Consider the following 141828-nt stretch of genomic DNA (forward strand, 5'->3'; position numbering starts at 1 on the left):
AAATGGCAACTCTTCCTTCTAGTTGCTCAGTCTGAACACCTTGGAGTCATCATTCTTCTTTATCTCACAACTCACATCCAGTTCCTCTACAAATCCTGTTGGCTCTACTTTCAAGATACATGCAGAATCTGACCACGTCTCACCACGTCCACTGCTGGCCCCCTGGTCTAAGCACCCGTCGTCTGTTACCTGGATCACTGCAAATGCCTGCTCACTGGTCTCACTCCTGCCCTTGCCCTACACACCCTATTCTCAACACACAACACAGCTCCTCTCCTATCTCAAAACAAAGCCAAAGTCCTTACAGTGGCCCACAAAGCCCTGAAAAATCCACACACACTAACTCCCTGATCTCATCTTCTACCACTTTCCCCTCATTTGTTCTGCTGACACTGGCCTGTCATTCAATCCAGTGAGGCATGCTTCCACCTGGAGCCTCTGTGCTTCTTCATCTGCCTGCACAGACATTCTGGGCCAGCCGGCGGGGGGTGGGGGGTGGGGGAGGACACATGACACTGTGTAATCCAGCATATGCCTGGAGGGTATCCACGTGACTTACTCTCTCACCTCCTCCAAGACTTTGTTCCCCTTCTTTGTGAAGCCCTCGCTGACCACTTCTTTATTTTTTTCCACAGTACTTATCTCTTTCTAACGTATAATTAATTTTGTTTATTGGGTGTCTCCCAACGCACATACACCACAGATTAAGGTCCATGGGAGGAGTATCCCAGAGCATTTACTGCTCCTTAGATGATCAATAACTGAGTACACTCTTCTCTGTGCTTGTAGAGAAGGTGTAAATGCCTGAAACTAATATTGCCCTCATTGCTTTTCAAATTGGCTTTCATATTTGTGTGCTTTTGGAAAGCTTGGACTTCCTTCATAACCCTACTTTTATTTACAGAGGCCTTACTTTACAAATCACATAGTCCTGGACAATACCAGCTGGCCCAAGCACATAAATTAGTGTTCCATAGTAGAGTGGAGTTGAAACACTTTAAGATAAAAATCCATTGGTCCCCAGTGAGTCCCCATAGTCTCTTAAGGGTTTTCCTAAATTTAGTGAGGGCTTCTGTTTCCTTCTAGTCTGTCTCTGTGTTTGCCACAACATCCCACCAGGAAAGCATCTTTGCATTCCTTAGAAGCTACATTACCTTGACAGGCCATTTACTTTGAGGTGAAAACTGATACGCAGAGTGATCACAACAAGGAAACCTTTAGTCGTCACTGGAGAGGGCCAAACTGAAAATGTAAAGGTGGGATTTGAGTGGCAAACAGGTGGAAGTCCCCGGGACATGAGATTCAACAGAAGAGAAAGGAGTTACAGGTCTCGGGTAGGGAGAGAAGAAGGCAGGCTGCAGACAGGCAATCAAACTTGGAGTGAAATAAATAGCAAAGGCAATAAATCAGGCATGACTATGTGCCTAGTCTAGTTACATGTTACCTTTGGGCCTTTGCACATACCCTCAGCACTTTGCTCCACCTCAGCTGCCTGAGCCTATGAACCCACTGCACATCTGACTGCACCAGCTTCAGCTGGACAGTTACCTCTTTGGGGATGTCAGTCTTTCCCCATCACCTGCCACAGGCCAAACAACTGCATAGCTCAAGTTTCTCGTTCCTTGTACCACTTCCAGGCTTGCCACACAGTGGGCTGTGGGATCTGGCCTCCCTAGGGGTGGCTGGATGAAGCAACCTGAATATATGAAGGAAACAAGAGGAATCGGATCAGATACACTGCTTCTGCTTCTCTTTGCCCATCAACTTTAACAGGAATTTTCTTTGGCTGTGAATATAGTGGTTAAATACATAAGGGTTTATTCTCTCTCATGCAAGATCAGAAGTGGGCAGTCTAGAGCTGGTATGGAATCTCCATAAGATCATCAAGGAATCAGATGTCTTCTGTTTTTTCTCCTTTCCCATCCTTTAGGCATGGCTTAGATCCTCAAAGTCACAAGATGGCTGCTGATTCCCGTCCATTAATAAGATGAAAGAAGAGAGTGCAATGCTACTTCTCTATCCTTCATCCATTGTAATACAAATATGGTATAAGAAATTAGAACAACTGTGCTTTTCAAAAAAACCCACCTAGATGTGAGGAATCTGTCCTCCTCCTCATCTAAGGGCTCGTGTTCTCTCAGCTGCTCTCTGGAGTTATTGTTTTATTACTGAGGAATTCCCAAGAGGTAGGTGTGAGGAAGTCAATCTATGTCGCCACTGTAGGTGTGGATAGGACCGTGTGGATTTTGGTTTCACGCATACTGATGTTCTGGCAAGAAGGACATCATGTCTAATAGGATGTGATGGCCTGGCTCTCAGTTACATCCTCATGTCCGCTGCCTTAGTACTGAAGAATGAGAACTCACGGACGAGCTATACCTGGAGTTAACTTTGGCTTTGTGATATTCTTTGAGACTAGACACAGCCCATCTCCTGGTTCAATGTGGCTGGCTTCTTCAGCCTGGAACCCCACCCAGCTGCCATGGCTAAAGCTGGCTTGCAACTGGACTTTGAACCTTTGGTGTGTATTATTTTTCCCTTATACACAAATACATTACAAGAAAGGGAAGGTGGTGTGCCCAGGGTATGGATGGAACGGCAGAACCAGGCTAAGGGATTTTAGTTATCAGTGAGATTAAACAAATATAAAACAAAAACACAACCACTAACCTAGAAACAAGGGCGATGGGCTAGTCTACTAGAGCGCAACGGTCAGGTTAGAGGGCGGAAGAGCCCAAGGTCAGGGAAACAAAGGATCCTGAGCAAAGATCACGTGCATACCCAAAGGAACCTCCAAGAAGAGTGGATTAGGAGCTAATAGCACCATTACAGTGAAGGTATTTACAGTCCTGCATACTTCCTAGCTTCATGTTGATTTTCTTACTAAGGTGTCTAGTTCTAGAAAGTACTGGGGACTAGAGACTAGAGACTAGGGACTCAAGTTCTCATGATCAGAGAGGTTTTCACATACTGAGAAAATATGTCGTAAGTGGCAGGCACCACACTGGGGGCACGGCAGTGCACAGATATGAGATAGTTCCCGTTCAATAAATAGATAAATAAATAAAGCTTATCTTAGGGTCCCATTCAAACACTTACAAAACATATTGATTGGAGAACTTCTGACTCCTCTGGGGATTGTGAGAGTATTATATAAAGTATGAGGCATCCCAGGGGAAGTCTGTGGCATGGTCCACTGGGACTATTTATTGAGACTCTAGACCAAACGGAGGCATGAGAATAAGCAGAAGTTAGCGCTCAAACAGAAAAGCTTCCTTTTCTTGCACCAAGGTGTCTTAAGTCTCTGTGGGGGTCCCTTGCAGGACAGAAGCATGTCTGTGAAACTCTGAAGCCTGGCTGGCATAAGGTCGCTGGTGTTGGATGATGGAGGACTTGCATCAGAACACCTTCCCACACACGCTGCACTCATAGGGCTTCTCTCCGGTGTGCACTCTGATGCTGAGTAAAGGGTCTCTTCTGGAGGAAGGCTTTCCCACAGTCGATACGTTTATAGGGCTTGTCTCCACTATGAATTTTCTGATGCTGTTTAAGGGATGAGTGGTCAAAGAAAACTTTCGCGCACTCATGACATTCGAAAGCACGCTCTCCCATGTGTGCTCTGCGGTGGCGAATGAGGGAGGAGCGGTCAACCAGGGCTTTGCCACACCCCTGGCATTCCTAAGGCCGCTCTCCAGTGTGAGTGAGCCGTTGGCATGCAAGGATGCTTTTCTGGCTAAAGGATTTCCCACATTCTGTACACCCGTAAGGACTTTCTCCAGTGTGACTTCTCCAATGCTGAGTAAAAGACGAACGGACAAAGAAAGCCTTGCCACATTCATGACATTTAAAGGGCTTCTCTCCCGTATGAGTTTGCTGATGTTCAGTAAGAGTTAATCGATCATAGAATGTTTTCCCACATTTGCTGCACTTAAAGGGGCTCTTCTCACTGTAAGACATCAGGTGTTTCTTAAGACTACTTCTATAGCTGAAGGCTTTCCTGCACTCTTGACAGTTACAGGGCTTCTCTCCCATGTGGGTCCTTTGATGACGAGTGAGGGATAAGTGGTTATATAAGGTCTTCCCACATACACTGCATTCAAGGTTTCTCCCCTTACTGTTGGTTTTCTTGGCAGGAGTGGATCTTTGCGAGTCCTCCTTGGAGGAGGATTTCTTCAAAGTTTTCCCTGAAAGATGTTCTTTCTTGGTGCCCTCAAGGTTTTCTGGGCCAAGTACAAGACCCAGAGGACCATCTTTTCTCAGTGTTTCCATTAATGTCTTTTGTGACCTTGCTTTTTTAGAAACATCCTGCCTTTGAGTTGGGTCCTGGCTCTCAAGTCTAGTGTTCTGGTCTAAAACAAATAGAAATTACAGATATAACTGGGTCTTAATGCTAGTGAAAAAGAGAAAATTATCTATATTACGAAAAGAATGAACCGGAGTTCATTCTGGGTGGCTCAGTTGGTTAAGTGTCTGCATTCCGCTCAGGTCCTGGGGTCCTGGGATCGAGTCCCACATCAGGATCCCTGCTCAGTGGGGAGTCTGCTTCTCCTTCTCCCTCTGCCTCTCCCCCTGGCTTGTGCTCTCTCTTTCTCCAACGCTCTCAAATAAATAAAATCTTTAAAAAAAGAAAAGAAAAGAATGAATACAAAATACTGCCTGGTTTATTGGTAACTCCTCAAAAGAAAAACATCACAGAGAGGCTGAAAAATGGCAGAGTTAGAACAGAGAAGAGAAGTAGAAGGTATGCATTAGCCCACCACCCATGTTTCTGTTGTTCATTCATTAGATATTTACTAGATGCCTACACAGTGCTCTAAGAAGCCACTGGGACTCTATTGAACAATAGAGATATGGCCCGGCCCTCATGATGCTTATATCCTACACGACAGAAGACAGAGAGTAAACAAATAAAATGGAACACATATGGTAAGTCCAGTAAAGGAAATAAATGAATGGAAGTTGGAATGGGGTCTTTTTTAGAGGGAAAACTTAAGAATGGTCATCTAGAGGTGACATTTAAGTAGAGCTCTGGAAGATATGTGAGCCATGCAAACAACCAAAATAAGAACATATCAGGGAGAGGTACATGCAGAAAAGCAGGGAAGAAGCATGGAAATGACTGCTCAGTTTACTACATGTCTGTGAGTTTAAACAGCAGCGAGTAAGTGGGAAGATCGGCTAGAACCCAAGAAAGTGAACTGTCAATGACAATGGTTTTTAAGGGAAGAGGCAAGAGATAAGGTAAAAGGTAAGTAGGAAAGATAAAAAAGTGTTATCAGAGTTAAATACAAATAGGTCTCAACCCTTCCCTCAGCCCACTCCCCCCAAGCCCCCAACAGGTGGGACCCTGATGTCTGTCTGTTCATCTGACAAGTACCTAAGTGCTGTATACCACATACTGTTCCAGACACTGGAGTCCAGTAGTGAACCACATAAAACCTCTGATGGAGTTTATATTTTCATCAGGGTAGGTATGGACAAACACGAAACAAACAAGTAAAAATATGGTACATTAGGAGGACACACTGAGAAGTGAGCTAGGTAGTGCAGGGGAGGAGGAAAGAGATGGAGAGAGTTCAGTTATGGACTAGGTCATCAGGGCAGTCTTGACTGAGAAGACAGCGCATTTGAGCATAAACCTCATAAAGGAGACAAGAAAACCATGTGGCTCTCTGGGCCTGAGTTTTCCAGACAAAGGCCCAGTACAGCAGTCACCATTCTCCACAGGCCTATGGCTAGCCCAAGGAGTGCTCCGTAAGTGAACTGTCCCGCAAAATCCCAACTGCCCAGTTCACACATACCTAGAAAAGTGCTTCCTGGGACTTGACTTTCTTCATCTTTCTGAAAATCAAGTTTCCATGGCTCTTCACCTCTCTTCAACTGGAAAATCACGTCAGATTTAGGAACTAGAAGTCCTGCTTGCAAAGGACAAAATGAGAAACGGCTGTTTGGGATGGAAATTCACAACCATCCCAGGGTTAAATAAGATCCTCTAAGTCCCTAGAGAGGAAAATGGAAGTATCCAAAAAGCATATGCTAATTTCTAAACTAAGATGCTAATTCTCCTTCTCTGAAGGGAAGTCAGTACTGACTTTTTAGAAAATCTGAATTAGATTATTGAAGTAGTTGCCCTGATCTAGGAACCTCCCCCAGATGGAATTAGTATTCTTGTGAGTTGAGGGGAAATTCTTAGTTTAGAGAAGTGGAATGTGGAGAAGGTTCCGGACCTCAAGGAACTAAGGTGAAGAAGCTACCCTACTTTCTTTTGTAGCTTTTTAAATAATAGATTTGTATCCCTCGGGGCACCTGGGTAGATCAATCGGTTAAGCGGCTGCCTTCGGCTCAGGTCATGATCCCAAGGGTCCTGGGATCAAGGCCCACTTTGGGCTCCCTGCTCAGCAGACAGCCTGCTTCTCCCTCTCTCTCTGCCTGCCACTCTGCCTACTTGTGCTCTATCTCTCTCTCAAATAAATAAAATAAAATTAAATTAAAAAGATTTGTATCCCTTAATTACACTTCTGTGCAATTATACTGAATCTGATGCAACTACAAATTAAAGTGGAACAGTTTAAGGAATATTATTCGGCTTACATGCAGTTAATATTAATCCTTAAAACTGAAAACATTAGTAAACAATTTTTTAGAAATCCTTAAAAAGAAATATTAGAATGTCTTTGGCTTTTAATGAGTTAAAGTAGTGACTTTTATAAATGTCATATATGTATAAATTTACATAGTGACATATATACATTTTCTATATTTAGTTTTTAAATGTATTACTAAATGTTTAAGACATACAAAGGGCATAAAGACTAAGACAAACACCTACGAACCAATCATCTAACTTAAGAAATAAACATTAAAATTAAGATTGAAGCCCCTCCCTCACTCTCTCTTCCTCCCCACCATGAGGCAACCACTGCACTAAATTTGTTGTTAATCACTATGCATTTAATGTTTCCTCATTTTCTTTGTAGCTTTTAAAATATTTCATGTTCAGGGCACCTGCATGGCTCAGTCATTTGGGTATCTAACTCTTGATTTTGGCTCAGGTCATGATCTCAGGGTCGTGAGATCAAGCCCCATGTCTGGCTCTGTGCTGAGCATGGAGCCTGCCTGGGATTCTCTCTCTCGCTCTCCCTTTGCCTTTAATTTTTTAAATTAAAAAAAATATATATGCTCATTGTAGACAATTAAGAAATATAAAAAAGAGAAAAAGTTACCTGTAAGCTTACTAGTCAAAGATAATTAGGGGTAAAATTCTGGTGTAGATTCTTCCAGACTTTTTCTATGCATATAGATATATGTTGTAAATGTACTTTGGTTCCAATCATTTCGTACACTGCTTTTATCATTTAATAGGATATCATTAATATCTTGCTAACTCTATAAATATCATTCATGGTCAAGGCCCATACTACACTGTAGTCCATTATGGATGTATGATGATTCATTTACATAAATCCCTATTCCCAAATGCCTGCGTTGTTTCCATCGTTTCACAATTTTAGGCAAAACACAGATAAACAGTTATCTGATTTTCCCCCCTTATGAAAATCCCCAGGAAAGGGGATACCCATTTTCCATTTTATATAATACAATTTTTTGCTTAAAGCTAGGGTCTCAGACCAAACTTCACTTACCCTACAGACTCTATCCAGATCAAAAAGGCCATTTACTGACAGTCCTGAGAGCCATTAGTTAAACACAAACAACAAAAGTTAAATAAACCCACAAACCATTTATACTCTTCCCAGGGATCTATCCAAAGATGTACAATTCTGCCCCAGTAAGAAAAGTAGGGCCATGTTTACACACACACCCAACGGCAGATTCTGAGTCACCAAGGAAAGTCATGCTTATCCAAAGAAACAAACCCTGATAGTTCTCCAGCATCACCTCCCTGTAAAGACCCCTCTGAATAGGGACCAGTTGCTTCCATTCATCCTTTGAGAACTTCACAGCCACATCCTTAAACTTGAGTGACTTCTGAAAAGACAAACATGTTCTTATTCACCTATGTGTCTTCTTTTATGTCTTACCAAGGAAGAGAAAAGAATACAGCACCAGAAGATGTATGAAATAGGAAAGAAATGGTTTTAATGATGTAAGGGCACTGGTATTTTACATAAGGGATATAAGTCTGAGGGACACCTGGGTGGCTCAGTCGGTTAAGCGTCTGAATCTTGATCTCAGCTCAGATCTTGATCTCAGAGTCATTGAGTTCAAGCCCTGTGTTGGGCTCCCCACCGGATGTGGAGACTACTTAAAAGAAAAAAAAAAGATGGGGTACCTGAGTGGCTCAGTGGGTTAAGCGTGTCTGCCTTTAGCTCGGGACTGAGCCCTGAATTGGGCTCCCTGCTCAGTGGGGAGCCTACTTCTTCCTCTCCCTCTGCCCTCCCCGCTGCTCATGCTCATTCTCTCTCTCTCAAATAAATAAAGAAAATCTTAAAAAAAAAAAAAAAAAAGAGGTACAGATCATACCTCAGTTCTGTGACCCGAGGCATGAAACTCTTGGTGATGGCCTATGTCATATCCATGGCTGAGCCTCCAAACTTCAGGGACCGTTATTAGTCTTAATTTTTTTAAACTATAAAATTTAAGAATTAGATTAGATGATCTTTAAGTTCCCTTTCAGCTCTAACATTCATGGATCCACGATATCTCAGGCTGAACAGCTGATTCTCAAGTCAAGGGAAGATCCATGATAAGTGTACGTGGAACAGAAGATACTTTTAAGAACTAAAACTGGAGAAAAAAGATTAAAAATATGATGTCCCTTTGAAAGGGACTAGAAGATTCAGAATTTTTATATTCTCATGAAAGTTCTAAACACTCCCTGAGCTACTGCTAAGGGGAGAACTGCCTCAGTCCTCTGCTCCCGTCCATTACAAAAAACATGATGGGGCCGGTCACCCAGGCGTTATGAAGGGCCATTCAGAAGGAAGATCCCTACAGCTGGGTTGTATGGTGAGAAAGAGGAGAATCTGAAACCAGCAAACATACTAGTCTTCTCTATAGAGCCCAACTTCTATCATAATGGGATCATCTCTAAGGCTTGCAAAGAAGCTCGTGACTAAAGGAAGTTCAACTCACCTGCCACCTGGCTGCCATTCTCTCCTCTTCTATGTTCTCTTGGAAAAGGCCCAGGACAGAGCTGGCAGAGCTAGAGAAGGAGACATGAAAGATCCCATTCTGTAGTTCTCTGACTCAAACTAAAAATCTCTACATATCAATTTGGTATGAAACAGTCCTTACTCTCAATATTCTTCGAAGAGCAGAGCAAGCCTAGAAGTAAATTCACCCTTTCTCAGGAGATGGGAATTATGGATATTGCCACAACTCTGTTCCTGAGTTAGTAGCTTCCTGGAAACAGAACCTATATCAGAAAACTATTAAAAAAAAAAACAAAGAGTTTACAATGAAGTCAATTTTTACCCCCATTTTATAAATCTATAATAAGCATTATATTCTGTAGTATTTTGATATAAGCAAGCAATTTAATAAATAACTCAATTTGACTTTTAAATTCAAGACAACCAGGAGGATGCTTATATTAACATTTTTTAAAAGCTATTGTGAAGACTATACGATCACCAATAAAACAGTAAAAGCAGATTAGTGTACTAGTGTATTAGTCAAGTTTAGTTTAGTTCTAAGGACCAGAAATACATTTAAGCCAGGTCAGGTGTTATTTATAGGATACAGTGGGCATTATAAGGATACTGAAATTAAATAGCATCTAGGTCGGGGCACCTGGGTGGCTCAGTGGGTTGAGCCTCTGCCTTTGGCTCAGGTCAAGGTCATGGTCTCAGCGTCCTGGGATCAAGCCCTGTATTGGGCTCTCTGCACAGCGGGGAACCTGCTCCCCAACCCCCCGCCTGCCTCTCTACCTACTTGTGATCTCTCTCTCTGTCAAATAAATAAATAAAATCTTTAGGGAAAAAAACCCAAAACACACAGCATCTGGGCCTTATGACATCTGTGGCCCCTACTGGGATCTGAAGAGCACTGGCCTCCTGTCCTAATTCCTTTCTGATTGCCAAAGTCCCAAGTACAGGTTCAAAAAAGTGACTGCACTTCATCCAACCAAGAAATGGAGTCAGACACCAGATTCTAGAAATTCCAGCCAGCTTCTTTAGGGTCATTTTTTTTTTTTTTTTTTTGGTCATGGTCATTTTTTTAAAAAGTTTATTTATTTTTTAGTTTATTATTTCTACACACAACACGGGGCTCGAACTCACAACACTGAGATCAAGAATTGCACACTCCTCCAACTGAGCCAGCTCCTCTGTTACCATTTTTTAAAGTTTCCACAGCACGAGGAGGCTATACGCAAAATGACACCCAACTATTCAATGGTGAATGCAGGCCTGAATACAACTGCTTTTCCAGGGCAGCAGGACCAACCAGTGGACCGACTGACCAATGCCCCTACATGGGCTGGCATCACAGAAGACCATGAGAAATAAAGGATTAGCTAGACAGCTAGTGTATCCAGAGTGTAATGGTCACCTGCAGAGGCAGACAGGCCCCACCCAAAGTTTGGTTCCAATACTGAGAATGATGATGCCATGTAAACACAGACCAAGTGTATGAAAAGGTTCATTACTTACGTAACTGAGGTCTAGACCAGGGTCAGTCTCTCAATCCGGCCCAAAATGGCTTGAGAGAGTGAGGAAAGGAGGCTGGGTTTTTATTGTGCTTAGGAAGGGGCTTGTGTGATGTGGATCTCTTGCCAAGGCCCAGGGAGACAGCATTCAAGCTTTCTTATCAGCTTGTACAGGTGTGAGACTCAAGGGGAAGGAAGGGTGAGTCTTAAAAGCTGTCAGCAGTCAAATATCAAAAAGCGAAGGCAGACTACACAGAGTAACTATCCATCTGGAACAGGATGAAGAATCTCTGTCCTCTTCTCTCCAATCCTACTCATCGTTGGGCCTGATATGGAGACCACCTGTGACATAACAGTACCTGGAAGACAAGAGAGGTAATATTCTCAAGAGAAAAATGCATTCATCTGACAGAAGTTTTATTCAGGGAATCTGAAAAACCCTTCCAGGAGTGGCCAGAACAATGGTCTTCCCAAGCTTGCCCACAGAGAAAGCTAGAACAATATTCTGTCGGGGTTCTATTACAAAGGCTGTTGCAAGATGGAGTCAGTACCAGCAGGGAGGACGGAAGAGTAGAAAAAAAGGGTAAAGGGATCCATCAGTGCTCATCTGAGGCTGATTCTATGTAACATAATCCCTATGGTCCAGCGGGATAAATCCTATTTGGTACCATCTTTGGGATTCCGATATGGTTGTGATCCACTACCAATCAGATTTTTTTTTTTCATTAATAGAGTTGTGTACCCTGCTGGATACTGAAGGATGATGTTGCTGCACATTCTTTATCCCTTGCTCTTAAGATCTCTACACAGAGAACCTGGATATGCCATCTTGGACATTTAGAATGGCCAATAGCAAGATTATATTTGTAATTTCTGTGTATGTAGGCCATCTGATATGGGCATGGAGGCGGCCACAAATGAGAATGGAACTGAGATAAAGGGTGCTCTCTCAAGCCATCAGGGCCTAAATGGGTCTTACATCTCTTCATCTCCAAAGAGAATGTTCTCAGAACATTGTCCTTTGTACAGATAAGGCTCAATGAGGTAACTCCCAGCCCTCCTGGGCTTACTGATCTAACACCCACAATTCACTGGCCATGGTCTCTGCATCTCCTACTCAGAATTCTCGGGACCTTATCTGTTGTTAGCCATTGAGAGACTAATGACCTTAGACCATGTTTCCACCTCTTGCCCACTCAGCCATACCCAGGAGCAGAAAGAGCAGTTCTCAGAGAAAGGGACTATGGCAAGGACAGGGCTACTACTCTACATAAAGTAATTTTCTTAGTAGTCCTATTTCAGGGTGAGTGACAGGCAACAGGGAGCAGCTACTGTTCTGTCTCTTGAGCTCTGCCAATACGTCACACTTTTCAAGGAAATGGCTCTACCCACATGGATACAATAATAAAAACGGACTCTACTTTCTGGCCAAAGATGATTGGCATCTGAACCAATTAGTCCTTCTCATGGAATTTTGGAAGCGGAACCAAGAAAAAGAGGTCAGTCTCTTCTCATGAGGCTCCACTGGGGAGCCCTTGACAGTCACATTTTGTCAAGCCATCAGAGAGCAGAAAAAGCTGGTCAGCAGTGACAGGAAAATACGAAATATAAGTACATACAGAAGCAGAGGCAGGGGGTTAAGAGAGGGTCCCCGGTCCCAGTTTACCCACCTGTATTCTTTTATTTGGGGCTCCGTGACCTAAACAAATATCCTCAGAATAAAATCTCCCCCCCACCCCCATACTAGTTTGATCTGGGTTCCCGTAATTTGCAACCCAGAGACCCAGATAAGTAGCAAAGGCAACCCTTCTACCTTCCTCACCTAAGGTTTCATTGTTGATGTTCTGCTACCAGACTTCTCCTCTCAAGAGCTCTTTGGAGTCTGGCGGGTACATAGAGGACACAGCATCCAATGTGGCTCACAGAACCAAAAGGTGATATTAATCTTAAGATGCCCACCAGTGTCATTAAAATAAGCTATGGCTGTTTCCAGCCAAGCCTATAAACTCTTTTCCAATCCAGAACCAAATGGATCATCATGATGAAACAAAGAGTCAGGGTCTTTATCTTCCTTGAACTCTCAGATTTCTGATTCAATCGCCTAGTATGTAAATTATCTTTGTATCTTTATCTTTCCAAGTAGGTGGTAAATGTTGGGACTCACACCTTGGTTCCCTCACACTAAGAAAGCTACTTCCACATAGCACTCCAGAACTAGCTGCAGACTAACTGAAATACCAAGTTGTGCACGAAGTCTGGCTGGCATTGGAAAGCAGCACTCAGAAGAGGGAGCACCACTGGGCAGCTCCAAGGAGCCGGGTGTAAGAGGTTGAAACGCCTGGACCTGGCCCAGGGAACGGAGAGAAATGAGCGATTGAGGTGTTTTCCGGAAAAGACGGACCAACAGGGTTCTGTGGGCCCAGTTCAATCCCGATGTACTGAACCCCTACTACGGGTAAGCAGGGGAAGGACAGCAGGGTAAGCTTCGGAAAGGAAGGCTAGGGGAGGAAATGCACCGTTCTACCCGCGGGACACGCACAGCAGAGCGCGGCCCTGCGCACCCCAGAGCACTCACACTGGGATCAGGCTAGCGACATCTCACTACACCTCCCAGCCACGTCGTCACCCTGAGCAGCGCCCGGCCTGCAGCTGGCGCCTCCTCCCCTGCCCCGCAGCAGGTCGGATCCAAGGTCAGCCTGGAGAAGGGGCCAAGGATAGTTCGAAACATCCCATTTCGGTTCCACCCTCACGTCATCGCGTCTCGCATCCCTCCTTCCTTCCCGGCCTTTCTTCAACACCTCCCTCCCCCGGCCGCCGCTCCCACCACACCCTGCTCCTGGTCCTCACCTTGGGCGCCAACCTACTCGCGGCGGCCCCACGAGGAGCAAGGACCACAGAGCGCCGGCGCACAGTGCCCTCAAAAAACTACGATTCCCAGAAGGCCCCGAGGCCCCGCCCCCTGAGGTACCAACGCGGTACTCGAATGTGCCCTTCAAAAGGTGGAAATTGATATTTGGAGTAAAGATGAAGGGAGGCCGAGGGGTGAAGGGGTGAAGAACTAAAGCTGTCTCCTAGACCTTTTCGCCTGCCCCAGGCGGAAGCCCCACCGCGTATGCCTCTGTTTTTATGCTGCTAACAGTTCAGTTCTCCAGGAGGATCTTTGTAACCTCTGCTCTCCCCAGGCCCCTGCTGCTTCATCTTCCTCACTTTGGGCGGGGGAGGTGCGGGGAGCGGAAGAAGCATCCGAGGGAATTCCTATACTTGCCTGTAATCAGATATACAAATGCGCCTTTCCTTACGTCCACTCTACTGCCCTCTCCAATTATAACAATAAACAAGAGCTAGACCTGAGCTCTGCAATTCTGTAAGTTAATAAAGTCCCTTTAGGCTTAAGCAAGTTAGGGAAGAATTTTCTGTCCCCTGTACCTGAAGGCATCCTGGTACATGTTCACATCTCTCACATTTTAAAAGAAGTATTCGCTTAGTCTTACGTCCCCCTCCAGCTACCAGTCCTGACCTCTCCTTCTTCTAAAGCCAAACTATTCAGCACTGAGGATACTTGTTATTTCTACCTTCTACTCCCCACTCATTCCTTAACCACATTCATTCCAACACGGCTTTGGCGTCACCATCCCGGTTACCGATAAACACGCGGGGAGTGGACGTTAGTGCTTTGTCTTCCCGCTTCCCACCACCACGGTGAAAACCTTTATATTTAGCCAGCTGGGTTCAGTTTAGTATGGTCCCAGTTTTGCTGGCAAAATCCAAAGCACCGTAGTCAGGAGCCAGTTGAATGTATGCCTTCTCTCCCTCGGGCCTGATTAGGGTGTTGACCTTGGCTCTGTCAATGTCATAGGGCTTCTTCAGGGCCTGTTTGATCTGGTGCTTGTTGGTCTTGACATCCACAATGAGCCAAGTGTGTTGTCTTACATTTTCTTCATGGCTGACTCCATAGTCAGGGGTGATTGATGGTGGCATAGTGGTCAACCTTGTTTCTCCTGGCGGCGGTCTTTGGAGGGTGTTTGGGCTGCCTTCAGAGACACAGTGTCTTGGGCTGTACAAATGTAGGTGACCTTGGATCTTCTTTTCTTTGTAACTGTGGATGCCTTTCAGCACCACTTTCTTGGCCTTCAAAGTTTTTGCTTTGGTTTCTGCTTTGGAAAGGGCAGGGTTTTCCTTTGCCTTTGGTGCCATCTTCCTGAAAAGGCTAATGCTTTGTCTTTCTTGACCACTTGGCGGCATTGAATACTTTTTTGCTATCCTCTTTCTTGAAAGTCTTTCTGTGACCCTGCTCTCACCTAGTGTTTCTCTTGCTTCCCTATCCTCTTCTATTCACTCTGCTTTTATGGGCTCTTCCTCTCTTCATGCCTGTCTAATCTCCATATTCTTTGGACTTATCTTAGATCCTAGTCTCTTCCTACCTACACTTTGATAAATTATTTCCCACCACTCACCACCCATATATCTGGGATCACTCTTTTCACCTTCAGTTTTGCCTACAGAACATTCCCACATATGTCTGGATATTTCATAAGCATCTCAAGCTCAATGTATTCAAATGAGCTTACTCTCTACCCTCATTCTAAACACCTTGGGTGCACTACCCCATATTCTCTTGGCCCAAATTTTACCCCAGCCATGCTGCAGCAACCACTTCTGCAAACATAATCAGATAAACCCTTGCTTCAGTTGTACCCCACCCTTGTCACTTTACTCCCTGGAGTTAGTCTCTGACTTTGCCAAAGGGGATGACTACAGAAACCTTGAGTGTTCATGCAGCAACACTTAACCAACAGGGAATGGGAGCCAGTAGATAAATGCTCCCCGCTTCAGGGGCAGACAATTATGAAGCTCATGCAACATGACTCCCATGTCCCAATGGGGTTGAGCCTCAGTTGCCCATGGCAGTGACTAACTTGATTACGTGCTACTTACTGGCTTTTTCTCCTTCTCTTTTTAACAGATACTGCCATTACTATAATGAATAACTTAATTATTTTAATTATTTAAATCTTGCTTTATCATATTATGTACAATGCAAAAAAAAAAACCTCAGGGGCGGGCTAATAAAAATAAATTGCTAGTGTGTTAGGTGAAGCTAAATTTACACTGCTATCGGCGGATCAACTTAATGGGTATAGAAAAGAATTAACTAGATCAGTGGCTACACATCAATCAAAGGGCAACTTATAGCTGCCTTCCAATATAGAAACAAGGTGAAGCACAGAACTAGCTACAGTTGACTCCACTTCATTAGCTTTTCTGTAATATCAGAGACACTTAACTTCCAGGATCTAGCTTTTTGATCAAACCAAGGAATCAGAAAGAAAATGGTGGGAAAATCACTCCCAAGACCTCCAACTTTATCATCATGGCTGTAGTTTTCCTTTTTTGTATTGACAATCTTGGAGTGGTGGGGGAGCTCCAGTGGCTTCTACTGGGCACATCCTTCGCCAGCACCCATTCATGCTTTGCTCATTCTAACAGAACCCCTCCTCCCTCCAGAATCATAATAAGTGGATTCTAATAGTCTGCTCAGAAAACATGAAATGATCACACAAAATAATTTTCATCTTTCACTAACGGGCAATCTTAAGATACTTCCTCCTCCATATCCTGGTTGGGTTGTTAAAGATTCATAAATAACAATCTCTTCCCCACCTGAGGTAACAAAAGATCCAACTCAGAACAAAGGAGACAGGCACACAGAGATCAAAGCAGCTGTTTTGAGATGTGTTAAAATGTGTCTGAGGGATGGTAAGAACAGGCCTCCCAGTCTTGGACCCCACTTGACCTACTGGAAGCAGAAGTCTACCTTATACAGGTGCAGAGTGCTTGCCACATGGCCAGAAGCAAGCATCCCTCCAACAGCTCCAATGACCAAAACAATCCCTTTATCTTTTCCCTCTAAAAGCTCCTGATGGCTATCTGAAATTGTGCTGTTCAATGCAATAGCTATTGAGCACTTGAAATGTGTCTAGTCTGAATTTGAGACGTGCTCTAAATACAAAGTAGTTGAAGATTCAGTTTTTTTAAAAAAGGATGTAGGGTATCTCAATACTTTTTGTATTGATTACATGTTGAAGTAACATTGCATGAAAATTTTAAATATTTGAATTAAATTCAAATACTGAAATATTAAAATTAATTCCATCAGTTTCATTTTTGATTTTAAAAATAGGGCATACTTCCAATTTGACCAATTTCTGGTTCCAAGATTTGTACTCCTGATGATCATTTGGTGAAGCTAACACCTCAAAATTTAAGGCCTCCATGGGGCGTCTGGGTGGCTCAGTGGGTTAAAGCCTCCGCCTTCAGCTCAGGTCATGATCCCAGGGTCCTGGGATTGAGCCCCACATCGGGCTCTCTGCTCAGCAGGGAGCCTGCTTCCTCTTCTCTCTGACTGCTTCTCTGCCTACTTGTAATCTCTGTCTGTCAAATAAATAAATAAAAAAAAATCTTTAAAAAAAAAATTTAAGGCCTCCAGTACTGTATGCCCTCTTGGAAGATATCAGTTAAAAGGAAAATGGCCCTTCCCTCAGAATTTTTAGTAGGAGGTAGAACAGCACTTCACATTTTTTAAAATGCTCTGCAGATCACCAAATTTAAAAAAGGAACAAAGGGAATGTCCCCATTGTTTCACTTATCACCATACTCAGAATTCCATTAGTGTTCTGAATTTGTTCTAGTCTCATCTTGCTGACAATGGCAGAATATCTTGAGGGAAATACTCGATCGCCTCAGTTTATTTTTAACAAGGGAATAGATTAAAGATTCAGAACTCTCAGATATAGTCCAGTCAAAAGTCTGTCAATAGTCCCTTTTATTTTCTACTTGACATTATTAAATAATACCAGACATTAACCACTCTGATAGATTCTGCACTCTCTGAAGTGTTTTTCTTCAAGTTGCTTCAAGAGTCCACACGTGAAAAGTCTTCCCTGTCACTCATCTGCTTTAAGAAAGGCGGACAAATAGGGTTGTTAGTAGACTGGGGGGGAGGGGGTGTCTATTTGGCAATCCATCTTCTTGAATCTGACTTTACCTCTCAGGAGAAATGCATCTTGGTCCACTGGGATTCATACAGGTAAGCTAAATTCTAGACAGCCTTTCAGAATCAAGTCCTCTTCCGGGCTTCACTTCAAGCAACTAGGAAGGGAATGCAGATGCCTAGGGCCAAAGCTGCCTAGTCCCTGATCTTTAATAAAATAAAAATAAAGGACTGGGCCCAGGGCATAGAAGAGTTTTGGGAGTCAGAACTTAAAGTTCAGTGATGTGGAATCACATCAAGGCAGACCTTAAATATTCAGAGAAGCTTTCATTAAACAGGGAGCTATTTTAGGTCTCAAGTAAGGCAATGATGAGCAGGAAAGGGTCATTTAGAAAGACTGGTCTAAGCATAATGTGCAAAATGTCAGTAATGTGCAAAATGTAATTCGTGACACACACTTTTGATGTTAACCAAATATTGAGGTGCTTGTTTACTTTTCTGGCCTCTGGTGATGGGTTCTGGTTTATGAGATGTGGACACAAGTGATGGTCCTTAGAAATAACCTAAAATATCTTCCAGCTTTCTCTTCCATGATACCCTTAGAGGCAACATGTTCTAAATGATGAAGATGGAGTGAGACAGACTGACTCATATCAGATTTTATGTGAGATGTGAATTTTCAGTTTGGGGGTTACTTATTATGGCACCAAAGCTTAACATACCCCTGTTCAGTAAGGAAGAGGGAAGGGATGCCTGGGTGGCTCAGTCGGTTAAGCCCCTGCCTTCAGCTTGGGTCGTGATCCTGGGGTCCTAGGATCAAGTCCTGCATCTGGCTCCTTGCTCAGCAGGGAGCCTGGTTCTCTCTGCCTCTACCTGCTTGTGCATGCATGCTCTCTCTCTCTCTCTCTCTCTGACAAATAAATAAAATCTTTTAATAAAAAAAAATAAGGAAGAGGGAAGAATTCAATGACTACCACAGTAATGGGAGCCTGAGAGGATAAAGGCGCAGTCTACACCGAAAATTCAGAGAAAGGATGTACACTCAACAGATGTTTTAAATAGAGAGAACCTGGTAAGTAGAAAAATCACTAATTCAGATAAATATTTATTGAGCACCTATTATGTGCAAGGCACTGTGTGAGATGCAAAGACACCTAAGTCACGTCTCCAAGTGCTTCTAATCTAGTTGAGGAGATGATACCTGTACATAAATTATTAAACAAACCATATAGCATAATGGTTAAGAGAATAGACTTTGAAGGTAGACTTGTATTCAAGGATTAGCTTCACCTTTTACAAGCTGTGTCACTTTGGGCAAATTATTTAATACCTCTAAACTTTAGTCTGCTCATCTGTAAAATGAGGATAGTAATAGTACCTACTTCTACTTCACAGGGTTGGTGAGAGGACCAAACAGTCTACTCTTTGTCAAACTCTCCACTGAGTGCTTACCCCATAGTAAGCGCTCAGTAAGTGCTAGCCAGCAGCAGTAGTAGCAGTAGCAGTAGCAGTAGCAGTAGTAGTAGTAGTAGTAGTAGTAGTAGTAGTACAAAGGAACCTAGAAGTTGGGACACAAAGAACAAGACGAGGGCCCAAAAAAGCTCCCAGGGAAAGGGATGCAAGCTATAAAAAGAAGTGTTCTGGAAACGACAGTGCTGCTCCAACTTCGCCTTCCCTCCTGCTCGAACCTCCGGTTATTAAAGTGCAGTGATACTTGGGGCCTCAGACAAGAGACATGTCTGACGATCACCTCCTAATATTTATCCTGTTGTCTAACAAACTTCCGCAAAGTGTCAACCCTTTAGAGTCACATCCTAACTTCCGGCATCCCACAGTTGTAGAACACGGTAAGTAGAGAATGTTTATTCACACTGTGGTAGCAGAGGTGGAAAAGGAAAGGAGTAGCCAGAAGAGGTAGAATGCGCAAAGGATGGGTTTGCTTACGATGGGGAAGACCTAGCTTGAGTTTCTATGGAGGTCCTTTCACCCAACTCAGTCTATTCCTTGTTTGGCATAACGCCGTTGGTGTTGAATAACGGACGACTTAGAACTGAACACCTTCCCACACACGCTGCATTCAAAGGGTTTCTCTCCTGTATGCACTCGCTGATGTCGCGTGAGCCGGCATCTCTGGCTAAAGGCTTTCCCGCATTCGGTGCACTCATATGGCTTGTCTCCGGTGTGAATCTTCTGATGCTGAGTAAGGGATGAACGGTCGAAGAAAGCTTTCCCGCACTCACTGCACTGATAGTGAGGCTCTCCAGTGTGAGCCTTCTGATGTCTGTTCAGTGACGACACGCCGTAGAAGGCTTTCCCACACTCATTACATTCGTAAGGCTTCCTGCCGGTGTGGATGAGCTGATGTCGAGTGAGAATACTTTTCTGGCTGAAGGCTTTCCCACACTGATTACATTCATAAGGGCTTTCTCCGGTGTGGATTCTCTGGTGTCGAGTAAGGGATGAGCGGTCGAAGAAGGCTTTTCCACACTCACTGCATTTAAAGGGCTTCTCTCCAGTATGAATTCGCTGATGGACAGTTAGGGATGACCGGTCGAAAAAGGCCTTCCCACATGCATTGCATTCATAGGGGCTCTCCCCCGTGTGAGACATCAGATGTCTACTGAGACTGCTCCTATGACTGAAGGCCTTCCCACACTCGTGACAGTCATAGGGCTTCTCTCCAGTGTGAGTCCTCTGGTGGCGGGTAAGGGATGAGTGGTCAAAAAAGGTCTTCCCACAGTGGCTGCATTCCTGGTCTCTCTCTTTAGTGAGGATTTTCTTGAGAGGGGTAGACCCCAGCTGCAAGCTTTCCTTCTGGGAAAGGGACTTCTTGCAGGTCTGGACGGCAGGCCTCTCCTTCCCTGCTTCCGACTCACCCTCCAGTGCATGAGCGTCGAATTTAGGACACACGGAAACTTCTCCTCGAAGCTTTCCCCTCCCCATTCCTTCTGATTCTTCTCCTTCTGAAGGACCATGAATCTCGGGCTTAGTCTTCCGGTCTGGAACAGACAGAAAATACAGTTGCAGTTTCTCTCCTGGGCTAGGAAATACTACAGTACAACAGCAGAAAGACGAGATGCTACAATAAATCTGAACAGTAGTGTACAGGGACTGCCCCGCTGGCTCCCATAGACAGTTGTTCGTGTTGGGAAAAGACTGAGACTTGAAAAGAGAACAGAACTGACAGTGGACAGCTCAGAAGAGAGAGAAGACTTTCCACTGGGAGCATGGCCAGGATAATTGGGAGAGTAGGCTAAGTGGTGTGGGGGGTCGGTGGGCAATAGGTGTGTATGGGCAACACGACAGATCTGAGAGAATAACATTTGGTGGATAAAGAGGAGTAACGCTTTCATGTGTGGAGAAAAAAACCGAAAGCTGGTGGGTGACAGAGAATAAACACTCAAGCAGAAGATGTGAATGTGAGAAAAATGTGGTAGCCAAGCCTCCTTCCCACACACCCAAATAACAGCCACAAAACAAAAGTCGGCCCTGTCCTGTTCATACACAGTTACCTAGAGAGACATTCTCCGGACATTCTCTCTCCTCAGATCCTTGAAGATCAACTACCCAAGGCTCATCCCCTCTCTTCAGCTGAAAAATGACGTCCCATTGAGGAACTGGAAGTCCTGCTCAGGGAGAAAGAAACAAGCCAGGCATGTGATGGAAATACACAACTATTCTGAAGCTTAAACCCAACCTCTCACTCTTTCTGACAGAAAACGGAAAGCCAGAGGGCCCACACCAGGAACGCAGAGTACAAAGTAAGGCAAAAGGATGTGGGAAGCTCACAATGGAGGTCAAGACTGAGGTTCTACAAAGGAACAAGTAGCACTTGGTCAAAAGTTGATAAAATCCGTTTGAACTAATGTGTTTTATTCTCCCCGCTCTACAGACTGAGCCAGCCCGGCAGGGGCCTCCAGAGCAGTCATTCTTTTTTTTTTTTTTAAAGATTTTATTTATTGGGCAGACAGAGATCACAAGTAGGCAGAGAGAGAGGAGGAAGCAGGCTCCCTGCTGAGCAGAGAGCCCAAAGTAGGGCTCGATCCCAGGACCCTAGGATCATGACCTGAGCCGAAGGCAGAGGCCTTAACCCACTGAGCCACCCAGGTGCCCCCAGAGCAGTCATTCTTAATTTTCATTTTGTCAGCCAAGTCTCTATAACTGCAAAGTGCCTTCTGTGGGCCTCTCTCTAAGCCTGCACTTAAGATAAATATTCAAAATCAAACACACTTCTAGTGACTTACTCTGAGGCACAGGCTTGTATTTCTACACCCTACACCCTGCCCTCTTTTTAAAGGAAAACACTCGGGGCACTTGGGTGGTTCAGTCGGTTAAGCAACTGCCTTCGATTCAGGTCATGATCCCGGGGGCCTGGGATAGAGCTCTCTGCTCAGTGGGGAGCCTGCTTCTCCGTCTCTACCTGCTATTCCCCCTCCTTGTACCCTTTTTCTCATTCTGTCAAATAAATAAATAAAATCTTTAAAAAAAAATTAAGGAAAACACTTCTTCCTCCCCTCCTCTGCTTCTCTCAGGAGAAATTTTCTCTCAAGATGGCATCCTTAGTCCTCTGGACGGAGCTGAGTAACTTACCTGACTGATGAGCTGGCGGAGGAACTGGGCATGTGTAACTCCGCTTCTTCTGTCTGCCCGCCCCCACCCCCCTTTGGAGAGTGGGTCCTCTATACTGTAGGGACAGGCTGCTGAACAAGGGAGGCTGGGGTTGTACAATCTGCCCATGGCTCAGGAAGCCAGTCTGTCCAATCTTGGGGTTCAGGATGAAGAAGCCGACTGTCGCTGTACCCCTAAGCCATACCTTCTACTCCTCTATCTTGTCTCTCAGTGCTTCAGAACTCAGGTGGGAGAAGAGGTATCATTTATTGGCCCCTCAATCCCCCATTAACACAGTACCGGGTCTAACTTCTTATGGGAAGCTCTCCTTACCTAATGAGACAATAATCTTATAGTTTTCCAGCATCACCTCCTTGTAGAGGTCCCTCTGATTAGGGACTAGATGTCTCCACTCCTCATCTGTGAAAATCACTGCCACATCCTCGAATGTCACTGATTCCTGGAAACACAATCACATTGCCCCTTACTTATAACCCTTCTCTTTATATGGACCAGACGAAACAGTCATAAAGATGATAGCCCTGAGGTTGTGGAAGGAAGGTAAGTAAAATTGTTCTGATGAAGCAGGGCTTTGAAGCACTTGGGAGAAAGTGGCATAATTCCCTGAGGCATGAAGTTCTTGGTCATAATTCTTATGTTCACAGCCAAGCCCGTAAATTTCAGATAATTTGCAAGAACAGAACAAAGAATGCCTATGTACCCTTCACGCAGCTTCCCCAAATGTTAACATTCTCCACATGTGCTTTATCTTTTTGTCTCTCTCAGTATATACACATTCTCCTTTTTCCTGAACTTCTTGAGAGTAACTTGTGAACATGATGCCTCTTTACTCCTATTTTATGCATATTTTATAAAAACAAGGATATTCTCTAATATAATCACAGTGTAATTATGAAAGTCAAGAAAACACCATTGATATTATACTATAATCTACAACCTTATTTGAATTCCGCCAATTATCTTGTTTTTTTTTGTTTTGTTTTGTTTTGTTTTTTATAAATCCTTAAAATGATGGTGTTGATTAGATTGTCCTTAGGATCCCTTCATTTCACACAAATGCTTTGTGATTGTGTAAGACAGCATCTTTACCCCCAATCCTAAAACCCCAGATGAGTCTCCAGTGTGCAAGTTCTAAGCCAGAGCATAGAATTCAAGACTCCAGGTCTGTGGGCAGGTGTGGGGCAAGCCCCATGTCTCTACCTACACTCATCTCTCTTTGGGACTCTTACCACCTCACTGAGGGGCTCTTCAGCGAGTGTCATATTCCCCAGCCTAACCCAACACTTCCTGGAATACTTGGGGTCCACTCTCAAATGGATGCACTGAAGGCAAGTCAGGACAAGAACTGTTCCCTCAAACCATCCAAGCCAACCTGTACCATCATTTTTAAGGCAAAAGCTCTCAGAGCCAAGTCCACAGAGGCCGTGTCCCTGGTGACACACTACTGGGCACGTGTTCAAGGCAAGAAAAGGTCACTGAAGGATACCACAAGTCAAATGGGAAAGATGCATTCCCCCCGGAGCCCTTCATTTACCTGGCTCGGTTTGACTGAAGAAGCTCCCGGATAAAGAGAGAAAAGTGGTTACAATCTGGAGACTAACCAAGTATTCCAGACACACAAAGTTCACCTCACCTGGCATCCGGCAGTCGGAGACACAGCAGCCATTCCCTCCTGTGTGGTCTCCTTGTAGAAAAGGGCAGAGTCCTAATGAGGAAAAGGTATGGGATGAGAAAGACAGTATGAGAAAGACAAGTCTTGGTTTGTAGTTTTCTGACCCATAAAGCAAGAAATCTCCAAATACCAGTGAATTATATAACCATTCTCTTTCTTAATACCCTACAAACGGGGAAGACAAAGCAAAGCCAGGCTAGGAGCAACCCCACCCTAAACCTTTGGAGCGAAAGGCCATGGATAGTGTTATTTAGGACACGAGCGGGTGCTGGTTTGACCGTGATCCCAGAGGAAGAGTTCTGTTCCTGGGAATCAAGAACATATGAAGCTTATACTATATTTATAAGTTCACATTCAATATTGCCCTGATGGTTACCAGATAAGAAGTCTAAGAAATTTTATAAATGACTATATGGAAAGACATGTCCAATAAATACCCACAGCCTCATTAAGGGAAAAATACCCCATTTGTAACCCTGTGCTAAAGGAGCCACTGTTGGGCAGCCACATCTTGTTCCACATGACACTGTCTCTCCCTCCTGGAGCCACACTGACGTAGGCCTCAGGTAGTGGACTGAGATGTGATCTAGCTTGGAAAGGGGAACATGAGCTAAGAAATGTCAGCACAACAGGTGAGTGATGAGTTGAAAGGGTGTCAGGAGGGACGGAAGTAGCCATGAGGATCAGGGGAGCCAAAGCTACCCGGAAGCAGATCCCGTGAGTGTGTGAGAGGCATGACCCAGGAAGACTAGACACAGGCTGGGGGAAGAAGAGCCTGGTCACCTTAGTGGTGAAACACTGGAGCGAAGACTTAAGAGTTTTTTACTGGCATGAATTTCCTCAATGCTTGCAGACCACCCCTGGGTTCCAATTCGCATTTAGACCAGCCTCAATTATTCTGGGATTGCCGTAACCTTCTTAGGCTTGGTGTGGATCCTATCGCTAACCCCCTTTCCTTGAGTTAGCTGAGTAGGTCTCAGTTTCCCACAGTTAAGAGTCTAAGTCAACACAGTTAAGTCAAGCATTTCTGGAAATCATGAGTGGGATGGGAAGTGCAGTCCGAGGAAGGACGAGGCAAAGAGGGGGTGCACTGAGTACTCTCCTGCGGTCAAGGGGATAGGGGTACTGATCCTTGTATTCATTCATCCGTCTATCCAACCAACATTTATTCAGCACCAACTATTTATACCAAACACAAAAACTTTAGGACACTGTCCTTGTCCTCTAAAAGCTTATAGCTTAGAATATAGGACAAACAAGTAGCCCCAGTAATGTGTCACTACAGGATGGATAGGTACTATAAAGAGATACCCACAACAAACTCTCAGAGCCCAGCAGAGGCTTGCCTCATCCAGACAGGAGGCTATAAGTTCCTTGGCAGAAATGGGATGTAAGGCTTGATTTGGGGGAAGAGGTAGAACATTCTAGGCAGGAAAAGTACCAAGTTTTCAAAAATAAGGAGGTGTGTCTCTACATGGAAAAGATGAACAACTGGAACTAGTTTAGAATGGCAGAGGTATAGGCTGTGAGCAGTGCAGTGGGGAAGTAGACAAGACCAGCTTGTATGGTCCCATGCATGGAAGAAGGACCACAGGCATGGAGCTCACTGAAGAATTCCAACATGGAAGAATGATCAGATTTGTGTTTTAGAAAGATCACTGCAAATTGTATGAAGAGCCTTGGAACACACATACTCTGGCTCAGCAAATCTTTCCTAGGAGTTTGTCCTAAGGAAGTAAGTGACAATATCTTTAGTCATAATACTAACCTTATGGAGCACTACATGTGGTAACTTTTTAAGCACTTTACATGTATTATCTCATTTAATCCTTACAGTAAAGGAAAAATTTGAAATATCCTAAGTTTCTAAAACAGGAGATATCGGGGTGCCTGGGTGGCTCAGTGGGTTAAAGCCTCTGCCTTCGGCTCAGGTCATGATCCCAGGGTCCTGGGATCGAGCCCCGCATCGGGCTCTCTGCTTGGCAGGGAGCCTGCTTCCCCCTCTCTCTCTCTGCCTGCCTCTCTGCCTACTTGTGATCTCTGTCTGTCAAATAAATAAGTAAAATCTTTAAAAAAATAAAATAAAACAGGAGATATGATTAAATCCATAATATCCATACACTGTAATACCATTTAATATCATATTAATAATAACTAGCATTTATTGAGTATTTGCGACTTACCAGGCACTGTGCTAGTATTTGTTACTTACCAGACACTTTCTTTAAAAAAAGATTTTATTTATTTATGACAGAGAGAGACAGTGAGAGAGAGAATACAAGCACAGGGGAGCAGGAGAGGAAGAAGCAGACTCCCTGTTGAGCAGGGAGCCCAATATGGGGCTTGATCCCAGGATGCTGGAATCATGACCTGAGCCAAAGGCAGACTCTTTCTCGGGATAACTTAATTCCATATTCATAAATTGATAAGGTAGGTACTATTTAATTTCTTTATTTTTAAAGATTTTATTTGATTTATTTGAGGGAGAGAGTGACAGAGAGAGAACACAAGCTGGGGAAGAGGCAGAGGGAGAGGGAGAAGCGGACTCCGTGCTGAGCAGGGAGCCTGATGTGGGGCTGGATCTCAGGACCCTGGAAGCATGTCTTGAGCTGAAGGCAGGCGCTTAACGACTGAGCCACCCAGGTGCCCCAGATAGTTACTATCTTACAGATTAGGAAAGTTAGGGTTAAAAGAAGCTGAGGGAGAATTTGAACCCAGGTCTGTCCATCAGTTTTTAACCTCAATGCTATAATATGATTTTTATTTTCATGAAAAAAATAGCCACACAGATAACAGACCAATAGACAAGAATAAAAAAATCCCCAACATATCCAAACATGTAGGGAAACTTGATATACAACTGAGCCTGCATTACAAATCATTGAGGAAAAGATCACTAGTGATAAACTGCAAACAACTTAAATGTTCATGAGAAGGACCAATTGTTATTTTAAGTGTGAACTTATGTGTATTGGAATATTATACATTAAGATGAATGAAGTAGAGCTTTGTGTTAATAATAAATCACAAAATGTAATTACTGAGCAAAAAATAAAGTTTTAGAATTACTGTGTAACATCTATATAAAACTTAAAAAACAGGGCACCTGGAAGGCTCAATTGGTTAAGCCCCTGACTCTTGATTTTGGCTCAGGTCATGATCTTAGGGCCATGATCGCAGGGTCATGAGGTTGATCCCTGCATCAGACTACACACTCATTGGGGAGTCTGCATGAGGTTCTCTCTCTTCCTCTGCCCCTCCTTACCAAGTTCACACTCTTTCTCTCTCTCTCAAATAAATGTATCTTAAAAAAAAAAACAAAACTCAAACTTAAAAACAGGTAAATAATATCTACAAAAAAAATCTGTGTGGGACAATAAGTACCAAATTACAAGTTATCTCTGGAAAGGGAGGGATATGGAATTGTGACAGATAACCAGGAGAGGTTTTTTTTTGTTTTTGTTTTTTTTTAATTTATTTGACAGACAGAGATCACAAGTAGGCAGAGGGGCAGGCAGAGAGAGGAGGAAGCAGGCTCCCTGCTGAGCAGAGAGCCTGATGTGGGGCTCGATCCCAGGACCCTGGGATCACGACCTGAGCTGAAGGCAGTTGCTTAACGACTGAGCCACCCAGGCGCCCCAGGAGAGTTTTTTTTTTAAACAAATTTACAAATATTAAGTGAGGAATGCACACTTAAAACTACTTAATTGTGTATGTGCATATGGATAGATAAAGGACTGAAAGAATATACACTAAAATGTAAGTGGAATTTGAGTGGTGGCATTTTAAGTGGTTTTATTCTATTTCTTGTAATTCTTTATACTCTGATTTTTGTTTTTATGAGTATGTATTTACTTTGGTGTACAGGGGAAAAAAAACCAGGAAGGAATGTGGGTATATAGAAAAGTTAAAGCAGACCCAAGATAGCTATTCTCAGAAAATTCCATTTGCGAGGTTGGTCCTTGGCTAGGTCTGGGAACTTCAATTTGGGGAGAGTTTCCTAAGAAAGAAGGGTGGCCCATTATGCCAAACTATTTGAACAAACGATGTGGTTTATGTTGAACACTTGCTTTCCTGCCAGAGGGTCTGGAATTTTGGTATGTGTTAGGCAGAGAGTGCCTACCTGACCTGCTCTCAATAAAAAAAAAAAACTTGGGCTCTGAGCCTCTAATGAGCCTTTGTGAGCTGGAACATCACACATACATTGTTGCATTTTTATTGCTGGAGAGGATGTGTTTGGTGTGACTCCTCATGGCAGGGAGAGAGCACAAGAAAGCCTGTATTTGGGTTTCTCCAGACTCTGCCTGTCTCATCCCTGATTGACCTAGCTGTACATCCTTGTCTTAGCCATGAGTGCAAGTACAGGCTGAGCTCCACGTCCTTCCAGCAAATCCCTGAATGGGGGGTGATCTTGGGGACCTCCGACACAGGTAGCCATGCCATTCTGGGTAGCTGTAGCAGAATGGGAGTAGAGGAGGGCAAGAATGGAGGTGAGAAGACCAGTGAGGAATCTCATAATTAAATAAGGAAAAATGATGAAAAGCTGAATGAAAGTAATGACAGCAGAAATGGACAAAAGTGAAACTACTGTCAAGACATGAAGAACAGGGATGCCTGGGTGACTCAGTGGGTTAAGTATCTGCCTTCAGCTCAGATCATGATCCCAGGGTCCTGAGATCGAGTCCTGCATTGGGTTCTTTGCTCATCGGGGAGCCTGCTTCTTCCTCTGTCTGCAGCTCCCCCTGCTTGTGCTCTCTCTCTCTGACAAATTAAAAAAAAAAAAAATCTTAAAAAAAAAAAAAAAAAGAAGAGCAGACAACAGACTGACTGCCAGTGGAGGCTGAGGGTGATGGGAGAAGCAAGAATGACCTCCAGGTCACTGATCTGAACAATGGTGTGCACAGAGGTACAACTCATGGAGATGAGCAACAGAAGAGGAGGAGGTTTGGAGGGAAAGCTAATGGGTACAGTTTGGAGTATTTAGAGTTTGAGCTGTTGCCACATCTTTGGATAGGAAAAATCAGGTGATTCTGGCTTCCACTGGCCAGGTTATAAAAATTACTATTGCTGAATGAAACAGTTTGAATTTTGAAAGACCATGAGTTCCATACTCAAAACGAGGAAAAAAAATAATATATTTTAAAAATCGTTGTAATACAAAGAGGGAAAATACACCTTTAGTGATAGAAATAAGTACTTTGTTTTTTTTTTTCCTATTAATTGTATGACTATTCACAAAGTATAGATGTATCCTTAGGATATATACTTGTGTCCATTCACACAAGCATGAGAAAAGAAATCAAGGGAATGTGGGTAAACCAAGTAATCCCAGAATCAGGAACGTCAAACCCCAAACAGACTAATCAGTACTGGGGAGAGGAAGAAGGAGTATGAGCTCGTCTAAAGAGGCAAAGTAACCATGAAGACTTAATCCTTCCTCCTTTAGGAGATGAGCCCACTATCTTGTCTTATTAATTATGAGATACTACTAAGGTACAGTTAAGTTTTCAAAAAGACCAGACCAATATATATTTACTAGACAATGGGTTACTGAGCACTGGCCAAACAAAACTTTAAAAGATTATTACCTTGAGGGTGAACACCAGTTTGCAAAAATGTTTAAACCTATGCAAAACGTGGGGCGCCTGGGTGGCTCAGTGGGTTGAGCCTCTGCCTTTGGTTCAGGTCATGATCTCCAGGTCCTGGGATTGAGCCCCCCTCAGGCTCTCTGCTCAGTGGGGAGCCTGTTTCCCCCCTCTCTCTCTGCCTGCCTCTCTCCCTACTTGTGATGTCTCTCTGTCAAATAATAAAATCTTTTTTTTTTTTTTAATATTTATTTATTTATTTACTTGACAGACAGAGAGGTCACAAGTAGGCAGAGAGGCAGGCAGAGAGAGAGGAAGCAGCAGGCTCCTCGCTGAGCCGAGAGCCCGATGCGGGGCTCAATCCCAGGACCCTGGGATCATGACCTGAGCCGAAGGCAGAGGCTTAACACACTGAGCCACCCAGGTGCCCCCAAATAATAAAATCTTAAAAAAAAAAAACCAAAAACTATGCAAAAGGTAAAAACTTAAAAAAAAATACTGGAAAAACATGTTTAGTGTAACTACAATTTTTTTTTTTTTTTTGGACCTGAGAGATTGGGATTTGAATCTTGTTAGGAGGAGGCAGAGTGATATATACACAAATGGAAACAGCTAAGACATCATCAGTAGCCTGCAAGCTGTGTTGTTTAAGAAAGTAATCCTTCCCTTGCTTGTCAAGATTCCTCCATTCCCAGAAGGGTTTTAAAACATTACTCTTGGGCCCTCGTAAGAAGTCCAAATTAGTATTTTGAGATACAGGAGACACTGCCAGAAATAAAATTCCAGCTCTGCTTACTACCTGTATGACCTTAGGCAAGTTTCTCAACCTCTGTCTCAGTTCACCCGTCTGTAAAATTAGAATAATGAAAGTATCTACCTCAGAGCTATTGTGATGCGTAAGTAGAATACCTATAAAGCATATAAAATAATGGGCTACGTGTTAGCATTAGCTACGGGTTATAATCTTAGGAAGGTAGAAATAATGAAAACATTAATTACAATGTGCTGTTGCTGTTCTAGAATAGGTTTAAGTGTAAGTATAGGAATCACTTTGGAATCAAAGTATTTGAATATGTTGTCGAAAGCATTTGAGCTTTTCGAACAAATCAGCTGAACTACATCTGAGATTGTAGTTGAAACTGCTCAATGTTTAAATCCTTAAAGACAATTTTCAGTTTTGTTTATTGGATTATGACTTCATAAAACGAGCACTGAACACCTTACAAATGGTGGTGGGCATAAAAGCTCCCCAGCCATTCAGTAACCAGCCAATACTCCCGAGGTGCTCATTATTCGTGGGATCCCTGCCAGGCTGACTTCCCTCCCCTGGCAGTCGCTTCAGTAGCCTCCCCGTGATACTCAGGGCTTCCCAAGTCCACCAAATCCACATGGAGTCACTTATGTTTTCTCTTGTCCTACTGCTGGTTCTCAGAGTATTTCTAGAGAAAAAAAAAAAACCTCTTCAAATTCTTATTCTAGATCTTCAAATGAGCCCTTGCCTAGAAAGCTTTTCCTGTTTGCATCCTTGCCCCGTAGCTACTCCAAACTTCTACGGCTGACATTAGAATTTTGGAAGAATGCTCACTCACAAGAGTTCCAAAGTCTGTGTGGTAAAAAGCATTCCACAGGCACGTATTTATTAATGATGAAGGCTTGGGCAAATTACTTAAACTAAAGGTTGACCTCCAGTTGTTTACTACCTACCTCACAGAGTAGTTATAAACAGTAAATTAGACAGTTAATGTAAAGCATTTATCTTAGTCTGTTCAATAAATGAAAATTGCTTTCCTTTCAACTGCCCAATACCAACCCATTCATCCTACAAGTCAACAAATACATCCAAGGACCTGCTATGTGCGTGGTAGCATGAGGTGTGAGGATGAAACAGAAATGTTTCTGTCTCTGGGTCTTTCCCTGAGTGTCCTCTGTGTCCTACCTCCTTTTCCACTACTGTTGCTTTTCAGAATCTGTTCCCTGCATTACCAGATCTTGCTTTCTCCACCATCTCCCAGCTCACCAGTAACTTCTTCCCCATATCTTCAGACACAACCCTCATCTCTCTGAAACCTTCTTCACTGAATCCCATGGCCTCTCTTTAGCAAGAGTTCTCATTTAGGTTTTCCTTTCATGATCAAAGTTCTTGGTAACACATACTTATCAATTCCATCTCCTCTTTTTGAATCTTTTTCTGTTCTTGTCACCCCTCACCACCTGAAACTGTACACTTGAAAATTACCAATGCACCTCTAATTACAATAGTCTTTTTCTCCTTATCTTTATTTCTCTGCAGCTTTTGATTATTCTGACAAGTTCCTGCTTCTTTTCCCCAGTCTTGCCCTGGAAACTTAGCTGCTGCCCAACAACACTTAGTCTTTGTACAATGTTCCTGCTATCCCTCAGAAAGGCCATCCACCCGGCCCTCCATTTTCCATCTCTACAGAGATGGTTTCCAGTCTAGACCCAATGCCTCTTCCAAACTCAGCTGGCATTTCCAAGTGACTGCAAATTTTGATTCAGGCATTCTGCCAGCACCTTAAGACATCTTCCCCTATGCAACTCCCCAATTAATCCCTCTCCCTAGCTTGACATTTCTGTCAGATGTTCTATTATTTTCCCAGATGCCCCCAATTCAAACTTTTACCTTGCTCTCTTTCCTCCCAAATCTAGTCACCAGGTCCTTCTTCTTCTTCTTCTTTTTTTTAAATATTTTATTTATTTATTTGACAGACAGAGATCACAAATAAGCAGAGAGGCAGGCAGAGAGAGGGGGGTGGAAGCAGGCCAACAGGCAGAGACCCTGACACAGGGCTCGATCCCAGGACCCTGGATCATGGCCCAACCCGAAGGCGGAGGTTTTAACCCACTGAGCCACCCAGGCGCCCCTCACCAGGTCCTTCTGACTCTTCTTCTGCATTGTCATTTTTATCTTTTCCTACCACTGACACCATTATTTCAGGTCTGTAACAACCCACATCGGGATTACCTTGCATTCCCAACTGGCTCCCTGCCACTAGTCCCTTTCTTTCTTTAGTCCTGATGTGACCTCTAGAATTACTGTCCCCAAATAGTTTTCTTCCTGACAGTCTTCAGATCAGAACTATACTATCCACTTGCCCTGTGTTTTGTCCTGATCCTCTGTGTTCTCGTGCCAGTGTGCTTTTCTCCACCCTTGTCTCCCACTACTCCTTGACACTTCACTCCAGTTAAAATCAGCTCCCTCTCAAATCTGCCTAATGCTTTGCTACTTCTTCCCTGTTTCCCATCCCCCCATCCCAAATCCTATCTCCTCCATGATAGGCCCTGCCTCATCAAGGCCCCTAGCAACTAAAGAATGATATTAAAGCATTCGTTTTACCATTCATTCCTCTGAACTAAAGATTGTGCATGATATTGACAGCTGAAACAGACACATTAGGCATTAAGGTAGCTTTAATAACTGGTTTAATGGATAACCATATATGTCAAGCCAAGTGCTTTAAGGACTGCATCTCAGACTCAATTTGCAAATATCCTTTTTAAAATCACAGATATCTCAGAGATGTAGTTACTTCTAGAATCAAACTTGTCAATAAGCTAAATAATAACCATCGGTTTCAACAATGGATTCCAAACAGCTTAAAAGTTAAACTTCCTTGGTTAAATTTTTTTTTTAATGTTCAATGATGTAGTCTAAAACATGATGTATCTATCCTTAAACGAGGGCCTCGTACGGAGCGAGCCAACCGAGACAATCTGAGATGTTTTCTGAGAAAGACGGAGGGGCGGAGCCGGCGTCCCCACAGATTTAGTGTTGATTCCACCCATATTTATTAAACACCCATTATGGGAAGGAGGACGAGAGGAGCGGAAGAAGGCTCCAAACTTCCAACCTGAAAGTTGGGATCTGGCATATAGTGGGTGTATGATGAAAGATCACTCCTGACAGTGCCCACACTCCACGGAATACACACACACACAGGAAGCGAGGGGCAACTTTCCGTCTGCACCTCTCCGAGCTGGGATACACACACATACACACACACACACACACACACACACACACCCTCTCTCTCTCTCTCTGCAGGCTGGCTTCACCCGCGTCACCCCGTTGAACTCCCACAGCACCTCCCCCAAGTTCTCAGTGTCCCCTTCTCTCGGCCGCTGCGCTCACTCCACATCTCGAAGTCAAACACCCGCAGCCTGAGCTCACCTCCTGCACAGAGTGCTGGGTACCCAGGAAGACGGCGCCTCTTCAGGTCTGAAAAGCAATGCGCCTGCGTAAAGACTCTGACGTCTGCGCTTACAGTGTTCGGCCTCCTCACAGACTCCATTTCCCAGAAGTCTCAGCGGTCGGCGCGCTCCAATATGACGTATAAAATTTTGCGCAAGCGCACGTTTCTGGGAACGGGGCTGAAGGCTCTATGGCGGGTTGAATAGAGTGTTCCAGTTGCTGTAGCCAGGTGAGAGAAGATGTATGGGAGAATTATAAGACCCTGGAAGTACTGCCTACGTGTGTTGTCACGTCCCTCCAGTCCTCTGATGGAAGGGCCATCCGGAGGAAATGTGATCTTTGGGGCCGGTCCCTACCCTTGTTTTTCACTGACGGAAGACAGAGAACGAGTCTCCTGGCGCTTGGAAGAGGATTTTCCTGCTTCAGCTTGTCCGCTTTCAGGCATTTTGTTCTGAAATTTGGGAGAAAGGCAGAATTTGGTTCTAGGACAAGTCTGGGCCTGAGGCAGGGTATGTGCACATTTTTGCGCCGGAAGAGGAAAGCCCACGATACACGTCTGTCTAACTGGGCAGTTGGCCGACTGCCGACAGTGTGAGCTCACACCAGCCTGCCTTCTTTGGTACTGCTAGAAGGGCCCTAGTTGGAGACATGTAGGGATTCTCATCGGTGGCTCCATGTCAGAATAATTTGAAGAGCTTTGGACACATTGGTACGTGGGGTCCACTCAGAGGAGAGAGAGTTTACAAAGATCTTCAGGTGATTCTGATGTGCTGCTAAAGCTAAGAACCACTGAGCTAGAGCTTCAGAGAACACTGGGGATTGCAAGAATATGATAAAACACTACTTCGGAAACAAATCTACACTTTCACTCAAGAAATCTATAATGCCTACCATACACAAGGCATTGCTACAAATGTAAATAAGACATGGTTACTGCCTCAGACGAACTCATGGTCTAAAGGAAAAACCAGAATGTAAGAGTTAAAACACAATGCAGTATGTTCTATATGTCACATTGGAGACACTAGGGGAGGACAAGCAGGAAGCAATTAACTGTGGCTGAAAATGTTTAAAAAGGCCTGTAACAGTTACAGTCTTATAACTGATCCACTTGGGGGAAAAAAAAAACAAAAAACAAAACTTGTTTTGGGGCACCTGGGTGGCTCAGTGGGTTAAAGCCTCTGCCTTTGGCTCAGGTCATGATCTCAGGGTCCTGGGATCGAGCCCTACGTGGGGCTCTCTGCTCAGCAGGGAGCCTGCTTCCTCCTCTCTGCCTGTCTCTCTGCCTACTTGTGATCTCTGTCAAATAAATAAAATCTTAAAAAAAAAAAAACACTCACTTGCTTTATTAAGAAGAAAGAAAGTGTGTCTCGGTGGCTCAGTTGGTTAAGCTTCGGACTTTTGCTTTGGGCTCAGGTCATGATCTCAGGGATCTCAGGATCCCAAGTTGGGCTCCATGCTCAGTGTGGACTCTGCTTGGGATTCTCTCTCTTTACCTCTGCCACCCCCAAATAAATAAAACCTTTTACACACACACACACACACACACACACACACAGTGCAATCTATGTAGAGAGAATAGCATCTTGTAAAGTTAACAGACTAGGGGATAAAAGTGCGAAAAATTAGTAGCAAGATGAGTGGCCGGTGGGTATTTAGGGTCTGACAACTGTAACTTGAGGCCAGATTGGGGATGGTTTTGTACTGTAGTAAGGGTTTGGATCTTCCAGGATTAGGACTTGATTGAAGTCATGATGTCTAAGACGGACATCCTTTCTTGCTGTTCCCTTGTTGTTTTTAATTTATCTAGCCTTAGATACTGAGAGTGGAAATTGCATATGATCAGAAGCTGGGTGATGGGTGGGAGAGAAATATTCAGGCACAATTTCACACTATACCTGAAAAACACTGTTGCTTTTAATACCCAGATCTGATTCCAGATTGGAATGGCTTTCTACTTCTATGTTTTTGTTTTCATAATACCTTCTTTCAGAATGGCCACCATTGGGGCATCTTTAGTCCACTCTCAATGACTGCATACTCCTGAGTCCTAATTGTGAACAGGTTTCTGTTTTTACTACGGGGGTCCCAACCCAGGAAAGTTGGAGGTTGTGTGATGATGGATGCCTGAGCACACAGGGGACCTGTAGAAAAATCTATGCTTCAGTTCTGCCTTACAAAAGCACCTTTACATTTTTTTTAATAATATGCTTAAAATAGAATAAGCCATCTCCCTCAGGCTAATTGATTTAGAGATGTTCTTGTCACCTGCTCTTCCTCTGAGCAAACTACAGTTTACCAATATTGTTCCTAAAATTTGGTGTCTTCTTTTTTTTTCTCTCCATCTTCCATGGCAATAGAATTTTAGCCAGGCACATGTTTAAAGAGTACATTTCTCTGCAGCTAGATGTAGCCAAGTGTTCTTCTAAATAGAATGTAAGTGGATGTGGTGTATGGCTCCTTAGGACAGCCTTCCTTACAGGACAGCTGGAGTCAAGAATACAAAGGAATGAACTATTGATCCCCATGACAACAGAGATGGATCTCAAGGGCTTTATGCTGAGTGATAAAAGCCACTCTCAAAATGTTACATACTAGGGATGCCTGGGTGGCTCAGTGGGCTAAAGCCTCTGCCTTTGGCTCAGGTCCTGATCCCAGGGTCCTGGGATCGAGCCCCGAATCAGGCTCTCTGCTCATTGGGGAGCCTGCTTCCTCCTCCTCTCTCTCTGCCTGCCTCTGCCTACTTGTGATCTCTCTCTGTCAAATAAATAAATAAAATATTTAAAAAGAAAAGCTACATACGATATAATCCTGTTTATATGACATTCTGTAAAAGGCAAAACTATGTGTACAGAACAGTAGTCACACTGGGTTGGAATGGGAGAAATGTTTGACTATAAAGGAGCAGCAAAAGGGAATGTTGGGGGCAGTGCACAAACTTACTGGGTTGCTGGGAACCAGAGCTCCCCTAACAGTAGTTGACCTCGAGTGGCACGTGAGAACACTCTGGAAGAGGGGACATCCTTGTTAAGCTATTGATTAACTCTCTTGGGTAACATGTGCATTGTGGCATAGGCCTCTGGATCAGGCTCTGTCCTGAATTTAAGAGGACAGAAACTTCAGACACTGTAGCAGGCCAATGCCAAAAGGCACACCAGGCACAAAGGCACTCCTCAAGATAATCTGAAGCAGTTTCATTTCTGTCTAGTTGTGCTAAGTTACAAATGAGATGACATTTTTTTCTCATTCGCCCATCCCTTTCCCTTCTTGGTTCCAGAGCACAGAAGAGAACAGAAACTCCTGGGCCAAAACCACGGTTCCCTGGCAGCACCCCCACGTGGCCTGCCGGCCCCCTCCGCGCCCCAGAGGAAGAGGGCTTGCTTTTTGGGCACTTGCTATGCCATCCTGGCCATGTGTGCCACCGAGAGTGCTGGGAAAAAGTGACGGATTGAAAAGCAAGAGGGGAAAATGGTGGGTTTTGCCCTGACTTAATGGGTTGTCCCAGAACCCCTAGATAGGGTCTATAAACCACTCAGTCCTTACAAGTCCCCTCTCTGGCTGAGGACTGCCTCCTGAGAGCCATCGTTTTAATATTCAGACCATTTCTACATTTCTTTTAGGTCGTAAATGATACTCCTTTCTGGAGCAGGAAGGAGTCCATATCGTTTCTTCGTTGACCCTTCTCTGAACTCTGAATTTGGAGCAGTGGGAGGAAGGCGGAGAGGCACGGGACGGCCTGTAGAAGAGCAGTAAGTAACTAGCAATAAGCCATCTGTATGTCCGGGCACTCTGTAAGAGATACGCCTAGAGAGTTTCCTGTAAATCCTTATTTGGCAGATTGAGGGTAGGGCCAGGCTTCTCTTTTTAACAAATTTCCAGTGGCTTCTGGTTGGACAGCCCCAAACCTGGCCATGGAGCCTAAAATGGAAGTTGCTCTCAGTTCCCAGCTGGTGGTGAGAGCCCGAGAAACCCTCTACCCTGGTCGGTGGCTAACAGGGCCGTTCCCAGAGGACTCCCCGCCCGCACCCTCAGGACCATTGTCTCCGGCCCCCAGGGCGCAGGCGCCACTCGCCGCGCCCCGCGGACCCGCCCCGGACGCTCGCTTGTTTGACCCCCGCGAGGCGGCTCATCTGCGCAGGCTCGGAACGGTCTGGGCTCAGGGGCTGGGTCTGGGGCCGGGAAGGGCTTTACTCTTTGTGGGACCTGTGACTTCGGGCGCGTGGGCTTATCGCGGGCGTCGCGCCCCAGCCCGTGACAGAGTTGGGAGTGCTCCTCCGCCTGCCCGGCTGCGAGGGACTATGGGGGCCTAGAGCTAGGGGACAGAGTTGCAGGGCCGGTCCGTGTCCCTGTGAGGCTCTCTCCCGAATACCTGCTGTCTTAGGGCCGCGGAGGCGCACTGGCCCCCGAGGTCGGAGGCGTGGCTACGGACGTACCTCCTGGTGGTGTAGTCGTCGCTGTGGGTGTGGGTCTGCGAGGGAACTGGGTTCTAGAGCCTGGTCCCGAGAAAGGCGGCGGAGCGGCGCCAGTGCGCCCAGGCCCGGCTCGTGAGGGGTCTGAGAGCGCGCCTGAAAGCGGGGGAACGGCCCCTCCTCCGGCGGCAGAGCTCCGCGCCGGGGCGGCAGTCCGGGTTTGATATCCCTGTCAGGGCCGTGCGGGTCGGCTGGGCGTCACCGCGCGGAGTGGGAATGCCCGGCGTCACCCAGCGTGCTCCCTGCTCCCTGAATCGTAGGGAGGACCGCAGGGCTGCGGCCGCAGAACAGAGATTTGGACCTAGTGAAAGGACGTCGCCCCTTAGCCCCAGCTATGGACTCCACAGCATCAGGTTTGGCTCTCGAGGGTGCAGAGGGCCAGAAGCCCTTCTGGGGAGTTAGTAGTGGGCCGAGGAGGAGGACAACTCTAGAAATAAGCCGGGGACTCCAGTGATGGGGCAGAGCCTGTAACCGTCTTCCCTGTGGCATTTCCTAATTTGCCAGGCCCAGGAGCATGAGGTCCCAGTATCCAGATAACATGGTGAAAGTGGAGGGGATGGCCACGGAAGTCTTCCCAAAGGCCAGAGGAGAGAGTAGCGGGCCCGGAGAGTATCTCTTCCTATGTGGGAGGGAGAGGATGAACAATACAAAGCTGTGGGGGAGTAGCCCTTGGCCAGAGATCAGAGGGCAGTGGGGCCATTTAGAGTCCGCCCGCCCTTTCCTTTATTGCTTCATTGATAAGATTCCTCTAGCTCAACTGTACAAGATTAGCAGTGCACAGTGGGGGGGGGAGCACCTCCTGTACCGCTCTTTCACTAGTGTTTGGGAGGAGGCAATCTAGGTGACCCAGGAGGTTTTAGGCCATTCCTTTGTAAATTTAGAATCTACTGTCCTTCACCAAACGGCATTTTAATTTGACTTTTCAGTCTTCAGTGCCAATGCTCAAGGTCACAAGACTGGCCAGTGGCAGAACTGGGCTGCATCTCTGGGACTACCACCCTCTCTGTATTCCTTTATGCCTTGTGTTCTGTAGACCATCAGCACAGGAATCATCTCGAAATTCCCTAAAAATGCAGGCTTTCAGGCCCTACCCTACATTCATTGAATCAGAGTCTGTTTAAGAAGATCCTCAGGAATCCCTATACACATTCAAGTTTGAGAAGTGCTGACCTGTACTGTACCATGCTGCTTGCCACCCATGCTTTTATTGTTGTTGTTAGCTATGACCACTTATCTGGTATAGTTGATTTTCAGGCTTTAAAAGCAGTAAGGGACAAAACCCTATCATAGAGGGATTTGCAAAGTATGGTTGCAGAGACCTAAGGATGCTTGGGAACTTGTCAGGAAGAACCGACCTCTCAGCTGGCTTCCCAAGGATGAGGGGAAAGGTGTGTCTTGCTTTCCCTTAAGAGTCTGTATCCCTCTGTGGCCTTGCCCTGGACCTTGTTTTGTATTCTTAACCTGTCTTATACTGCAGGCTAGATTTAAAGTTTCTTGGAAGTCTTTTCCACGTTTATATTGTGGATGCCCAGTAAATAACTGTCCAGTGGAGTGGCCAAGCTATGGTGAAACCTAAGTTACCTGCAGCCTGCTGTGGCCTTTGGACACGAAGGGGGCGGGGAGTTTGTGCACTTCTCTCTCATGTGGGAGAGCTAGAGGCTGCCACTCAGCTCTCTTTGAACCAGCTCTGTCCCCAGAACCAAGACACACTGAGTCTTCAGGGATCTCTAGTGTGGGGAGTCTGGGAGCTGCAAAGGCCATGGGGTTAGCCTTCCTTATGGCTCCTTTTACCTTCCTAGTTCTCCCTTCTCAGGACCCTCCTCTTCCTCCAGAGAGATACCCAGGAGAAAAGGGAACAACCAGTTTATTCCTGAAAGCCAGGCCCCAGGTGAGTTGAGGTTCTCTTCGTTTTTTTCTCAAATGGCTGAACTACGGATGTCTTTGCCCCCTTTTCTCTGGAGCCCCTTTGTTCAATGCCAAGGGGAACTGACCCCAATTCCTGCTCTGTAGGAGCCTGAGCCCATCAAGGTGGATGCTGGCCTACCTGGCCCTTTCCAGGGCCCTCTCCTCTCTGCTCTGTATGTACTCACTCAGATCCTTTGGTTTATTTCTGTCATGAGCACTGCAGTGAGTACCAAGTAATGTGAGAGAGCCCTGGCCTTGAAAGAATGTCACTACCACAGAAGGGAGAGGACTCTGGTACCTAGGATGCAGCCCCAGTCACAGGATATGCACGATTTAATGACAGATGGGAGTGGTGCGGATAGGCCTTTCCTTCAAAGTTTAGTAAAAGGAAAAATCAGCCTGTGCTGGAGAGGCTGGGGGAAGGCTCATGGAGAAGAGGGACAAGGTTCTGAGGGTATAGACAGGTGGGGAAGCCATTTTGAGTCTATGTCCCTGTTCAGATATTATCTTCCTGGATTAGTGAGGAGATAGACTTAACGCACTACTTCCTTGCTGGAAGACCCACCTGACTTATCTATGCATTGTTTTTGCCAACTGTAAAATGAAGATGGTAATCATGTTAATGATAATGATGAAAGCAGTAATAGCCATTATGTACTGAGAACTAAATATATATCAGGAACTATTCTACACAGTTTACTTGAACTAACTCATTTCATCTTTTCAAACATTCTCATTTTGAAGAATGGCATCTGAGGCACAGAGAGGCAACTGAGAAAGCCAAGGCATAGAGAGATAAGGTAACTTGTTTATGGTTATCTGGCTCATAAGGAAGGCATTCTAGTTTCAGATCTGGGTTGTCTGACTCTGAGATCTTAACCACTCAGTAATGCAGCTAGCTCATATCATTGTTGCCGTCTTCTGGCAAATGGTAACTGCTTAGTCCTTGTGAGCTGCAGTTGTGATGGGGGTAGAAGGGATAATGGTGACTGACTCCAGAAATGCATTCAGGGTTGGCTATAGTGGTCCGGAGAACCAAGTGGAGGGCTGTGGATGCCAGACTGCATGGCTTCCTAGCATGGATGCCAAGGTGATACCATCTTGGTACTACCTAAATGATAGTTTCATGTATTCTAGCTTAATGATAGATATTGTGTTTAATTTTCTAGCAAATGGGGGAAACCCCAACCAGTATGGAAGTCTCACAAATAACTAGTAGAGTAATAAATAGAGTTTAAACCTCTTTGGCCTTGATGTACCCATTCAGAGGTATATCAGAGAGCTTAATCTAATTATACCGTGGTGACAGTGGCCTATAGATCTCAATGGCCCAAAGTAACAAAGGTGTATTTCTTCTCTGTTACGTATCAGTAGTGGACTGGCGGTGACTGCTCAACACCCTCTTTGCTCTGGGATTTAGGCTGAAGGATTAGTCCTCCTCTGGGATATGTTATGTGGCAGGGAGAAATGCAATGTCAGAGCCAGGAGATGGTTCTTCTGGCTTCTGCCCAGGAAGGACATGTGTTGCTTCTACCCACAATCCATTGGCTGAAGCAAGTCATGTGGCCAAGCCTAATGTCAGTGAGATGGGAAATATAAGCCTCCCATAGTGAGGGGCGCCAGGGGAGGGGCAGTGACTATTTTGAACAACTAATGAGTCTACCACTGTTTTCTTACAAAAATTCACTCGCTTTCCTCCACACAAATTCCCTCCCCAAGAGATAACCCCAAAACTCCATTTAGTTACCTAGTAGGAACATCAAGATCAAAGTCCTGGATGGGGTGATGGCCTCAACATCAGGTCTGGATGTTTCTCCTCTGGATCTGGAGACCTATGAACTAAAAGGACAAACTGCCCAAATCCATATATCCAACATACAGTGGAAAAGGATAACCACAGTAAGAAACCCCTATTCAAAACAGGGAAGCAAGGGAGAAGCCCAGCAGTCTCAGGTCCATAACTGTTAAGATATTCCACTTGGCAGACTTGGTGAGAACCACTGATCTTGGGACTGGGAAGTCTTTTGGTTCTGTCTGGGTTCTCTTCCCCGGGTGGAGCTCCTGAGTCCCATGTTTTCCTTAGCTCTTGGCTCTGCCCCACAAGTTCCTTTTGCAGTATCCTCCTTGGTCACATAGGAAATGATATTGGAGAATAAACTCACTTGAGGGCTAGGCAGCTTTTTCATCCTGCCTGAGTAGGTTGATGGCCCAAGGATTTTTTCAAGTCATGGACGTTCAGTGTAACTCTCAAAATGTAATCAGTTTTTAATGTATTTGTTTTCTGTCACTTCCATGTGTCAAGTTTTACCCACAGTTCTTTTTAAAATATACACTTTTTTAGGCTTAATTGTGGAGCTTTGAGGGTTTTTCTCAGGACAGCCATTCTTTTAGACAGTAAGCAGTTTGGTTGCCCTAAAGATATCCTAGGAGCCATCTGGAATTATTCAGAGGTTTAAACAAAAGGTTTGATTACCACACTCATGATTTGGTCCTTCCCTTAGGTTGAGTTTTAATCATCCTTTGTCATTGCAAAAGCCTTATTTACATTGTCTTTCACCAATTGTTAAGGAGAACTGGTTTAATCTCTAACTCTCCAAGTCCTGGAATTTCTAGACACTTTCTTTTGCCTTCCATTTTTATTTTGTAAACTCACAAACTCTTAAGCTCATTTTTTTTTCTTGTAATATTTTGTCAGATTCTGCCAGTAACAACCAGCTCACACTACGGATGTTCCAGCCTCTTCTTGTAACATCACAAGTTCATGCTTACATTGTTCATCTTTGCAGTTACTGCCGGCAACAGTTTTAGCACACAGTTCACCATCAAATCATGTAGGTTGCCATCTTACCAGTAGGTTTCTTTACTACTGGCCCTGAAGCCAAAGTCAGATATTTTAGGCTTTTTGCTATGGCAGAACCCTACATTAAGTACTAGTTTCATAATGAGTCGGTTTAGGATAGTTATGCTGTAATAACAACAGCAAACTCTCAAAGACTTATACCAACAAAGGTTTATATCTTGCCTGCATTACCTGTTTTACATCCCATTTGTGAAAGCAGATTATTTGACCACCCCTGGGTTGTTGGGACAGGGAACTCAATCCTGTAGGGAGAGCCTACAGGATTATTTTGAGCAAATAATATAATCTATCACAAAATGTTACTATAGCAGTGAGTTTTCCATATTTTATTTTGGACTGACTTTCATGTTAATGTAAAATTTTACTTTGACTTATTTTATGGAATCAATGCCTAAATGGGATTTGATTTCTAAACATATTTTGGGAAGAGTAACAGGGATTTAACAGTCAGATGGGAGGTGTTCTGATTGCTGTTACAGAGGATGACAGGAGAGTCCTGACTGGGACCCACAGAATGGTTGTACCTTGTGGGGACCTGGGATTCAGGGTCTGTCAGTTTTGCACATTCAGGAATTGAATGAGTCGGGACAAAAAGTGATTAGGGTTTGGGGGAGAGGATTCGTGTTAATCAAACTCACAAAAGACTTATTGATTCATTATAAGGCCACTGGATATACTTTCACTGAACTGTGTAGTGGTGGTGATATATTATTCTAAATCCCCAATTATTTGATTTGGACTTAGTAAAACTTGTCTTTAAAATCATAGGCCACAAGTTTCAAAAATAGTTGGAGACTGTTGTTACTAGTGCATTTGAGAATGCAAAACAGGGGCCTCTGGGTGGCACAGTTGGTTAAGCGTCCAACTATTGGTTTGGGCTCAGGTCATGATCTTGGGGTCTTGGGATGGTGCCCCATGTCAGGCTCCAAGCTCAGTGAGGAATCTGCTGGAGTTTCTCTCTCCTCTCTCTGTGCCCCTCCCACACTCACTCATGCTCTCTCTCAAATAAGTAAATGCATCTGAAGAAAAAAGGAATGCAAAACATATTAGTCTGTTACTTCTAGTTGATTCTAATTAAATGCAACTATGTGGAAAATGGAAGAAATGGATTGCATTTACCTCCCTTATGTAAGCAGACTGTCTCTGTAGGCCTGAGATCTTGAGATCCCGATTATATTTCTAAGTAGCGTGATACTGACGAGTTGGCATCAGTGGGTAGGATCCAAGTAGTAACAATAATACAGTCCCTGGAGCAGCTTAAAATATTTTGGGGATGACAAGACCCAAAACTGGGCATTGGTGGGGCGCCTCGGTGGCTCAGTGGGTTAAAGCCTTTGCCTTCGGCTCAGGTCATAATCCTGAGATCAAGCCCTGCATCAAGCTCTCTGCTCAGCGGGGAGCCTGCTAACCTCCCCCCCACTATCTCTGCCTGCCTCTCTGCCTACTTGTGATCTCTGTCAAATAAATAAAATCTAAAAAAATCCAAACAAACAAACAAAAAACGCTGGGCACTGGGGTAGCTAGGAACTCTTGGAATCCCTTCTACATCCTAAGGTTTTACTAAGACATCCACCCACTCTTCTCCCTGGGGCTGCTAGTGTGTTCCCTTAGGGTACAAGAGTATTTTCTGTGTTTCAGGATCTGATGACATTCGAGGATGTAGCTGTGGAATTCACCCAGTGGGAATGGGGACAGCTGGACCCTGCTCAAAAGGACCTATACAGGGTAGTGATGCTGGAGAACTTCAAGAACCTGGCCTCTCTGGGTGAGCTCAGCTCCTCCACAAAGCCCAAAGCCTGCCTGTCAGGCCTGCCATCTTTATTTCTTTGGTGTTTAAAAGCTTGGGGTTTCTAGGCCTGTTTGCTGAGTTTTGCCCTGGGGTTATGGAATTAGACATTTACATTGTCCTTGGGGTCCTCATTCCTAGAAAAAGTTCTGCTCCATATGAAGTTTCATGATTCTGCTCCCAATATTTTACAGTGCCTATTCTTTGGAGGCTTTCTACACCTACAGTCTGATCTCCCTCAGAAAGACTTAGAGCCAAAGCCTTGGCCTCTAACATACAGAGTCATGGTCCTTTTCTTTCTCTACCATCAGGGCTTCCAGTGGCTAAACCATATGTCATCTCCCAGTTGGAGAAAGGGAAAGAACCCTGTGTATTAGAGGGAGAAATATCAACAGGTGAGTGAATGAGAACTAAGCAACATCACACGTAATAAGGACCAGCCAGGGGTGAGAAATTGCCCTGAACCCTTGCTCACGGGGCTCTCCTTTGAGAAGGTAAAACCACTTGTCAGGAGCTCTCCACTGCAGTATTTTGAATATTCTCGGACTTTTGTAATTATGTCTGGTGTCAGAAAGAAGAGATGCTCATTTTCTTCTCTAGCATTTACACTTTGGAACCCATCTCTGCCCACCCTTTCTAGGTTCTTGGTGCCACTCAGCATCACTAGATGTCATATGGACGATGTTGGATGGAGTCAAAGGATTGACAGTTGTAAATGGCCAGGCCCTCCTTTGCCAGCAGGATTAAGAGAGTTAGTGAAAGACCAAACAGTAGAGTAGCCTAGAAATTAAAGGTTTACAGGCAAGGAAAGATGGTAGATGTCAAGAAGATCAAGGTAGAGACACTTCATGCTTGATCAAGCTGAGCTTCAACAGAGGTGGTTCCAGGAAAAAAAATTACTCCTTACTGTCTACTGATGTCACCTCTTTGAGACCACGTGTTCCTAGGTAACTTGAGAGTACCTGATGAGCCTCACTTCTTGGAGCAGAATTCTGGACTCAAGCTCTTCTTGCCTGCCATGTGTAACTAAGGCACAATGGAGGAAGGTGACAGTCTGTGCCAGTATTAATCTCAGGTAGAATCATAGCCCTGGGTCAGAGAGAAATCTCAGGAAATAAGTGCTCATATCCTGGGAACACAGGCTGGGCCTCAGTAAAGGAGCCTAGAATAGAGATCAGAGACTGAAGTTGCTAATCTCTGCTATATTCATATTTTCTTGATCTTTTTTCCTTCTAGAATGGGAGCAAGGGTGTGACCTCTGGATCTAGTCTTGACAGTGCTCTATAAACATGGCTGTGTTTCAGAATCTCTCAGGGAGCCTATTAAAGATCCACATCTCCAGGGGCCACATGAGACCTACTGATTCAGAATATGGCTTCTGGGAGCACTGGCATCAGTAATCATTTACCTCTTCAGAAGTGTTACTATTATTACATTAGTTTTCTGTTATTGCTGAAACAAACGAATACAAACTTAATAACTTTAAACACGAGTTTAATTATAGTTCATAGGTCAGAAATCTGGCATGGATCTCACAAAAGATGTCAGGAGAGGTGTGTTCCTTTCTGGAGTCGCTAGGGTAGATTCTGTTTTCTGTCATTTGAGTTGTTGGCAGAACCAATTCTTGCAGTTGTGAAACTGAGATCCCTGTTTTCTTGCTGGCTGTCAACTGAGAAATATTTCCAGCTTCTAGAGACTGCTACATTCCTTGGCTCATGGCACCCTTACTCCATCTTCAAAGCCAGAAATGGTGGGCTGAGTCATTCTTACACATCTCTCTGACCCAGCCAGGAAATGTTCTCTGATTTTAATTAAGGACTTATGTGATTAGATTGGGCCCATCTGAATAATCCAGGATAATCTCCCCATCTAAAGGTTTGGGCCCTTAATCATATCTGCAAAGTCCTTTTTGCCATGTAAGATAACACATTTACAAGTTCTTGAGATTAGAGCATGGATGTCTTTGGGGGAGAATTATTCTGCCTGTCACAATTATATACTATAATATATTACTGAGGTGCTGAGGGGACTTTGTGGAGGACATCTTCCTACCCTCTTCTCATCTTTATGTTAGATTTACCTTGTGTACTGGAATCCAAATGCTATTTTTTTTAGATTTTCCTAATCTCCATTCAGTAATTTATCACCTCTTGATAACTCCAAAACCTTCTTCAGATATACACTATACTTGAAAGAAACTGTACACATCTCGGATATTATTTTAAAGCTTCATTACCTTACATCCATTATAGGACTTTACTTCCTCTGGGCACATTGAACAGTTAATATGAGAATGTCTTGTCTTTTTTTTTTTCTTCCCTCCTCTCAGACTGGGAGAAAAGGCCTAAAGCCAAGGAATCAGTACTGAATCAGGGAATTTCCAAAGAAGAATTACTCCAGATAGCATCAGTGGAAAAATACATCAGAGATGAATTCTGCTTCTGCAAACTGAAAGCATCCCGTGGTTGTGATGACCAATTAGAGATACAACCAAAAATCCAGGCGAGACATCTGAAAGGAATGCCAATCTCTCAGAAATCTACCACCCTTAAGATAGATCATGAACGGAGTGAATTTGGGAGAAGTTTAGACCTAAGATCAGTCCTTGTTAACCAACGCAGTGTTCCTATAGGAGAAGGAGCCTATAAATGTGACACAGAATTCAGACAGACTTCAGGGAGAAATAACTCCCAGAGAAGCCATCCAGGAAAGAAACTTTGTAAATGTAATGAATGTGGGAAGTCTTTCCATTTCCAGTCAGAACTGAGGCGCCATCAGAGATGTCACACCGGAGAAAAGCCCTATGAATGCAGTGAATGTGGAAGAGCCTTTGGTCATATTTCGTCCCTTATTAAACATCAGAGAACTCACACTGGAGAAAAGCCCTATGAATGCAGTGAATGTGGGCGAGCCTTCAGCCAGAGTTCATCTCTTGTTTTACATTACAGATTTCATACTGGGGAGAAACCCTACAAATGTAATGAATGTGGAAGAGCCTTTGGTCATACTTCATCTCTTATTAAACATCAGAGAACTCACACTGGAGAAAAGCCCTATGAATGCAGGGAATGCGGGAGAACCTTCAGCCAGAGTTCATCTCTCATTGTACATTACAGATTTCATACTGGAGAGAAACCTTACAAATGTAATAAATGTGGGCGAGCCTTCAGCCAGAGTTCATCTCTCACTCAACATTACAGATTTCATACTGGAGAGAAACCTTACAAATGTAATGAATGTGGGAGAGCCTTTGCTCATACTGCGTCCCTTATTAAACATCAGAAAAGTCATACTGGAAAAAAAGCCTTATGAATTCAGTCAATGTAGGAAGGCTTTCAGCTGGAGCACACACAGTTTTCACATGACACACTGTGGAGAGAGATCCTGTATGTGTAATGTATGTGGGAAGACTTGGTTGGAAGACCTGTCTTATTCAACATCAGACAGTACATGCTAAAGAAAGGCTCTTTAGATGTCAAGAGAAAAGGTGGGCTTTCTGTTACACCTCGCCCTTTATCAAACACCAGAGGATCCGTATTAGTGAGAAACCAAGTAAATGTGATTGATTTGGAGAGGCTTTTGTCAGAGGACACATATTATTCAACAGCAGACAGATTCTACTGGCAAGAAGCCTTATCAATGCACTGAGTGTGGCACAGCCTTCAGTCACATACTATTCAGAAAGTAAGTAAGTAAGTAAATAAATATCAGATAACTCAAGTGTGGTAAAAGCAATCTGTGATACTTCTCTTACTAAGCACCAAGAACACATAGAAAAGTCTTTGAAAGCAATAAAGGTGGGAGGGCCTTTTAGAGCTCATCTCTCAATAAACATCAGAGAATTTATTTTTGAGAAAAACGCTATGGAAATAGCGAATGTGGGAGAATCTTTAGCCAAACCTCTTTCATTTACAAATATCAGTGAACTCACCCTGCTAGTTAGAAACCTGGGAATAGAATGTATGCGGAAAAGCCTTTGGCCAATGTTCCACCCATTTTGCACATCAGAGAATGTGTACTGGAGTGACTTTTTGAATTTGGTGAAACTGGGAAAACCCACTAGTATAGTTCAGGTCTCAGCATACATTAAGGCTTTACTCCAATGAGAAACCCTGGGAACTTAATGAGTGTGGGAAAAGTTCCTTTCAGGCTTGAGATTCATAAAGCAAGAGCTGAAAGGAATCTGAGTGATTCAACAAGTCCTGTGATTTTCTACCTGGTGGGGCTCTCTGTAACGATTCACCTCCCTATCCTGTTACTGATGGGAGCAGAAGTGCTACTGTGTGGGTGAAGAGAATGGAAGCTGCCCTAGGTCGAGAACCACCACTGATTCAGCCAGACCCTATCTTAGGGTTAAGAAAACTGATTTGAAAGTGCCATGCGCTGGGCTGGGTCTCTCTTCCTTCTGGTTCACAGCTGTGGTTTTGAGACTGAGAGACTGAAGGTCTTCCCTGTACAAAACCCCCCATGCCACTACATGTTACCTCTCTCTAAGAGGCTGGAGTGATATTTTTAAAGTTTGAGCAAAAAGCAATTTTCATTAGATATTTATGCTCTGAGATTTGGGATTTTTGAAATAAAATCTTTTTAAACATTAAAATCATTAAAATGTGGGTATTAAAAAAAAATCAAAACTTCAAAAACATTATTCTAAGTGAAAGCCAGATGGCCACCATTCCATTTATAGCAAATGTCCAGAAATGGCAAATCCTCAGAGGCAAAGTAGATTAGTGGTTGTCTGGTACTGGGAGAAGCAACTGGGAGTAAATGCAAATATTAGAAAGAATCTTATTGGGGTGATGCAAATGTCCTAAAACTGGATTATGTTGATGGTTGAACAGTTTGGTAAATTTACTAAAAATTATTGAATTGCACACACAAAATGGGTGAAATTTATGGTATATAAATTACACCTCAGTAAAATTGCTTTTATAAAACATCAAATATACAGATATACCAACTATTGCTAAACTACTTTTCCTACCTTGTCTGTTACTTCAAGCCATCTGTATGTCTTTATTTTCTGTAATAGTTAACCCTAAGCTTTCTGGGTCTCAAGTTCATATCATGATGCATCTGAAATTTATGTGGAGAAGCCAGGAGTAGGAGCTGGCAGAGAGCAGAGGAGTCTTGACTAAAAAGATTAGCTTATACTAAAGACAGTCCTTCAAGCATTTTAAGTCACTGAGCCTAGACTTCAGGGAATCAGTTCAAAGTGGGTCCATGCAGACAGGCAGAATCTAGAGGTCCAACAGGTTGGCTAAGGCTGAGAGGTGCAGGCAGACAGGATGAATGGAGGCATCTAGACAGCTGAGATCAGAATGCCAGTCTAGAAACCCAGAAATCATGGGAATTTCTTTCCAGAGAGCCAAAGTATACAGGAGAGAAACAGCAAATTTACTACATTAGTACTGTCTTAGTTTGCTCTGTCTTACCTTTCCTCCCAATGTTCTTTTCTAACCCCAACTTAAGTCACTTTATATACCTGGATACCAGCAACTTTGTAGCTGGTCTTTGCTTAACATCTATCTGTTTTGTCTATCTTTGCTATGGTAACCATTCTTTTCAGTCTGTACCCACTGCCTTGTCTGAAAGCCTCTGTACTGCCTACAAGAAAAATCCTCACTCCTCAGTTTGGCATTTAACGCCCTCTTCACTCTGCCTTAACCTCCTGCTACTCCTGACAAGAACCTCTATTACAGACAAACTAATTTGCTTGCCATACCTTGGAGATACCTTCACACTTCCCTGCCTGCCCCACCAGCCTGGAATGCTCCCTCCACTTCTCGGAAGCCTAATAAGTAGAACCCTGTTCAAATACCCTCTCATCAGGGAAGAATTCTCTTGAACACTGATGTAAAGTCATATCTTACTGATTTGCAATTGTAAAAGCATTTGCATTTGCTTAAGGTTTTTAAAAATGAAAAGATGTCTTGGGTAGTTGTTATTACTGTCTTGATCTCTTTAAAGCATTTTTTATCAGCTTGCCACTTTCTTGTCTCCTGAACCAGATTATCAGCTGCTTCAGATAATTTCCTCCACTTCCTCTCAAAAATGAGCAGACAGTAGGTGCTTATTAACCTGGTATTAATTTGAGAAACTTGTATTGCCCATGTTTTCTCACTGCTTCTGACTTCACACTGTTTATAAAAAAATATTTTACTGTACAGATATACTACATTTTATTTTTTTAAAGATTTATTTATTTGGGGCGTCTGGGTGGCTCAGTGGGTTAAGCCTCTGCCTTCAGCTCAGGTCATGATCCTGGAGTCCCAGGATCGAGTCCCATGTCTGGCTCCTTGCTTGGCGGGGAGTCTGCTTCTCCCTCTGACTTCTCCCCTCTCATACTCGCTCCTTTCTCTCATTCTCTCTCTCTCAAATAAATACAATATTTTTAAAAAAAGATTTACTTATTTGAGAGACAGAGCATGAGGCAGAGAGGGTCAGAGGGATAAGCAGACTCCCTGTTGAGTAGGGAGCCCTATACAGGACTCCCTCCAGGATCATGACCTGAGTTGAAGGCAGTCACTTAACCAACTGAGCGACCCAGGTGCCCTGATACACCACATTTTTAAAAATAGTATTTATTTAAGTAATTTCTATACCCAACATGGGGCTTGGACTCACCACCCCAAGATCAAGAGTCGCATGCTCTTCTGACTGTGCCAGCCAGGTGCCCTTGACGTCACACTTTTGTATTAGATGAAAAACTTTCCTTCTAGAAAACTACCAATTAAATATTTTTTTAGAAAAATACAATGTTGATTCCTAGAATTATTTTTCAGATTCAAATGTAGATTGGGATTGTTCCATTTTTGGGGGGTGGGTTGGTATGTGTGTACATAAAAACTCACTGCTATTTTATTTTGTAGCACTACAATGACTTCTCATATCAACTATGAGAATTAGGTCAAACTCCACAGGTTAAAGATACAGTACTCCACAAGACTGCTCTCATTTCAGACACCAGCCACAAATGTGGGGGACCCTAGGCTACTCTTCTGACCAGCTGGCTACAAATTTGGGAGTTGCCACCACTCCTTCAGGTTTGATAATTCTCTGAGCAAATCTCCGAACTCAGGAAAGGGCTATATTTATTATGACATAATTTTATTATAACAAAAAGATACAAATCAAATTCAACCTAAGAGAAGAGGCACATAGATTGAGGTCTGACAGCATCTCAAATGGGAGGCTTTCATCTTCTCCAGGAACACACCACTGACTGGTACAGCAATGTGTAACTATGCAGAGTACTGCAAACTAGGGAAGCTTACCTGAGCTTCATAGGCCAAAGTTTTCACTGGGGTTCATGTTGTCATGGTTGGTTGACCACAGAGTTGAACTCAATCTCCAGTGCCCCTTCCCTCCCTGGAGGTGAGGCTCAAAGTCCCAACTCTCTAATCACAAGATGGGTCTTTCTTACTTGGCCAGCCCCCATCTTGAATCATCTAATTAGTATAAACCAGGGGAAACCAGAGTCACCTTTTTATATATTTTTCAAGATTTTATTTATTTGTCAGAGAGCACAAGCAGGGGGAGCAGCAGGCTGAGGGAGGAGCAGGCTCCCTGCCGAGCAAGGAGCCCAATGCAGGACTGGGTCCCAGGCTCACGACCTGAGCCAAAGGCAGATGCCTAACTGACTTAGCCACCCAGGCATCCCAAGAGTCATCTCATCTGCATGAACTATCAGGTGTGGTTCCCCAAGACCCACTATGAATAACAAAGACACTCTTATTCCTTGTCAAAGGAATTTCCACAGATTTCACAATTACTTCCCGGGAACCAAGGACAAAGATCAGCCAAGTTCTTTATGACAGAAGCACACACTCAAGTCAATGTGAAAATACTTCTTCAATTATTTTTTTCTATTTTTTTTCCACCCAAGTATTTGCCAATGGGCTGTAAGTTATAAGGAGACTTAATTTTACCTACATTCTTTTGCCTTTATTCTCATTCCCACCAATAGTGCAAGAGAGTCCTTTTCTCCACATCCTCAATTCTTCAATTATTATCCAAATAAAGCATAAACATGAAGACTGTACTTTAGATATTCCTCAACAAATAACTGCTATATACTACATCTGCTTACAGATCACTGGCGAGAACTTAGACACAGGACCAGATCTGATGGCAAGGGAAGCCAGAAATTGGTCTTTGTCCTGGGCAGCAAATAGCCCAGTTAAAAGATGGGGGATTCTGTTATTAAGGAAAAAGAGGATGATGGATATTGACAGATGACCAGGAATCTGTTTCTCAAGACCCAATACTGCAAAGCCATTTGGGTGTGAGGTCACATCCACAGTTCTCTGGGTCTCCGCCTTCTCTGTAAGATGAAGGGCTCTGTACTTGTGAAAATAGGTGAAGCTCACTCAAATGAGAGCACAAAGGCTATTTATTCAGAGCTTGCTATTGCAAAGGATCAGCTACTATCACCTGCATTTGGCAGAGATCCAGAGGCATGCAGAAAGGAAGAATGCTTTAAAATGAGAAGAAAAAGAATGAAGCTTCAGGGATGCCCTGATTGGAGGTTGTTAGCACGGGAAAGCTGGAGGTAGGTTAACTGGGAGCAGGACATCTTTTTTTTTTTTTTTTTTTTTAAGATTTTACCTATATATTTGACAGAGAGAGAGAGAGATCACAGGTAGGAAGAGAGGCAGGCAGAGGGAGTGGGGAAGCAGGCTCCTTGCTGAGCAGAGAGCCTGAGATCATGACCTGAGCCAAAGGCAGAGGCTTAGCCCACTGAACCACCCAGGTGCCCCAGGACATCTTACATGATTGGTTTGGGGAGCTTATTTGGTCTCTAAGTTGAAAGTGGGGACAAACAAAATAGGGGTACTAGCAGTCATTGACCAAGTTCTGGCTGTTCTGAGCTGATTGCTGTAGAGTCCGTGGTTTGCCTCTCAGGTTGGTTACTGCAGAGGAGTGTGTCAGAGTTCTATTGTCATATATGGTGTGTCGATTGTCCGTTGGTATATTTAGTTCCTCAGTTCCCCCGCTTTGGTCATTCCCTTGCTTGAGAAAGGCTGGCTAATTCAGATATACTAGACCTCCAGATCTTCACAACTTACAGATTTTTCAATTTTCCCCATATAAACTGTATCATATATTTTGTTATTGTATTATCACAGCAATAATCAAATAAGAGAGCAGTTGTGAAGAAGTATTGAGCCAAGTAGTGTTTTCTTTAAGGCAATATATACCCAGTGCTACCATGTCTATTTCATTTATCTAAGAACAGCAAGAAATTATGGCCATGGCACAGATGCCACCATGGTTAGTCAATTAGAGGTTTAGAGTAGCACAAATACCCGTAACTACTTGTGCCAGCGAAATGAGGCTAATTTACAGATCTTCCATGTAGGGAAGAGGTGATATCATTAATAAGTTCTGCCAGAGTCAGTGATAGGTCTTCTAAAGTCTTTTTATTTCCCTCCATTGAAAATACTGCTCTGATTGTCCACGTAAACAATGAGTTAGCAACTTGCCAGAGTGCCTGAATAGTCAAGCTCCTCATTTTGGAGCTCCTATCTGTATTAGAATTTCCAGCATTGGTGACTAACAGTTAGGATTTCTGTACAAAGGATTTCTATACACACTCAGATCTTAGGATACTATTTCTAAACTGCATTAGATTTTAGTGTGAGAAAAACAAGACAGTTGTCCTGGCAGCAAAGGAAGCAGAATCCAGTAGGGGCACATAGAAATCAAGGGGGGAAAAAGTTGCCCAGGACATGAGATTGGGACCAAAGCCTTACGTTAGCTTTGTTACCTATTTGGATTCCTACTACCCAAGTGATGAGTAACTGACCCATAACACTACAAAGGTTGTCAGATTCAAGTCTACAGTTACCTGTGGTCTGATCATTAGATTGTAGTAACTAGCCTTTTATGGGAGTCAGGGACACTAGCAGTCACAGGTTGATTTGTTTAAGGTCATTTGTCCCTGTAGGTACATGTGGAAAAAATTGGCTATAATTCCCTATAGTGTCATATGACGAAACCAGAATTGTTCATTCATATATATATATAATATACCATGACAATGGACAGCATATTTAGCAGCTGGTAAGACTGAGAGTAGTGCTTACTGTTTGGGATAATTTAAGAATGGCATTAGAGTAAATATGTTCCAACCTAACAATTATATGAAAGGAGAAAGAGAAAAAAGGACCATTATGGGTGGGTGACAACCAGGGACCTATAGGAATGAGAAAAAGAATAGAAGCAAGCAGAAGAAAAACAAAACAAGACTTTAACGGAAGTCTCAGTCCGACATCTTGGGCAGACGCTATTCATTATCTGAGGTCAGCTATTTCTTCCAGAGGTCTTTGGTCAGCTATATACATCTGAAGATCAGCTGCTTCTAGAGTATCTTGGAGAATCTTGTCTGAAGTCCTCTACTGGAGTAGGCTTCTAGTTGTACCACATCTACTTTTGGAAGAATTTCTTCTTTAGTTGTGAAATACATACTGAAGAATTGACTCTCTGGTTTCACTGCTCTATTTTTTGTTAACAGTACCTGATAAAGTCCCATACAATGAGGCTCAAGAGCAGGTTTCTCTGATGTCTCTTCTTATAGATAAAACCTCATGGTTGAAGAGCACAAAGAGGCTATTTAGGAAGATGCTGTGGGAAGACAGTGTTGACCTGTTGATGCTAGAACTAGGTATAGTACAAGAATCTCCTGCACTATTTTGCCATGTCTGCATGCAGCAGGGCAGAGTCTAGTATTGGCAGTAGAATCTCTAAATAAATGGGCCTTCCAGTTATCAGTTTTTAGGGGGATAATATTGTATCCCCAAGGGAGTGACCCATATAGCCATCAGGGCTTCTGGCCATAAGGGCTACCTTTGGTAAGGTTGCTAAGGTGTTTCTAGAAGTTTTGCTAATTTTAAGTTAAAGATGCCGTTGGTTCTTACAACTTTTCCAAGACACTATGTATGGTAAGGACAACATACTTTTTGAATATGGGTTCTTACAGAGTTCTTTTATAGTAGTTCCTGTAAAGTGTGTGGGTGTCAAGTTGACACGGAATGGACTATAATGGCTTTAAAATGTCAACTTGGCTAGGCTGAACTACATTTCTTTACATGGTAGCTGGATACCTAGGGGATGAATGTGGAAGCTGCCAGTCCTCTTCTGGCTTTGCTGGAAGTCCCAGAACACCAATAACTTTCCAATGAAGTCTTCAGATATTTTTTTCTGCCTTTGGAAATTCCCATTACATATGTATTGGAATGTTTATGAAGCTCCATTACTTATCCTTCATTTTCTTTCTCTCTCTCTGTTCTTTGGACTGTATAATTTTTATTGATCTAGAACACAGATGTTATAGTTCTATGTTCTAGTTCTATGTTCTAGATCACTGATGCTCTCTTCTGCCTTCTCAGATCTGATGAGGCCTTCCACCACTTTCTGTTGGTCAAAGCAAGTGATAAGTCCAGTCCAGATTCAAGGAAGGGGAAATAAACTTCACTTTTTTTTGTTTTTTAAAGATTTATTTACTTATTTTTAGAGGAGAGTAAAGGCAGAAGGACAAAGAGTCTTAAGCAGATTCCACACTGAGTGGAGACTATGACAGGGTCTTGATCTATATCTCAAGACCCTGAGATCATGACCTGAACAGTAATCAAGAGTTGGGTGCTACACCAACTGTGCCATCCAAGCACAATCTTTTTTAAAAGATCTTATTTATTTATTTAACAAAGAAAGACACAGTGAGAGAGGGAAGACAAGCGGGGGAGGGGAAGAGGGAGAAACAGGCTTCCCACTGACCAGGGAGCCCGAAGTGGGGCTCGATCCCAGGATCCTGGGATCATGACCTGAACTGAAGGGAGACCCTTAACGACTGAGCCACCCAGGTGCCCCTAAACTTCACTTCTTGATGGGAGTAATAACATGTTAAGTTAGAGACAGAGAAAGAATGTTGGGGCCATCTTTGCAGTAATCCTACCATTATGATTTTAACTGAGCAGTAATTTTCCTTCTTCAATCCACTGTTTGAATGCCCCTTACCCAAATTCCTGCCAGCGCTGAGTGGGATCAATCTCTTTTAATTTAGCCAACTTGATATGTTAAAAGTCTACTAAAAAAAGGATGCATCATAAAATAGGGGTGAAATAGGTTGTCTAACTCAGCAAGAAAAAGAAAGGGTAGATGAAGTGACCAAGTCAATCTTAATTTTTGGAATCTAACTTGTCACTATTTTTGTTTTTCTGTATGTTTGAAAATTTTTGTACTAAATTTGAAAATCAGGAAGTCTGGCTGAGCAGGAGTACTGGCTTCTTAAAAGAAGTCCATATCCTTATTGGGGCTTTATCAAGATCAGAGGCTTCTGCACAGCAAAGAAAACAGTCAACAAAACCAAAAGACAACTGACAGAATGGGAGAAGATATTTGCAAATGACATATCAGATAAAGGGCTAGTACCAAAATCTATAAAGAACTTTTTAAACTCAACACCCAAAGAATAATCCAATGAAGAAATGGGTGGAAGACATGAACAGACATTTCTGCAAAGACATCCAGATGGCCAACGGACACATCAAAAAGTGTTCCACATCACTCGCATCAGGGAAATACAAATTAAAGCCACAATGAGATACCACCTCACGCCAAGTCAGAATGGCTAAAATTAACAAGTCAGGAAACAATAGATGCTGGTGAGGATATAGAGAAAGGGGAAGCCTCCTACACTGTTGGTGGGAATGCAAGCTGGTGCAGTCACTCTGGAAAACAGTATAGAGGTTCCTCAAAAAGTTGAAAATAGAGCTATACCCTACGACCCAGCAATTGCACTACTGTGTATTTACCTCAAAGATACAAATGTAGTGATCCGAAGGGGTACATGTACCCGAATGTTTATAGCAGCAATGTCCACAATAGCCAAACCATGGAAAGAACCTTGATGTCCATCAACAGATGAATGGATAAAGAACTAGTGATATATATATATATATATATATATATATATATATCAGGCAGCCATCAAAAGAAATGAAATCTTGCCATTTGCCACAACGTGGATGGAACTAGAGGATATTATGCTTAGAGAAATAAGTCAGTCGGAGAAAGACAATTATGATTCCCTGATATGAGGAATTTGAGAAGCAAAGTGGGGGATTTGGGGGTACAGAAGGGAATAAATGAAACAAGATGCCATCGGGAGGGAGACAAACCATAAGAGACTCTTTAATCTCAGGAAACAAACTGAGGGTTGTTGGGGGGAGGGGGGTCGAGAGGGGAGTGGGGTTATGAACATTGGGGAGGGTGTGTGCTATGGTGAGTGCTGTGAAGTGTGTAAGCCTATGTGAAATATGGAATGTGAAATGTGATGATTCACAGACCTGTACCCCTGGAGCAAATAATACATTATATGTTAATAAAAATATATATTTTTTAAAAAGTCCGTATCTTTTCTCCATCCACATATTTGGGCAATCCGGGCAGACCCAGATGCAGTGAAGCCATGAGCAGGGCTGGTGAAAACACCGCAGCGTAGGTCTGGGGTATGAGTGTGTGACCAAACGTGAGAATCGGAAGAAACCATAAATGCGGGTGAAATCCAGGGTGCGTAATAAATGTAAACACGTCAGAGCTTTACCAGAGTTGGGTATGAACTTTATACTTCTTGTCTGTCTTACCTATTCTAAACCTTCTCGAGACATCACCCCTTGCAGCTTTACTTAGACCCTTTTCGTGCTCGTCTGTACCTCGCACTTCTTGTTGTGAACGGTCCGCAGCCCCAGCTCCTGTCAGCCCTAGGAGGCCCTCACGGGACCGAAGAGTCCGCCTGGTCACTCGCGACCGCCCTCAGCAGCGTTCACTGTAAGCCAGCCCCGGCCACACTGGAGGCCAGCCCAAGCCCCGCCCCCGGTCCTAACGCGAGGACCCCAGAGGGGGCTGTCCGCGGCTGCGCCGGACTCACTCTCTCATGCTGCGGGTAGAGACAACCCCCCACCCCAGTCTACGCGGCGGCACGACCCTCTGGCCTCGGGAATTCAGCCGCAGGATGTGGCCAGCCTTCCGGGAGTTGCAGTCGCGGCAGGCAGTGGAGAAGGCGGTCCCTACGGAGGCGTTCTCAGGGCTTCATTATGGCGGCGGCGGTGCGAGCCGCAGGCTGTCTCCCTATGTTGTGTGGCTTGCAGGCGGGTGAGAGCCGGGATGCTGGGAGAGGGGCTGTGAGCGGGGTCGGGAACCTGGGCTTTCCCGCAGACTGCAGATGCACGGGCAGAAAGAAGCGACAGCACCCGGTCCCTGGACCTGTCATGCTCGGCTCCCTTCCCTTCCAGAGCCGCTGTGTGACCTTGCGCGCTTCCGCGCCTTCTCTGGATCGCAGGGCTCTGTAAAGTGAGGGTGAACGGGACGCCGTCCTAGTCTCCTTCCAGTTCACCAAACTGCTAGTGCGTGCTTGGCTAAGAGGCGCGGGGAACTGGGAAGCAAGCATCGCCTTCCCGGCGGCGTGATGGTAATTCATTTGGTGATGGGTTCATTTGGAGATGTCGATGTGGGGGTTCGAGGCAGGTGGAGGCAGTCCTCCAGCTTGAGTCGGATAAGGTTAGTATCAGTCATTTTAGATTCCGGGCTGGTCAGTGTCATTATTGAAAAGAAGGATGTTTTGAATGTCTGGGTTTTGCTGTTAAATTGTCCTCTCCCACCTTTGGTGGTTTGCAGCCTGCGGAGGGGCAGTCTGCTCTGTGTAACCCTATGCTTCATGATCGACTTGGCCTTGTTTCTTCGTTCTATTTTATTGTAAATCCACAACCCAGCATTCGTAATTCGGAAACCCAAAGACCTCTAAAAACCGAAGATTTTTTTTTTTTTTTGTAACTCATTTTGTTGGGAAATTTAACCAGAAATCATTTGGCAGAAAATCTGCCCTGAACGTTCTTTACTTCTGTCCCATATTTTGATCACCTCCTCCTATTTCAAGGCTCCGTTCAAATAAGATCTATGGCATTTGTAGCTTTCCTTCATGAGCCCTTACTGTGTTCCTGGGATTATCTTAAACTCTTTATGCTCTTCCTCACTTCCTCTTCACAGTGCCTTTGTGAGACAGATGCCTTTATTATTTCCGTTATAAAGATGAGGGAATCAAGACACAGAGGTTGAGAAATGTGTTTAAGGTTACACGGGGAGGGGGTCAGGTGTTTGTACCCATACCACTTGGATCCAGAGTGTAGTTTGTTTTCTTGTTTTTTATTTATTTATTTTTTTACCTACCCCTTTTTCTGGTATATTATAAACTTCTCTTTTGTTAGCAGCTTTATCAAGATGTAATTTACACACTACAATTATCCTCTTAAAGTGTACAATTCAGGGGTTTTTAGTATATTTACAAAAGAGCCATTTATAAATACAACCATCACTGTATAACCAAATTTTAGAACATTTTCATCAAAGTATATCCTTTGGCTCTCATCCCCCGAGTTTTTCATTGCCCCCAGCACTGGTCAACCACTTATCTTTCTCTCTCTATAGTTCGCATGTTCTGGATATTTCATATATCCATGTATCCTTTTGTGATGGGCTTCTTTTACTTAACATAGGTTGTCAAGATTCATTGATGTTGTAGGTGGTGTTTCAGGAGAGCATGTCAGAGACACAAGAGGATTGAAGAGCAGAGTGTGTTCAAGAATGACTACAAGTCTGGTGTAGTGAAAGAGGGTGGAGGGGACAGTGGTGACAGATGAGGCTGATGTGGAAGGTTGGGGCCACGTTGCAGTCCTGTATGCCATGTGGAGGAGTTTTGACTTTGTTCTGCAGGCAGTAGGGAGCCAAAGAATGATAAATCGGGCCTGGGAAGTGACCAAGTGTGTTATTTTAGAAAGGCCTGCCTGGTAACAGATCGGGAATTAGAGGAAGAGCAGCAAGACCTGCTAGGGGACTGTTGTTATCTTGTGGCCATGGGATGGCGCCTGAGCAAAGAAAGGGCAGTGAGACAATAGGAGGGGGTGCAGCTGATGGATATTTGAGGACAGTTTATAGGGCTTGGTAACTGGTTAGATGTCAGCATGAAGGAGAAGTTACGATGTAATGTTCAAGTGGTCATGGGATCCAAAAATGATTCATTTACTTCTCTTGGTTCTTTTAGTCTATAGATATCAATATTTTTGGGGTGTTAAAGATGTTCTTTTCAGGGGCGCCTGGGTGGCTCAGTGGGTTAAAGCCTCTGCCTTTGACTCAGGTCATGATCCCAGGGTCCTGGGATCGAGCCCCCCATAGGGCTTTTGGCTCAGCAGGGAGCCTGCATCCCCCACCCCCCATCTCTCTGCCTGCCTCTCTGCCTACTTGTGATCTCTGTCTGTCAAATAAATAAATAAAATATTTTTTTAAAATGTTCTTTTTAATGTAGAAGTGTATTTTAAAAGAATTTTTAAAAATTTACAGGTCACACATGGTCCAGACAGCTTTACCGAAACACCTTTCCAGCAGCTTCCATCCTGGCACTGAAGACTGTTCTCAGCAATGGTGAGATTGGTTTATCCAACTGCCTTTTCTTATAAGATCTAATGCCAGAGTACTTTATGTAGGAATAAATGTAAACGAATAAAGCACATTTTTTTATAATGGAAGTGCATAAGGCCTGGAGTAGTTTTCAAGTTTTATATGATTATAGTTGTTATATTTCAAGGCTTTAAAAAATAATAGCTGTGATTTTTGGAGTAATTACTGTGTGTCAGGCTTGTAACATGTTATATTGGTTAATTCTCACCAGTTTTTATGAGGGGGTTTCGTTTCCATTTTGCAGATGATGAGTGAGTCTCTGAGAGGCTAAGAGACTTGCTCAGATCGCACAGCCAGTAAGTGGCAAGACTGGGTCCAGAGCTGTCTAGATACTGTGATGCCTCCTAGTAAAGCTGTGTCTGTACAGAGGCCTTACTGCTACACTGACATAGCACAGGGCCCTCTCTTCAGTCACTCTCCAGAAGGGAAGGAAGCCAACCTTTGCTGAGCCCATGTTGTACTTGTGGTCGTGAAATGCCTTTTCCTATGGTTAGGGCAGAATTGAAATCTCATTGTGTCCTAGACCTTCTGGAACTCTCTGTGTTGAACTTTTAGTCTTAACTCCCTCTTATCTTGTTAACCCCACTTGTTGAGATAACTTCATGCCTTGCTTGAGGGGTCCAGAAGAGTGTGCTTACCTGAGCTCTTCCCTTTATTTGGGTGACTCATTCATTCATAAGCTACTGACTCTGTTCTCTGCTGTGAGCCAGGCAGTGTCCCCAGCCTGAGCTGATAGATGGTCTGCAGAAGGCTTCTATGAGGAAGGCCACAGACTGGCCTCACTTCTCAGAGACGTGAAAACAGCTGCTGTCACTCTTTGGCTTTCTGTTCAAGTCCAGTGCCCCTAAATCAACTTTATTCTCTCCAGGGCTGTTTTAATCCCCCTCTCATTTTTTTCACAGTGACTCAATTTTCCAGTGAAATGCCAAGCTGGAGTGTGTGTACTGTTTTTTGTAATCAACATTGCCATTTCCCTGATTCCTGTCACCTGCCATCTCCCTCACAGGACACTACCACCCATGGACTTGGTCAAACGGCTGCCTCTAGGACATGGCTGTTTGAAAATGTCTTCTTGTGTGACATATGCATATGATTAGAGAAATTCCAAAAAAACAAAAAAAGCATATCTCTCCCACTAACCACAGACACATCAGTTTTCTTCCTCAGAGGCAACTGCTGTGACCAATTTCTTATATATGCTTCTAAAATTAGTCTGTAAAGTGTATTCGTGTTCCCTCCTTGTTTTTTCAGAATGAAGGGTAGGGTGCTCTCCTGTTTCACTGTACTCTTCTAACCAGGCCATTTACAGGTCTTTCCACGCAGGTGCATTGCCTGCTGAATATAGCAGAGGTCACTACTTGCCCAGAGTAGACAGTGCTGATCATGGGGTTGTCAGGGAAACATAGCGCCGTGGGTATCCAGGTAAGGACGGATCTACTTTAGATAGCTGCATCCATCGTGTGGATGAACTCTCACTTCTCTAACTAGGATGGGCAGTTAGCTCAGCAGTCTAAATTTGATTATTTTTTAAAGAAAGGCTGTCCTTAAAATATGATTCTTAAGGGGTGCCTGGATGGCTCAGAGGGTTAAAGCCTCTGCCTTCGGCTCAGGTCATGATCTCAGGGTCCTGGGATCGAGACCTGCATGGGGCTCTCTGCTCAGCAGGGAGCCTGCTTCCCCCTCTCTGTCTCTGCCTGCCTCTCTGCCTACTTGTGATCTCCGACTGTCAAATAAATAAATAAACTCTTTAAAAAAAATAGGACCCTTGAATGTTCAGGTACATGTGACTTATATGTGTCAGGAAGAATTAATTATTTGGTGCTGGCAATGTTTTTCCACAGGCATGGGCATCTAACTCGGAGTTTTCTTCCATCTACGTGTAGGCCCTCTGTCATCTTCAGGAACCAGAGACAGTCATCATTTCATCGGCTTGACCCGTGCACTACAGACACAGTGCTGTATTTCTTCTCCCAGTAATTTGATGGGCCAACAGTATAGAGCCTATAGTTTCTTCACTAAACGTACGTAGACTGGCCATAAACCTCTCATTTCGTGAAACAGGAAAATAAAAGGTGCTTTTTTGTATCTTAATTTTTCTTCTTCCTTTAATGAATTAACACTTTAGAAATTAGTATATGATGTGCTATTGAAATGAAAATATTCCTTAGTGTACCTCCTAGAATTATCTCACGTACTACCAACTGTATTTGTACTGTACTTTGGGGAGCACTAGTTTAATCCCCTTGTTTGGGGCACCTGAGACCTAGAGAGTATTGAATTGTGGCCCAAATCCCTGCTGATTTAGATTCACAACAAGAATGTACTTCAGGTCTGTTTTCAGTTGCACTTTGGTAGAGGAGATAGTACAAATCAGGAAAGTTAATTTTCTGTAGACATTGTTTTACTAATACTGTTCCTACTTGCAGTGGTATTTGAAATAGTCCAATCTGAACCGAAATTAGCTTGTAATAAATGAAGATTGATTTCAGAACTCAGCATTGGCAAATGAACAGAAATTAGAATTGGGGGAAAATAAAAAGAATTGGGGCACCTGGTCCGCTCATTTGGTGGAACATGTGGTTCTTGATTTTGGAGTTGTGAGTTTGAGCCCTGTGTTGGGTGTAGAGATGACTTTAAAAAAATAGAGTTTCTGTTTAAAAAAAAGAAATTAGGATTATAAAGCCAATTCATTTTAGATTATTTGGTAAATACCAAAAATCAAAAAGAAGATCACCTCTAATTCTACAGTGATACAAGTGAAGCTGGCCTCTTCTGGCCTTTTTCATTCCGTAGAGGACCATCGATCATTGCTTGGTAATTAAAAAACAAAAAAACCTGTTTCATTATAGTGACAGCAGATGAGCTTTGGAAAGGCGCTTTAGCAGAGACTGGAGCAGGAGCAAGAAAAGGAAGAGGCAAAAGAACTAAGAAAAAGAGAAGAAAGGATTTGAACAGGGGTCAGGTCATTGGTGAAGGTAAGCTTATTTATAATAAACCTAATTGCTTTTTAAGGTTTCCCTCCTAGTTTTATAGAGAGTTTTCATAGTCTAGAAGCCTCGCACATTTTTCAGGAAGGGCATTAGGGTCTGTAGTTTTAGAGTTCAACCACACGGCTCCCTTAATGTCCCATGATTCTGGGGGAAGAAAATCCCGTGGAGAGGAATTCATTTAGTTTTTCATTCAACAAGCTTTAAGTGCCATCGTGTCGCATCTTCTGCGACAGTAACTGCTCTCAAGGAGATTATGATTCATTGAGAGAGTTGGCAGACTTTCTCTGTAAAGAGCCAGTTAGTAAATCTTTTTAGCTTTAGGGAGCCACATGGACTCTGTTCCAACTATCTGCTCTGCCATGGGAGCTCAAAGACAGTTCAGATAATACATGATCAAACCAGGATGGCTGCGTTCTAGTAAAACTTGACAAAAACAAAGGGCGGGCAGGGTTTGGCCCTGGGGCCTTAATTTGCCAACCCCTGGAACACATGCTCATTTATACGTGTGTTTTTTTGAAGAGTAAAAATAGTACAGTGTACGTGAATCGATATTTTGTGCTGTGGGGGCTGACAAATTATCTTTAATTGAAATAGGCTTCCAGGCATAAAGAAAATAGCATTCACTGCACTTGCTTGTCTACTTGAATCTTTTTCTCTAATGACTCACCTTGTATCTTATTTTTTAGCATTTCTAAAAGTTACAACAGTCTCATTATGTATACCTTCTCAGTAAAAAGTTCAAAGATTATAGAGAAATCTAAAGTCCCCTTGATGTTCTTTTCTCTCTCTTCCAATCCCAGTTGCTGCCCCCAAGCAAGGCATTGATCTCATTTTGATGTGTTTCCTTCTGACTTTTTAAAAGGTTTTTATATACATAAATACTCTAAAAGAAACACATGTTTTCTTAAAAAAAAATTGAATTATGTCATGGTATGAACTAGCTTATGGTTTACTTTTTTCACTTGGTAATAGGTCTTGGAAATTGTTCCATATCAGAACCTATATAGCTACCTTATTCTTTCAATTCAGTCCAGAATATTTCATGGGTTGAAGATGCTGTAGTTCATTTAACCAGTCCAGTGTTGCTGTACAGCAATAGAATGTTTCCACTCTTTGCCTTTACAAATAACACTTCAGTGGACCTCCTTGTCCAAGCACACTTATGCCTCGTACTTGCACAGGAGTGTTTCTCTAGGTGACATCATGAATTACTAGTTATGGGGTAGGAACACTTAAAATTTTAATAGACTGTGCTGAGTGGCCTGCCAGGTGATCGTTAGTTTAAGCTCCGTCCAGCAGTGCCATCATCTGTATACACGTGGCCTGCCAGCTTACCATTTAAGAGATGGATGATTTTTAAAAATTCTTATTAATGTATTTTTTTAAACCTTCAGGGCGTCGTGGCTTCTTATGGCCTGGTCTGAATGCCCCTCTTATGAGAGAGGGAGCTGTGCAGACCATTGCCCAAAGAAGCAAGGAAGAGCAGGAGAAGGTAGAGGCTGATCTGGTCCAGCAGAGGGAAGAATGGGACCGGAAGAGGAAGATGAAGGTTAAACGCGAGCGAGGATGGAGCGGAAACACCTGGGGAGGCGTCAGTCTTGGCCCTCCTGACCCTGGTCCCAATGGAGGTAGCAGAGTCCTGGTGTTGCTTTCCTTTGTGACAGAGAGAGTACTTATAGTTCTAGAATTCCTTAATAAGATTTTATTTATTTGTCTGTTTAGATTGCCTTTTCCCAAGAAGGATTTGAGCATTACCGAAATAACGTCACATTATTATTTAGTTGTATTTTATGGAATATTAGAGGCCCACAACCAAGAGGTATTCGACACATTGGAAGCAAAGTACTTGCATAGCATCCTTACTGCGTGACTTCTCAGAGCCTTGAATGTGGTACTATGCCTTTTGGGTCTATACAAGCCACGTGTAGGGTGCAGTTCCCCAAACACGGGTTGCTCATGGGGTACCTATGGAGCAACATGGCTTGGGAGTGCTGTTTTGTTAACAGGAGATAGACTGGATAGTTGTCTTTCAGCTTTATAAAAGTATACATGAAATAAAAATTGATAATACTTAGCAGGCCGAATTAGAAAAGAGAGGCCCCCCACCCCTCGCCCCATCCCAAATATATAAAGAAGTAAAAATCATTTAAAAAACTCTTGTCAACGAGTAGAAGATGAAGTAATAGACAAAAGTTTGACTACTTTCTTAAGTTTGGCTTAGAGAGGAGAGGAGAAGTTGAGAAGGAGAGATTCAGGTGAATGTGCTTAGAATGGAACAAAATGCTTCAGTTGGGAGGACGAAGGTGTGCGTTGGAGAGAAAAAAAACCCATAACTAAATCCCTACTGAGGGTCCAGATCCAGAATGGATAAATGGATTAACTTGTGACTATGGATTCAGGGGAGCCTGTGCTGTTGGTAGTGGAAATGTGTGCATGCTGTGGGTGTGGTGTATGAGTGCTGTCTCTCTGATGGCTTCATTTAGTCTGTGAGGAGGAGGTGGGGTCTTCCTCTGAAAGTAGGATGGGCGCATGCATGAGCGTGGCCACCAGAGTCTTTCGATGAAGAGGCAGGGTCTCTAGGACTGGCTTCAAAATTATCTAGTGGAGTAGGAATTAGAGTTTAGAGAAAAGGAGATTGGCTATGAGTTGATAATTATTGAAGCTGGCTAATGGGCATGTAAGATTTCATTTTGCTGTTCTCTCTTATTTTTTGTATGATTGAAATTTTCTATAGGAAGAAGTTAGTAAAAATAAAAGAACACAGAGAGTTTGCAGTGGCTGCTGTGGTGAGTGGAAAGGGACCTAAAAGGACATAAAAGGCCAACAGGCAGCAGGGAGAACTTGATTGAGTTGGAGACCATGAATTTCTAGTGGCCCACGTGTGTGCTGTGCTTCGACTCTTCTCCAGCAGCACCCAGCAGGCCAGGTGTGGCCAGACAGTTACATTGATTCTGGCCTGGATAGTGTGTTGGAGAGAGAAGAAGGTGAGGGATTTGAGGACATTTGCAAGCTCTGGTGGAAGCTATGGTTTGTGGTGTCTTGGCTGAGTGGCAGAGGCTCTGAAGACCAGAGGGATTCGAGGGCAAGGAAGATAGTGGTCAAGAATCTGGAGGTGCTGGGGCACTCTGGGAGCCATCACCGTGAGAGTGGTTGAGTGAGAGAGCTGGAGAGGTAGGGTGATGCTGTTGGAGAGGGTGACGGAGTTTATGAATTTAGTGCTGGAGCATTCTCTGGTAGTGATGCACGATCAGGGAGTGGCAGCAAGAGATCCGAGGTTCTTTTTCACTTAAAAATTATTGGTGTGCCTGTGTTGAAAATGCTTTCATGTACTGAGCATATAGACACGTTTATCTGTGTGTCTGCTTCTTCTCTCTCTACAGAAACATACGATGATTTTGATACCAGGATTCTTGAGGTAGGCATGCTGATTAAATACCCAGTGGAGCCTTTGAGAAGTTGGGGTGGGTGGAGTGGGACTAGCACGAGAGGAACCATCAGGAAAGGTCTTTTCTTTTTTTTTTTCTTTTCTTTTTGAGAGGCGAGAAGAGAGAGTCAGGGATAGGGGTGGGCAGAGGGAGAGATAGAGAGAGAATCTCAAGTAGGCTACATGCCCAGCCTAGAGCCCAATGCAGGGCTTGATCTCAGGCCCCTGAGATCATGATCTCAGCTGAAATCAGGAGCTGGACATTTAACGGACTGCACCATTCGAGTGCCTCTGAGGAAAAGCCTTTGATGCATGACTTTTCTGAGACACAGGGTTGATCCGGATAAGAAAATGATGACATTTTAATTGCAGTTACTTGATACTGGCTCTCCTGATTGCTGCCCTTTTTGGGTGCTACCAGTTGTGGTCCCATGACCAGGCAACCTCAGTGGTATTGTGGAGAACAGAATTTGGAGATTACTGTTAAAGCCCTCCTTCAAAGCTAAAGTAAGATTAGCAATCTCTCCTTGAATTCTTAACCAAGCTGTATTGGGTACTTGGTTCAGGGGGCAGACGGGAGGAACCATGGGGGCAGGGGAAGAAAGCTTGGAGTTGCTGTGAGTACCCAGCTCTTGATGAGGACACAATCTACTTGGCTGTTTGTGGGTCCTTGAAACTGAAGCCTGTATGAGGTAAATTTCAATCACTCTTTCCAGGGCACTTCCTCACAGTGAGCTTTGCTTTGAGCTAGAACCATGTACATGGTCAGGATTAAATACCATATGGAAAAACCACTTACTGATTTTGTGATCAAAGATGTATATTGTATCATTGTTATCAGTAATTTAAAATAACATTTACAAGCGTTTTATGTCTTTTGGTACCAGTTTATACCTTTTGGAAGTTAATCCCTTGGAAAATTCTTGTATATGTGGATGATTTCCTGTAGGGTTATCCATGGACGTGAACGGGAGCTCCCTTGTCCTTTAAGCTATTTTTATGGGAAAGGACTTGCCATGTAAGCAGTTAGAAGTAACAGTTTCATAATTCCTAGCCTTTTAAACACACCCAAAAAACAAAATAACCAAGCTAAATAAGACACAGATTTTCGTGTAGTTCATAATAAGCAGGTATTTCCAAATTCTGTATTATCAGGTGAGCCTAATCCTTCATAGAGAGATCCAGTCCTACCCTAATTCTATGTACTGCATTTTCATTCATTTCTAAGAAGAGCATATTCCCATATTCTAACATCTCTGATAATTGGGATATGTTATTATCAGTTATAATCAGTTATAAATTCTTTCAAAGTTTAATCAGCAACTCTTTTCCTCTGTGAAATTCATTAAAATAGTATACAATTTTGTTGTACGGAGTTGTAGTTTTGAATCCCTTCAAAAGCTCTCAGTCCAGCATTCTAACTGCCTTATGAAATAGGGAGGGAAAGCCTTATTCCCATTTTACCACTGAAGAAATAGCGCAGAGAGAGTTTTCCTTTTGAGAAAGTTTGATGTTTGTGCTCATGGCTTGGGAGGATGGTGTAGCTACTCACTACGGGGGGTGTGTGTGGAAGGTCACTTCAGTTCCTTACTTCAGAATTTTCTTTTCCTTTTTATTTTATTTTTAAATTGATGGGGCTTGAACTCAACAGCCCTGAGAAAAAGAGTTGGATGCTCTACTGACTGAGCCATCCAGGCTCCCCCAGATTTTCCTTTTTTTTTTTTTTTCCCATCCCAGATTTTTCTTAAGGTGCTATACATATGAAACATTTTGTCTTTTAGGTAAGAAATGTTTTCAATATGACAGCAAAAGAAGGGAGAAAAAAATCAGTCCGTGTCCTGGTCGCGGTGGGGAACGGCCGAGGAGCTGCAGGTGAATGGGGGGTGATAGGCACGGTGCTGGTGTTGGAGGCAGAGGACAGGTGTGGGCTGGGCTCTGGTCTGGGTCCATGGGTTCTTGCTGCTGCCCAGATTTTCTGTACAAATTAATCCTTTTAAGTGGCTTGGGTCCACAAACCTTGTGGTAAACCCATAAAACCCCTTAGAGGAAAAAGAAGGAACAGATCTTCCTCTGCCTGTGTTTTCCATGAAGAACAATGGATATTTGAAAAGGCTTAAGAAACTGTAGTGCTGGGGCAACTGGTGGCTCAGTGGGTTAAAGCCTCTGCCTTCGGCTCAGGTCATGATCCCAGGGTTATGGAATCGAGCCCCACATTGGGCTCTCTGCCCAGTGGCGAGTCTGCTTCCTCCCCTCTCTCTGCCTGCCTACTTGTGATTTCTGTCTGTCAAATAAATAAAAAAATCTTTAAAAAACAAAAAAAAAAGAAACTGTTATGTATAATAGTGAAACGTTAGGGGGAAAAGCCACTAAATGTTCAACAAAAGGGCATAGTTCGAAAAAGAGCATAGCCACACATTATAATCTTCTGTAGCCATTAAAGAGTAGTGGAGAATTACTTACAAAATTATGCTAAGTAAAAATAAACAACTGAAAAAACTTCACAGAAGATTGTATAATATCATCCCCAAAAAGTTAATAATGTTTAGTCCATAGGTTTGTGCATCATTTAAATTTTCTTCTTTATACTTTTTGGTAAAATTTCCCCAGTGAACATCTAGTTTTAAAGTGTATACATGGGTGTGTTAGGGAAAGAAAACTGGAAAACTGTCTATTTTAACCCTTACTGACAGTGTCATAACAAGTCATCTATACGATACTATGTTGCCAAAATAAACCACTCTTAACAGTTACTTTTATTTCTTCTAGAAGTTCCGTATTCATGTATCATCATTTACCTTTTTTTTTTTTTAGAAGATTTTATTTATTTATTTATTTGACAGATCACAAGTAGGCAGAGAGGCAGGCAGAGAGAGAGAGGAGGAAGCACGCTCTCTGCTGAGCAGAGAGCCCGACATTGGGCTCGATCCCAGGACCCTGGGATCATGACCTGAGCCGAAGGCAGAGGCTTTAACCCACTGAGCCACCCAGGTGCCCCTACCTTTTTTTTTTTTTTTTTTTAAAGATTTTATTTATTTATTTGCCAGGGAGAGACACAGTGAGAGAGGGAACACAAGCAGGGGGAGTGGGAGAGGGAGAAACAAGCTTTCTGCAGGTCAGGGAGCCCGCTGAGGGACTGGGTCTCAGGACCCTAGGATCATGACCTGTACTGAAGGCAGACGCTTAACGACTGAGCCACCCAGGGGCCCCATCATTTACCTTTTAAAACATTTTTTAAAAATTACCTTAAAGAAATATTTACAGAGTATATCCATAATTTTGTACCTTGCTTTCCTTGCTTAGTATAATACCCGAGGTCTTCTTGTAGGAGCATAAACAGATTCCCTTTCATTCTTTGTACTGACTGCATAGTGTTCCATTGGATGAAGAAACATAATTATTGTAACCTTTTCCCTTTTGGTGAATGTTCGTGTTATTTCACCAAATTTTTCACCACTTAGAAAAACCAGTGAGCTTCTTGTATATGTAATTTGTTGTACTTTTCCCCATATATCAATAAGGGAAGCTTCTTGCAGTGAAATTGCTGCTTCAAAGTTAGATGTGTTTTAAATGTTGCTAAGTATTGCCGGATTGCCCTCCCAAAAGGTTGCATCGGTTTATGTCCCTCTGTACCAACACACCCTGGCCAGCCCTGGGTATTATCAAACTTCACTGATTGTCAAGCATATCTCTTAGTTTTGATTTGCATTTCTTTAATTATGAGAGTTTGGACACCATTTTACATGTTTCATTTGCCATTATTTCCTTTTTGAGATCTGTTTACCTGTTTTACCCGTCCTCCTATTGGGTGATGGGTTTTTTTTTTTTTGTTTTGTTTTTTTACTGATTGGTATAAGCTCTTTGTAAGTTAAGGACATTAGCCCTTTGTCTATTATACATTGATTTCACTTTTAATTTTTTTCTACACAAAAGTTTTAAATCCACAGAGGTTTTAAACTTTTCTATAGCAGCTTTTTTTTTTTTTTTTTTGAGAGAGAGAATGAGCAGGGGAGAGACAAAGGGAGAGAGAAAGAGACAATTCAAGGCATGCTTTATGCCCAGTGTGGAGGCTGACACAGGGAGACCCTGAGATCATTACCTTAGTTAAAATCAAGAGTTGGACACTTAACCAACGAAGCCACCCAGGTGTCCCTATATTGCAACTTTATCAGTTTTTTATCACTTCTAATTTTGTATCTTGTTTAGAAAGCCTTCAATACAAGTTCATTTGTATTTTCCTCTAAGACTTATATGGCTTAATTTGTTTTGTTAAAACTAGGAATTAAAACCTATAGCCCCTTTTGTCCCAAGTTCTTATAGGTCTTGCATTTCATTTCATGGAGCAGTATTGCTTTATATTACTTTTGTATACATAATTTAAAAATAAAATACATTCTTCAAAGTAAATAATTAATGTAATAGCAAATAATGACAGCATTTCTGTTAAATTGTGATAAATCTCGTTTTATTTTATTTATATTTATTTTTATTTATTTATTTATTTATTTATTTATTTGACAGAGATCACAAGCAGGTAGAGAAGCAGGCGGGTTGGGGGGGGCAGGGGGAAGCAGGCTCCCTGCTGAGCAGAGCGCCCAGTGTGGGGCTTGATCCCAGGACCCTGAGATCATGACCTGAGCCAAAGGCAGAGGCTTTAACCCACTAAGCCACCCAGGCGCCCTTAAATCTCATTTTATATGGTTAAGCATTCACAAACTTAGAATTGTTGATTTTATTTCCTGGTTAATTGAAAATCTGAATTGCATATGAAAGTTCTAGTGGGGCACCTGGGTGGCTCAGTTGTTAAGCACCTGCCTTCGGCTCAGGTCATGATCCCAGTATCCTGAGATGGAGTCCTGCATTGGGCTTCTTGCTCAGCGGGGAGTCTGTTTCTCCCTCTCCCTCTGCCTGTCCCTCTGCCTACTTGTGCTGTCTCTCTGACAAATAAACAAAACAACTTCTTAAAAATACACAGCTTAATTAAAAAAAAATTGTTCCAGTGAAGTTGTGCTTTTACTCTATAGCCAACGTATGTTTTTCCCCAACCGTTTTGGTTATTTTAATCTATTTTTAAAAATCTTCAAAACTATCTTATTAATTTAGAGCATGGTTAGTTTTTTAAAGTGTATTTAGTTTTATCTAGAGATTTATAAAAGGTAGCGTTATATATACCTAACTTTGGATTTTATAGATAATTTCAAATGTGATCTTTCCAGATTGCTCCAAAACAGAAAAGTGAGTCTCTGTAGCTTCATGTTTTTGCTTTAAGTTTCATTTATTTAAGTAATCTCTACAACTCAGTGTGGGGCTCGAACTCATAACCCCGAGGTGGAAGAGTCGCATGCTCTACCGACTGAGCCTGCCAGGTGCCCATCTGTAGCTTCATGTTTTATCATTTGTTTTGGATAACGGGTTTTCTGTGGACAGAAGACAAATGCAGTGTTGTGCAGTATTTTAGGAACTGACACTTGAAATGTGGTGAAAGACATTGTGTGCCAAATTTATGCCCCTTTTTATATTTTTCCTTTTTTTTTTTTTTTTCAAAGGTTTTGCTGTTGGGAAGGCCACTGAGCGGGTGGATGCTTTCAGAAAAGTATGTACATTTTTCTTTTGTTGATAGTAAAAGATCAGTGTGCTAGGCACCATTAGAACTACAAAAAAAAAGTAACGTAAGAACCCTCCCCTGAGGCTTCCTGTCATCAGTTACTGATCTCCTCAAGGGCAGCTGTGATAGCACCTGTTTTCTTTTGCATTGGTTTTGGCAGACTTGTGACTGCTTACCAAAAGTGCGAGACAGCTGAAGGTTGCAACTCCAGCAGGATGTTCAAAAATACTAAGGAATTACTGTTAATGTTTTTTTACATGTGATAGTGATACTGTTCTAAATTCTTAAAATTAAATCCTCAGCTTTTAGAAGTATATAAGAAAATTTTTGTGTGAGCGCGAAATTTCCTGTAATAAAACATTTTCTGGAAGGTTGTTTTTTTTTTTTTTTAAATATCTAAGGAAATGTAAATTCTATCAATAGATTTAAGAAAATGATTTTTCTTCTTCCTTTCAGGCAAAGAACAGAGCAGTTCACTATCTGCATTATATAGAACGATACGAAGACCACACGAGTGAGTGCTAATTTTCTCTCGTAAAATTTACAGGGTTACACTTGTTTCCTTAAGTGTGGCAGTTTAGCTCTATGGCTGTCTTTGTGTTTCTCTGCTGGTTATTGTGTCCTGGAACAAATAATTATGTAAAATACAGAAACGAGTTTTCTCCCCTGAGAAGGTTAGTAATGAGTAAAATCAGAGTTTTATCACTCATCCTTGGCCAGTGTGTGCCAGCCGCTTAGGGTAGTATCAGTGGCCCTGTGTTATTTGCAAGGGCATTAAAGCTGTATGCCTAATCCTTTTATGTTTATGTTTTTATCCTCCAGTATTCCACGATATTTCTTTAAGATTTAAGAGGACGCATATCAAGATGAAGAAACAACCTAGAGGTAACCAAAAACACTCTTACAGTTTTTTAGAGATAAAGCAGAGAAATGATCCCAGATTCGTCCTGTCCTCTGTTTTTGATCCCCTTTTGAAACTCCCTTTTGAACTTCCTTTTGAAAACACCAAAAGGAAAGGCCTACGTTAGATCTAAGCAGGCCGAGGTTCTCAGGGACATAAAAGTAGTCAACCTATGCAGGCTCGCATGAACACAGGCGTGTTCCGGGGGAGTTCTAGGTAGGAAGAGCATGTTCTGAATGGGAAAGAGCAATCGAGTGAGTCGTTGGGTTTGGATGAGTTGGAACATGAGTTCCTCGAGAATAATTGATGGTATTAGTTGGAGGACTCTTACAGCTTCTTTGGTTCTGGTCATTTGCTCACATCATCAAGTATTGATTGAACTGGGTGCTATGCTGAGCTCTGGGGTTGCCAAGGTGGACCTTCCTGTCCTTTGGAAGGGCAGGCAGGCAGAGTTCAGGGTCACGGAGCTGGGGCAGTCATGCCCAGTGGACTCTGGGTGTAGAATTCTTGAGCACTTGGATTTGTATTTAGCCTGTGGTTCTACAGTTAAAATGATACTCTAGATATATCTTAAAAAGTTTGGGTCAGAAAAAGATAAAACATCTAAATTTTTCATGCCAAAGCTTCTAGTATGTGGAAATAAATCAGGAAGAAAAAACATTACAGTACTAATTGTGGGCCAAGAGAACTTGCCTTCTGCTTTAAAATCACAATCATTTGTATGTCTAGTAAAAACCTTTATTTTATTATTAGAAAAAGTATTGAGTCAAACACTTTGACATCAACGTTTCGACTTGCACTATTCCCTTGGTTGCTGGGACCCCTAGTGGCTGTCGAGCCCTTGAAATGTGACTACTGGGATCTCCTGCCAAGTGTACATCAGATTTTCAAGTGTACGCCAGGTTTTAAAGGCTCATTATGAAAAAAAAGAATGTAAAATAGCTGAAAGTTATTATTGATTACATGTTGAAATGATAGTGTTTTGGGGATATTAGGTTAACTGAAGATTTAAAAAAATATATATTTTTTAATTTATTTGACAGAGATCACAAGTAGGCAGAGAGGCAGGTGGGCAGCGAGAGGGTGGGGGGGGAAGCAGGCTCTCTGCTGAGCAGAGCGCCCTATGCGGGGCTCAATCCCAGGACCCTGAGATCATGAGCTAAGCCAACGGCAGAGGCTTAACCCACTGAGCCACCCAGGTGCCCCTAGGTTAATCAAAGATTTAACTAAAATTAATTTTACCTCCTTTTTTCAAATACATTGATGAGAAAATTTTAAAATTCCATAGATGGCTTGCGTTTATGGCTTATGTCCTATTTCTGTTGAACAGTGTTAGTATAGATAAATTTATATCTGAAAGATTTTTGAAAGATGGCTGAATTAATTGCTAAAGTTGTTTTTTTAAATCTTCCCTGTCTCCTGAAGCTATATTTTTCAGGTTTCTATATGGTTGAACCTGTTCCCTGTGCATCGGGGTTAATTTTTTTTTTTTTTTTTTTAAGATTTTATCTATTTATTTGACAGAGACAGCAAGAGAGGGAACATGGCAGGGTGGAGGGGAGAGTGAGAGGGAGAAGCAGGCTTTCCAATGAGCAGGGAGCCCTATGCAGGTTTCATTCCCAGGACCCTGGGATCATGACCTGAGCTGAAGGCAGATGCTTAACTGACTGAGCCACCCAAGCGCCCCGGGGTTAAATTTTCTGATCTTGAAGCTAAAACAGTAGGATACATTATAGATAGCAGTTCCTAAACTATGTTCCCGTGTATTGCTATTTTTGTGAGGAGATATTAATAGGTGTGAACTCTAGAAAGAGTGCCATGTGGGAAAACGATTACGGAAAGTAGGAAAAGATGCTTGGGCATCTTTGGGGTTGTCGAAGTCTTTAATGCACTGCTGTGCGGTGTGAATTTCCCAGAGTGGGGTAGAGAAGGCAGCATTCGCAAACTTATTTGACCTTGGGACGCTTCTTCCTTGGTTGCAGTGTGGTGTTTAATGCCTCATGCAGCACTGCCAAGCATGTCCCATATCACACCATACACGTACACAAACACATACATTTAACTTGCATTCAACAAGGGTTTTGAGGGGCGCCTGGGTGGCTCAGTGGGTTAAGCCTCTGACTTTGGCTCAGGTCATGATCTCAGGGTCCTGGGATCGAGCCCCACATCAGGCTTTCTGCTCATTGTGGAGCCTGCTTCCCCCTCTCTCTTTGCTGCCTACTTGTGATCTCACTCTCTGTCAAATAAATAAATAAAATCTTAAAAAAACAAAAAAACAAGGGTTTTGACACAGTTCCTGCCTGGAATTGTTTACAGTCCAAGTACATCCAAATAATTACCATAGGGCTGTGACCACTTTTGCATGGATGTTTGTATATATACAAAACTGGCCCCCATTTGGGGAGCGCTGTGTATGGCCCAGTGGCTGTGCGGTAGACACGCCTTCCCTCGGGAGCCCAGCATTAGCTCTGCTAAGTGGGTGTGGAGGAGAAGGGAGGCTCTTGCCCTGTGAGTGGTAGGTTAGAATCTGCTTTCCAGGCCCTTCCACGATCTGCCTTGCACCCTCTTGCATGGGCACCAGTCTCCAGAGGTGTGTGCATTTATATATATCTGTGCACGTGTGCATTTGTTCTCACGTGAACACTTGTCCTGTGTATGTAACTCTGCAAAGAAGGGCAAACCACCCTGTTGTTGCCTGTCTTAGCTATCCTCTGAGGTCCCTAGTTTTCACATAATCTGGCATAGCTCTGGGATCCACATTTAACTGACTGTTTCAAGTAGAAAGCACGGTTCTGTGTTAGGTGCTTGTATCCAAATAGTTTTTTAATACATTTTTTTTTTAAGATTTTATTTATTTATTTGTCAGAGAGAGTGAGCACAGGCAGACAGAGTGGCAGGCAGAGGGAGAAGCAGACTCCCTGCTGAGCAAGGAGCCCGATGTGGGACTCGATCCCAGGACGCTGGGATCATGACCTGAGCCAAAGGCAGCCGCTTAATCAACTTAGCCACCCAGGAGTCCCTTTATATACATATATTGAGTTACCATTACAAGTTGGAAATTAGAAAGCCAGGAACACAGAGTAGATCCTCTATCTTAAAGCAGGGAGGTATGTGCTGGGTTCCATGTCTTGGCTAATCAAAATGTTAGAGTCTAAACTTGGGGTGTCTTTCCCTCCCTGCTACCTGCATTTGCTGGGTACTGATCTAGACTCTGGGGATACAGTAGAAATAAACACTATTTTAGTCCTCACAGAGTCCGCATTCTACTGAGGGGAAACATCAGGTAAGCAAGTTCCACGAAGTGCCTGAAAACAGCAATTAAGATGCTGTGTTTTGGGGGGAGGGAGAGAGGGTGTGTTACCAAAGCCAAGAGAGGCGTTTTTCCAGGAAGAGGAAGTAGATCTCAATGCAACTGAGCAATTGAGGAGGGTGAAAACAGATGTGTTCCTCTGTTCTTAGCTAACTCAGGCATGGTGGGGGGGCAAGAACTTAATGTTTATATTCTTAATCTTTATAACATCCCTGGTATTTTTGCCCACATGCTTAAGAGATTTATATATATGGGTGAGGCGGGGGGTGGGGTTATGGACATTGGGGAGGGTATGTGCTATGGTGAGTGCTGTGAAGTGTGTAAACCTGGCGATTCATAGACCTGTACCCCTGGGGATAAAAATATATTATATGTTTTAAAAAAAATTAAATTAAAAAAAAAAGGAAAATAAAAGAGATTTATATATATTATTTCTTTAGTCTTTATAACATCTCATTTAAATCAGTGCCATTATGGAAGTAAGTTTTCCAGAGAAGTGATGAAGCCAGAATGTGAAGCAGGGCCTCCCAAAACTCAGAGCCCAAAGCTGTGTGAAAGGCAGCAGAGTGACTGATGGTGTTTTTCCTTTTCTAGGCTATGGGCTCCGCTGTCATCGGGCCATCATCACCATCTGCCGGCTCATTGGCATCAAAGACATGTATGCCAAGGTCTCTGGGTCCGTCAACATGCTCAACCTCACACGGGGCCTCTTCCATGGGCTCTCCCGCCAGGTAATCCTTCCCTGGGCTCTGAAACAGAAGTTCTTCTTCATGTTTCATTGTGGGCATTTGGACTGTGATGTCCTGGGAGCCTCTTGGAGTTGCTGTCCCATTACTGCCTGAGGGCTTGGGCATTCTTTGCTTCCTGTGGCTGCATCTGTTTAATTAATCCAACTGGAGAGTTAGTTCATGAAAATTACCCTTTTAAAAAATACCTCGTGGCTATTTTAAAGTTTTGAAATGAAATATTTATAGAAGCCAGTAATTATAATCTGTGTTTTATTATGAAAAGAATTTATGCTTGTTCTACAATTCTAACAGTATAGAAATGTAACGAAGAGAGAGAAAGTCTGTTTCCTGATTTAGTCCTTTCAGCTGGGACTAGAGTGAAGCTGGTTCACTCAAGAGTGCTGTCTTCAGGAGAAGCACAAGCGGTTTTCACGTTACCCGCATAGGTCATTCAGACGGACACCTGAGTCAGAAGGAGCTATGAACTTAACATGCCAGGTTATTTCTCTGCAGAGATGAGAGCCCTGTGCTGCCCCCCTCCGCCTGGGCGAGGCGCACAATCGCTCTACTCCCCCTGGGCTGCCCTCTTACCTGCTCCAAGGGATGGCCTGTCCTTTGAAGGGATGGATAGACCTTAGCAGCTGGGTGAGCAGAAAAGACAACGAGGTTCAAGAGATTCAACTTTGATAGTCTTCCTGATACTTAGGAAGTGTGATAGCTCATTTTGAATAACGTGGTCTTTGGAATAATTATACATATCTCTGTGTAAAATAGGAAGATTAATTGGAAGAAAAGCTTTGGTTAAAAGATCCTTTTTGAACAGCTGTGTGTGTGTGTTGGTACTATCAAAAATAGGCTTTTAAAGCACTTCTAAATTCATACTTCTCATTAGAGGTTTGTTTGATACAACTAAGGTATTGGTTTTAGATAGATTATATTTATGATCAGGGAGACTTGCTCTTTTATGTAATATTTTTGTTTCTTTTTAAAGACTTTATTTATTTGAGAGAGAGTGTGTGCACCAGTGGGGGGAGTGGCAGAGACAGAGGGAGAGAAAGGTTCCCTGCTGAGCAGAGAGCCCGATGTGGGGGCTTGATCCCAGAACCTGGGATCACGACCTGAGCTGAAGGCAGATGCTTTACAGACTGAGCCACCCAGGCGCCCTTGTAATATTTTTGTTTTATGTTAGTACTTTGAATTTTCTGATACGATCACCATGTATCGTCTCTTCTAAAATGCCATCAACTATAAAATGTTGCATTATTTAGGGTGCCTCGGTTGCTCAGTCAGTTAAGTGACTGACTCTTGATTTTGGCTCAGGTCAGGATCTCAGGGTCATGAGATCAAGCCCCACGTTGCTCTGTGCTGAGGGTGGAGGCTGCTTGGGATCTCTCCAGTCTCCCCACACGCACATGCACTCTCTCAAAAATAATAAAAATAATACATAAATAAAATGTTGCATTATTTTATGTGCCACTCAAAAAGAGAAAGAATGTCACCAGTTTAAGCAATATGCCATTGATTCTAAGACCCACTAATTTAAATTATTTTGTTTCTATGAAATAGCTCATGTTTCTAATTTCAAACTTATATAGAATTAGAACAGTATAAGATGGCCATAGAGTCTGGAAAATGAGGTTGGACATATCAGGTATTTTAATGTGCTATCAATAAGTCGTCTACTAAATTTATTTGCCTTTTTCCGGACTTCTGTGGCTGCTGTCTGTAATGAATCCGCATGGCCCTCTCACCCAGTGTCGGCAGTTAGTAGCTGTGGCCAAACTTTGCTCTCAGTACCTCCCCCATTTGAACCAGGTCTCAGACATCACCTTGTAGCATTCGTAAATATTTCAGTATGTATTTCTAAAAGATAAAGATTGGAAAAATACCCTGCACTGCTGTTATACCTAAAACTTCACAGCATCTTCAGTTACCTGGGTGGTGTTCATAGTAATATATCCATTTGTTTAATTTTGTTAAAAAGTTTTTTGCATAATTTGTTAGTTTACAGAAAAGGTCTATACATTATAAGTTCTTGCCATTTCTTTTAGGTCACTTCTAGTCTGTAGGTTTCCCTCTTTTTCTTTCCTTGCCTTTTTTTTTTTTTTTTTGGTCCTGTAGCTTCCCAATCTGCTGCTAAATACTTGTGGGTTCTTAATGTCTTCTCTCCCTGCGTGTCCTGTAAAACAGTGGCTAGAACTAGGGTCTTGATGAGATTCAAGTTCAGTTTTGGGCACGGCATGGCACATCATTGAGGGGTTTAGAAGGCAAGAGACCAGAGGCCAAGGTCCTTCCTCCATTTCAGTGGGGAGTGGGGAGATGATGCCATCCACTCCAGATCCCATCGTTTAGCTGCAAGGTACATTACCCAGAATCCTCTGAAATGTGAAGTCCCCAAGTGGTCTGTGGACATTCCTGTTCTTTCAGTTATAGATACATCTCATAGACCTAACCTGGCGTTCTCCGTTTGGTCTTGCCCAGGAAACCCATCAACAGCTGGCCGATAAGAAGAGTCTCCACGTTGTAGAATTCCGGGAGGAGTGTGGCCCTCTGCCCATCGTGGTGGCCTCCCCACAGGGAGCCCTGAGAAAGGATCCTGAGCCGGAAGATGAGGTTCCAGACATCAAACTGGACTGGCAAGAAGTGCGGGCCACACAGGGAATGAAGCGCTCAGTGTGGTCGAATTTAAAGAGAGCCGCTACCTGAGCTTCCTTCCTTCTGGCCTCGTACAGCTGCAGCCGCTGGTACTGTCCAGCACCTAGAGGAGGCTCAGCCACTCACATTTTGAAATGTCACTTTCCTTTTAAAGGACAGGCCCACCTTCTTTATTGACAAATAATAAATAACTATAGCTTTAACTTATTGAGCATGTGATATCTACCAAGAACTGCGAAAGAACAGTACATACATAGTTTCAAGGCTACTTTATTTATTTATTTTTTAAGATTGTATTTATTTGATAGAGCACAAGCAGGCAGAGCGGCAGGCAGAAAGAGAGGGAGAAGCCGACTTCCTGCTGAGCTAGGAGCCCAATGCGGGGCTCAATCTCAGGACCCTGGGATCAAGACTTGAGCCAAAGGCAGACGCTGAATCCAGTGAGTCAACCCAATGACTTGACTACAGTCACTCAGCTAGAAACTAGAGGAAAAGGGGCAAACCATGTTGTTTTTGACTCTAGAAATTCTCTTTTTTAAATTATTTTGTATGCTGTTTTAGTGATTGCTCTAAGTATTACATTATGCATACGTGACTCGTCACCTGTCTACTGGGCTGATATTTTACCCGTTTGAAGTATAGAAACCTTACCTCCCTTTAAATCCCTTACCTTCCCCAGTGTCTGTAAGTGTTTCAAAATTTCCTCTAGCTACATTTTGGGCCATGTTAGATATTATACTTTTTGCTTCAACCATCAAACATAATATGGAAAACTCAAGAAGAAAACAAAAGTCTGTTTTATTTACCCATATTTTAAAATTTTATTGATTTATTTTTTTCATTTTCATTTTTCTTTTTTTCTAAGTAGTGTCCACACTGGGCATGGATCCCCACACAAGCCCCGAACTCACAACCCTAAGATCAGAACCTGAGCTATCGAGAGTCAGATTCTTAACTGACTGAGCCACCCAGGCACCCCTACTTATTTATTTATTTTAGGTAAACTCTGCCCCCAATGTGGGGCTCAAACTCAAGACCCTGAGATCAAGAGCCAGTCAGACGTGCCCTACCCACATTTTTATTCTTTCAGTTCTTTCCTGACCTTCCAGGAGTCTCTGTTAGCATTCTGAGTAGGGAAACACCCCGTTCTCCTGCATATCCCCTTTATTGCTGAACTCACAGCACTTCTGACACCAGACTTTTGTTTTTTTTTCTCCCTAGGCAGTTTGCGTGTCCTGTGATTTAACACAATTCTGACACTGTTGACCTGAAGGTGGGGTCCGGTCCCACCAGTTGAAGGCTCAGTCCCACAAGACCGCCCTCACCCTACGTTAGATTCCAGTCACAGGTGGGTTGTCCCCTGTGCTTCTGAGTTCCCCCGGCACCCTCGCTGGGTTTGGTGAATTTGCTAGAGCAGCTCACAGTTTACTTCCTGTTCACAAGTTTATCATAAAAGGATACGATAAAAGATCCAGAGGAACATCCAGATGGAGAAGAGCCTCGGGCAAGGTGCATGGGAAAGGATGCGCCAGTCTCAGCATCTCCGTGCGTTCACCAACTCAGAAGCCCCCAGGACCCTGTACTGCTGGGAGTTTTATGGTGGCTTTACCACATGGGCACGAGGGATCATTAACCCCATTTCCAGCCCCTCTCCCCTCTCTGGAGAATGGGAGGTGGGGCTGAAAATTCTAAGCTAATCACAGCTTGGTCTGTCTGGTGACCAGATCCCATCCAGGAGCCCATCAAGAGTCACCTCTTTAGAACAAAAGACCCTGTCATCACCTAGGAAATTCCAAGGGATTGAGGAACTGTCAGGAACTGGGGTCAAAGACCAATTATTAGAATAAAAGATTTTGCCAATGCTCTTATCACTTAAGAAATGACAGTGGTTTTAAGATCTCTGTGCCAGGAACTGGGGGCAGATATGTATTTGTATATGTATATACAGACTATGTATGTATATACATACACAGATATGTATATTTATAGAGCAATTTATTTTATTTTCTATTTTCTACTATATATAAAATATATATATGTTTTCTATAATAAATAAGCAAATAAGTAGGTAAATCTATCATCTCGTACATTTCCCTCCTGCTTCAAGAACTTCCTTTAGCTAACAAATTCTCTTAGTTTTCCTCCAATGAGAATGTCTTTATTTTTCATTCCTTAAGACTAGTTTTGCCAGCTAGAGAATCCAGGTTTATTACCATACTCAAGCTTGTCCATGTCCCCAGTGCACAGTAAGCCAATGTCTGACTGGGACACTGGTTTTGAACCAAAGAAAGCTTTATTATCAGAAGGGCAGCCCAACGAGAAGGCAGGGGATCGTTCCCAAAGCTGCCTCGCCTTCTTGAGTCTAGGGACAGCCTACGTGCGGGAGAGGAGTGTAGGCGGTTTCTTGGAACCTTGAGTGGCGGGATTGGGGCCTTGAAACGGTCTGGAGCTGAGCATTCTTCTGGACAGTGAGGCACTCTGGGACCTGGCACGTCAGCTATGTCGATAGACCAATGTTACCATCCAGTCCTCATCAGTGTGTAAATGGGATAGAGGTGGACAAGGTAAAGTGAATTAGGTAAGGAACAAAATGTGGAGCTAAGTTAATAATGCAGCTACTACAGCCGTAGTTCTACTTCCGCTTTCAGAGTAGGTCCCAGAGCCAGGTGTCAGGCTCAGACTGACAGTGCCTTTCACCGCTCAACAAATAGGCCACTTCTTCTGGCCTCCTTGGTTTCTGATGACAATTTGCTTTCCTTTGAATGGTTTCCCTTTACAGACAAGGTGCTGTTTTTCTCTCTCTGCTTTCAAGAACCTTTCTTTGTCTAGTGTTTTGAAGTCTGATTACAATATATCTTGGGATAGATTTCTTTCCATTTATTTTGGGAGGGGGTTACTCACCTTGAATCTGTAGGTGTATCTGTCTTTTGCCAAACTTGGAAATTTTTCTCCTAGAATTTCTTCTTAATTTTCTCTTCATGGTTTAGTAGTTTTTAGTTTATTCACAGAGTTGTACAACCATTACCATAATCAATTTTAAGAGCTTTTTAAGAACAAGGCACTCTGTACCCATTAGCAGTACCTTTCCAGGACCCCCTTTCTCCAGCCTTTGGTAACCACTGATCTCCTCTCTATGGATTTGCCTATTCTGGACATTTCACACGTGCAATCCCACAATACATGGTCTTTTGTAACTGGTGTTTTTGAGTGAGTGTCATGTTTTCAAGATTCATTCATATACATGTGTCAATACTTCATTTGGTTTTATTGCCAAAAAATACTTCATTGAGTAGATAAACCACATTTTTATTTATACATTCATCAGTTAATAGACATGTGTTTCTACCTTTTAGCTCTTATAAATAATGCTGCTATGAACTTTTAAAAAAAGATTTTAAGTAGTTTCTATACCCAACATGGGGCTTGAACCTACAACCATGAGATCAAGAGTCACATGCTCTTCTGACTGAGGCCAGCCAGGTGTCCCTGCTATGAACATTTTTGCGTCAGTTTTTGTGTAGACCAGTTTTTTCTTCAGGGTATATACCTAGGAGTGGAATTGCTGGGTCATACCGTGATTCTATGCTTAACTCTTGGAGGAACTGCTAACCTGTTTTCCACGGTGGCTGCACCACTTCACATTCCCACTGGTGACGAACAAGGGTTTCTCTACATCTTTGCCAATATTTGTTCCGTCTTTTGATGATAGTTACCCTAGTAGGAATGAAGTGGCATCTCGTCGTGGGTTTGTTTTTTTTTTTTTACATAATTCTTTTTTTTTTTTTAAGATTTTATTTATTTATTTGACAGAGAGAAAGAGATCACAAGTAGGCAGAGAGGCAGAGAGAGAGGGGGAAGCAGGTTCCCTGCTGAGCAGAGAGCCCGACGCGGGGCTCCATCCCAGGACCCTGAGATCATGACCTGAGCCGAAGGCAGAGGCTTCACCCACTGAGCCACCCAGGCGCCCCTCATTGTGGTTTTGATTTGCATTTTCCTAATGGCTAAGGACGTTGATAATCTTTTCATGGCTTGTTGGCCATTTGTTTATATTCTTTGGAGCAATGTCTATTCAGATCTTTTGTGCATTTAAAAAATTGGGTATTTGTGTTTTTATTGAATGGAATAGTTCTTTATAGAATCTAGATACAAGCCCTCTATCAGATATATGATTTACAAAAGTTTTCTCCCGTTCTGTGGGTTGTATTATTATTTTCTTATTTCTTGGGCTTTTTTTTTTTCCCAACCTCACCCACTCACCCACATCCTACTGGGACATTAATGACAGAAGCTTGAGATCTTTTGCTGTAGTCCATGTCTCTCAGGCTCTGTTTAGTTTTTGTAGTCTGCTCACTCTCTGTTGTTCAGATTGGGTAATTTCTATTGTTTAAGTGTAAACCAACAATACTAGGAGAGGGGTGGGAAGGGTGGGAGGGATGACAAAGGGGCATAAAGAAAGTTTTGGGGCTAATATGTTCATTATTTTGGTTGTGATGATTTCACAGCGGTTTCATGTGCATATGTCAAAGTTTTGGTAAGTTTAAACATGGGCAGTTTATGTTGTTTATTTTTTTTTTAATTTTTTTTATTTTTTTTAAAGATTTTATTTATTTATTTGACAGACAGAGATCACAAGTAGGCTGAGAGGCAGGCAGAGAGAGAGAGGAGGAAGCAGGCTCCCCGCTGAGCAGAGAGCCCGATGCGGGACTTGATCCCAGAACCCTGAGATCATGACCTGAGCTGAAGGCAGAGGCTTAACCCACTGAGCCACCCAGGTGCCCCAGTTATGTTGTTTAAACCTGAGACTGTTAAAGAATTACACTTAAAACCAGCAGGGGGCAGGGAGCGCTCCTCCAAATAGCCCCTGTTCCGTTTATCCAATGCTGCAGTACCCACTACAACATAGAAATTGATGATTCTAGTAGAAACGCAACTCTACTCTCTCAAAGAAATATTTTGTAGTTAGGAATGCTTGCTTACTTCATAGATAAATCATCCAATTTGCAGTGCTAGAGTGGGATCCCCAGGGGACGGGGACTATGAATGTCTCCTAGCATTTATAATATATCTGCTAGCAACGAGATTCAGTTTAATCTTTCAGATTTGTGCTACACTGTCTTGAATGAATCACATTTGCTCTCCTTCCTCTCATGAGGATAGTCAAACTTCTTTCAGCTGCAGATCACTGCATTCAAACTAAGGTTCACAAACCCCAAGCGTAAGTCAGGGGTGGGGAGCCGCTGCAGGAAGCTTGCGGGATCTGGGGACCGTAGTGCAGAGTCCGCCAACCTGCTGTGTGACATCAGTCATGTTGCTTAACCACTTTACGCACCTCCAGCGCGCAGTCTCAGCTTTCTAAAAATGAGGAATGACATGAATGTTGCTTATAAAATCGACATTGCCTGCCGGGGCAGTCCAGGACCCATATCAGAGGGAGGGGAGCATGTGAGGCAGGGCCATGGAGGAGAGGGTGGCTGATGGCCTACAAGGGACAAGTGGCAGACCTGGGAGCGGAGCCCTCTAGTTTGGGCACTCTTGGACCTGGGTAAGGTCGGCCTGGCTCCTCTCACCAGTCCAACCCCGCAGCTTCTAAGGGTTCATCTTTTTAGGAAAAAGCAACACTTGGCTGGCAAACGAGACCTGGACACAGGGCAGAAGGTGCCTCACTTGGAGCATACTTGGGACCAATGACTGTCCTTCTGCCATAAACTCTACCAGGCAGGTGCACTCCTGCCTTTTTCTTAGCATGAAGTCAGCCATCCCAGACCCTCAGACATTTGTTCTATACTTTGGTGTTGAGATCCTCATCCTTACAGAGAATACTGTTAGGCATGTGTTTATGCATTTATCATTGGCTGTGGTCACTCCCCGGGAAGAAAGCTGCATCCTTCCTCCTGGGTGTCCATGGAGGGCCCGCACCGCACAGCAGAGCTGTTTTATTTTTGTCTCATTGTGCCCCTGGAGATAAGCTCAATTCATGTCTAGTAAACATCAACCAGGAGATTCTCTCTTTAAGCACATTGCGATACAACTAAAAAATCAGGGTAAGATTTTCATCTTACAAATGCGGCTGCTGGTGCAAAAGTATGGATCCTAGTTCCATGGGGATTCAACATCAGTCAAAACTGATGTTAAACTCTCTTCAAAGTATGTCATCCTTAGGGCCCAGGACAGAGGACCAGGATAGATTTTCTCTGCCTCCTGAGGCCAGGCCTAGGAGAAGTCTCTTGGGGCAGATGCCAGAGGTCACATCAAGGGTAGGGGGGATTGTCACCAGCATGGCCAAGGGCATTCATCCAGGGCAAACACAAGCCAATGAGTCAGTCTCTGTGGCTCTCAGGAAACCTCTTGATAACTTTTTTTTTTTTTTTTTTAAGTAGTAGGCTCGACACCCAGCATGGAGCCCAGTGAGGGGCTTGAACTCATGACTCAGATCAAGACCTGAGCTGAGATCCAGTCGGACGCTTAACTGAGCCACCCAGGTGCCCCCATACCTCAGTCTCTTAAAGGGGGAGTTTGGGGAGCAGGTGGCTCAGTGGGTTAAGCCTCTGCCTTCGGCTCAGGTCATGATCTCAGGGTCCTGGGATCGAGCCCTGCATCAGGCTCTCTGCTCAGCAGGGAGCCTGCTTCCCCCCTCTCTCTTTGCTTGCCTCTCTGCCCTCTTGTGATCTCTGTCTGTCGAATAAATAAATAAAATCTTTAAAAGGGGGGGGTAGTTTGGCCTCACTCAGGCCCTTTGCTAATGCTGGGTTCACAGCAGTCTTTAGAGGAGACCCCACAGATGTACCCCTTCCTGATGTCCCCTTGGTGAGCACCAATCTTGCCATGTTGCAGTCTCTTCCTGCCTAGATGCTGCCCTGCCCTTTCCAGAGGCCCCACAGACATTGTGGTGGCAACACCCTTTGGGGTTCTGGCATCTCCTTCGGAGAAAGGCTTCCCCTCCAACCGCCAGCTGTCCTTACCTAGTCCCCCAGGGGGGGCTTTATGCCTGTTAACCCCACATTTGTAGGCTGTGACTAGGCCTCCAGTAGCCCTTGCTCTCTGCTTCCAGGGTTGGATAGGGCTACTCGCCTCCCCAGAGCCATCCAGGAAGCTTTCAGACTGGCAGCCCCCAGCACAAAGCCGGTAGGTAGCCTTCAACAGGGAGAAACCACTCCCACCACTGGGCCATCCAGCCCCTCTTTCCCTGTATTGAAATAAAACTTGGAGGAATTCCTGTCTCCCCCCACCACCAACTTAAGGTCTTATTTATTTATTTGAGAGCAGCAGTGAGCACAAGGGCAGGAGGGGCAGAGGGAGAGGGAGAAGCTGACTGCCCACTGAGCAGGGATCCTGCTGCAGGGGCTCCATCCCAGGACCCCTGGGATTATTACCTGAGTCGAAGGCAGATGCCCAACCAACTGAGCCAGCCAGGCACCCAGGAGTTCCTTATTATTACGTTGTGTGGGAGGAAGACAGCTGCTTCAAAGCACTGGACCCTGGACAGGAAAGGATTTTGCTGGCGTGGGGGGAGGGGTACGGGGAAGTGGGTATAGGCACTGAGAACAAACTGCACTACTTCTAACAATGGAAACAAGAGCAAAGTTCTAAGCATTCTGTCATCAAAGTTTTAGCAAAATAAGATTACAGGTTTCCCTGCTATGGGCAAGTACAGCATTGCTATGAAACACTCCCTGAGCCAAAGTGGCATAATTTGAAGACGCGATTACCATTAATTTATTGGGAAAAACTTTTGAGCATTCCCAGACCCCAAAAATAACCTCTCGGGGGCTTTTTTGATATCTTAGGACGTATCTTGCTCATGTATGCACAAAAGAAACTGAGATAAAGTACAGATTCAAAGCTCTGGCGGCTGGAGGCTGAGGCTGAGGTGTAGTTCCTGCGGAAGGCGCTGGGCGGCGCTACTCCCGCTCTGGGCCCTCGCTGCCTCTGGGATGGCTCGCCGAAAAATAAACACTGGACGGCTATTTTTGCCTTTTCTCATAAGAGCAAAATCCAATCTGGAGTTCTTACAGTTGGCAAAAATAGGTACGGAAGTAGGTTGTTCATTAAAGTGAAGTGGCCTAATGCAAGCTTTTAAACAGCAGGTACACCTGGCTTGGTTGGCAAGAGTAAGAACAAAAGGACCCTTGAGAAGGAAGGATTGCTTATTTCTCAGAAACTGCATTTACTCAGGACCGAATAGAATTTCCCAGCTGGAGTGAACAGGGTTTGGGGAAAATGCTGCGAGGACAGGGTTTGGGGAAAATGCTGCGAGGACAGGGGGTTTCAAGATAATTCAGGAAAATGCAGTCTTTTACAACACACACACACACACACACACACACACACCCCTCAGATGTCCTGTGTGTTCTCAAGGTTGTAGTATTGTCAGGGCTTTTGAGCCCTTGAGGTTCACAGGAGCAAAGTCTGGTGTCCCCTCAAGTAGGGAGCCATGGGGGAGTTTCAGTGACCATCTGATTTAAGCGTGTGAATCAGTCACCAGATTTATAGTTTTCACACCTTGAGGTTGGTTAGGTAATGAGAGCTTATACATAGTGTCTTCATGGCCCTTAGAGAAGCTTTTGAGACCATTAATACATCGACTTCTCCCACTCAAAGTTAGGAGGACTGAGAAATCCCCGGAGGATCTAAGAATCAGCTTGAAGTGGGGGAGTGCACTTGGATGGAAGCCATAGTGCCCTCCCCCTCACCCCTAGTACAGTTCTGTCGTCAAATGACCCACTCCATCCCTGGGTCCTGAGTCTCCTTTATAACGGAGCCCTCACTGTCACAGACTGGGATGACTCAAGTTCTGGATAGCACCCGGGCAGCTGGTCACCCGAGTGGACGGGGTGGGGCGGTGTGGGGGAGTGACTGCCTGCCCAGTGGACAGGGCAGCAACCTCCCAGCTGCTGTTAACTCAAAGGACGCTGCTGGCTCCAGGGGGCCTCTCCCTAGGACTTCCCAGCCTTTCTATGGATGAAGATCCCTACTTAAAATTTAAAAATCAACAGATAAAAAGCACAGATGGGCCCCCTACCGGAGACATGATAATAGTAGGTGCACTTCTAGTAACTGTGATAAAAAATGTAAAACCTATAAAAGGCTGCTCTGAGTTCAGCAGTGTTTTTAAATGATGCTGTATGGTAGGTATCACAAACACATAGACACATACTTGAAAAAGAGCTCCAAAGAGTATATAGATGTTTGTACCACAGATAGATACTCACTTACAGTCCTCAGGATTATCAGGCCAGGGACCACAGGTTTATGAAATCAGAGACCCCCATTTCCCATAGAGAGCAGCATTCAGCAGTATGCGTGCACGCGTGCGCGCGTGCACACACACACACACACACACACACACACCTGCTTCACTTTGACTAGATCAGGCTAGAAGGTCTATGGTATCCATGTGATCTCTAAGACCCTACAGGAATCCCTGGATCTCAGTGGTGATGAGGCTGAGGCCGGGACCCTCCGGTATCTTCCTGGTCAGTGGTTCCCAAACCTGGCTGTCCTTAAGAACCCTCTAAACCACTTCTTTAAAAAAAGGCTCCTGGGGTGCCTGGGTGGTGAAGTTGGTTATCCATGTAGCTCTTGCTTTTGTGCTCAGGTTGTGATCTTGGGGTTGTGAGATCAAGCCTCATGTCAGGCTCCATGCTCAGCATGACTCTGCTTGGGATTCTTTCCGTCTCCTTCTGCCCCACACCCCCATTCTCTCTTCCTTTCTTTCAAATAAATAAATAAATCATTAAAAAAAATACAGATGCCTGTTTCCATCCTTGGGCAACTGGATGAGAATCTCCAGGGCTTGGGCCCTGTCCTGTATTTTTTTTTAAAGCTCCCTAAGTTCATGTTGTGCATGGAAAAAAAAAAAAAAAAAAAGCTGGGTTCATCCCACACATTCATCCCCAAACCAAAATCCCCGATAAATTATGGTGCATTTAAAGAACATTACACCATTACTGTGTTGCGCCTTGGTGAAATTGGCAATTAATTCCCTTTCTGGGAGACTCTTTACTTTTGATTCCTTTGATCTCAGAGAGATGAACTTTCAAGACACCAAGAGACGGAGACTAGCAAAAATATTGCTCAACCCCAGCCTTCTTTCTATCAAGGGTAAAATTTCTCCTAAGTCTGAATGTCCTGGACTCTGGAGGTGGTGGCTCACTTGTCCTACAGGTGGACACACAGAGGGGTTTGGCTGCCATCCATACCCAGGCACTGAGGGCATGAGCAGGTGGGTGAGGGGGTGTTCTAAATGGTTGCTTATATCCCTAAAAGCCAAAATCACAGGTCTGGATCATAGCCTGGCTTGACTCCATCCTCCTTCAGGACCCAAAGTGTGCAACTCTTCACTAAACAATAAGCAAACCCAATCTCCAAAGACTGATCAGACAAGGCAAGTGTGTGGACAGACCTACATGATGTTGCTACCTGAGGTTATCTTCCAGTAAGGGGACTAACAGATACTAGTGAAACTTGCCTGAGAACATGGGCCCTGGTTTATTTTCTCTGTCCACTCTCCTGAGAAGGAGAAATCATCACACCATGGGGTTAAGGTGTTGAGAAGGCTGCCAGAACAACGGCTCCGGGGTTAATTCAACAATAGTCCACCAGTGTAATTTAGTAGAATAACAGCTTAAAAGGGAAAAGCCTTGTGATGTCTCTAACAGAGACCAAAGAAAACTGATCAAAGTCATACCCACTCTTGATAATATCTCTTGGCAAACTTTAAGTAGAAGGGAACACCCTAAATGTGATAAGTGGTCCTGACCAGAGTAAACATGGAATTTAATGGTGAAAACTCAGAAACATTCCTTCCATTCAAAGAGGGAATATGACATGCATGCCTGCCTGCCTCTCTATCATTCGGTCCTGTCCTGGAAGCTGACCCAGCATAGCAAGACAAGAGAAAGGACAGGAAGGGACAAAGCAGTCTTCATTTACAGGGGATGTGATTGTCTACCTATATTATTATATTATCCAAGAGGATCAATGGATAGACTCTTAGAGTGAATACAAGTGAGGCTCAAGGTGGCCTGATACAGGTGACCCCACAGGAAATCATCAGGAGGCCAGTGCCTCAGAATGGTCAGTTAGAAAAAGTAACATCAAAGTAATATCAAAGAGATTCCAACCATGATAGCAACACAACTATAAAGAACACAGGAACACACATAACAGAAAATTTACAAGATTTTTAAGAAGACAGCTAATCTCTACTGAGGGACATAAACATCTTGATCAAATAGAGATGTGATGTTCATGGATGAGAAGACTTGGTGGACAGTTGTGTACATGGATCTGGAACTTGGGGGAGAGGCAGAGGATAAATGGACTTGGGAGTCATTGACGTGGATCTGAATGATTTCTCCGAGAAAGAATATGGACATGGGGGGAAGAGAAGATGGCTCCAGTTGGAGTGTTGAAGGTCACTAAGCCAGAGAAATAGGTGGGAGACTAGGAGACCAGTGACCTCCCGGTGAGGTCTCTGAAGCCTAGGAAGGAAGAGGTGTCAAGCAGGGGAACCTAGTGATATCAAATGCTGGTGAGAGGTTGGGAAAGATAAAGGTTGATTGAGGCTCGTTGTACCTGGTAAGGGGGAGTTAATTGAGCTAGGAAGGAGCAGCTTTCTGTGGAGCGGTGGGATCAGAAGCCAGATTGTAGTGGATTGAAAATTAAAATGGGTGCCTGCAAGGCTTAGTCGGTTAAGCACCCGACTCTTGGTTTCGTCTCAGGTGGTGATCTCAGGATTGTGAGATGGAGCCCTGTGTGGGGCTTCCCAATCCGCAGGGAGTCTGCTTCCTCTCTCTCTCTCTCTGTTCCTCTCCCCTCATGCTCTCTCTCAAATAAATAAATAAATCTTAAAATATAAAAAGAAAAGAAAATCAACTTCTTTATGGGGTTAATATGGCAGATGAAACATGCATATCTGCTTTAGTGCTTTCTTGAAACTATACTCAAATAATAGTAAAGGTTGTTTTTAAAAGGCATAACCTACAGGACAGGACTAATGAGAGAAAAGAAAGTTTAGAAGCTCAAAACCAAATAAACTGTAATTAGCTTTTCAGACTAAACCCCGCCCTCCCAAATCCTGAGGTGGCAGTAGGGAAAGCCTAGAACCAACCCAATTTGTAACACACAATCCTCAAAAGGTTTAGGAACTGTTGATACCATGGAACTCTAGAGGCTGGACTGAAGAAGGAGTCAAATAAGAATGTTCCCTCCCTCCCACTCTGGGCTCCCACAAGGCAGGCCTCTGGCCTATCCCCTTCTAGCTGGAGAGTGGAAGAGCCTGCTCTAGGGGACTGTAACCAGGCAAGAAGAAAGACTAACAGATAGTGATATTAGAGATTCCTTTACTAAATAGTCCATCCAGATCACCCTACAGTGACATTCCAGAAAAGCCGACTTGTACGCAGAACTGTTAAGCAGCTTTTAGGCCCCATTTTAAATATAAGCTATCACTCAAATGAAACTGCAGATTAACTCAAACAAACATTTAAAGAATAAAACAATGCTAATTCTACACAAACTCAAAAAATGGGAAAGGAGGGACAATTTCCCAACTCATTCAATGGGGCCAGCATCCCCCTGATGCAAAAACCAGACAAATACATTACAAAGCAAGAAAACTAAAGACAATAACCCTTATGAACAAGGACATGAAAATATTTGGTAAAACATTATGAAGTTAAATCCAGTAACATGTATTGTTATATAAAAAAGTTAAAAATACACCATGACCATGTGGAGTTCATCCTAGGAATACAAAGTTGGTTTAACATTCAAAAACAAAGCGATGTAATCCACCATATTAACAGAATGAGGAAAACCCATATAATTATCTCAACAGATACAGAAAAAACATTTGACAAAATCTGGCAAAATTCAACAACTTTCATGAGAAAGCCTCTCAGAGAATTAGGAAAAGGAGGAAAGGTCTTCAACCTGATAAAGACCATCTGTGAAATACCTGCCACAGATGTCATATTTAATGGTGAAACACAGAATGTTCTCTCTCTGATTGGAAACAAAACAAAAATTCCCAATTCTTACCACATCTATTCAACATTGTACTAGAGGTCCTAGCTGTTTTAATGAGATAAGAAAAAGAAATAAAAGGCATCCAGATTGAAAAGGAAAAAGTAAAACTGTCTTTATTTGCAGATGATATGATTGTATGTGTATAAAATCCTAAGGAATCTATGAAGAACTTCTAGAACTAATAAGTGTTTAGCAGGATCATACAAGATCAATACATAAAAATCAAATATATTTTTATATATAGCACCAAATATTTTAATATTAAAACTTATATCATTTGCAATAGCATTAAAAGGGAAGAAAATGAATAACAATACATGCAAGATATGTATCTGGAAAACAAAACATCCCGGAGAGTAATTAAAGAGATTAAATCAATAGAAAGATAGATCACACTTAAAGAGTAGAAGACTCGATACTGTTAAGGTGTCAGTCCTCCCCAAATTGAGCTGTAGATTCAATGAAATTCCAATTGTAGACCCATCAGTCCTTTTTGTTGAACTGGACAAAGAATTTATATGAAGATGCGAAGGGTATAGAAGAGTCAAACAATTTTGAAAAAGAAGACAAAAGGAGGCTTACAATACCTGATTTCAAGACTTATTATGAAGGTACAAAAACTGTGGTACTGGTAAAAGGATGGACACGTAGATCAATGGCATATCAAAGAGAATCCAGAAATAGACCTACACATAGAGGGTCAACTAATTTCTGACAGAACCTCCAAGATAATCCAATGAAGAAAAGGGTAATCTTGTCAACATGCAGCGATGGAATCCTTGGATATTCACATGGGGAAATAATACATCTCAACCTTACCTTAGGCTAAACACAAACATAACCTCAAAATGGATCATAAACCTGATAAAGTTAGTTCAATAAAACTTCTAGAAGGTGGTGTAGGAAAAAGTCTTCAAGACCTTGGGTTGGGCAAAGACTGATGTATCTGAGAAAAGCAAAAATCACAAATCATAAAAAAAAAAAACATTGATAAGCCAGTAGTCAGGAAACTAAGATCTGCTTTTCAAAAGACAGTCCAGGAGCAAATAGTCACACTACTTCATCTGACAAAGGTCTTGTATCCAACTTGGGTCATGTATTCCTCTGAATATTTGTAGTTGCATCTCGTTAAATGTGGATTCTGTACTACAATTCATCACTCACTAACACTTACTTGTGACCCCCAATTCAATACTTGTGACACTTTTACAGCGACTTGTGGCAACAAAAATTTTGAGTCTCTGGATGTGTACATTCCGGCTGGGGTTGACAAGCCGATCTCTGCTTCGTGTTTCAGCCCTCGTGCTGTAACCAAATTGTCCCTTCTGTGGTCTGTGTCACGCCATGTGTCTTTCAGTTTTGTGTGTTTTGTTAGTGATTTTGCTTTTTTTAAAATTTTTTATAAACATATATTTTTATCCCCAGAGGTACAGGTCTGTGAATCACCAGGTTTACACACTTCACAGCACTCACCATAGCACATACCCTCCCCAATGTCCATAACCCCACACCCCTTCTCCCAAAACCCCTCCCCCCATCAAACCTCAGTTTGTTTTGTGAGATTAAGAGTACCTTATGGTTTGTCTCCCTCCCAATCCCATCTTGTTTCATTTACTCTTCTCCTACCCCCTTAACCCCCCATGTTGCATCTCCTCTCCCTCATATCAGGGAGATCATATGATAGTTGTCTTTCTCCAATTGACTTATTTCGCTAAGCATGATACCCTCTAGTTCCATCCACGTCGTCGCAAATGGCAAGATTTCATTTCTTTTGATGGCTGCATAGTATTCCATTGTGTATATATACCACCTCTTCTTTATCCATTCATCTGTTGATGGACATCTAGGTTCTTTCCATAGTTTGGCTATTGTAGACATTGCTGTTATAAACATTCAGGTGCATGTGTCCCTTCGGATCACTACGTTTGTATCTTTAGGGTAAATACCCAGTAGTGCAATTTCTGGGTCATAGGGTAGTTCTATTTTCAACATTTTGAGGAACCTCCATGCTGTTTTCCAGAGTGGTTGCACCAGCTTGCATTCCCACCAACAGTGTAGGAGGGTTCCCCTTTCTCCGCATCCTCACCAGCATCTGTCATTTCCTGACTTGTTAATTTTAGCCCTTCTGACTGGTGTGAGGTGATATCTCATTGTGGTTTTGATTTGTATTGCCCTGATGCCAAGTGATATGGAGCACTTTTTCATGTGTCTGTTGGCCATCTGGATGTCTTCTTTGCAGAAATGTCTGTTCATGTCTTCTGCCCATTTCTTGACTGGATTATTTGTTCTTTGGGTGTTGAGTTTGCTAAGTTCTTTATAGATTTTGGACACTAACCCTTTATCTGATATGTCGTTTGCAAATATCTTCTCCCATTCTGTCAGTTTTCTTTTGGTTTTGTTAACTGTTTCCTTTGCTGTGTAAAAGCTTTTGATCTTGATAAAATCCCAATAGTTCATTTTTGCCGTTGCTTCCCTTGCCTTTGGCGATGTTCCTAGGAAGATGTTGCTGCGGCTGAGGTCGAAAAGGTTGCTGCCTGTGTTCTCCTCAAGGATTTTGATGGATTCCTTTCTCACACTGAGGTCCTTCATCCATTTTGAGTCTATTTTCGTGTGTGGTGTAAGGAAATGATCCAATTTCATTTTTCTGCATGTGGCTATCCAATTTTCCCAACACCATTTGTTGAAGAGGCTGTCTTTTTTCCATTGGACATTCTTTCCTGCTTTGTCAAAGATGAGTTGACCATAGAGTTGAGGGTCTATTTCTGGGCTCTCTATTCTGTTCCATTGGTCTATGTGTCTGTTTTTGTGCCAGTACCATGCTGTCTTGATGATGACAGCTTTGTAATAGAGCTTGAAGTCCGGAATTGTGATGCCACCAACTTTGGCTTTCTTTTTCAATACTCCTTTGGCTATTCAAGGTCTTTTCTGGTTCCATATAAACTTTAGGATTATTTGTTCCATTTCTTTGAAAAAAAAAAAAAAGGATGGTATTTTGATAGGAATTGCATTAAATGTGTAGATTGCTTTAGGTAGCAAAGACATTTTCACAATATTTATTCTTCCAATCCAGGAGCATGGAACATTTTTCCATTTCTTTGTGTCTTCCTCAATTTCTTTCATGAGTACTTTATAGTTTTCTGTGTATAGATTCTTAGCTTCTTTGGTTAGGTTTATTCCTAGGTATCTTATAGTTTTGGGTGCAATTGTAAATGGGATTGACTCCTTAATTTCTCTTTCTTCTGTCTTGTTGTTGGTGTAGAGAAATGCGACTGATTTCTGTGCATTGATTTTATATCCTGACACTTTACTGAATTCCTGTACAAGTTCTAGCAGTTTTGGAGTGGAGTCTTTTGGGTTTTCCACATATAGTATCATATCATCTGCGAAGAGTGATAGTTTGACTTCTTCTTTGCAGATTTGGATGCCTTTAATTTCCTTTTGTTGTCTTATTGCTGAGGCTAGGACTTCTAGTACTATGTTGAATAGCAGTGGTGATAATGGACATCCCTGCCGTGTTTCTGACCTTAGCGGAAAAGCTTTCAGTTTTTCTCCATTGAGAATGATATTTGCGGTGGGTTTTTCATAGATGGCTTTGATAATATTGAGGTATGTGCCCTCTACCCTACACTTTGAAGAGTTTTGATCAGGAAGGGATGCTGTACATTGTCAAATGCTTTTTCAGCATCTACTGAGAGTATCATATGGTTCTTGTTCTTTCTTTTATTAATGTGTTGTATCACATTGATTGATTTGCAGATGTTGAACCAACCTTGCAGCCCTGGAATAAATCCCACTTGGTTGTGGTGAATAATCCTTTTAATGTACTGTTGAATCCTATTGGCTAGTATTTTGGTGAGAATTTTTGCATCTGTGTTCATCAAGGATATTGGTCTGTAGTTCTCTTTTTTGATGGGATCCTTGTCTGGTTTTGGGATCAAGGTGATGCTGGCCTCATAAAATGAGTTTGGAAGTTTTCCTTCCATTTCTATTTTTTGGAACAGCTTTAGGAGAATAGGAATTAGTTCTTCTTTAAATGTTTGGTAGAATTCCCCCGGGGAAGTCGTCTGGCCCTGGGCTTTTGTTTGTTTGGAGATTTTTGATGACTGTTTCAATCTCCTTACTGGTTATGGGTCTGTTCAGGCTTTCTATTTCTTCCTGGTTCAGTTGTGGTAGTTTATATGTCTCTAGGAATGCATCCATTTCTTCCAGATTGTCAAATTTGTTGGCATAGAGTTGCTCATAGTATGTTCTTATAATTGTCTGTATTTCTTTGGTGTTAGTTGTGATCTCTCCTCTTTCATTCATGATTTTATTTTTTGGGGTCCTTTCTCTTTTCTTTTTGATAAGTCTGGCCAGGGGTTTATCAATCTTATTAATTCTTTCAAAGAACCAGCTCCTAGTTTCGTTGATTTGTTCTATTGTTTTTTTTTGTTTCTATTTCATTGATTTCTGCTCTGATCTTTATGAATTCTCTTCTCCTGCTTGGTTTAGGGTTTCTTTCTTGTTCTTTCTCCAGCTACTTTAAGTGTAGGGTTAGGTTGTGTACCTGAGACCTTTCTTGTTTCTTGAGAAAGGCTTGTACCGCTATATATTTTCCTCTCAGGACTGCCTTTGTTGTGTCCCACAGATTTTGAACCGTTGTGTTTTCATTATCATTTGTTTCCATGAATTTTTTCAATTCTTCTTTAATTTCCTGGTTGACCCATTCATTCTTTAGAAGGATGCTGTTTAGTCTCCATGTATTTGGGTTCTTTCCCAATTTCCTCTTGTGATTGAGTTCTAGCTTCAAAGCATTGTGGTCTGAAAATATGCAGGGAATGATCCCAATCTTTTGATACTGGTTGAGACCTGATTTAGGACCGAGGATGTGACCTATTCTGGAGAATGTTCTATGTGCACTAGAGAAGAATGTGTATTCTGTTGCTTTGGGATGAAATGTTCTGAATATATCTGTGATGTCCATCTGGTCCAGTGTGTCATTTAAGGCCTTTATTTCCTTGTTGATCTTTTGCTTGGAGGATCTGTCCATTTCAGTGAGGGGAGTGTTAAAGTCCCCTTCTATTATTGTATTATTGTTGATGTGTTTCTTTGATTTTGTTATTAATTGGTTTATATAGTTGGCTGCTCCCACGTTAGGGGCATAGATATTTAAAATTGTTAGATCTTCTTGTTGGACAGATCCTTTGAGTATGATATAGTGTCCTTCCTCATCTCTTATTATAGTCTTTGGCTTAAAATCTAATTGATCTGATCTAAGGATTGCCACTCCTGCTTTCTTCTGATGTCCATTAGCATGGTAAATTCTTTTCCACCCCCTCACTTTAAATCTGGAGGTGTCTTCAGGTTTAAAATGAGTTTCTTGTAGGCAACATATAGATGGGTTTTGTTTTTTTATCCATTCTGATACCCTGTGTCTTTTGATTGGGGCATTCAGCCCATTAACATTCAGGGTAACTATTGAGAGATATGAATTTAGTGCCATTGTATTGCCTGTAAGGTGGCTGTTATTGTTCCTTTCTGATCTACTACTTTTAGGCTCTCTCTTTGCTTAGAGGACCCCTTTCAATATTTCCTGTAGAGCTGGTTTGGTGTTTGCAAATTCTTTCAGTTTTTGTTTGTCCTGGAAGCTTTTAATCTCTCCTTCTATTTTCAATGATAGCCTAGCTGGATATAGTATTCTTGGCTGCATGTTTTTCTAGTTTAGTGCTCTGAATATATCATGCCAGCTCTTTCTGGCCTGCCAGGTCTCTGTGGATAAGTATGCTGCCAATCTAATATTTTTACCATTGTATGTTACAGACTTCTTTTCCCGGGCTGCTTTCAGGATTTTCTCTTTGTCACTAAGACTTGTAAATTTTACTATTAGGTGACGGGGTGTGGACCTATTCTTATTTTGAGGGGGGTTCTCTGCACCTCCTGGATTTTGATGCTTGTTCCCTTTGCCATATTGGGGAAATTCTCTCCAATATACCTTCTGCTCCCCTCTCTCTTTCTTCTTCTTCTGGAATCCCAATTATTCTAATGTTGTTTCATCTTATGATGTCACTTATCTCTCAAATTCTCCCCTCGTGGTCCAGTAGCTGTTTGTCCCTCTTTTGCTCAGCTTCTTTATTCTCTGTCATTTGGTCTTCTATGTCGCTAATTCTTTCTTCTGCCTCATTTATCCTAGCAGATTTTTGATTGCACCTCATTAATAGCTTTTTTTATTTCAACTTGGTTAGATTTTAGTTCTTTTATTTCTCCAGAAGGGCTTTTATATCTCCCGAGAGGGTTTCTCTAATATCTTCCATGCCTTTTTCGAGCCCGGCTAGAACCTCGAGAATCGTCATTCTGAACTCTAGATCTGACATATTACCAATGTCTGTATTGATTAGGTCCCTAGCCTTTGGTACTGCCTCTTGTTCTTTTTTTTTTTGTGGTGAATTTTTCCGCCTTGTCATTTTGTCCAGATAAGAGTATATGAAGGAGCAAATAAAATACTAAAAGGATAGCAACAACCCCAGGAAAATATGCTTTAACCAAATCAGAAGAGATCCCAAATCATGAGGGGGGAGAAAGGGGATAAAAAGAGGTCCAGAAAGAAAAAAAAAAAAAGAAAGAAAGAAACAATTAAAAAAAGAAAACGAATAAAGAAAAAAATATAAAAAAGAAAAAAAATATATATATATATTAGATAAACTAGTTAAAGAACGTTAAAAAAGAAAAGGGTAAAAGTTAAAAAAAATTAGCAGAAGAAGAGAAAAAAAATTGAAAAAGAAAATTAAATTAACTGCAAGGCTAAAGAATCATGGGGAGAAAGCCAGAGTTCCGTGCTTTGCTTTCTCCTCCTCTGGAATTCCGCTGCTCTCCTTGGTATTGAAACTGCACTCCTTGGTAGGTGAACTTGGTCCTGGCTGGATTTCTTGTTGATCTTCTGGGGGAGGGGCCTGTTGTAGTGATTCTCAAGTGTCTTTGCCCCAGGCGGAGTTGCACCGCCCTTACCAGGGGCCGGGCTGAGTAATCCGCTCGGGTTTGCTTTCGGGAGTTTTTGTTCCCTGAGCGCTTTCCGTAGAGTTCCGGAGGACGGGAATGAAGATGGCGGCCTCCCAGTCTCCGGCCTGGAGGAGCCGAGAGCCCAGGGCCCCACTCCTCAGTGCGCCCTCAGAGAACAGCGCCCAATTACTCCCATCACCCTGGCCTACGGCCGCGCTCCGAGCTCACCGAGCCTGCGACCAGTTCAAGGTAACCCCGAGCTGTGAGCTCACTCCTCGGCTCCGTCTCTGTAGCCGGCTTCCCCGTTCTAATACCTGTAAGCTCTGTGACACTCAGACACCCCCGATCCTTCTGTGACCCTGCGGGACCTGAGGCCACGCTGACCCCGCGTGGGCTTCACCCCGGTTTAGCCTCTGGAGCGATGTCCCTCAGCGGAACAGACTTTTAAAAGTCCTGATTTTGTGCTCCGTTGCTCGGCGGCTTGCCGGGAGCCGGCCCCTCCCCGCGCGGTCTATCTTCCCGTCGCTTTGGATTCACTTCTCCGCCAGTCCTACCTTTCAGAAAGTGGTTGAATTTCTGTTTCTAGAATTGCTGTTCTTCTTCTCTTTGATCTCCCGTTGGATTTGTAGGTGTTTGCAATCTTTAGATAAGCTATCTAGCTGATCTCCTGCTACCTGAAGTAGACTCAGCCTGCTACTTCTCCGCCATCTTGACTCCTCCCCCGTGATTTTGCTTTTTAAAATGGTGTCCAACCATAGTGCTGGCTGGTACAAACAAGCTGTGATGTGTCTTACAGAGAAAATACACATGTTAGAGCTCTCTTTTTCTTCCCCTCCCTTCCTTCCTTCCTTCCTTCCTACCTTCCTTCCTTCCTACTTTCCTCCCTTTCTTCCAAAGATTTTATTTATTTATTTGACAGAGAGGGAACACACGCAGGGAGAGTGGGAGAGGAAGAAGCAGGCTTCCCGCTGGGCAGGGAGCCTGATGAGGGGCTCAATCCCAGGACCTTGGGATCATGACCTGAGCTGAAGGCAAACGCCTAATCCACTGAGCCACCCAGGTGTCCCCCTTTCTCCCTCCTCCTTTCCTTTCCTTTTCTTTCTTTCCTTTCCCTTTTCTTTCTTTCTTTCTTTCTTTCTTTCTTTCTTTATTTCTTTCTTTCTCTCTTTCTGATTCATTTATTTATTTTAGAGAGAGAGCATGTGTCAGAGAGCATGGCAGGAGGGGTGGTGGGGAGAGACAAGGGGAGAGGGAAAGAGAGCCTCATGCACACTACCCTCAGGGTGTGGCCCAGCCTGGAGTTAGATCCTGAGATCACAACCTGAGCTGAAACCAAGAGTTGGATGCTTAACCGACTGTGCCATCCAGGCTCCTCTGTGTTAGATAATTTTCAGGAATAAATTAAAATGCTGTTGGCCATGAGTTCAATGTTAACGAATCGACAAAACAGATAAAATAAGGTGCCTGAAACAGAAACACACATAAAACAAGTTTATGTATTTGTCAGAGGACGAAAATGTTGTGACCAGAGACTTGTGGAACCTAATGCTGTATTTACCCTAGGAGGGTATTTGCTAGGTTAGTGTTTGTGGTGACTTTATAGCCCATAACGACTGCAAGTGAGAATCAAGTATGTATCTAATACACATACACAGAGCCCAATAGGAAATGTGAAAAAGATTTCAACACACACGTCACAAAAGAAGATATACAATGGCCAATAAGCATGTGAAATGTTGTCTGAAATCAGTAGTTATTAGGAAAATACATATTAAAATCTCACCCACCAGAATAACTAAAATTTTAAAAGACTGAGAATATCAAATATTGGTAGGAGGAGGAACTGGGACTCATGTGTTTCTGTGGGAGTGCAAAATAGTACCACCATTTTGAAAAGCAAAATGGTTTTTCTATAAACCTAAATATTCACTGACCACATGACCCAGCTATCCAACAACTAGGTTTTTACCAAGAATAAAGAAAACATGTTCACACAAAGACAAAGCTTTATTCATAATATCTCAAGCTGGACCAGCCTGAATGTCCATTGACAGATGAATGGATAAACAAATTATGACATATTCATACAATGGAATACTAGAAAAAAATTACCATGAAAAAAGAACAAATTGCTTAAAACTTGATAAAATGGATGAGTTTCATAGATTTCATGATGAGCAAAAGAAGCTAGGTATAAAAGAGTATATTCTCTAAGATTCTATTTATATGAAACTCTAGAAATGACAAATCCAAATCCATTCAGAAAGACAGAAAGCAGATGAGTGGTTGCCTGGGGCCAAGGGGTGGGCACGGTAGGATGTTGATTGAAAGGGACACAAGGGAACTTTTATATGTGATGAAAATATTCTATATTTTGATCAAGGTAATCATTACATGAGTGTGCATGTTGGCCAAACTTATCAAAATATCTATGTAACATGGGTACATTTTATTATATCCAAATCATCCCTCAATAAAATTGGTGAAATAATTTCACCTGCCTTCTCCAAATGCACAAGGGGGCACCTCCTTCATCAGTCTGGGTGTGAAGCCAAGAGGAGGGTCGGTGGACAGGTTTTGTTTGGTTTGGTTTCCCTTGGACTGTTATTACTCTCTTGTATTTTAGTTTTGCTTCTTTGTTGATCTGGTTTTGCTTCCTGTTGGTGTTGGCGGTGTCTGGGAAGAGGCGGGTATGGATCGATCGAGCTGTGGGCAGTGATGGAAACCCCAGCAGGGAGCCAAGCAGCCATGGAAGGTTAAGAAGGGGAGTGCTGGGAGGAGGCATGGGGTCTGGGAGTGTGGGAGAGACTGGCCTTGGACAGGTGAAGGGGCTGTATGTGGCAGGAGGATAGGGGTAGGTTTGTAGACTAGGAGGGATGGGGCAGAGAGAAGGAGCCCAGGAAGGAAAAGGCAATGGGGGAAGTTCCTCTGATGGTTTTCTTCTTTTTCCTCCTTTTAAATTTTTGGAAGTACATGAGGTCTCTTATGGTGCTGGAAACGAGTGATAAATCGGGGCTTGAGGAAAGATGTTTAGCATTGTTTCGGGCTATGGATGGGCCTTTGTTGCTGGTGGTGGTCCTGCTGAGGTTGGAGGCAGGGAGCGTGGTGGCCAGACACACCAGCTCTGAGAGTCACAGAGTGTTCTCAGCACCATGGGGAGGACAGAAGATACAGAGCCATTTCTCTTTGAGCAGGGAGGAAGGCAGGCTCTCTGACACCCACCTTCTGGGCAGGTGGCAAGAGAGTGATCTGGCAGGTGACTTTGGTCCTGGTGCTGAAGTAGAGACCCGGAGGGAATGAAGGCCGCATAGAAATCAGAACACCAAATCCACATCTGCCATGTGGTCACATCCAAGAAAGAAAGGGATCCTCTTACTCAGCCTTGTCCCGTGTGCCGCTCCTGGCCACCTGACCGCTTAAGGAGCCTGCCCAATTCTGCAGCTGCACCTGCTCTTTCTCCCAGCTGTCCTGGAAATCACTTATCTGGGCCTCAAGAGGACCCAGCTTGCTTAGGCAAGCTTAGGCTTACTGCCTTAGGCTTACTGCCCTCAAGACTGGGTGGGTCATTGTCGCACTCCAGCAAGAAGAACATTCTCATTGGTAGAAAAGTTTGGGGATGCGCAAGCATGGGATTGTGTCTGAAACATCACCACTAAAGCCTTCCTCTCAGATTTGCAAGGGTCTCTTGCTAAAATGCAAGCGTCTTCTGGAGCAGGAGCCCCTTTGAGCTCCGAAGATGAACAGGGCCAGCTGAGAACCTGTGTCCAGCCAGGCCCAGGGGTTGGGGGCCAGGGACAGTGGGTGAGGCAAGCTCTGGATGGAAGCAGGGGCACGTCGGGGATCTTCAGTCCATGCGACACTTCTACAGGGCTGGCTCCCTCTCTGCCTGGGCTCCGGGTGGGGCTGCCTGGGTTCAAAGCTGGGCTCGGGCTGGGCATTCCTCAGATGGTCCTTATTCAGCGTCAGAGAGCCTGCTTCCTCATCGGCACGGGGAAATGATCATAGCATGTACCTAGTAGGATTGTTGTGAGGGGACAGCAAAGAACATGTGGGGAACTCTGAGCTTCAGTCCTACTATGCCCTCCAGCCACTGGGGACCCCACTATGTAGCACAGGAGGGAACAAAGCTGAGCAGGAGGAAGGGCAGGCAGCCCACGATGACCACCGGGCAGCTTTCTGTCTCTCCATTGCTCCTCTCCCCCACATTCCTGCCGAGTGAGGCCAGAAACCCCTACCCCTTCCATGACAGTGGGGGGCTGACCCAGAGCATGGAGGACAGCCTGTGCCCCCGCCTCCAGAGAGTCAGCATCATTTGCCTGTTAGGGGCTGGCCACTGCCTGCCTCGGGGAAGTGGGGTGAAGGGCAGGGCAGCCCTGTCAGAGCAGCTGGCTGTGGGGGCCTGCTCCCTGGGCATGCAGCCTTGGCATGCATTCTAGGTATTATTTACACCAAGCAGGGCGTAGGCCAAGACTGGGAGCCCCAGCCCTGCTGTTAGATGTGAGAGGTCCATGGAAATACACTGTCCACCTGCACGTCCCTTACCGGCTGTCACTTCCTGGCCTGGATGGGGGGCATGGAGAGGCCTGCAAGGCCAGTTCACTTCCTCCTTTCTCTGCTTCTTTCCATCCTGGGAGCTGCATAGAGTCTGTCGGTCCTTCCAGCATCATTCTATCCTATTGGGGGGCGGTGGGCATGGGTTTCTGCAGAGAAACCCGCCAGGCTGTCTGTCTAGGAAGTGGTGGGGAAGCTTGCAGCTTAAGGGGCAGAGGCTGGGGTGGAGAGCCGAGATACCCAGGAGCGGGAGCTGGCTGGGTAGGGGGACAGTGCCCTCGGGGCTGTGGCATGTCAGTCAGGCAGGGTTCGGGAGGGTGGATGACATCATGGCCACCATCATCACCATTGTCACTGTCACTGACATTCACGGTACAATATGCGCGGTACAGGGATCTGGCTGCTTTGTGAATGAGGTTTGGGGACAGCCGCACCCCTCTCTCAAGCCATTGCTGGATGCGTGTCCTGTGTGATGCTCAATATGGCCATCGGTTCTAACCCTTGAAACTGAAGGCCACAGGGTCTCCCAGTGGGCCACTGAGCCCTGGTATTTATCCCCATGCTCCCAGGAATGACTCTCATACCCACCCCTTACCGTGCCACCAGCACAGTCCGCTCAATGAGCTCTGCTCTGTTCACCACGGTGCAGGTGCATGAGGCAGAAAACAGTGGGAGGGTCTTAAAAGAGCAGGGAGGAATGCCCTCGAGGTCCATCCATGTTGTCAAAAACAGCAGGATTTCCTTCTTTTTTATGGCCGAATAATATTCCTTTTTATATCACATTTTTAACCCATTTGTCTGGAGACGGATGCCTACGTTGTTTCCATGTCTTGACTGTTGGAAATAGTGTCACTATGAACACGGCAGGTGCCTGTAATCTGTTGGGGATAGTGACTTCCTTCTACTAAGTGAAATGAGTCAGAGAAAGACAAATGCTGTGGGATGTCACTGTGTGTGAACTCTGAAACAACCCACAACATGCACATAGAAACAGATGAGATTGGTGGTTGCAAGACATGGGGCATAGGGGGCGGGAGAATTGGGTGATGGGGGTCAAAAAGCAAAAACTTGCAGTTACAGCGTGCATAAGTTCGGGGACGTGATGTATAGCATGATGACAGCAGCTAACGACGTTTATTATTTATTTAAAAGTGGCTTACAGAATAAGTCTTAAAAGACATCAGCACAAGGAAAAAAAATTTGTAACTGCATGAGATAATGGATATTAGTTAACTTACTGTGGTAAGCATTTCACAATATGTATGTGTGCTAAATCCTCATGCTGCACACCTCAGACTTGTACAATGTTATATGACGATTATCTTTTTTTAAAAAAGATTTTTATTGATTTGACAGAGAGAGAACAAACAGGGGAGCAGTAGAGGGAGAAGCAGGCTCCCCACTGAGCAGGGAGCCCATGTGGGACTTGATCCCAGGACCCTGGGACCACAACCTGAGCCGAAGGCAGATGGCCAACCAACTGAGCCACCCAGGTGCCCCTATGACAATCACATCTTAATAAAACCAGGGGAAAGAGGAGGGCAGCAGGGGCAGGAAGACAAGGGGGTGGTTAGCACAGGAGGTAACCTGGGGGCCTGAGGCTGAATGCCAGCTCCAGCACTAACTTGCTGGGTGCTGGCTGGGTCTGTTGGCCTTTTGGGTCTCCTGTTCTTCATCTGCACCTTCTGTGATCCCTCCCAGCACTGCTGTCCCGCTTGTCCCCAGGGGGTGGGGGCTTCAGGCTGCTCACGCCTGGCTACTCAAGCCCAGGAAACTGAGAGGAGCCAAGGGTCTGGTTGGATGACTCTGACCTTCTCTGGCTCTCATGGTGCATTTCACGTAGTGGTCAGAAGGGCTCTGGAGGAAATGGCTGCCTTTCAAGGGACTGAAGTTTGGTTTGTTAAATGGGGCTTTTTTTTTGAGAAAGAGTGACTGAGTGGGTGAGCATTGGGTGGGGGGGGTAGGGCAGAGGGAGAGAATCCCAAGCAGTCTCTACCCCTGCGTGGAGCCCTGTGTGGGATCGATCTCACAACCCTGAAATCACGACCTGAGCTGAAATCAAGATTTGGACACGTAACCAACTGAGCCACTTGGGCTATTTTACATGGGGTTATTTTAAACTACATCATAGCCTATTAAACATTCAGTTCTGTGGGGAAGAGCAAAATATCCAAGTTTCTGGTGTCAGGAACGTGGTTAATGAATAAAGACGAAGCCAATGACCATCATCTGCCCAGGTTGTCAGCACCATGCTCTGACCAACTGAGCTAACCGGCCAACTGCTCTCTGCCCAGGTTAGAAACTTCAGGATCATTCTAGACCTTTCACTTCATTCCCATAATGGCAAGAGCAGCTGGCACTTCCTCAGGCAAGGGAGCTGAGGTTGAGAGAGAGACCATACACTTGGGTGAGCTCAGGGATCCATGCCCTTGGCCACTCCCTTCTACTGGCTCTCGGTCCACCACCGTCTGGTCAAGTCTATCCCATCTCCCCAGCCCAGCCCCACCCCTCCCACTGCTGCCGTCCAGACCCACAGCCATCTCTCGCTTGGACAGCTGCTACCGTCCAACAGGTGTTCTGTCCCTGGTGCTCTTTGGGTAAAAGCCAAGCTGTGGCCTCACCTTCAGGGGCACCCCAGACCCTCATTACCTCCTGAGACCTCTCCTTCCACCCTCTCCGAGTTCGATCCCCACCCTGGCTCTGCCCAGGAAGGCCCTCCCAGCCATCTTTGCCCAACAAAGTCCCCCCTCATCTCAGACATTCCTTCCAGGCAGGCTGGGCTTCTGGCCAAGTTTTGCCCACACTCCTTGTGTGTGGGTTGGAACCTTCTTATCTCGTCTGTCCGTGTTGTGGGTGTGAAGAACATGCTTGGCATGTCTGTGCTCCCTGCTCGCAGAGTGACAGAGACTCTATCGTGGTGAGATGTGGCACATGATGTTTATCTTTGGGGCTTTGAAGCTAGACGCCCTGGAACTGGAATCACATTGACCTGCTGTGTGACCTTGGGTAAGTTGCTTCCCCTCTCTGTGCCTCAGATTCCTCCTCTAAATGGCAACCGTCTCATAGGGTTGTCATGGGGATTATGTGAAGAGGTCGGCGTGTCATGAAGCACTGGTGTCATTGGCGAGTCTTCTCCCCTTTCCTGTCCCCAGGTGTCTGTCCTAGAGAGCTTTTGTGGGCCATGCATGGGCTGAGAGAAGACCTGGAAGCTGAACAAGCTGGTGTATCAAATCCCCGAGCCTGGCACAGTGACTGTCCCCGGGGTACCTGAGAGGGAGCCCTGGCGTCCTCCTCCAGCACCGCACCACGGTTGCCGTGGCCAAGCATGAGAGAGACAGAACAAAGGCCTTGAATCATGAATCACGTGAAGACTGGGCAACATCACTTTAAATCTGTTTTTCCAAATCCTGTTATTTTAAATGCCCCGGGCAGATGCCCATGTGTGCAGGGACACTGCCCTGGGCCAGAGGCTCTTTGTCCCTTGAAAGGCCCCATTGTGACCTGTGAACCGGCCCCGAGTGATTCCCAGGACAACAGGCCCTTGTGTGGGCCGTGAAGGCCGCTTGCTTGCTCAGGCCCTCGGCTGGCAGCATGAGCCCTTTGCCATCTCTGCAAGGTCAGCCTAGGGAAGCCTGCTATCCCCCATGCGCGGCTGCCAGGGTTCTGATACGAAGCGCTTTGTAGAGTTTGCTTCTCAATGTTAACGAAGCCCAACTCCCACCAGCTGTCCTCTCTGGGAGAAGGGCAGATCCAGTGGGGACCACTGGGAGCAGAATGGGGTTCAGGGATTGGTTCACAGAGGAGGACCATCTGCGGGTGAGGCCCCAGTCAGTCTACCCTGCCCTGCACGGGGAAGGCTGTCAGGAGAAGGCCCCCAGAGCCCCGACAAAGCAAGGGGGCCACGGCCACTGCAGTCACAGGCAGGAGTCTCCCCAAGGTAAAGCTGTTGGATTTACGTCGTGGCTGTCTGTCGCCCTGTGCCCTCCCTTGATGCAGGCACTCACCATGTGTTTATGGTGACTGTGGTTCGTTCTGTTGTGCAAGCTTTGGCTCTTGGTCCCATCCCAGGTTCCAGCTTCTTAATCCTCTCTCAGATCCGTGGAGGGATTCTGCTCTTTGTTCCATGACCTTTAAAACCATCCAGTTATTTGCCTTCTTAGCAAAGGATCTGCTGGACCGGGTGGGCCTTTGTCTCTCTGGAGGCTGCAAAGCGGACCTCGGTACCTGCCTGGGCGGGTACTATTGTGACTTTGCAGCTTGGAGCCGCCAGCCCCTTTCAATACAGCCCCACTTGGCCCCTGTAGACCCTTCCAGCAATCTGGGCTGTCCCAAATGCTGGCCTCACCCCCTCAGAAGACCCCTGCCCGCTGGTATCTGGGATACTACAAGGGCTTGTCTCACTATTGCTTCCTGAGAGGCAGGGGGACAGACTGGCATGAGGACAGGTCTGGGCAGCCTTGGGCTAGGAAGCATGAGGAGCCAGCCAGAAACCCAGCCCCAGTTCTCGCCAGCTGAGTGAGCCTGATTCCCCCTCTGCAAAAAAAGACAGGATTCACTATCTCCTTTGTCCACTGCAGGGATGACAGGAGGCTACACATGTGCATGGAAGGGGCTTACCCAGTGCCGGTCCCAAGGCAAGAGCTCCAAAAATGGAAGGTGAATGGCCGCACAGGTCCACAGGTGGGTCCTCTGGGCGGTCATATTGGGGTGTTGGTGCTACCTTACCCTTGGTCCATCAGGGACACGAAGCAAGCAGTATCTAAGGAACATCCCATCTGCCCTTGGGCTGGAACCAAGATAGGCCCCAGAGAAGAACCCCTCCTGTTCAAGACCCAGAGGCAAAGGGGTGAGGCATGCCAGCCACAAGAATTTTGGGGGGCAGATAGCATCCCACACCATCAACGGTCTCAGCAGAGCAGGTGTTCAGTCAATGTCCATTCTGTAGGGTCTGAGGACAACTTGGCTCTTGCCCTGTAGACTTAAATGCTGCCTGCCCAGGCATTGCAGGTTCCCAGAGGGTCAGTGCCCTTAGCAGGAAGGCCTGCCCAAGAGTCAGCCCGTATCCTGCAAACACGTCCTAAACATCAGGGTGCAGAAGAGCTGAACAATGAGATGCCCAAGCAAGGGAACTAGACTAGGTTCGGGGGCGAGCAGCGGGTGGCAGGGAGGAGGGTCTGGGCAAATGGGAAAAGCAAGACCAGAGACCTAGAGAGGGTGTTTTTCGGAGGCTGGCATCCCATTAACATCCAATGAGAACAGATGCAAGTCAAATACCAGATGAAATTGCAAATTAAAAAAAAAAAAAAAACTCAGTGTGGGAGGAATGAGGAAGTCCTCTCAGAGAGTCACCTGCAAAGAAAGCCTTGGCTAAATAGGGATTTTATGCATTTTATCATTAGACCAGTTTGCAAATGAAAATGAGGAAAGAGAAAGAGCCAATCAAGATTCCTTTAAAGAGAATAATTAAAATTCCTAAACACTGAGGAACCTTTGGGAAATTCAAGCAAGCCTTTGGTTTCTCTTTTTTGTTGGGGGCCAGAAATGCTCCTCCATCGGCACCCTGTTTCTGGGTCGCCAGCAGGCAAGCAGGCATTTTTGTTGGGGGGGGGGTGGCGAAAATGCCACTTGTCCCAATCGACTCTTGATTGCAAATTTTGTTAAACACATGACAAACTTCCTATCATTTCTTCATGATTTTTAATGTGTACTTTTTCAGGATAAAGCCTCAATCAAACTTTTTGCTCCCAATTTACTATGAAATTTTTACTTCAATTTTATTTTAAGTGGATTCACTGGAAGTGGCCTTTTTTTCCAGTACAATGACCCTGGGATCACAGGGATAACCTGAAAATACCACAGAGACCCCATTTAGTCAAGGCAACCCTAAGTTGGAAGGGGAGTAAAATGTCCACTTGCTAAATCTCTGCCTGAGGCTTGAATCTTCATTCTATGTGGCCGCTAGCAAGAGGCTGTCCAGCCTCCGCCTGTAGACCTCCATAGCTGGGGGTGCAACTGGTTTTTTGAGACACCTGGTTTGTGCCCAGCTGTGGGATATCATTAAATTCTCTGAGAAAAGGGACAAAGCAGCATTTTAAAATGGAAGCCAGGCTTTTGGGATTCCTAACTGAGCGCCCTCCTTCCTAACGGCCCCCTCTCCTTTCAATCCAGACATCCCGCACCTGAAACATGGCACTCACCACTTGTCCTCTTACTTCCTTTCCCTCAGTAATCTGGTCCACTTGCTCTCCTTGGGAGTGGCCCAAGGAAACTCTAGAAAACATTTTGTTACCCTCATCCCTTTTTGCAACAGAGCACAAAGCACACTGCCCAGAGAATTTCTGATCAGCTTCACGAGGAGTGAGAAGGAACTTTTTGCACCCTGTTTTCTTTTGGCTTAAGGACTTGTCGTTGGTTTAAGTAGACACCACACCCAGCATTGAGCCCAGTGTGGGGCTTGAACTCATGACCCTGAGATCAAGACCTGAGCAGTGATCAAGAGTGGGATGCTCAACTGACTGAGCCACCCAGGTGTCCCCTGGCTTAAGGACTTTCTAATGGAGCACAGACCCCTTTGTCATGTAGGGGGTCTGTGTTCCACCAGAAAGAAGGGGTCCCCTGGGGCTGGTACTTGATGTGTTTCCAGAGAGGACAGAGCCATCAGACAAGCATGGTTGCTGGGGGGGGTGGGGTGCGGATACCCAGTGACGGGCTCTCTGGCAGGGTGTACACAGCTGTCCTCTGAACTGCCATTTGATGTTGCCTCTCGAGATTCCGTGAAAGCCCAAGGATTCCTTGGAAAGACAATGGAAATGACGGAGTCCCTGATAACTGGGAAATTAAAAACAAACCCCCAAAGACCCCACAAAGGTACTGAGCATAAAGGCACTGCATGACGTTTTCCAGAGTTTTATCATCTTCCACCGTGGACATCTGCAGACACTTGCTGGGTGAGCTCTACCCCCCAGGACAGGCAGGCTTTCCGTGAGGACTTGGAAATGGGCCCCAGGGTGGGTCCTCAAAAGAGCTCGTAGAAAATTCCAGCAGACAGTTCTCAAGATCCGGTCCAGGGCTTAGCAGGGCATCTTGGTTTTGTGGTCACGGTCCCCATTTCCCACCCCCGCGGCCCCCTTTCACAAACAGAAAACAGCTCTAGAAAGATAGCTCAGTCACTGGAGGTTAAATGCCCAAGCCCCCCAACCCTGACATGAAGGTATAGGAGAGAGTCAACGTAACACCCACAAGAGACAGAGCGTTGCTTTTTGTTTGGTTTCTTTTTCCCGCCCTTGGGAGTATTTCTGCATTCTAAAATGTTACACTGGAAGGCGGGCTGGTCAGTGAACACCGTCTGAGTTTTCAGCACAAGTTCTGCGGCTTTAAGAAGACTTCCATCTGATGAGAGAAAACACGGCATGGACCACATACAGGAGAGTGACCACGTATGAAAACACCTGGAACCAAGAGAAACAACGATTAATGGGGGTGCACAGGGAGAGGGCAGCGCGTGGGCTGTCCCTACGGAGCTGACCACTGGCACGGCGCTCCGGGACGATGGCCCAAAAGGGTGCGGGCCGCCCATCACTCCCGCAGACATCCTTTCCTGCTGAGCCCAGATGTGGCCCCAGAACGCACTCAGCACAGAGCTCCAGGTGACCCACCGGTCCACAGGACTTGCAAGGTCAAGTATCTGTCATCACACAAGTCATCGTGCTGGTGTGACCCAGCTAGAAATGGAGGCCCTCAGAGACCCCTCAAATGATACCCACTCTCCATGGAAAACATCCTCCCCCGCACCAGTAAGGGCAGAGTCTTCCAGTGGTGATTCCGCTGGCCTTGGCTAAGAGAATATGAACACACGGGTTTGCTGGCTCTGGTTAAGGGCTCGATGTTGTCTGGTCATCCTCAGACACCCACCAGAATTTTCTTCTAGGGATCTTAATTTCATAAGCATGGGCAAGGGTGTCAGGCTCGCAGGAAATGAGGGACTGGGATGGGGAGAAGGGATTGGGGCTTTGGCAAAAAGGAGGAGGGGCTTAATGAGAAAGCTGTTGGAAAGATCCAGTCAGGGTTTTGAAGATGGGAACAAAGGCCCTGGAAATGGGGCAAATGGTCCCTTTGTCCCTGTCAAGGCCTAGCCTTGTGTTCACACGGGCACCGTCTATTCCTATAACCAGCTCTGGGTGGCTGGCCTCTCTGAAGGCTTGCCAGCCCCCAAGTCAAATATCTGCACCTGGATTTGTGACCTTGGGTGTGGGGTCAAGAGTTGCCAACCCGCGCACGACATTAGGGCAGCTACGGTTCCGTGGCTCTCGGAAATGCCCATAAACACCAGCAGTCCTCATGCCGGCTCTCTCCCTGCCTCCACACATGGGTGAACCCTGCACCCTCATTGGCCAGAGGCAATGACTAAGCTGAGTTACTTAATAACAGATTTAAGAGAACTCATCCGGAAACAGCATCTAAAAGGAGCAGTTCTACGTGACCGAGCATTTGACTGAGCAGCACCCCCAGCCCCCAAAGCACCTCTCCCTGTCAGATGGGAGCACTTTATTGTCTGGGGAATTCCAGACCCAATGAGAATGCTTGGCAGGAACCCCCTTCAGATGTCCCCCACAGTAGCAGGAAACAGACACTTATTTTCCAAGTGAGGTCAAGCAATGGCACCCTGGGGACCCTGAGAGCCGGGGACATGCATGCATGTAGCATATACTTTGGCCTTCAGAAACCCCTCTCCCTAAATGGCTGTTATTCCAGATTTCTGCAGAAATTTCCAGCTGCCCTCTCAATTCCCACCAATCCCAGAGATCCCTCTAGCATAGACTCTCTGAAGGGGAGAGAGAGAGAGAGAGAGAGAGAGAGAGAGAAGCATGGCCTTTGAGGCAGCCCCAGCTAAGTAACAGGGGAAAGGCAGGCCAGATGCTTCCAAAAGCCAGGAATGTGTGGGAGAAGGTCTTGAGCTACCTCCCCATTCCTGGGCTTGTACCCCCTGGATGTAGGAAAGGCACGCTGTGGTTGGGCAGGGTCGTTCCTGCAAGCAGATACAGCTGACATTTCCAATAGAGAGACGTGACTTTACATCGAACCAGGGTTCTACAAGACCAGGGCATCGGCCTGCAGGCAGTGTTTTCATTCTGGATTCTGGCCCCGGGCTTGCCCATGTACATCTCATTCATCTAACATAAATGGGGGGACATGATCAATTGCGGCATGGATAAGTAGATGTTGGTGTAGTCATCAGCGGAATGCTAGACAGCAGTGAGAATAAACACTCTACATCTCCACCCAAAAATGTGGATGGGGCTCACGAACCTAAGGCTGATAGGAAGAAGCCAGACATAAAAGAGTGCACAGTGCATGACTCCATTTCCAAGTTCAAAAGCAGGCACAACTGAACTAGGCAGCTAGAAATCAGGAGACCGGTGTCCTTCGTTTGGGTGCACAGTGATAGCGGCAGGACAGAGGGACTCTGGGAGCCATTTATTATGTTCTTTTTTTTTTTTTTTTAAGAGAGAGGAGGTAGGGAGAGAAAGAGAATGAACATGTGGGGAGGAGGGTCAGAGAGAGAGAGAGAGGGAGAAGCAAACTCCCCGCTGAGCAGGGAGCCTCATGTGGGGCTCGATCCCAGGACCCTGAGATCACGGCCTGAGCAGAAGGCAGACCGACTTAACCGACTGAGCTTAACCGACTGAGCCACTCAGGCGCCCCCATTTATTATGTTCTATGTCTCAATTTGGATGCTTGTTGCACAGAGGAATTCACTTCATGGAATTTCACCCATCTGTACACTGGCAACCCACTCCTTTCTCTGGATGTATGTTGCATTTTGGTAAGGAGAAAAAGAGAAAAGTTGGAGTACAGGAGATGACAGTGGTTCTCAACTAGAGATCTGTCCCCCAGGCTGAGCAGTCATTCACCTTAACTGTCTTGTTCCCTGCTGACCGCATTCCACCTGCATTTCATGACTGTCACCTGCAATAATTTTACGGAAGTGGTTGTCTAACACCGAGCTGCTGATGTCTGTTCGGAGAGAAGGCTTCTGGGCTTGGGATGGGTTGAGGTGGCTCCCAAGAGAGTCATTGGAAGGATGACAGAGGAGGCGGGATTACCAGCCTCCCGAGGGAAGGGAGAAGAACCAAGGTGAGGCCCGGCCATGTTCCGGTTTAGAAACCAGCCATCTTGGGAGCTGAGACAAATTGGGAGCCATTCCCACATTGTGGGACATTTGAGGGGATGCCAGGGACCAGAAGCGGCCATATTTATGGAACTGGGGAGTAGGCTGGGGACTTAAGGGGAATGTGTGTCTTTGGGGTGGGGGATGGGCCCATAGGGACCTGTAGGCAAGGCTTTTGGGAACTTTCCTCCAGACCCCTCCCTCTGGGAGCAGGAAGAACACCCCCCCCAAACCCTTTCCAAGAGCCCAACCATGCCCCTCCCTGTGCATTTTCTCTCAGCCTCTGCTCTACTCTTTCCAAAAAGTGGGGACAGCCCTGTTTTGTCTCCTGGAGCTGGGATCTTGTGACTGATCATCACATTTGACCTCAGGATTTGTAGAACTCACAGGTCGACCTTTAGAGACCTGAAGAGTGCTAGTTCCTGAACCTCTTTCATATTTTTTAAGGGGCTAGAGATACATCCGCTATTTCGAGTTCACATCTTGGTGGGAGCCCTCACATGCAGCCTGGAAGAGGTCTTAGGAATCAAAATCTTCTACTCTCTGTCTGATTCATTCCATTAAAAAGGGAATCCGGGTTATGCCCTCAAAGTGCGCCAGTGGGTCTGGGCCCAAAGTTGGAGAACACTTCCTTCAGAGTCCAGAGGCCCCCATGCGCCATGCACCTTGGCCACACACAGTGGGCACCCCCATTTGTTATGCTGACGGCGTGAAGGAAGCTCAAGCTCCCGGAGGCCCCCATTGCTCACTGTGAGGGTTTGGAGAGAGGGATTTAACATCTTTGTGGTTCTGAGGGAGTCGGACAGGAATTGCGTGCTCATTTCACAGATGAGCACGTTGAGGTACCCGCTCAAGGAAATGGCGGGGGCATGAGCTCCAGCCCTTCCTGATCCAGCAGGTTCTCAGAGCCGCTGGGCAGGAAGCATAGTCACGAAGAACTGAATGGCCTAACCGCAGAAGCAAACACCCACAGGTCTGGACATGCTGGACCCAGAAAAGCTTTTGTACAAGCCCAGCGGCTTGGTGAGACCCTGGCCACTTGATTTGACATCTGTGGCCTCAGTGCTTCCCTGGCCTGACTGTGTGCTTGAAGGGAAGACCACTCAGGGAGAGCTGGGGGCACCCACGTGGCCAGATTCACTGTTCCAAACAGGTGCTAAGAGGAGGGGTGACAGAACACCAGCTCTGGACACCAGCAACTCCTGACCCTCTTGGAGCAAGCTATCCACGTCCTCAGCATCCTGCTTCCGCATCTGTGAAATGGGTATAATAAGAGCGCCTACATCCTAGTGCTATGGGGAGCGTTAAACAAGATCCTTCATGGAGAGTTCAGATAGTGCCTGACACTCGCGGTCGTTTCCCTTTTGCAAAGCCCACCCAGGCGCAGACCAGAGGACCAAGGGAGGCTGGGGCACATCAGCTCCCTCCTCCAGGGCTTTGTTTCTTCAGGAGTCTGTGAAGCAGAAAGAGAGGGAGGGTCCATAACAGGGTTCTGCTGACCCTCTGTCATTGGGCAGGGGGAGCTGGGCCCAGGGGCAAGTTGCCCGGGGGACTCACCACAGCAGAGATGTTCTCGTGGTACTGTTTGTAGGTGTAGCCCTCCTGCATCCCGATGGTGGCCAGAGCTTCCAGGACGGAGGCGCTGAGGTAAAACAGGGCAGCGACACAGTGGTAGGCTGCATCCTACAGGGTCAGAGAGAGCCGTGAGGGGTGGGGGGGGCAGCTGTGGTCTTAGCCAGGTCTGTCTACCCCCACCCCTTGCTTTCCTGGCATGGCTCAGGTCCTGCCTTCATCTTCTGCTGCTTCCTTTGGGAAAGAAGGGCCTTCCTGACCCGCTCCCTGCCCTGTCCACCTGTCACCTCACCCCGGCCCCTCCTCACAGAGCGTGGGTAACCAGCACTGCCCAGCGGGTTCTAGCTCATGGTGGGGGGGCCACAGTCAGGACTTCAGGGGAGAAGGCATGCTGCTTTCCCTTGACGAGGGATCGAAGAAGAGCTGGGGGTCAGGAGGGGCAGGCAGCCTGGGATCTAGCCCCCAGGTGGTCACAGTCCCAGTTCAGATGTGGCCTCAGCGACCAGGGCAGGGGGAGAGGGGCCCAGGCCATTTCCACTATGGTTTTGTCTTGTTAGTGTTCCATTTTTCTTGGGTAGTCAAACTCCAGGTTTGTTTAAAAGCAAAAAAGGACTAGAATAGGGTTTTAAGCAGCTGTAATTTGGAGGTAATTTTGAAAGTCTAAGTAGGGGGTGCCTGGGTGGCTCATTTGGTTAAGTGTCTGCCTTAGGCTCAGGTCTCGATCTCTGGGGTCCTGGGATTGAGCCCTGGGTTGGGCTCCCTGCTCAATGGGGAGTCTGCTTCTCCCTCTCCCTCTGCCTTTCCCTCTGCCACTCCCCCTGCTTGTGCTCTCTCTAATAAATAAAATCTTTAAAAAAAAAAACTTAAAAAAAAGAGAAAGAAATTCTAAGTAGGAGGCCTTTTGAGAGTAGAGGGCTTGCCAAATAGCCCTGCCCTCTTCTGCCATAGATAAAAGGCAGGTGTCCCATGTGTAAGTTTTACCTGCTTCAAGGGCCTGAAGGCAGAATTCAGGCAGAATTAAGACCACAGGCCATGCCTCTGCCACCTCCAAATCCTTCTCTGGGGACCCTGCTTTAGAAGTTCATCACTGGGCACTGGCCAGGAAGCCTGGCCTCCCACTGGGCAGTTAAGGCCAGCCGCCAGGTCCCTGCCCCTTCCTAAGATGGAAACCAGCTCTCCTGGATGTTGGGAGATGCCAGTAGGCAACTGGCAGGTGCAGGTGGATGGGGAGGGGGGCTGGGCTGCTGGTTGTCCATGAAAAAGGCAGTCATACAGGAGAAAGCCGAGCAGGCCCAACGGGAATCAGACAGCGACAATTGACCTTTGCTTTCACCTTCTCCTGACCTCCTTGCTGTGGGGAGCCCTGGGCTGCTGGGGAGAGGTCAGAGCTGAAGGCCTGGCCAGCTTAGCCTGGAAACGGGGCTAGGAGTCATCAATGGGACAGCCTCCCCCAGACCTGGAAAAGCCAGCCTGCCAGTGGAGAGGGTCCAATACCCGCCCACCTCAAACATTCCGGGCTGTGACTCACCAGTGTGACCCAGGAAGTCTCCCCGCCGTGGGCACCAATTATGTACAGGACAAGGAGGGTTGTGGTGGCCAGGAAGCAGAACACAGACACAAACATCACCCAGCCCTGGATCAGGGGGATGGGCACCAGGGATGAGGCGACCAGGATCCACACCAGGCCCCCAAAGACCTGCGGAGGGAGGGAGGGCAGGGGTGAGCATCAGAGCGGGGGAGCCCGCACCCATGATGGGCCAGACCTACAGTCATGCTGGGGCATTGGGGGCAGAAAAACAGGAAGGAGGCAGAGAATGGCGGTGGGCATTTTCCTCCCCCAAAACCACTCTTTCTGCTTGCATTGTAGGTCTCAGTCCAATCCCTCCTTGCTTGCCTTTTTCACATTTTAAATGCAATTTTGATTTTTTATTTAACAAAAACGTATATCACACACTTACATGCCAGGCACCATCCTAAGCACTTTGCAAATATTAACTCAGTTAATTCTCTCAACAACCCTACAGACGAGGTCCGTTTGTCAGATGGGGAAACTGAGGCACGTGGACACTAAGTAATCTGTCATCCCAAGAAAGGACTTATCTTCTCCAGTATTATCATTATTCTGAGGTTTTATCCTAGATTAAATCCTAATATTTTGACATTAAAATATCTTTCCTTTTATGAAAAGTTAGTGACTAGCAGATTTTTTTGGTCTTTACTTGGCAAAATAATCAACCACACTATGTCATAAGAATATGTATATATTTTAATTTCACCCTTAAATCCCTAAGTCCAGGAAGTGCTCTGACTAGTGAGGTCCGGGCTGGAGTAGAGAGGTCAGCCCGCCTCCTTGGGTGGCCTAGGACTGGTGTGAGAGAAGCATTTCCCTGTTGGTGTCTGAAGCCTCAGGGAGCCCCATGTTTTCAAATAGGAGCACAGGACAGCACAGGAGTCATACCATGTCCCTGAGGCCATAGTCCTGGCTCCCCGAGGACAAAAGCACACACACCAAAGCTGGGATTGTCTTCTCTTCCCCTGTCCCTCTTCATCCCCCAGGAAGACAGTTCAGCCTTCTCCACGGTCCCCCACCCAGGTAAGAACTGTGCTCAGAAAGGCTGGGACACAGGTGGAGAGGGTTCTGTGGCCAAAGGTCTCCAAGGTCCTTCAGAGCATCTGGGGGCTGAGGACAGGATGCCCTCCCAGCCTTACGTCCCCATGGAGTGAACTCAAGTGGTAGCTGGGCCCCCTCTCCTGTATCTGCTGTCCACATGCTGGGCAGGGGCCCCCCATCTTCACAGGTGTTCCCTGAGCCTCTCAGCTGAGAAGCATCAGGATGGAAACACATTTGAGTAGAAAAACCAGAGCCATGAAGAAACTGGGGTTATCAAAACAAAGCTGGGCCTGATGACTCATATCTGGGCATCTCTGACCAGAACACTTCCTCTACTGTTGAATCTGAGGGTCTGGGAAGGCATCAGCAGAGGTAGTGGGACGCATTTTACAACTTGCTATCATTGGAGCAAACACTTCAATAAAAACCCTTAGACCATCGTAGCATATGATCTGTGTGTGTGTGCCTTTCATCCATAGCTGTCTCTAAAGATCACAGAGATGACTTCGCCTTTTCCGTAACGGGCCCTGGCAAAGGGATGTGAACGTGCTGGTGGCTGAGAACTTGGCCAAGCGTAGCCTGGAGAAGCGGGAGAACAGGCATGCCTATATGGAGGGCAGAAGAAAGGGACTTGGGGATGTTCCTCTCCAGAGCGTCCTTTACTGGGCGCCAGAAGACTGTCCAAGGAGGACTGACCTCATGTTCCCTCATATGCTCTCAGGGAGCCCTGCCTTTCCTTCTCCTTGTCAGTTCCCAGCACAAAATCGGTGTCCTTGGTTAGTTACAAAATGGTACTATCCCTGACCACGTGATGGAGGGGGTGAGGTCCCTCTTGTTCATGGCATACTCCCTGGTGTGGGACACCTGTCTACCTGTATGAGTTAGTTAACCAGCCTTCAGGGGCTCATGTCAGATGGGTATGGGTAAACGGGAATGACTTATGGGTTGAGGGTGGACGGAGAGTCCTGTGTTAGAGAATCCTGTGAGGGACACTGTGGGCCAGAGGTGCTTGCAGGCAGCCAGGGGACATGGCATTGATGAACGCTGAATGCCACACTACGAAAAACAATTCTCTTTTTCACTCTTTGGTTTTTCTAAGGCAAGAGGGGCTCAGGGTTGAGCCAGGGGTCTGGAGCTCCCTTACAGCAGGGGCTCCTGGAATGGGCTGGCAAAGATGAACTGAGCAATGATGATGTTTTTATTTTTAAGATAGTGATATAGTTATTTTGGATAAAATTAATTAAAAACCATACGGGGTAAGTTAACGCACTGATGCTACCAGTCAATGGCAAAATCTGGGAAGATGGCTCTCAGGATGCCATACAGACTCCTGTGACTTTCTCTCCAACTGCTAGTTTTCTCCCTCTGTGGCTTGGCCAGGAATCAAAGGCAGGAAAAAGAAAGCAGAGTCAGAGTGAAGCCATGGCCCAGAGTGCCTGCCATAGAGTCCAGAGCATGTGCTAGCTTGATGTGGCCCCAGTTCTGATGCTGAACTTCTGGTACCAGTGTAGAGGGGAGCGTTAAGGTTTATCCGGGCACTTGTCCTGCCTTGGGTGTGTGTTTTTACCAGTCTGATGACGCTGTGTTCTAGCTCCCTGGAAAATGAATTCTCTCTCTCTCTCTGACTCTTGGAGCCCATGGTAAGAATACTTGTCCATAGAAGCGAAGCCCACCCTGGGCTCAGTCCCAGCCCCCTGCCCCCTGGCAGATCTCAGGACCCTATCCTGCCTTTGGGTGTATGACCTTGCAAAGGTCCTTTTAATAATTATGCTTTTTATTTCTTTGCACGGTTGGTTTAGAGCGGCAAGTTTCATAGTAAGATGGTGGGAAGCAATTCTCCCTCTCTCGCACGCAGCTTTAATGAGATATAATTCATGTACGAGACAACTCGCCTATTTAAATTGTAAAATTCAACGATGAGAGATTATTTACAGATATGTGCCATCATCATCTCCAGACCAACTTTAGGACCTTTTCATCACCTCAAAAGAAACCCTGTACCTTTAGCTATCGCTTGCTTCCCTCCCTCCCATCCCTAAGTGACTGCTAATCCTCCTACTTCCTGTCTCTATAACATTTCCCTATTCGAACTTTCACATTGAGTTGAATCATATGACAAAAGATGGGCTTTTATGACTGGCTTCTTTCCTTTAGCATAATGCCTTTCAAAGTGAGAAATTCTCTCTCAAGGGGACTTTCACAAAATATCTCTACCATCACAGCACACCCCACTGGCCCATTCTGACCCCCGTCATCTAGGGGACACTGAGTGAATGTGCCTCTGGACATTTTTTTTTTTTTTTTTTTGGAGCCTCCAAGCTGTGAATAGATGTGAGAGCGACGGGTTCCCAGGAACGTTCCTGAAGGAAGCATGCCACCAGCCCAGTCTCTCCCTGGAATGGAATGTATTTTAAGTTACTCATCATGGGAAGGCCATGTCCTCAGCACAAATGAAATGATTAAAACCCCGGGGGGGTTTGCTCCCAAAAGACTGGCAGAGGCCTGTCCTCTACCCCCATGGCCTTGCCCAGTGGGTCCTCAGGGTAGGACCGCCTGGGAGGGGGTGCTGAGATGGAGACAGAACCCCGAGGACAGGAGGGGTAAGTGACAAAAGACAGCTCAACCACGGCATCTACTCTCAGCTAGAGGTCTGTGAGCAGCGCCCTGGAAACAGGCACCGCGGTTGTGAGAAGCCTGGGGCCGACGCCCGACGCGGGTCGGAAGCCGCCACAGCTGTACCAGCTGCGCACGCGCGAAGGCTCCCGCTCCTCCCCAGCAGGCGGGCTCCCGGGGCCCAGCCACCACGCAGAGTCTGTGCCACCAGTAGTGGCTCGGGAACCCTGACAGAGAGGGGCGGGGCTCTCCCCGCAAGCCGCTGGACCAGGCTGTCGCGGGAGTCAGGCTCTTGGGCCTCGGCCTCCTCATCGGCAAATGGCAGTTCGCGCCACATTGCAGGCTGGCGCGCACTGGCTGACGCTCTGGGTGTGAGAGTGAGGCCTCTGGTGCTGTGCCCAGCACCACCCCTGACCGGGATAAGGCGGCGTTCACCTGCGGGGCCCACAGCCCTTAGGGACAGATGCAGACACAGCCGTTTACAAGGCAGGATGATAACCAGCCCTGAGGGGACAAAGCAGCCTGGACCGGGGCGGGGCCCCAATCAAGTCTTGAAGGGAGAGTTGGACTAACTGGTTTACCGGGCTGAAAGGTCAAGGAGTGGCTTTCCAGGGAGAGGAAGGAGTACATGATGATATTACAATGTAATGTAATGTAATGTAATATAATATAATATAATATAATATAACATACAGGCAAAGTCCAGAAGATGCTGAAGACACAGTGAGGGCTTCAGAAGGCCTGGGAGCTGGGCGTGAGGCATGCCGTGAGGGGGAGGGGTGGCTGAAGATGGGGCTTAACGGGGAGGACACTTGGGACAGAACTGATCTCTGGGTCAGCATGAAGGCCTTTAAGGCCCCGCTCCACGGAAAACTGGGGTTCAGTGTGAATCATGGGACAAAGCCAGTGCCTGTCCCACTCCACCTACTAAGTGTGCAGAGAGCAAACAGAGAGGAGCACAGCACCCACACCTGTGGAGATAGGGCATCCTGGGCAGGGAGCAGTCCACCCCATCCTGACCTCAGGACCCCACTGGCCAAACATTTGTCAAGAGAAGGGGGTAGGTGAAGGTTCAAGCATTTCCCTTTGTGAAGAAAACTCCAAGCAGTTCCCAGGAACCCCCACCTCCCCATCCCCCACAGCAAGTGCCCCGAGGCAATCATTTGGAAACGTTAGTCATCCAAGTGGAGGCACGACTCCACTTGCCCTTCATCTCTGTCAACAGGCCGCAACTTCCCACTGCCCTCTGCCTACACCAGGTCACTGTCCTCCATAACAGACATGGTACAGCTGGCTAGGGTGGTTGCTGGAAACAGTCGCTAAGTTGCATGGCCTGAGAATCATCTGTACTGAGCTCTCTCTGTGGGGCCCAGAACCCCAAGCTGGAAAAGAGTGGTGGGTCTGGGCTGACACTGTAGCTTGCAGCCCTTACCCTATGCTAGAATTGTCTGGAACACCAACGTCTGCGATCCGACTCAAGTGGAGAGAAGGAATGTTAGACTAGCACGTGGAACAGACATCCCAGGCTCTTCGCCAAAAGCCTTAGAACACGTTTCCATAACACAAGCCCTTGGATTATGTCCTGGTAATTCCTGTCAAACAGAGTAAGAACTGGCTCCTGTCTCTGATGCCCTGCTTGGCGGTCCAGCGATGCCTGCTGAGGCAAACTCTCCAGGTCCTGACTGAGCTCTCCGTGCAAAGCTCCCTCTCTTCTCCCCTCCTCAAGCTTCTATCCCTGCCTTGCCTTGAACGTGAGCTTAGCTCGTCCTTGGCTGTCCTCCTGATGCTGGGATGTAGCCTCCATGTCTGTGAATGGGAATAAGCTGGTGATCGAAGGCCCCTACGCCTGGTGTTTTGGGACTGAAAACCACCCATCTTTAATTCAGGCTGGTTTGGGATGCCAAGCAAAGTTGAGATTCCTAAGAACCAGGGGTAATATGCAAAACCAGACCAAAAAATTCCAAAGACTTCAAAGAGTTTATATTTGCGCCTGCCCACTCAAATGATTTTTGTAAAAAAAAAAAAAAAAAAAAAATTCTCAGGGGATAGTCATTGGGGGAGCTCTCATGTAAACTTAGAGAAGGTTCTCAATTTTTCTTTCTGAATTAATCCACCGGAGGCAGGCTAGCATGGGGAAGGGTATAGACTTTGGAGCCTAAAGTACCAGGTTTTAGTCTCAGCTCTGCCACTTTCTAGCTGGGTGGCTGGTTGTTCCTGGTACATTACTTAACCTCTCTGTTCCCTATTTGTGAAACAGCAATAACAACAGTGCCCACCCCATGGGGATGGGGGTGAAATGGGGTTATGTCTGCGGAGTGCCTGATACAAAGTGAGCGCCTGAGTGTTCGCTGTCTCAGCTGTCATAGGATGGGGTGAAGCCTCATCTGTAAATGTGTGAAAGTAAATACCAGCAGGTCTGGGATCTCCACACGCACAGATATCCACTCCAAACCATACTGGGGCCTAGAATTTAAAAATAATTTCAAAAACATCAAAAAGGAGAAAAACAAATGATCTCCCAGAAATCAAAAGTTGAGAAAAATGTGTCTGCTTCTGTGGAAGGAAACACAAAGGACGTTAAAAAAGGAGAGAGCCTGTCTTCAAACAATGAGCCTTGGTTGCAAAAGGGGGAAAAGGAATCCTCTAGCACATTCTTAAGATTCGTATGGTGTTTCCACAGCTTGTGCCGGGCTGAAAGATCTCTGCGTCCATAATCGCCCAATGTCTTTCCTGCGTGGCTGGGATAACTGAGGACAATGCAGGAGAATCGCTTGGATTCTCTGGATATTTTCCTGGGACTCCATTTTACTCTGTTAGGGTCTTCACAGGCAGATCCTATCCCAGTCACCAGTCAAGGTGTGAACTAAAGAGGATTTCCCATGCAGGGCTTGGCGCCTTGGAATCCAGCACCAGAATTCCCAGTGGCTCCGAGGGCATGGTGTGGGTTTCCTGAAGGCACATGTGAACAGGAGTCTGTAATCTGAACTCTCGAGAAGCAAAGGAAACTGGTTACAGAACGTAGACAGTGACCCAATACTACACCATCCTGCCACTTGGGTAAGGGGCCATTGATCATCTCCCTAGGAAGGAAGAGGGGAGATGGCAACCCCAGATGAGCCAGGTCCCGGCTGCTGTGAGCTTTGAGCCCTCCGGTGCTCTCAGGAGGCCGCCAGGAGCAGTAACCTCAATTTGTGTTGAGGAAAATGTCTATACTGACTGGACTAGTGTGTGTATGTGTGTGCGCGCACGTGCACGTGCGTGAGTGCACATGTGCCCGAGCGAGCATGTGGGTGTGTGTGTAGAGGCTGGTTATGGACATGCTATCACGGAGGAGGGAAATGCAGCAAGCTGAAGTCAGGAAGATGTAAGCACTGGGTGGTAGGAGAAACCGCAGAGCAAGCTCAGAGGGAAAGCCCGAGACCAGACCCCCAAACGTGGAAGCCTTCTCCAAACATCCCCTGGCTCTTCTCTTCAGGTCTGAGACAGAGGCTGGGGACTCTTCCTGTTCTGAGGGGTAGTGATGGCAGGAAGTAGCCATGTGGGGCTTCTGTCAAGGTCCCTGGCTCTTGTGTGAGCCCCACATCCCTGGTGTGGAGGAGCTCAGCACCCCGCAAGTCAAAGGTGAGGCTTCCTTCACTTGCTTCCTTACTCACCCCCTCCCTCACTGATTCTGTTATCCGTGCATTTAGCAGATGCTGACAGTGCCCTTAACCACGGCCAGCACTGAGGCAGGTACACCCACTGGGGCAGACATATGGAGTCCCTCTCTCCCTTCCAGCCCTGCTGCCAGGCTCCACCAAGGGCAGAGTCAGCCGCTGGTAAAAGTATCAGGGCCCTGGGGAGGGCGACCCACTAACCACCTCTGCTCAGGACAGGGCAAAGCCCAGCAATTTGCATAAACCCCCTAGGGAGGTGTCTGGTGGGGGGAGGGGTCAGAATATTCTTCGTGTGTGGAGAGTCTGACCGCAAGGCCACTCTTAAGACAAACACCAAGAGTGGTGTTGAGGCCACCTGACTCAGTTTACTTATGCAAGTTGCTCCGTCCTCCCCAACCTTTCATCAACAAATTCATCCTTCCATTATGCCATTATCCCTCCCAAGGCAGGCTTAGGTAGTATCCCTTTTTCTGGAGGTTAAGACCAGGACTCAGGCAGTCTTGAGTCTGGTTGTAAAGAGGGAGATAGAAACTTGAGATTCAAAGGGATAGGGACTGAGTTCAGGTCCACAGTGGACATTAACAGGGTGAGTATGGACTGAGAGGAGGGTCCTTTCCAGTCCCTTGATCCCACTTCCCTCAAGTCCCAGGGAAATCTCTTCCACGATACGCACTAGACCTCGGCTTTAAGCTCGGGACACCGATCACTCCTTCCCGGTGCAGAGGATGGTCACCCATTCCTGAATGAATGAAAAGTTCTTTCAGGTCCACAGAGCTAAGGGCTTTCAGACCAGCATGTCCTCATCTGGATGGAAAAGTTTCCTGACCACACCTATACCCACGGGCTTTACCCGGCAGGATAAACAGAAACCTGGAGGCTCCGGGAAGAATACCAGTAAGCCACTTGTAAAGAGGGCAAATCCGGGGAAATGCTAGACCCGATGGGCGTGGCCGCAGTGCCTGAAAAACAAGAGGTACTAATGGGAGTCACCAAGAGGATAATAAGGTGGTGAGCAAACAGACAAAACAGGTGTGTACCCTCTGCCGTGAGAAGGAACTGCCCATATAGGGCTGAGGGCTTCCTTCCAGGGTCCTGGGGGTACTTTCTTGGGAGTTGCTGGTGACTCTCAGCTTCATCTTCCATCTGCCCTTGGAGTCAGGGACTCCTCTATTGATTCATATTAACCAGGAGGGAGATGAGAAGTTAGCCCCCGTTCTACCAATGCATGCTAAGACAAATGTTTCAGACGGCATGGTCTGTGCTGGGAAAACAGACAGTCTTTGGGTCCGGGCAGGAGACAGAGCCAAGCAAGGGCCTGCTGTACAGGTGCCAAGTGCCAGGAAAGGGGTGTTCTCAGGGTGGGCTTCCCGGTGGAGGTGCTGAGGAAATCTGGGCCCGAAGGATAGAGGGCTTAGTCCCACCATGCCACCTGCACTAAAGGAACGCCTCCAATGGAAACCAGTGGAGGACTATGGGCTGGTTCTGGAAAGAGTCCTAAGACACAAAAGTGAGGTGGGACCCTTCCCGTCAGGTCCCGCTCTATAACCATGTTTGGCTTATCACCAGCCACAGGGCAGGATGGAAGCTGGGAGAGGTGGGGGTACTCGTTTGTGCAAGAGGCCGCCCTCTCACTGAACCCATGCTCTCCCAGATGGCGATACACTGACACTGAAGACCAATCATTTTCGTCAGGCGTAATCCCAGGCCCACTGGCGATTGGTCCCTTCCCCTTGGGCAGGTGCAGCCGTTTGCAAGGCACTGAGAATTCACAAAGCGCTCCCCATCCATCCTGGCACCGAGCTGGCAGGGTGGTGCGTGAGAGAGGTTTAAGGCATCCCCTGGTCCCGAGGCAGAAGGCAGGACAGGAGTGCCACAGCCTCCCTTCCCCCTGGCCACCCCAGCAGGCTGGCCGGGATAGCCTGCAACAGAGGAGGCCCTGGGAAGGCCCTACAGAGGGCGGCGTCTGTGTGTACTTGACAATCTCAGAGACAAGTCAAGTGTGCCCTCAACAGCCCCACCCACTCCCAAATCTCACTTGCCCCCAGCCTGCCGGAGAAGGGCATCTAAGGCCAAAGGCGGATCAGGATGCGTCTTCCGGCCCCCATCCTGCTGTCGCCCCCTTTTCGCAGGGACTGGCCGTTGATCTCAGAGCAGGTGTGTGAGTCATTAATAAATTAATAACAGGTGTACTTAAGAGCTATTGAACCATAACTATGTGCATTGTGTCGTTATGAGCTTTCTGCATAAGACACTCATTCATGTATTCCTCACAGCAATCCTTGTGGCAGGTGTTTTAGCCCCATTTTACTGATGCAGAAACCGAGGCACAGTCGCCTGCTCATATCCCCACAGCCGCTGAGGACCAGCTCCCGCAGGCTGGCTGGGGAGCCTGAGTCAGCTCCCCCGTGCGTGAGGCAGTTACCCAAGGCAGCTCACAAAAGGTTCACCGCAAAGTCTCTCCCTGTCTAGGGTCACTTTGGCAATAGCCTTGAGGACAGCAACGTGGAATAACAGGAGACTAGTCCCTTAACCTTCACCGGGCTCCCAGCCGCCCTGGGTCTGGAGAGAACTGCAAGGGAGGTGGCTTCCGGAGCGGACTTCCCTTCCCCCACCCCTCTGCTTGTTCAATAGGCTCTATTCTTTCAGAGGAAGAGAATACCAAGGTTTTGTGTTTAACACCAGAAAACAAGCAAAAGATCAGAACACTGAAGGACGGCACTCCCTCTTCTGTAAGGCACAGGCCTGCAGTTCTCATCCCTGGGTCCATCGGCAGGACACTTGTCATGAGCTTCACCCTGCCCCTCTACCCCTCCTAACAGGTGTAAGGATCCCAGCTTCACTTTCTTTCCTTTCCTGTTGGCTTGGTTCCTGGACTGTCCCCTCATTTAGAGCCTGCACCCTTGGGTTTCTGAGGGCCTTCTTCAAACTTGGATCCAGGAGTTTTGGTGGGGAGGAGGGTACTCCTCTTGCCCTCTCCCCCCTCCTCCTCTTCCTGCCCCCTCCCTTCTCAGCCCAACTGCAGTTCTACCAGGAATCCGGGGCTATGGGGCTCCGGTGTGAAATTTCAGGGCAGCTGGGACTGGCCATGCCTCTTCCCGCTGCCGCGCATATCCATGTGTGATGGCTGGTGACAAGGCTTTTCTTTTCATTCCTACATGTTTTTCTGTGGCCTTAGGGAGTTGTTTTGCTCCAGTGTGGGCAGAACATTAGCTGTTAATGAGGTGGGAGTGGTAGAAGAGTCTGGAGCTGAGCATGGCAAAAAATGAATGCCAATCCATTACCCTGGGAAATAACGATGCTGCTGGGGGCCCCGCAGGAGCTAACCAGGAGCTAGAACTTTCCACTAGAATGTAGAAGGCAGGTTGGGGTGCGATGAGGCAGAGAGTACCAGGAACCTGCCCCAGACCCCCAGAAACCATCTAAGCCTGTGGGGAGTGAGCCTGCACTTGCCCATGACATTAGAGCTTCTGGAAGAAGGCATGCCACTCACTCACCGTCCTCGCCTCCATCAGCCCCAGAAGAGAACATCTGGGGTGGAGGATCTTAGTGTCTGCCCCTGGGGGCCTTTGATTCAAAACACTATGTCCAGGGACTGATATTTGAGAGTCCAAAAGGAAGCCCCAGACGGGCTTGTATGGGGGCTGGAGGCCAGGGCTTAACCATGAATCCATGTGGACTCAGCCCCTAGCCCTGTCCAGGCCGGCCGGCCCGCCCCATCTCACCTCAAGGTAGGGCCCAAGTTGCCTAGTCCCCACCCCGAGAATGGGCCTTTTCCTGAGAATGGGCCTAATCCCTGAGCCCAGCCACGCCGTTCCAAAGCCTATGCAGAACTTGGCCTAGGCTGTCCGCATGGCGCCCTCCCCCATCCTCTGCGGGGCGTGGCAGGCGTAGGTGCAAACAGTCAGCCTCTGGCCCTGACCCAAACTGCATGACCTGAGCGTGAGCGTTCCCCCTCCCCGGTAGTGACCTCTGGGATCCTCCTCCTCTCTCCTGAACTCGGCCCTCTGACAGAGAGGATGCCTCATTCCCCTGAGGTATTAGCCCATCTGTGTCAAGCCAGGGAGTGACCTATGGGAAGCTTAAAAGCAACTTTTTCCATGTAGCCTGTGATGACATACGGGTGACCGTGCAGGAGCTAAGCCCCATCATCACACTCAGCAGTTTCCAGAGAACAGCTCCAAGTCACTGACTCAGATCAAAGCAGTCCTCTCTGGTTCTCGAAAAACCAGAAAAGTCATTTCTCAGCTCCAAGAACAAACCCCTGAGAGACCTCTACGTATCACTCTTCCCCTCCCTTTAGAGAGGAGGAAAGGAGAAGGGCTAGGCAGAGTCCTTACCCGCTTCGAAACAGCTACAGAGAGGGGCCCCAAGCGCAACACAAAGAATCAGGGTCAGGAGTCAGTGGGCACAGCCAGTGAAGGCCAAGCTCAGCCACTGGCCAGCAGGGCCAACCCCCACTCCCTGCCGACTACGGAAGAGGTCCCTGGCTGCAGGCAGCAGGGCAATTTCCCCAGGAGCACAGGGGGTGCCTGCTTTGAACCCAGGAGAACCTTTAGGGCATCTGATTCCCTCCCCCGTCCTCTCACTGAGAACTGTCTCTACCACCTTGCCCCCGGTGGAAACATTGAGGCGGTGGGCTGGTCTACCAGTGGCCACTCCAAACCTCGATGAGTCAACGGCTCAGCAAATGCAGATTCTTGGGCCCAGGCTTGACCTAGGGGCTCACATCCCTCTGGGTGTGTTTTTGACAAGCAGACCCAGGGGCTGGGAACTCCCCAGTCGGGGAGAGAAGGTGCAGCGGGCAAAAGTTCATTGTGGGTGTTTGGGTGAAGGCAGAAACAGGGACATGACTTGCTGCCATTCCAGGAAGTGGCACCCTGGAGACTGAGTGACTGGGGCAAACTACACCTCCCACCTCCCTGCCTCAGTCTCCTCCCAGCTCGGAAAAATGAGGTTCCTATGAGTCCCCATGCTGTCTTCTCAGTGTAACCAGAGGGCGGACCACCCACCAGAAAACTGCTGTATCATTCCCTACTTCTCCCCCGCCCCCCCAATATGGCTCTGTAGGGTGGCTGTCCCCCCGGCGGGGAAAATCTAGGGCAGGTCTCAGGACTCGCCCGGTCACTCTCAAATAATAAAAGTCCCCAGTCATTTGGGGTCAGAGAAACAGTGTCCTGGGAGTAACTACCGTGTCCAGTTCCCGGAGAATCGGAACTGCAAGCCCACTCCAGGCAGAACCCCCACTCCACTTTCACAGCGAAAAGTGCCCCCTAAGGAGTCTTGGCTCTCACCCCACCCCCTTCTATGCTTTCCCCGGGTCTCTCTTTACTCCCAGCCATTCTGTCAGTGGCTTTTCCTCCTTGCCAGGCTGCAGAGGAGGGAGCTAACGGTTTCCGTAACCCATTTTCAGGCATTTCCTTCACAAGTTCTGAAGGTGGGACGGGGCGGGGGTGGGGGGATGATCGATCATCAGTCCCTGGCACTTTGTGAGAGAAGTTTCCTCTGGCCCTGGCCAGGGCTGAGACAAAAAGCTTCCTATGTTAACATCTTGTTCTGTGAATGGGGGGCCAATGTCACAGAGCCCCTGGCTTAGAAGGGAAGAGGAGGAAGGGGAAGCAGAGACTGTGGTCCCCCAAAGGAGAAGTTGGGCAGGGACAGGGGGACAGGCCAGAAGCAAAGCCCCGGCTTGAGTTTTTGGGAGAGAGGACATTCCACTACAAGCCTGGCCATTTGGGGTGCCCCTGTGACCGCACTGCCTTCAACAGGAATGTGGCCTGTGTGGCTCACACCATCTGATTGGCTCGGCCTTCCACTTCTTGCCACGGCCCTGCAGCTTTCAGAGGTCTGGCATAGGGGTGCTGGGCCAGGGTGAAGTTGCCAGACAATCCCCCCCGACTCTTCCCCTGAGCCACCACTCTTCCCTGCCCCTGTGGGCAGTTTCCTGGCCTTGGCAGGGGAGGGGAACTCCACCCTGTTGGCCTTGGACACTGGCATCTGTGACTCCCAGGCTACTGGGAGGTCAGGCATGGGAGTATCAACTGTGAGTAATCAGCTCAATGGACTACAGATTTAAAACATACCAAGCATTTCACACTCATTGGGTTAGCAGAAAATTGCAAATTCTAATGCAATCACGTATGGCAAGGATGAGGGACAATGAGGACTTTCACACACTGCTGCGGGTAGCTGGAAAGGTCCAGGTTTTGCTTGAAACGTATACACTTTGGGAACCTTCTTTATTTAAAGAATACAATGTAAGGCAGGATCTTAGAAGGGGCCTGAGCTTAATTATGCGCCATCAGCTTCCACGTAACACGACTTCTGGAATATGTCCGTTGGAAACATCTTTTTGCACCCCGATGGGGTAACAGCTGGGAAAAGGAAGAAGTGAATTCCCTATGAACCAGGAAGTCACATCCTCCCTGGGTGTTCTGGGAAGAACGTCCCCACATTGAACTAACAGGGCACATTCAAGAATGTTCTTGGCGATGCTAGAAGAACGCAACAAACTGAAATCAGCCAACGTGTCCATTAAGAGAAGCACAGGTAAACAGCATCAACCCGCGGGATGTTACTATTTTCATGAAGTGACAACATATAAAACAATGCCACGCACAGTCCACCCCGAGTGAGGCAGGCAGTCTAGGTTTAAATCAGCTCTGCTTGGGAGTCATGAACACCACATACAGCCCAGGGATTGTCCCGAGAATGGAGGGAAGAGAAGACGATCGTGGAAGAGCCGGTGGGTTTAGATGCCATCTGAAAAGCTTTATTTCCCGAATACTGAAAGTCAGTCAGGCCAAATACTAAGATTTGACAAAGCATAGTGATAATCATGTGGGTGCCTTTTCTATAATATGAAGTATTTCTTGATTTTTATTCTTTAAAACACTTAAGAGAAGTCTCCATAACATAAAACAAACCATCTTAAATTGACCTGTTTAATGGTGTTTAACACATTCACCACCTCTAACTCCAAAACATTTTTGCCACCCCAAAAGGAAGCCCCGTTCCCATGAAGCAGTTGTTCCCCTGTTCTCCCTCTCATCTCAGTCCGTGAACAACCACCGGTTTGGGTTCGGTCTCTATGGATTTACCTATTCTGGATGTTTTACATAAATGGAATCATATAATTCATGACCTCTGGTGGCTGGCTTCCTGTACTTGGCATAATGTTTTCAGAGTTTATCAACTTTGCAGTACATACCAGAACTTCCTTCATTCCTTTCTGTGACTACAGAATATCCCGCTGTATGGACAGATCACAGTCTGTCTATCCACCCACTGAACTGGGGCCGCTTCCACCTGCCGGTTATTGTGAACAGTGCCGCTAGGAGCACGCAAGTACGTGTACTCATTCAGGTCCCTGCTTTTAATTATCTTGGTTAAAAACCTAGCCATGGAATTACTGGGTCATATGGTAATTCCTTTTTTCAGAAACCACCAAACTGTTTTCCAGAAGCAGAACACCAGCAGTGTATGAGGGTTCTAATTTCACCCTGACCAAAACTTGGTATTTTTTTTTTTATAATAATCACCATAATTACAGGTGAAACTACCCCACTGTGGTTTTTATTCCATGTTCCTTATGATGAATGATGCTGAACCTCTTCCCATGTGCTTATGGGACATTTCTACAGCTCCTCTGGAGAAATGCTTATTCAAGTTTGTTGTACGTTTTCTAACTGGGTTGAGTGTCTTTTTGTTGTTGAGTTGCAATAGTCTGTAATTAAAAGATTTTATTTATTTATTTGACAGACAAATATCACAAGTAGGCAGAGAGGCAGGCCGGGGGGTGGGGGGGAAGCTGTGCTCCCCGCTGAGCAGAGAAAACCTGATGCGGGGCTTGATCCCAGGACCCTGGGATCATGACCCGAGCCGAAAGGAGAGGCTTTAACCCACTGAGCCACCCAGGCAGCCCAATAGTCCGTAATTTAAAACAAAATAAAACAAAACAAACAAACAAAAAAAACCTCCCAGAGTCCTTTAACTCACTACTCTTTTCACACATGTAGACACATACAGCTTCCTCTCTACAATGTCACAACGCAGGCAAAGGAAAATTTAAAGGGCCAGTGTCTGCTTTCTTTTCTGCTCTCTCAGGCACCCATGGGCAAATCCCCACCCTGGAGAGGAAGAAAGAGATTCAGAGACACACTGGGGCACCTATGGTCTCCTGGAAAGTTGGGAGGAAGGAAAGGAGGTGGGGAAGCAGGGCTGAGATTAAGGAGAAAAAAAAAATCACTCCTTTTTAAAAATTTTTATTTATTTATTTATTTTAAAATATTTTATTTATTTATTTGACAGACAGAGATCACAGGTAGGCAAGGAGGCAGGCAGAGAGAGAGGAAGGGAAGCAGGCTCCTCGCTGAGCAGAGAGCCCGATGTGGGGCTCCATCCCAGGACCCTGGGATTACGACCTGAGCCGAAGGCAGAGGCTTTAACCCACTGAGCCACCCAGGAGCCCCACTGAGCCACACAGGTGCTCTTTTTTTTTTTTTTTTAAGATTTATTTATTCATTTCAGAGAGAGAGAGAGAGAGTGCACGTGCCAGAGGATGAGCAGGGGGAGTGTTAGAGGGAGATGGAGAGAGAGAAAGAATCTCAAGCTGATTCCCTGCTGAGCACAGAGCCCAATGAGGGTGAGGGCGGGGCTTAATCCCAGGACATAGAGATCATGACCTGAGCCGAAACCAAGAGTCAGGCACTGGGCCACCCAGGTGCCATTAAGGAGAAAAAAAAAAAAAATCACTTCTAACACAGCTGAGAGGTTGATTTCTTATCAAGAGAGAATGATTTCTTATAGAAGCTCCTACCATCTCAGGTCACAAAACTGCCCTAGGAGGGGTAATTTTCCACTAATCCATGGTTCTGAGATTTCGCACACCCAACCTTCCACTTTCACTTACTGGGATATGGGGGTGGTATCCTCCCATCCCCACCCAGCAGATGGCTCTGCTTGGCTGGGCTGTTCCTACCCTCAGGGGCCCTCCTTCCCCTAAACTGTGATACCAAGAGGAGGCAGAGGGTACTGGGAGATTGTCCCTTCTGGAAAGCCCTGCCCCCGCAACCACTGCCACCTGCAACCCACCTGTTGCCCTTGAGCCCATTCTTGTCAGGGCAAGAGGAGAAGACCACAGTCTTCTGCCTGGAGCTCAAGTAACACACTCTCCTGATTCTTGTTTTAATGCTCCTCAAACAGCTACAAAGGTAGAATAAGCCACTCATAAGGGCAATTTAAAAGACACTAGGAAGACCTTCTGTTGGTTAAAAATCTCTCTTGTCCCACCACACCTCACCATTAGCCATCATCTCTTTTGGTTATGAAACTCCGCCTTTGTAAATGCCTCTGAAGGAACCACCCATGACTGACTCTCAAGTCAGAGGGTCTATATGCTCTTTCAGAAATCCAGCCTTGGGCAAGCACCGGCTAACTGCCGCATGGCCCAGACAAGCCATGTAGGAAAAGAATGTTCTAGTGAATGCAAGCCCCTCCCCTCTGGACCTGGGTGTCCCTACCCACAAAAAATGGGGCTGGCCTTAGTGGTGTCCAGGGTTTTCTGGATTAGATTAGTGGTGTCAAGGGTTTCTTCTAGATGTCACTTCCTTGATTCTGGCTAGCTCCAGGATTTGAAATCATCCCTGTTTGGGATCAACTCAACTCACAAAACTTCAGTAATAGGGTATCCTCAGGCCACCTCAGCCCCCTTAGCCCTTTCCACCAATCCCTCCACGGAGAGTAGAACCTGTTCCCTTTGCTGTTCACACCCTCCCGCCTCCCATCAGACAATAAGAAGCCAAGATCCCGTTTTCAAACAGTTAGGTTTGGACAATTTCTTTTCCAACCAACCCTCCAGGCAGCCACTTTGGGCAGTGGGGTGGAGGGAAGGAGTCTGGGTGGCCGCCATGCAGCACACCCACAGAGTAACTACACCAGCCCCCTCCCAGGTAAGGGTCTGTGGCTCCTGCTGAGTTTTGGCCAAGGGCGAGTTTGGCCGAGGGCGGTCTGAAGCGTCCCTACAGTTATCCCCTTACTAGGAGCCTGGCGTGGGAAGCGCTCTTGGGCCACCAGCGGTGGCGGCGGCGGAGACAGCGCGGCTCCAGCTCCGGCTCCAGCTCCAGTAGGGACCCGTGGGTTTCCTGCCGTTCAAGGTCAGCCAAGCGCAGAGCCGCTCAGGCCAGCCCCTCTCCATTACGCCCACCCGCAGCACAGGGCAAAATGACCGTGGCCAGCAAACGATGGCCTGTTCTATTATTTCCAGATCAAAGTTGTGGCAAGTACCTTCACTCGCCAGAAACTTTCAAAGGCCAGAAGAGAATAATTCAGATTCAGCTCCTTCCAGAACACCAACCCAAGCGTCGGTTGGCGATACGTACTCAGGTTTCTTTTTACTTATTTTTTTTATAAACGAAATCCTAACCCTGGGAGAAGCTGGACACTTGTACAAGGACGTTGCTCTCCAACAAGGGCCTACTCTGCGCGTCTCCTGTGAAGCGAGCTGGGAGCGCGGCTTTGAAACCAGCGCACCGCAAGTGGACCCAGGCCTGCCTCCAACATTTGACCCATGTTTCGAATTTGGCGTTTCCACCTCGGTCCTGGAGACTGCTTACGCCCATAGCTCTTGTCTAGAGGGGGCCAAACGACCGGGGTGGGGGTGGGAGGAGAGAGGCTTTCCTCACTCCTGCCCGGCTCCCCCGATGCTCCGGGGACCTCTGTACCGCTTGCGGACCCGGCCGCCACCACCCATCCCGCCCCTTCCCCCGGCACCGGCGCCAACGCGCCAGCCACTCACAAACTCGAAGATGAAGAGCAGGTCCGGGAAACTGGTGAAGACCGCGAAGCCGCTGGGCAGGGTGCTGGCCCCCGACGCCGCTGCGGGGGCCATGCCGGCGTGCTGGCGTCGGCCTCGGGACTGGACGCGCGCGGCTCCGGCTCTGCGCTGACCGCTGGCTTGCTCTGCGGAGCCCAGTAGCCCGGGCGCCCCCGCGCGCGGGTTAAGAGTAGGGGAGCCCCGGGGCCGAGGAGGGAGGAGCCGCGGTCCCCGCCCGCCCTGTCCCCGCCCAAGTCCTAGATGCGCGCCGCCAGGGATCAGGCCGGAGCGCAGCGGGTGCGGTCCTGACCCACCCGGAGGGCGCGCTGCGGGCATGTGGCGCTGCGGGCGAGAGATGGACTCCGGCGTCCCACCTCCAGCGCCACCTCCCACCTGGAGAGGGACAAAGCCACTTGGGCGAGGGGCTTTGCATGCTTCGCACGCTTTGCACGTGATCACCATCCCTTAAGAATGATAACCATCAATCACTAGGCCCCCCAAACTCCCCATCATGACACCTCTACGGTTCCCATTGCTTTGAGTGTTCCTAAATTGGGTCTCCTTCATCTTTCCACTGGGTGCGTTGATCCGCCTTGATCCGCGCTCAGACTCCAGGGGGGACGAGTTCTGAGTTCTGCCCTGGTTGCAGGCTGGGGGGTCTGCAGGGGCGGCGCTGAGACCAGCTCTGGCCACCCACCCCTTCTCCCCGCGTCTTCCCAGCTCAGAGCGCGGTCCGCTCCACTATGCATTGGAGCTTCGAATCTGTCTGAGGGTAGCAGTTTGCTCCCAGCCATGTGACCCTCTCCTCCCCGCCTCCCACCCCCCGCCCCCAGGAGGGCTGCTGGTGGCTGTGCTGGGGCAAGTCCGCTTCGAATTTAAGGGCGGGGAGGGGCACATTCAGAGCAGATTTATCTCCCCTTAGAGGGGTATTCTGGGGCCTCTGAGGGTAGAATGACTCTCCCCTACGTCCTCTGATTGCCTGGATTTGGTTTTGGTTTTGTTTCCGGACCACGATTTCTTTATTCTTTTCTGCCTTTATTTTAAAAACATGTCTCAGACTCCAGTAGTTTCCACTTATTCTTAGATACAATTACAGTACTGAGTTTTCCTCTACACATCCTAAAGCCTAAAATCTGTTGGCAGTTCAGGACATGTCCCCAACTCAGACTCCCCAGTGCTGCTACTGCTTGCCCCCCACCCAAAGATTTTATTTGACAGAGTGAGAGAGCACAAGCAGGGGGAACAGAGAGGGAAGGGAGAAGCAGGCTCCCCGTTGGGCAGGGAGCGCAATGTGGGATTCCATCGAAGGACCCTGGGATCATGACCTGGGAGGAGGGCAGAGGCTTAAGGGACTGAGCCACCCAGACGCCCCCCAGTGCTTCTATTGTCTCCACCCACAGCAAGCAGCAGAGCATAGGGCTCCCCTCTCTCCAGGGGGACCCTCAGTCTTTCTCTTCTACACTGCTCTTTTTTTCCTACTCCCTAGGAAAAGAAGTAAATTCCTGGACACATTTTCTGAAGCAAAAATCCATGTCCATTGATGTAGGAAACAAAGGCAAAAGAAAGCCTAAATTTCCTTGTTGTCTATAGCCCTCTGACAGGTCCTTGAAATAGGCAGAGTGACCTTCCTCTAGGAACTCGGCTGCCTCAATGTTAATGCTTTGCTGGGGACAAGAGGCAACCTTACCCCGGCCCCCCACCCCGATTCCTGTAAGTCTACTTTAACATATAGAAATTGCTTTGGAAAATTTCCTTTATCTACACCCCTCAAGATGCATGTTGGCAGTCATCCTCCAAGCACATGGCCCACTGATAGACATCTGAAGAGCCTCATGACTGGTTTTTACCAAATAGTAATGATATTTTCCTAACAATAGTGAGCCCCCTCAGATCCTGGAAACCTTTCTTCCAAAATACCTGGGAAGCTTGTGCTGTCCCTAGACCCCTCCCAACTTGAAACTCTATAATCAGTTGCTCCTCACAACCTCAGTGCAGCTCTTTCTGCCCACGGGTCCTGTCCCCGTGCTTTAAGAAACCTACTTTCTTGAGCCAAAGATGTCTCAAGAATTCTTCTTGGCCATTGGCTTCAAACAGTAACATCTTTCCTACATCACCCATGAGCTGTCAATTCGGACCACTTAAGGAGAGAGACCAGGCAACTGAAATGAGAAAATCCCATCATGCCTCTGTGAGCATCCTTGGTGCTGCTGGCTTTGGTGGCCCGAGACCTAGGCTGCCATTGTGCCAAGACCTGTTGGCCCCTACCAGGTCCCCAGGGCAGGACCTCTCCTGGCCAAGGTCAAGGGATGGCTTGTCCCTTGCTCTGTGAACACCTGTCTCACCTGTAGTCCTTTGCTTGATGTTCAATTTCCTGATCATACTCTGCCTTCTGCAGGACATCCACCATGTCCATCCCTCATGTGCCTGTCTTCTTTCCTGCATATCATGTCTTCGGTGCCTAGCTGAGACCCTCCCTATGGTAAATGCCCAAAGAATGTTTATCCAATGCCAGGATGGATGCAGCCTTGCCTGTGCTGACTGCCCAAGGAAGAAATTAAATGACTGGATGTAAAGAGTATCAGTAAGTAGAGATGGGTCTGTCTAGATTTCACAGCAGAGCTTCTAGAAGGTTCTCTGCGCTACTAGTGATGCTTTATTTGGTTCATATTTAAAAGAAGCCCGGGACCATACTTTGGTTTCCAGCAGGATGTGAAAAAAGCTTAGCCAGTTATAACTCCTTGCAATGTCCTTGGTCTTCCTAGCACCATAGTGAGTGTGAATGTGGGGGTCATTCTGGGTAGATCTGAGGCTTCTGTCAAAATAATAAAGTGGTCTAGGGCGGTTTCTACAAAGTGGACAATGACAATTGCTATGCCATCCTGAGGGCACAAGAGGTTACTTCCAGCTTTTATACTTAAGGGAAGGAATCGGGAGGGAGGAGAAGGATGTTTTCAGGGAAGGATTCACAGGACAGAAGTTGCCAGTGAAGAAAGTGATTTGCTTCTGAGGTCTGTAGAATGACTGCCATATTATTGATGGAGTATGAAGGCCCAGAGAGGTTAAGTAGCTGCTCAAAGCCACACAGCTGGTGAGTGGTGGAACTCAGCCTTGAACCTGAACAATGCTCTGTCTCCAAACCTGCAAACATGTGATTAAAACAATGCTAAAGGTGGACAGTTGTCAGCCAAATGCCATGCTCCAGGCAGCTAGCCAAATTGGTGGTCCTCCTGAGCGTGGCAGTGGGCACCTGTTCCCTGAGAGATCTCTGCCTGCCTGATAGGGCTCTGGACTTTTCCTCCCTAGAGTGGGTACACAGGGTTGGAGCTGGATGAAGGCCTAAGTTCAGGGAGCTACCCTGGGCCAGCACTTATCTCAAGAGATTTTATTTTATTTATTTTATATTTGTTTTTGAAGATTTTATTTGTTTGACAGAGAGAGAGAGAGACAGGTCAGTCAGACACGGCCCAATCCATGTGTAAGGAAGTTTGTGCTGGAACAAGAGTGCAGGGAGCCCCAGGTGCAGGGACCAACGCAACCTGGCTTGGCCTCCGGGTCTGGGGAGCTTGTGAAGGAGGGAGTGAGCAGTGGCTGCCCAGGGGGAGGGGAAGAGCCCTGCTTTCTCAAGGAGGAATGACATGTGCCCTGCCCCTGGCCCTCTCCTGGAATAGGCAGGCACCGTTTGGCACCCAGAGAAGGATGCAGGTATAAATGAGGGCATCCATAACACGGGTCTGAGGCACTCAGGTAGGAGCAGGAGGGAGAGTGTCAGCAGCCACAGGAATCCAGGACAGAAGGAAGTCAGCACAGGTAGCAAGTTCTGGAAGAAGGTAGGATGGTTGTGGACAGGAGAGTGAGAGGAGGGCCGGTGCAGACAAGAGGGAGAAAGAGGGGCAGGCCAAGGGAGCAGCATGGATGAGTCTTGTGAGGCTGGAGGAGTCCTTTGATCTTTGTGGGGGCTCAGGGTGGCTCTTGGGGCAGAGCCGGAGAGGCCAAAGGCAAGCTGGGCTTAGGAGAAAAGAGGTAAAATTCAAAGGGCAGAAAGCATACATCAAGTTTAGTCCTTTCCCCCTGTTCAGCCTAGAGAGTCATCGGGCTCATTGTCCCTCCCTCTTAGTGGGGCTGCCCTCCGCCCCTTTACATGAGAGCTCAGCCCCCACCCAGAGCTGCACCAGGAATTTGGCCCAAGTTGCCTGAAACATCTCAAATGTCAGATGCACAGAGCAGGGCTGGGCCAGTGGCTCCTCGGAATGTCGTCTCAGCAGGTTTGGGACCGGCCTGCTCCCAGCTAAGCTCTTTCCTTCAAGTTTCCGCTTACAACACCCCTCAGATAGCCTTTGCCACACAACGTGTTTCTTAGACTCGGAAGCAGCTGTTGAGTAAATATTGGAATTTGGCAGGTGTGTCCCAGAGCAACCTTGTTGCCTGGGCCTTTCGCTCTCAAACTCACTGTAACCTGGGGCTTCCCCCGCAGGCCTCCTGGTGAGACCTCACCCCCTCACGGATGACCAGGAACCTACCTTCTAGAGACGCCACTTGCCCTCCAGCCATTGAGAGAAAGAAGGAAACCTTTAAGTTCCCACTGGCCAGGTTGGCGGGCCCTGACTTGCTATCTCTCCTTAGCATTTCCGTTTTCTGTTGGGAAAAAAGAAAATACACTTACACATAGAAAACACAGAAAAAGAACATTGTATGAGTGCCCCTCCTTTTAAAGATTTAAATTATTTATTTATTTAGAGAGAAAGAGAAAGTTGTGGAGGGAGGGGCAGAGAAAGAAGGAGAGAGAGAAACTCAAGCAGGCTCAGCACCGAGCATCCAGCCTGATGTAGGGCTTGACCTCACAGCCCTGAGATCGTGACCTGAGCCAAACTGAAATCAAGAGTCAGAAGTTCAACGGACTGAGCCACCCAGGCATTCCTGTACTAGGGCCCCTTGATTCTTCCAAATCAAGGCAACTCTTTTCATCTCTGCATATTATCTCCTAGAAGAAGAAACCCAATGGAACAAC

The 141828-nt window shown here is 45.7% G+C and overlaps 5 protein-coding genes and 1 pseudogene across 8 annotated transcripts; 3 read left to right on the forward strand and 3 right to left on the reverse strand.

Annotated features, from left to right (window-relative positions):
* Nucleotides 1–3296: 3296 nt before the first annotated feature.
* LOC116858944 lies at nt 3297–19431 on the reverse strand (annotated as a pseudogene).
* Nucleotides 19432–19589: 158 nt separating this feature from the next.
* ZNF2 (zinc finger protein 2) lies at nt 19590–34102 on the reverse strand. Of its 4 annotated transcripts, XM_032843860.1 has the most exons (6): nt 33679–34102; nt 30709–30928; nt 23866–23937; nt 22545–22671; nt 21116–21229; nt 19590–20602 (listed from the first exon to the last, which is right to left on the reverse strand). In XM_032843860.1, exons 2-6 carry the CDS (start codon nt 30877–30879, stop codon nt 19596–19598), a joined length of 1491 nt encoding a protein of 496 aa, XP_032699751.1. In that variant the 5' UTR covers nt 30880–30928; nt 33679–34102; the 3' UTR covers nt 19590–19595. The 4 variants fall into 4 exon arrangements, with proteins under 4 accessions (XP_032699751.1, XP_032699753.1, XP_032699754.1 ...); XM_032843862.1 differs by lacking the exon at nt 30709–30928; XM_032843863.1 differs by lacking the exons at nt 30709–30928; nt 33679–34102 and adding an exon at nt 30289–30328.
* A 4855-nt stretch (nt 34103–38957) lies between these two features.
* LOC116858895 (zinc finger protein 514-like) lies at nt 38958–47030 on the forward strand. The gene is made up of 4 exons (XM_032843847.1): nt 38958–40056; nt 44572–44698; nt 45031–45114; nt 45956–47030. The coding sequence occupies exons 1-4, from the start codon at nt 39928–39930 to the stop codon at nt 45985–45987; spliced, it is 372 nt and encodes a 123-aa protein (XP_032699738.1). The 5' UTR covers nt 38958–39927; the 3' UTR covers nt 45988–47030.
* ZNF514 (zinc finger protein 514) lies at nt 45114–48940 on the forward strand. The gene is given in 3 exon segments (XM_032843846.1): nt 45114–45794; nt 47049–47581; nt 47583–48940. Coding segments are annotated over 2 exon segments (936 nt in total). The 5' UTR covers nt 45114–45794; nt 47049–47239; the 3' UTR covers nt 48177–48940.
* A 9856-nt stretch (nt 48941–58796) lies between these two features.
* MRPS5 (mitochondrial ribosomal protein S5) lies at nt 58797–81041 on the forward strand. Its single transcript, XM_032843836.1, has 12 exons — nt 58797–58873; nt 61112–61192; nt 63112–63249; nt 64078–64203; nt 65613–65846; nt 67599–67633; nt 69424–69514; nt 73186–73232; nt 73701–73758; nt 74067–74129; nt 78050–78186; nt 80665–81041. The coding sequence occupies exons 1-12, from the start codon at nt 58816–58818 to the stop codon at nt 80887–80889; spliced, it is 1293 nt and encodes a 430-aa protein (XP_032699727.1). The 5' UTR covers nt 58797–58815; the 3' UTR covers nt 80890–81041.
* Nucleotides 81042–112283: 31242 nt separating this feature from the next.
* Nucleotides 112284–136997, reverse strand: MAL (mal, T cell differentiation protein). The gene is made up of 4 exons (XM_032843843.1): nt 136806–136997; nt 118662–118829; nt 117119–117244; nt 112284–112841 (listed from the first exon to the last, which is right to left on the reverse strand). Exons 1-4 carry the CDS (start codon nt 136896–136898, stop codon nt 112767–112769), a joined length of 462 nt encoding a protein of 153 aa, XP_032699734.1. The 5' UTR covers nt 136899–136997; the 3' UTR covers nt 112284–112766.
* Nucleotides 136998–141828: the final 4831 nt, after the last annotated feature.

The sequence above is a fragment of the Lontra canadensis genome, unplaced genomic scaffold, assembly GCF_010015895.1.
Source record: "Lontra canadensis isolate GAN:19392208 unplaced genomic scaffold, GSC_riverotter_1.0 scaffold144, whole genome shotgun sequence".
Classification (NCBI taxonomy): Eukaryota; Metazoa; Chordata; class Mammalia; order Carnivora; family Mustelidae; genus Lontra; species Lontra canadensis.

What these genes read in the sequence shown, in the direction of transcription:
- ZNF2 (XM_032843860.1), bottom strand. Translation starts at nt 30,879, where the DNA reads ATGTGGATTTGGTGGACTTGGGAAGCCCTGAGTATCACGGGGAGGCTA. An exon ending in CTCCGACTGCCGGATGCCAG is followed by an intron (nt 22,672 to 23,865) that starts GTGAGGTGAACT and finishes TTGTGTTTCCAG; the next exon opens with GAATCAGTGACATTCGAGGA. An exon ending in TCCGGAGAATGTCTCTCTAG is followed by an intron (nt 20,603 to 21,115) that starts GTAACTGTGTAT and finishes TGTCTGTTCCAG; the next exon opens with ACCGGAAGACTAAGCCCGAG.
- LOC116858895 (XM_032843847.1), top strand. Translation starts at nt 39,928, where the DNA reads ATGGGGTTAGCCTTCCTTATGGCTCCTTTTACCTTCCTAGTTCTCCCT. An exon ending in TCCTGAAAGCCAGGCCCCAG is followed by an intron (nt 40,057 to 44,571) that starts GTGAGTTGAGGT and finishes TCTGTGTTTCAG; the next exon opens with GATCTGATGACATTCGAGGA. An exon ending in CAAGAACCTGGCCTCTCTGG is followed by an intron (nt 44,699 to 45,030) that starts GTGAGCTCAGCT and finishes CTCTACCATCAG; the next exon opens with GGCTTCCAGTGGCTAAACCA.
- MRPS5 (XM_032843836.1), top strand. Translation starts at nt 58,816, where the DNA reads ATGGCGGCGGCGGTGCGAGCCGCAGGCTGTCTCCCTATGTTGTGTGGC. An exon ending in CTATAGTTTCTTCACTAAAC is followed by an intron (nt 63,250 to 64,077) that starts GTACGTAGACTG and finishes GTTTCATTATAG; the next exon opens with TGACAGCAGATGAGCTTTGG. An exon ending in GATGAAGAAACAACCTAGAG is followed by an intron (nt 74,130 to 78,049) that starts GTAACCAAAAAC and finishes TTCCTTTTCTAG; the next exon opens with GCTATGGGCTCCGCTGTCAT.
- MAL (XM_032843843.1), bottom strand. Translation starts at nt 136,898, where the DNA reads ATGGCCCCCGCAGCGGCGTCGGGGGCCAGCACCCTGCCCAGCGGCTTC. An exon ending in AGACTTCCTGGGTCACACTG is followed by an intron (nt 117,245 to 118,661) that starts GTGAGTCACAGC and finishes CTGACCCTGTAG; the next exon opens with GATGCAGCCTACCACTGTGT. An exon ending in ACGAGAACATCTCTGCTGTG is followed by an intron (nt 112,842 to 117,118) that starts GTGAGTCCCCCG and finishes TCTTGGTTCCAG; the next exon opens with GTGTTTTCATACGTGGTCAC.